Raw genomic sequence first — 110,489 nt, 5'->3', positions numbered from 1 at the left:
TATACTGTGCATTTGTAATTTTACTGCTTAAAATATAATCAATATGATTACTTAAAAGTTCATTAGCTTTTAATGTTTTGTTAAAAAACATGCAATACTCATTCAATATATTATAAAATTAACTATGTGTATTATATGTAGAAGGTTTAATCATGGTTATTATATAATTAAAAGATTTTTTCATAGAATATATTCTGTTCATATTCTTCCCTTGCACCAAACTCCTCCCAGCTACCCCCCCTACCAACATGATGTTATATACTTACGGACAATATGTTTTCTACAGCAGAATGTCACTGCATGTAACAATAACACTTCACAGTAGGTACCATGGCTAGATATTACTCAATACAAATTGAACTCAATGGCTTTTTGGAGAACATTTTTTTTTTCATTTTTTCTTTTATCACTTATTTCTATGTCTTACTGGTCCTTAGTTTGTTTGTTTGTTTTGATTTTTATTAGTGTGTGAGTGTTGTTTCATTTTTGTTCTGGTTTGTGAAATAATGTAAAAAACACATAGCATCATGTCTCCCATGAAAACACGCTACTGTACTACTGTAGAAGCTTAGAAATAAATACATGTATGCAAATTATTCAAATAGATTCATCAAATAATTGGAGAAGCAATGCCCCAGCTAGATTTCTTATGACATCATGTCCCAGGAATCAATTGAATGTATATGTAATAAATAAATATGTTTCCATGTGTGATTTGAAAAGACTTTAGTGTTTATCCTGTCTCCTATGTTTCTTCCATTATCTGACCATACATCCTCTTCCATCTTAATTCCTCCCATTGTAATTTCTTTCTCAGATGTCGATAACATTGTGTGTATTTCCCCTTTTTGGGGAGATTGTGTTCTTGCTGGCACCTTAGTGGGTATATAACTTCTGGGGTTATTCATATTGTAGAACACAAAATCAGTGAATTTGAAGGAATAAGAATTACAGTAGAACATTTTGGTATTTATCAAATAGTATAATTGGATTGATGTAGATTGACACTCAACTTCCTGACAGAACCTTCACCCTAATTTTCGATGCTGACTGTACTAGTGTGCACTCTAATCAGCACGTGCTGTTATTTTCGATACTGACTGTACTAGTGTGCACTCTAATCAGCACGTGCTGTTATTTTCGATACTGACTGTACTAGTGTGCACTCTAATCAGCACCTGCTGTTATTTTTTTTTTCATTGATCGTGATAGATGTGACTGATATGAGAAGAAACCTCAAAGTAGTGATAATTTGCATTTGTGTGATGGATAAAGTTGTTGAGCATTTCTTTCAAGTGTTACTCAACCCTTTGAATTTTATCTTTTATACTCTCTGCTGAGTTCTGCAAACCACTTTAAATTAGATTATTTTCTGATGCTCAGTGTTTTAGTTCCTTATGTACTATACCTGCTAACATTTTATCAGACATATAATTGCTTTTTTTTCTGATTTCAAAATTCAGGTCTTTTTTTAATTTTTAATATTTTTATTACATATTTTCTTCAATTACATTTCCAATGCTATCCCAAAAGTCCCCCATACCCTCCCCCCCACTTCCCTACCCACCCATTCCCATTTTTTTGGCCCTGGCGTTCCCCTGTACTGGGGCATATAAAGTTTGTGTGTCAGGGACTAGCAAACACAGGAGTGGATGCTCACAGTCAGCTATTGGATGGATCACAGGGCCTCCAATGGAGGAGCTAGAGAAAGTACCGAAGGAGCTAAAGGGATCTGCAACCCTATAGGTGGAACAACATGATGAACTAACCAGTACCCCGGAGCTCTTGACTCTAGCTGCATATGTATCAAAAGATGGCCTAGTCGGCCATCACTGGAAAGAGAGGCCCATTGGACACGCAAACTTTATATAATTGCTTTTTAATTGTTCTTTTGGCTGCTGCTTTCTTTCAGTGATGTGTTGCTTGCTTTGTCTTATTTTCAGGTTCATGAGATCCCAGTAATTAATTCTTGATCTTAGAGACTTCGCTATTGTGTCTATTCCTCACTTTTTTGATTCTGAGGATTTGTTGTTATGGGAAGGTCAGTAATCCACTTAGATTTGAGTTTTTTTTTTTCAGAGAGATAGTTATGGATCTATTTACATTATTATACTTTCAGCCATCCACTTTTACCACCAGCATTTTTGAAGATAATGTTTTCTCCTTGGATTATTTTTGGCTTATTAGAAAAAAATTTAGTTTCCATACATGTAGAATTACGTCTGGTTTCCAGGTTGATTCCATTGATCAATGTGTCTGATTTTGTGCTAATACCATGCTGTTTTTATTATGTTAGTTTCTTATAAAACTAGAATTCAGAGAGGGTGATACTTTCAGCAAATCACTCACCATTCATGAGTATTTTGTAGGTGTATGCGTGCTTGTGTGTGTGTTCATATGAAACTGAGTTTGTTTCTATTTGCAAAGAATGGTGTTAAAAATTTGATAAATTCTGTTAGACACTGGCAGAGCCTCTAATAGACAGCTGTATCGGGCTCCTGTCAGCAAGCACTTTTTGGCATCCACAATAGTGTCTGGGTTTGGTAACTGTATATGGGAGTGGATCCCCTGGTGGGACAGTCACTGGATGGCCTTTCCTTCAGTTTCTGCTTCAAAATTTGTCTCTGTATATTATCCTATGGGTATTTTTATCCCCCTTCTAAGAGGTACCGAAGTATCCACACTGTGGTCTTCTTCTTGAGCTTCATGTGGTCAGTGAATTGTATCTTGGGTATTCTGACCTCTGGGCAAATATCCACTTATTAGTGAGTGTACACCATATGTGTTCTTTTGTGTTTGGGATAACTCATTCCCGATATAGCTGTCTCCTTAGAGGCTTTGCCAGTGCCTGACAAATACTAAGTGGATACTCAAAGCTGTCCATTGGGCTGAACACAGGATCCCCAATGAAGGAGCTAGAGAAAGGACCCAAGGACCTGAAGGGGTTTGCAGTCCCATAGGAGGAACAACAATGTGGACCAACCAGTACTCCCAAAGCTCCCAGGCACTAAACCACCAACCTAAGAGTATACAAGGAGGGACTCAAAGCTCTGGATGTATATGTAGCAGAGGATGGCCTTGTGGAACATCAATGAGTGGAGAGGCCCTTGGTCTTGTAGGCTCAATGCCCTAGTGTAGGGGAATCCCAGGACAGGGAGCTGGAGGGGGTGGGTTAGTAAGCAGCAGGAGGGGGAAGGGGATAGGGGCTTTTCAGAGGGGAAAATGGGGAAAGGGGATGAAATTTGAAATGTAAATACAGAATATATATAATAATAAAAAGCTAAAAAAAGAGAAAAAAGAACTTTAATGATTTTTTTTCAAATTAGCACAGTGGAAGTGGGCAGAGGGGAACCTGATCTGGTATCAGGTGAGGATAAAGGGATGAAACTCTGAGGGCCAGCAGAAAGAATGGAAACAGATGACCTTGGGAGATAGGATGTTAGGGGGAACCCTCCAGAATGTACTAGAGACCTGGGAGGTGAGAGAGACTCAGGACTCAAAGGAAAGGACCTAATATGAAATACCAGAGAATAGGGAGAGGGAACTTATAGAGCCTACCTCCAGCAGGAAGACATGACAACAAGTGTGGGATGGGGTTGCTATCCCACAGTTACAATCCTGATCCATAATTGTTACTGTCTGAAAGAATTAAAGGGATGGAAATGGAGAGGAGCCTGAGGAAAAGAAGGTCCAGCAACAGGCTCAAAGTGGAATCCAGCTCAAAGGGAAGTCCCAAGGCCTGACACTATTACTGAGTCTATGGAGCACTAACAAAAAGGGACCTAGTATGACTGCACTCCAGAAGACCCAGGAAGTATCTGAAAGAGTCAGAGGTCGATATTTTTGATCCAGCCATTGGACAGAAGCAGCTTAATCCTGTTGTTGAATTAGGGAAGACTGAGCGAAGCTGAGGAGAGGGTGACCCTGTAGGAGGACCAGCAGTCTCAATTAATCTGGACCCCTGGGATCACCAAACAGGCAGCATGCACCAGCTGATATGAGGCCCCCAACACATACACAGTAGACAACTTCCAGGTCTGTGTTAATTCATAGATGATGCACTTAACCCTCAGGAGATTGGAGGCCCCAGGGAGTTTAGAAGTCAGGTAGGGTGGGAGGTGAGACATCCACTTGGAGACAAGGGGTGGGTAGGAGATATGGGATGTGATCAAGTATGAGGGTGGGCAGGGGGCGGGGAATAAAATTTGAGGTGTAGAAATTAATTAATTAATTAATTAATTAATTAATTAAGAATTCCATTACCACTACATTTGTACTTCTGATCCCATCTTCTGTTCTTCTTCATGTATTAAGTTTTTATTACATAGTTTTTCACTCAAGGTAGTTTTGAGGCCATTGTTAAATATGTTGTTTGATTGATTTCTTTCTTAGCTTATTTGTCTTTTGTACATGGAAAAGCTCCTGAATTTTTTTTTTTTTTGGTGATTTTCTTTCCTGCTGTTCTGCTGAAAATGTTTATTTGTTGTAGACATTTCCTCATGAAGTGTTTAGGGTCTTTTATTCATAAAACTATAACATCATGAAATAAAGATTGCTTGTTAGTCTTCCTTTTATATTTCTATCACATTGATCTCCTTCAGTTGTCTTTCTGCTCTAGATTAGAAGTCAAGTACTAAATTGAGTAAGTATGGAAAGAGCCCTTTGTTCCTGGTTCTAATTTTCATAGCAATTTCGAGTGTATTTCTATTTAGTTGATTTTTGATTGCCTGTGTTATGTTGTGAGGTTGGTTTCTTATATTTCAGGGTTATCTAGGAGATTTATCATAAAGAGATGTTGCATTTCTCAAAGTCCTCTCCTGTATCTAATATGTGACCCTGTGATTTTTGTCATTAAGTCTGTTTATGTGTTTAGCTATATTTATTGAATTAAGGATGTGGGATGATATCTGCATCTCTGAAGCTATGCCTACCTGTTCATGGCAGATGATGTTTTGGATATGCCCTTGTATTCAGTTTGCAATTATTTTATCCATTGTATTACTGAAAACCTACATTACATAAAAACCAGAACATTGACAAAGATGAATCTAGTGTGCCATCTAGCTTTTGTATACTAAAAGTGGATACAAACACAAAGAAATAAACATCAGAATTTCGGGAAAGCAAATGACAAAAGTAAGGATACTAAAAGGATTAAATCAAGACCAGCAAGACATCTTATTACACAGAGTTTCTGGACACCAAAGCTGAAGACCTTTCATTAGAAACCAGGTCCCACCTTATAGAAAGTACAAACTCCTGCAATTTGTACTCTGACCTCATCCTATATTATACACATACACATGCATGCAAAACTGAAAAAAATAAATGTTGATATGTACTCTGTAAAGAAATCAAGTTGGAATAAATGACTATTAATATCTGAATGTTTCAATGTGCAAAATATTCATTGAAATCAATTAGAATTCTAATTGACAGAAGATAATCTACTCATGTAATAACAAACATGAATGGATTCTTGGATAATATATTTGTTCACATAATTTGTCCTGTGACCTTCACTCCTATCCTAATACATGTTTAAAATGCACAGTTGCCCCTTATATTGAAGTATACTCAAATCTATTTACCTACTTTGTTAGTCAGTGCTATCTAGGTTAATAGAATTTATAGAATGAATCTCTATCTTTTTATTTCTATATCCACACTATATCTATATTATACATGTATATACACACATATATGTACATATACATTTATATCATATCTATTTAATAATATACATCATACATATCACATTATATTAGTTATTATATACACATATCTATGTATGTGTATGTTCCTGCTCATCCACCAATAGTCGTCTCTGAATGGACAATCAGTTGTTCTGTCCATGAAGCTCAATGTCTCAGAGGACCTTCAGTCCCTGTTTGGTTCTTGAAGAAGTAGGCTCTAAGCCAAGTGAAGGAATTTAGTTGGTAACAACAGGCAAAGAGATAAAGTGGCCATTGAGTAGTCTATTTATTCACTATTAGAACATAGGTTAACCTTTCAAATAGTCAGTTCCTCAAAAAATACAGGTACATGATAAATATTTGAAAAATATTCAACATCTTTTAAGATTAAGGAAATGAAAATGGAGCCTGTTTTTAAATTCCATCTCAAACTGATCAGAACAGCGATACTCAAGAGAATGAATGCTCATGAGGATGTGGAAATAAAAAAGCCTGTACTTACTGGTGATAATATAAACTTGGATCATTATTGTGGAGGTTCTGCATGAAAAATAATTCCCAAACATAAAGTTCTGGATAGATGTATTAGCAGTTAAAAATGTATACCATTCTTGCACAAGACCTGGGTTTGGGCACAAGTGCCTGTGTCTCTCTTTCACAGGCAATTCATACACACACACACACACACACACACACACACACACACAGTCTTAAAAAGAAAGTATAAATATAAGATTTTATGCTTCTATAAAAGGGAACATAGAAATGCAAACGAAAAATTTATCCTGATATGAAAATTATGTGAAGTGAAATTAAAGCATCAATAGCATAATAGATACCACAGAAGATTTAATGAGCTTGTAGCAGGCAAGTTGAAAATACATAGTTGAAAAATAATAAAAAATGAGGTGAAATAATAAGATACTTGGGAGTTAGTAAAAAGTACAAATATTGAAATTGTTAGAATTCATGTGATACATCAAAAGATTCTCCAAAAAAATAAAAATAGCTAAAATCAAAATTTTATAACTATTCAGACTCAGTAAAATCAAATATCATACAACAGGTTACATTCAACCAAGTCTGTGGAATCAGACTATAATCTAGCTCTCAGAGATAAAAGGGAAATTAAATATTCAAAATGGAATAAAAGAAAATACCAACATAAAAGAGCCCAGATTAAAGTATTAATGATCCACTTCCCAGCAGAAAACTTAATCTATATTACAATGTATTTAAATTTTGTGTATTTATGTTTTGAGATTAAACCATGTTTTCAACATTTCCCTGTTCCTTTTCTCTCTCCACACCCTTCCATATACTCCTTCTCACTCCCTTTCAAATCATGGTTGTTTTTTCTCATTACTTGATGTTACTCTAAATGCTTTTGTAGCACAGATAGAAAATAATGTAGATTACTTTAGATTGTATGGAAGAAAAGGAAGTCTACCCTAAAAGAAATTTTAACATAATTTACTAAAACTGTGATTAGTAAGCAAAAATTTAAAATGTAAAACCCATAGGTAAAGGTAATTTTATAAATCTGGAGCAATGTAATATAATATAATGTAATATAATAAAATATAATATATAATAATATAAATTTTATGCATCAGGCATTTACCTCCATAGAAGAAATACTATAATGTAAAGCAATAAATTTAATAACTATCTTAAATTTAGTCCATACACAAATATGTCAACTACAACATCAATAATAAGTTCTGCATAGCAATCTTTGATGATGTGCTGTCACTTTCTGAAAATGAAATATTAGTAAGAAAGCAAATGGTATCCTGAGAAGGTGGAGGAAGAATCTCAGAAAATGAGAGAAGAATACGCGTACCTGTGTGGTGGAAACTTGTGCCATCATAGAGGTTTTTACAAGTATTTGCTAGGGTCTTTAGAACAGAAAGATACTATAAAGAAAGGTAAACACCAACCTAAATATAAAACATCTATAATGGTGTCCTGTCTGAAAGATATGCTAAGGCAACGATGGCACAAAATTTGTCGGAATACCCAACTGATACCATCAGATTGGATGGAATCCCACTTCAAAAGAAGGAACCAATACTTAATGGCATGTGTATGACCAAGAACTTGAAACTAGATAACCCAAGGACCTAGGGTAATACTACTGTTGAACTAACCAGTACCCCCAGAGCTCCCTGGAACTAAACAACCAATCAAAGAAAATACTTGGTGGGACTCTAGCTGCCTATGTAACAGTGGGTGGCCTAGTTGGCCATCAATGGGAGGAGAGGCCCTTGGTCTTGTGAAGATTCTATGCCCTAGTATAGATGGAATGCCGGGGCCAAGAAGTAGGCGTGGGTGGGTTGGGGAGCAGGGGGAGCAGGGAAGGGATAGGGGATTTTCAGAGAGGAAACTAGGAAAGGGGATAGCATTTGAAATGTAAATGAAGAAAATATCTAATAAAAAATAAAAAAAAGAAAACACAAGCGTGTGTGCACCTGTGTACACACACACACACACACACAGAGAGAGAGAGAGGAGAAGTAACAGTAAAATGACTCCTAATGACATTCTGCTATATTCATAGATTAATGTCTTGCTCAGTCATCATAAAATAAGCTTCTCTCTGCAGTTGATGTGAGCAAATGCAGGGCTCAGAACCAGAACCAGACATTGTGCACATAGTGAAAGGTCTTGTAACAGTCAGACTCACATTGGATACAACCCTCAAATTTCTACCCATTGGGGCTCAATGAAACTCTTGGAAGAAGAAGGAAAAAGTTTAAAACAAACCAGTATTGGTGAAAATATTAATAAAACAGAAGCAGAAAATATAGACATTGTGAGAAAATGCTTCAGAGGTAAAACAGCCAAAATAACAACAAAGGGCATATGTAACTCTATAACCATTGTTTTAACATGAATTTCCAGTATCTCAATAAATCAGCAGAGATAGAAATCCATATATATATATTATTACTACCTTAAGGATAAAGATGAGGTAAATAATGCACTTGACTACATAGGAGGATTTTTGAATTGTATTAATTAAGTTGCAACTAAAAATGGCCAATTATAAGAACAAAAAAATAGGATTTAGATCATTAAAAATAATCCAAAGATACCAAATCTATGAATAATTGGAGCTCTTTAAAACTTTTCATCTATATATTAACCTCCTTATATATCTCACTAGAAGTAGTAAGGCTAGAAAGGCATCATGCCATGCATGGCTTTCCATACAATATAGTAATTCAAGCATAGATCCACAAGTTTGGGTGGCAAGGTACACAGTCCACATTGGCCTATATTTTTAAGAATAACATTTATTTGCTAAATTCTCTTATCTGATATTGGTGTTATTTTGAAGGGAGTATAATTTTACATATATTAAAATGTTTTGTTATATATTAATGTCAATATTAATAAAAATATTTAATATTATAGTTTATATGATTTAAAAAATATTTTATATATCCTGATCACAGTTTCCCCTAATTCTTCTCCTCTCAATCCTTTCCTCATCTCCTCTCTGCTTCCTCCAACCAATTTATTTCTTTCTCTTCAGGAAAGGCCAGGCCTTCTATTTATAGCAACCAACCATGCCATATCAAGGTGGTAAGACTAGGGACTTCCTAACTTATTGATGCTGGAAGAGGCAACCCAGTAGGAGGAAAGGGTCCTGAAAGTAGTTCAAAGAGTCAGAGACATCTCCCTCTCCTAGTCTTACGAGTCCCACAAAAGACCAAGCTACACAACTGTAGGATATAGTTAGAAGGCCCAAATCAATCAGTCCCATGCAGGCTACCTTGATGTTGATTCAATCCCTGTGAGCCCCAATGGACCCAGGTTTGTTGATTCTCTGAGATTTCTTTTGTTATCTTTGACTCCTTTGACTCCTGCGATCCTTCTGCCCTCCTTCCACAGGATTCTATGAGCTCTGCCTAATGTCTGGCTGTGGTTCCCTGCCTCTGTTGCAGTCAGTTACTGTGTGAAGTCACTCCAATGACAGGTTAGGAACCAATCTATGAGTATAGAGGAATATATTAGGAATCATATTCTATCCTAGGTCTTTGGGCTATCCAGCCTCTGAGTCCTGGCCCTTCAAGCAGTGTCAGGGGCAGCCTCCCTCTCATAAGGTGGGTATGTAGCTGGATGAATTATTGCTTGGCCACTCTCACATTTGCTCTTCTACTTTTAGCCCAGCTCATCTACCTCCAGACACAACTGTACCACTCCTCGGCATATACTAAGAGGATGCTCCACCATACCACAAGGACACTTCTCACCCATGTTAACTGGTGCTTTATTCATACAGATAATCATAAATGGGCTATTTGAAATACAGCCAAATTGGTTTTAAAGAAAGTAGTTGCTGAGGTTTTTATCTACACTGTTTACTTCTTTAAAATTGTCCAGAGTTAATTTGTGAACCAGAATTTATGTTCTTTTGTAGCAAAAAGCTAATTTAAGTCTTCATCCTACCACCCAACTTATACATTTTTATCATAATATTTGTTTTTCTTCAAGATAGAGAAAAGGGGGACAAAATATAGAATTAATAATGTGTTCTTAATGCAGTACTGCATATTACATGTGCACTCAAAGAGAATCTGAATATCATTATTAACATTAGTGGCATATAAATATTCAAATCATATTTACATTCAAGAATATTTTAATTATTAAAATTTAAAAATTTGAAACTAATTCTTACTGGAATCCATGCTGCACACAAAGAATCATATTTTAAAATCCTATTCCGGAGCTAGCAAATGGCTTAGTCGCTTAGAGATTTTTGTCCATAGAGAAGAAAACCTTAGCTCAATCCAACAACCCACAAGCTGGTATGAGAAAACTGACTCCTGAGAACTGCTCAGGCAAGACCTATGTCAAGACCTATACACTGTCTTCTCAATAAAACTAAGAAAAAGTGGTAATACCTAAAACAAGATTAGAAATGTTTCATGGAAATATTTTTTATTATGAAAATAAAGATCCACATAAATACTTTAATGGTATTTTTCTCTTCTGAAATTATAGCACAGCTGCATCTTATGAAATCTCCAAAATGACAGACTACAGTCCTTAGAACTCAGAACCTCACTGATTCTCCAGTCCTACAGATTTAAACCAAAAAGAGTTAGTCAATTTTCACATAAAACTAGTGTGATGGTTTGAATGTGCCTGACATAAGAAGTGGCCCAAGGAGTGCCTTGTTGAAGTATGTGTGTCACTGTGGGTTTAGGTTTTAATACCTCCCTCCTAACTGCCTGAAAGCCAATCTTCTCCTGTCTGCCTTTGGATGACTATGTACAATTCTCAGCTCCTACAATTACACATCTGGCTGGATGATACCATGCTCCTGCCTTGTCACAAATGGACTGAAGCTCTAAACCTGCAAGCCAGGCCCAATTAAATGTTGTCCTTCTTAGAGTTTCATTGGTCATGGTGTCTGGTCATAGCAATAAAATTCTAACTAAGACAATTTGTATATAAATTTTTGTGATGAATGTTCAATTTAAAGAGTGTGAATACAATCAATATTTCCTGCTTCACACTTCCTTCTGTTTGCCATGGGTATGGGCAGAGTCAGTCTTCCATGCAAGGACACATTTGTATGCAAGATTCTCAATTCTTCAGAGAAGGAAATAGCAGGGAAAACTGGCTCATGACTTCTTGCTATAGAAAATAAGTTTATCTATGTCTTGAAAATATAACAAAGGTGTGAATAATATTGAAAACATTTCTTTTTTTTTAATTTTTAACATTTTTAATACATATTTTCCTCAATTACATTTCCAATGCTATCCCAAAAGTCCCCCATACCGCCCCCCACTTCCCTACCCTCCCATTCTCAGAAAACATTTCTTTAGAGGAATTTTGTTAACTCAAGGAAAATTCCATATATCGATTGATACCTATTCTCTTTGCAAATGATTCTTCACAAGAAATATTTGTGATTAAATCTAACCTGTGATTAAATGTAAATATAAGAATAAAGAAAATGAACAATTGACTAATGTTATTTGGTATTGTTAATAAAATCCAGGTGAAAGTAAAAGGTAGAGATATGTGAGTCTCACATCTATAGTACAAAACAGCAAAACACGGGTAGTGAAAATTTTCTGGAGTAATCAATATCAAATCATCAGTGATTATACTTTTGAGTTTTCTCAAAAGCTAAAATAATGGACTTTGAAATTTTAATGCAAATTTAAGTTAAATCTAAGTTAAAATTCATGATATGTTCCATAGTGAAATACCTAATTCATAGAATTATTGAGATACAACCATCTATACTCCAAATAAAGTTACCAAAAATAGACCTTAGCTGCTAGAAAAATGGCTCAGCAGGTAAAGGCTCTAGCCATCAAGACTGATGATGTTAATTCAATTGTCTTTTCCATTCCACGCACATGCCATAGCATACACCTGTATATCTGTGTGTCCATGGACACATACATGCCATACCCATTCCAGTAAAAACTGCATGGCAGGCCCAAAAGCCTGGCCACAGTCCTGAGGCATAAACTTTCATGGAAGCTTGTCTCCTAGAAATTTTCTGGCGAACCATAAACAGATGTGCTTCAGATTTGTTCTTGCTATAGTTGGTGAATGGTTCTGTGTGCGTTCTTTCAGTATTGTTTTATTATAGGTGCCTCCAAGGAATGATTTGACAAATACCTAAATTATATTGAACTTTGCTTCCTGGCCTTCTTCAATCTCCTAGGCAGTCCTTGAGCCTACCCTGGGCTTGGAATTTACTAAGAATGTTACCTATTTAGACAAATTGCCTCCAGTATTGAAAGAGAGATAGTGAAAGAAATCAGGCATTACTATCTACTACATAGCATTAGAAATTTCAGGACAAGCTTAGCAAAACTTAAAATTCTTATTATGTTTATGTATGGCAGACTACATTACTTAATAGAAGAAAGCTCCCCACAAAATCACTTATGATAACAGCCGAGTCACTCCCATATACAGGAATTTACAATGGTTTAGGAAGAAGATTAGGGTGTGATTTAAAAAGGAACTAGAGTATTGCATTATCCATGAGAAGGTTAGCTAGAGTGAAACTCCCTAGCACATACTTTCACTAGCCCAGAGGAATAGCATAGTTAGGTATTTACTAAGAGCTGGCTGGTGGTGGGTTAAACAATAAATCAGAATTAGAACTATGGCTTGGGCATGAAAGCCCTTGCCCCAGGTCCATAAGGACCTCACACTTGTCTTTTAAGAATATAGCTCTGAACTTTGTCTCTGTAACTCCTTTCATGGGTATTTTGTTCCACCTTCTAAGAAGGGTCCAAGTAGCCACACTTTGGTCTTCCTTCTTTTCTTGGGTATTCTGAGTTTCTGGGCTAATATCCACTTGTCAGTAAGTGCATATCATGTGTGTTCTTTTGTGATTGGGTTACCTAAGTCAGGATGATATCCTCCAGATCCATCCATTTGACTAAGAATTTCATAAATTCATTGTTTATAATAGATGAGTAGTACTCCATTGTGTAAATGTACCACATTTTCTGTATCCATTCCTCTGTTGAGGGGCATCAGGGTTATTTGCAGCTTCTGGCTATTATAAATAGGGCTGCTATGAACATAGTGGAGCATGTGTCCTTATTACAAGTTGGAACATCTTCTGGGTATATGCCCAGGAAAGGTATTGCTGGATCTGCCCAGCCTGGGGATCTAGCCCATATACAACCACCAAACCCAGACACTATTGCATATGCCAGCAAGATTTTGCTGACAGGACCCTGATATAGATATTCCTTGTGAGGCTATGCCAGTGCCTGGCAAATACAGAAGTTGATTTTCACAGTCATCTATTGAATGGAACACAGGGCTCCTAATGAATGAGCTAGAGAAAGTACCCAAGCAACTAAAGGGGTCTGCAACCCTATAGGAGGATCTACAATATCAACTAACCAGTATCCCCCAGAGCTGTGTCTCTAGTTGCATATGTAGCCTAGTCAGCCATCAATGGGAGGAGAGGCCCTTGGTCTTGCGAATATCATATACCCCAATACTGGGGATTGCCAGGGCCAAGAAACAGGAGTGGGTGGGATGGGGAGCAGGGCCGGGAGAGGGTATAGAGGATTTTGGGGATAGCATTTGAAAGGTAAATGAAGAAAATATCTAATAAAAAATATAGCTTATATTGGATAGAGCTGACTTTGTCTCAGTTGTTACATTGCCTAGTTCCTGTTAGTCTTTATGAATGCATTCTTCTGTTTTATGTAGAGAGTCATTAAGCATCTGGTAATCTCAATGTACCTTGGCTGATGTGTTACCTAACTTCCTTATTTTCTTCTGTATTGTAAGTCTGATACTCACTTTGAGAAATTCCATTCTGGTCAATACTTCCCTGTGTTCTCCTCTGTTTGTCATTCACTGTAGCCCTGATTCTCCTACGGGTTGAGGAACCAACTGAGTCCAGTCCGTGGCATTTACACCACAGAGGTAAGTTAAAAATATAAAAGAAAACTAATTTTTTGGTCCTCTTTCAATTTTTATTTGTTAAAAATTGAATATCATTAAAAACTGAAACTTGCTTTAAGTTTTATGCAGCTTAATTGATTGAAATATTGTTCACATTCTACATACAAATACTAATGTAATTGTTTTATGCTTTTAATTTTTGTTTCAAATTTCTTACAATTACAAATATTACATAAAAATAATTAAACTTCACAAGTAAAACACCCTGTTAGAGTCCAAATGTTGTAGCAAATCAATACCAGTTATCTAACACAGCCATTTCAAACAACAAGAAATATTAGTAAGTCTTTTCCATTTATAGATTATGGCAACTGTTTTAAAAGATATCATCACAAAGACATAGTAACCTGTGATAGAAAAGTAATATTGCCATGAAAATTCTAAGTAGTGAATGACTATAATGTATATTTGGGATCAGAAAGTTTAAGAAAAGAATGAGAAATTATTTAAAAAAATATACCCGGTAGCTTTTCCAAGAAGAGTGTCATGGTAGTAAAAAATCTATCTGGCCACAGTGGAAAAAATCTAGACAGTACACTAAAAATTTTCCATGTTTAATAACTAAAGAAATATGGAATTAACAGCCAAAAGAAGGGAGAAGTTCATGACAATGATGTGGAGTACATTTCCCACAGCATATGGGAGCAAGAGGTAGAAAACCACACTTTCACCCAAGAAGGACCTGTGAGAGAACAGAGCATTCTGTTGTAGTCTTACAAAGACTCACCTGGAATGATTGCATAGAACAGAGTGCAAAGAAATACCAAGAGAGATGCTTAATATAGAGAGGGCAATAATCAAAAAAAAAAAAAATCAAACAGTAATGATATGCAGTGGGCAGCACTCGTTGGTTTTATTCAGAATTTTAGATTAGTAAACACTAGAAAAACTTATGGCCTGATCAAGAAAGAGCAAAATGTTTGGAAGAGTGAAACATAAGTGTAGCCCACTAAGCACTTGCTAATTAGATCAGTGTGACTCTGTAGGAGTGGACCGTTCTGGATCAGAACAATGAAGAAAGGCATACAGGACATACCAGAACTCCTTAAAGATGGCCTTGGTCCCAGAAATGGACTTCCTGCTCAGAAAACTTTCTCACTTTGCTTCCAAGTGCATACCACAACAGCCATGGCTCAGTCTTCAGGATCGGAACTCACTTGGGCAGCAGATCTTACTAAGCTTAGTTGTCTTTGGAAGCAAAAGGCAAGTGTTATGGAGGTCCTTACCGCTTCAATAAAATTCTCACAGGAAGTCCTGTAGACCAGATCGAAATGTGGTTCAAGTTTCGAGCCTATACGGAATAGGCTTCCTGCAGCTATGGGAAGTTGACTTTTGAAAGTGGACCTGCAAAGTGGACAATAGACAATGAAAGTAGTAAAGAATATTCTTCTGCATCACATAAAGTTATAGATCATGTCAAAGGCGAGCCAAAATAAAAACTCTGGGTCCTAAAGGATTATCAACATCACAGGGCAAAGGTTGCCTGAGAGGCCACCCTTCATTTCAATTTTTTCAAGATGTCAGGTATTGAGCTTTAAGACTCTATCTCCTGTGTTGGATTTCAACTTTTGTTCTAGCTTCAGTCCTCCTCTCTACTTCCTGACATCTTCCTTTGGACTACTAATGTATATCCTGTGCTTGTCACACTCTTAACTTGTAAACATGTAACTTTTTTAAATATCAGCTTTTATCTGAAAGTGCTTTCTATGCGTCCCAGTTGAACCTGTGGATTTTTAGTATTTAGTATTTAGTATTTAGTATTTACAGTGATATAGCAGAGTCCTTGGCACTATGAGGATGGGATCATTATATTTTATATTAGGAGAAGGTCATAGATCCTGGAGATCAGGGGTATATTGCTACAGATTGGATATTGATGCATTGGAAGCTCAACTGTATTGTATTCATACACTGGTGATGAGTCTTATAAGAGGTAGGGTACAGTGAGATACTCATAGAGAATACCACAGATATGGACTTTAAAAGTCATTGGCTTTGATTACTACTCATGGTAGCAATACGTCTAAGCTCCAGATTTTCTAACTTCTTTTCTTACAATGTGGTAGTTATATGACAGACAGATCCCAGACATTATGGCAAGGACTATGATCTCATGCAGCAAAAAGATCTTTTTAGAATTGTAAACCTATTTGGAATTTAACACTCCTAGTCTATGGACTATGTAAACTTTATTATAAGTTACCAAGATTTAACTATTTTTAGAGCAATTGAAAGTGTAATAACCAGTACCCCGGAGCTCTTGACTCTAGCTGCATATGTATCAGAAGATGGCCTAGTCGGCCATCACTGCAAAGAGAGGTCCATTGGACTTGAAAACTTTATATGCCCCAGTACAGGGGAACCCCAGGGCCAAAAAGGGGGAGTGGGTGGGTAGGGGATTGGGGGTGGGTGGGTATGGGGGACTTTTGGGATAGCATTGAAAATGTAAATGAGGAAAATACCTAATTAAAAAAATAAATTAAAAAAAAAGAAAGTGTAATAACAATACACATAATATCTATAAGATATATCTGTATTTTAGAAAAAGAAAATTTTCCTTCTTTTTGGATAAGAATAGTATCCATTTTGTAATATCATATGGTCATTATCCATTCATCAGTTGGTGAGATTACTGTGTATTGTTTTTGACATTTCTAGATGGTGACTAAAAACTCCTATAGCTTTTCTTCACTATCTCATATTCTCTTTGCTTTGTGTTTCCCTGACTGGTTAATATAAATAACTTGCCTTACAACTTACCAGATGTTTTCTGTGCATGTGTGGACCAGCCACTGAAATTATGTTATTACCTCAGCCCCTGTGTTGTTAGCTTCAACTTTCTAATTTGTTTTATTATTTTCTGATTTTTTAACTTTGCTAAATTTAAATTCTTTCCCATATTCCCTGTCTTTTGTTATGTTTTTTTGTTTGTTTGTTTGTTTGGTTTTTCAAGACAGGGTTTCTCTGTGTAGCCATGGCTGTCCTGGAGCTCATTCTGTAGACCAAGCTGTTCTCAAACTGAGAAATCTGCCTGCCTCTGCCTCCCAAGTGCTGGGATTAAAAGCACGCACTACCACTGCCCAGCTCATAGCCTCTTTTTTTTATTGCATCCTCTTTTTTATGTTTATAGAGTAGATATAGCCCAGTGGAGTATACTCCAAAGTCTACACAGCACTCACTAATACAAACATGCACACATACAACATTACTGTTTCAACAAGCTGATATCATTTCAGTTAAATCACATTCACTTTTCATGTCTTTTATACACAAATATTTTATCAAACTTAAGCATTCATCTTGTGTGGGGTTCATCATTCTTGAACTCTTAGATAAAATAGCTGAAGTAGCATAATTCTTTTTTTCCTTCTATCTTACCAGAGCTCTTATGTTTATTTGCATTTTCTTTAAAAGAAGCATTCAGTGATAACTCTAAATCATATCTGGGCATATTCTCTCATACTTTTGAGATGTTTTCAATAAGTTAATATGGCATAATATACATCTTATCTTACCAAAAATGAGAGAATTTTCGAGTTTAGTCTTTAGATATATAATAGTGTTTGATGATATTATTTGCAACTGACCTTAGTTTGGATTTTATTTTTCTGAAGAGACACGGTGACCATTTAAACTCCTATAAAGAAAAACATTTTATTTGGCTGTCTTATATTTTCAGGATATTAGTCCATGATTATCAAGGTGGGAAACATGGCAGCATGTAGGCAGAGATGATAATGTAGATGGAACTGAGCATTGTACCTCTTGATCCACATGCATAAAAAGGAATATCTGTGCCACACTGGACATAGCTTAAGCATAGAAGACCTTAAAGCCCACATCTACAGTGTTACCTTTCTTCCAATAAGGCCAATTTCTATGGTCAAGCATTTAAACACATGGGTCTATGGTGACCATATCACTATATTTCAATTCCTAACCTCAATATGCTTGTAGTTGGAAACTAATGCAAATATGACTAGTTCAAATTTTTGAGGTCCTATAGCCTAACACAATCTCAACACTGTTTAAAATCCAAAGTTACAAGTGTCTTCTGAGATTCACATAATCTCTTAACAGTAATCCTTTGTAACATAAAAATCAAAAGGCAGATCACATACTTCCAACATGGCAGAGGATATACATTACTGTTCTAAAAGTTAATGAACAGAACACAGTCAGGAATTACTGGACCATAGCAAGGCAAAACAAAAGCAAAGAAAATACATGCACGCACACACACACCCCACAAAATCAAAAAAGCAAACAAAACCCCAGCCTGGCAAACTCTGAACTCTGGATCTCTGTGTCTGATGTCAAAGTGATATACAAATCTCCATCTCCTCTTAGCTTTATTGATTGCAACACACATCTTTCTATGGGGCTGAATTCATTCTCCCTGTTTAACCCTCTTTGACAAGTATGTAATGAATCTGGCATCTCCAACATTTTGGAGTTCAGGGACACCTTTGACACAGTCCTTATGTTAGCAAAGTTCCTTAGTCACAGAGGAAGATTCCATAACCTCTTTCTTTTATTATTACTTCTAAAGACAGATCAACATGTCTAAATATGCCAAGTTCTGCTGTTTGCTGGAGCTGAAAAATGGCCCCGTCATTCAATTCAATTTCTACCAGTTTTATGTTTTTTTATTGGACATATTCTCTATTTACATTTCAAATGTCATCCCCTTTCCTAGTTTCCCCTCTGAAAATCACCTATCTTCTCTCCCTTCCCCCTGGCCCCCAACCCACTCACTCCTATTTCTGGTCCTGGCACCCCCTATACTGGGGCATAGAGCCTTCACAGGATCAAGAGCCTCTCCTCCCATTGGTGAATGACTAGGCCATCCTCTGCTACATATATAGCTAGAGCCACAAGTTCCACCATGTGTTTTCTTTGATTTGTGGTATAGTTCAAAGGAGCTCTGGAGGTATTGGTTAGTTCATATTGTTGTTCCTTCTATGGGGCTTCAGTCCCCTTAAGCTCCATGGGTGTTTCTCTGGCTCCAATGGATAACTGTTAGCATCCACTTCTGTATTTGCCAGGCACTGGAAGAGCCTCACAGGACATACCTATATCAGGCTCCTGTCAGCAGGCTCTTGTTAGCATATGCCTAGTGTCTGGGTTTGATGGTTGTTCATGGTATGGATCCCCAAGTGGGACAGTCTCTGGATGGTAGTTCTTTCAAACTCTGCTCCAAAATTTGTCTCTGTAACTCCTTCCATGGGTCTTTTGTTTCCCATCCGAAGAAGGAACAAAGTATCCACACTTTGGTCTTCCTTCTTCTTGAGTTTCATGTGTTTTGCAAATTGTATCTTGGGTATTCTAAGTTTCTGGGCTAATAACCACTTACCAGTGAGTGCATATCATGTGTGTTGTTTTGTGATTCTGTTACCTCACTCAGGATGATATCCTCCAGATGCATCCATTTGCCTAAGAATTCCATAAATTCATTGCTTTTACTTGCTGAGTAGTACTCCATTGTGTAAAAGTACTAAATTTTCTATATCCAAAGTACTAAATTTTCTGTATCCATTCTTCTGTTGAGGGATATCTGGGTTCATTCCAGCTTCTGGCTATTATAAATAAGGTTGCTATGAACATAGAGGAGCATGTGTCCTTATTACAAGTTGGAACATCTTCTGGGTATATGACCAGTAGATGTATTGCTGGATGTTCTGGTAGTACTATTTCTAATTTTCTGATAAACCATCAAATTGATTTCCAGAATAGATGTACAAGTTTTCACTCTCATCAGCAATGGAGGAGTGTTTCTCTTTCTCTACATCCTCGCCAGCATCTGCTGTCAACTGAATTTTTGATCTTAGCCATTCTGACTGGTCTGAGGTGGAATCTCAGGGTAGTTTTGATTTCCATTTTCCTGATTAAGGATTTTGAACATTTTTTCAGGTGCTTCTCAGTCATTTAGTATTCCTTAGTTGAGACTTCTTTGTTTAGCTCTGTACTCCATTTTTAAATAGGGTTATTTGATTTTCTGGAGTTCATCTTCTTGAGTTCTTTGTATGTATTGGATATTAGTCCCCTATCTGATTTACGACTGGTAAAGATCCTTTCCCAATCTGTTGGTGGCCTTTTTGTCGTATTAACAGTGTCTTTTGCCTTACAGAAACTTTGCAATTTTATGAGGTCCCATTTTTTGATTCTCTATCTTATAGCACAAGTCATTGCTGTTCTCTTCAGGAATTTTGCCCCTGTACACTTACCTTCGAGGCTTTTTCCCACTTTCTTCTCTATAAGTTTCAATGTCTCTGGTTTTATGTGGAGTTCCTTGATCCATTTAGACTTGACCTTAGTACAAGGAGATAAGAATGGATCAATTCTCATTCTTCTGCATGCTAACTGCCAGTTGTGCCTGCACCATTTGTTGAAAATGCTGTCTTTTTCCACAGTATGGTTTTAGCTTTTTTTGTCAAAGATCAAGTGACCATAGGTGTGTGGGTTCATTTCTGGGTCTTCAAATCTATTCCATTGGTCTATCTGTCTGTCACTGTGACACAACCATGCAGTTTTTAATCACAATTGCTCTGTAGTACAGCTTAAGGTCAGGCATGGTGATTCCACCAGAGGTTCTTTTATCATTGAGAAGGGTTTTTGCTATCCTAGGTTTTGTTGTTATTCCAGATGAATTTACAAATTGCCCTTTCTAATTCGCTGAAGAATTGAGTTGGAATTTTAATGGGAATTGCATTGAATCTGGAAATTGCTTTCGGCAAGACAGCCATTTTTACTATATTGATCCTGCCAATCCATGAGCATGGGAGATCTTTCCATCTTCTGTGATCTTCTTTGATATTTTTCTTCAGAGACTTGAAGTTCTTATCATACAGATCTTTCACTTCTTTAGTTAGAGTTACACCAAAGTATTTTATATTATTTGTGACTATTGTGAAGGGTGTGGTTTCCCTAATTGATTTCTCAGCCTGTTTGTCCTTTTTGTATAGAAATGTCACTGATTTGTTTGAGTTAATTTTATATTCAACTACTGCACTGAAGCTGTTTATCAGATATAGGAGTTCTGGTGGAATTTTTAGTGTCACATATATATACAATCATAGCCCATCAAAGGATAATAAAGGGAAAACACCAATACAAGGAAAGAAATTACGCCCTAGAAAAAGCAAGAAAGTAATCATTCAACAAACCTAAAAGAAGACAACTGCAAGAACTCCTGATATCAATGGACTCAATTCACAAATAAAGACATAGACTAACAGACTGGCTTCATAAACAGGACCCAACTTTTTGCTGCTTATAAGAAACCCATGTCAGGGAAAAAGACAGATACTACCTCAGAATAAAAGGATAGAAAACAATTTTCCAAGCAAATGGCCTGAAGAAACAAGCTAGAGTAGCCATTCTAATATCGAATAAAATTGACTTCCAACCCAACATTATCAAAAAAGACAAGAAGGGGCACTTCATACTCATCAAAGGTAAAATCTATGAAGACAAACTCTCAATTCTGAACATGTATGCTCCAAGTACAAGGGCAGCCACATTCATTAATGAAACTTTAGTAAAGCTCAAAGCACACATTGCACCTCACACAATAACAGTGGGAGACTTCAACACCCCACTCTAACTAATGGACAGATCCTGGAAACAGAAACTAAACAGAGACACATGGACACTAACAGAAGTTATGAAACAAATGGATTTAATAGATATCTCCAGAACATTTTATTCTAAAATAAAAGAATATACCTTCTTCTCAGCACCACATGGTACCTCCTCCAAATTGACCATATAATTGGTCACAAAACAGGCCTCCACAGATACAAAAATATTGAAATGATCCCATGCATCCTATCAGATCACTAAGGACTAATACTGATATTCAATAACAGCATAAATAATAGAAAGCCAACATTCATGTGGAAACTGAACAACACTCTACTCAATGATTCCTTAGTCAAGGATGAAATAAAGAAAGAAATTAAAGACTTTTTAGAGTTTAATGAAAATGAAGCCACAACATACCCAAACTTATGGGAAACAATCAAGGCAGTCATAAGAGGAAAACTCATAGCCCTTAGTGCCTTGAAAATGAAACTAGAGAGAGCACACATTAGCAGCTTGACAACACACCTAGAAGCTCTAGAACAAAAGGAAGCAAATTCACCCAAGAGGAGTAGATGGCAGGAAATAATCAAAATCAGGGATGAAATCAACCAAGTGGAAACAAAAAGAAATATTCAAAGAATCAATCAAATGAGGAGCTGGTTCTTTGAGAAAATCAACAAGATAGATAAACCCTTAGCCAGACTAACTAGAGGGCACAGGGACAGTATTCTAATTAACAAAATCAGAAAAGAAAAAGGAGACATAGCAACAGAACCTGAGGAAATACAAAACATCATCAGATATTACAACAAAATGCTGTACTCAACAAAACTGGAAAACCTGGATGAAATGGATAAATTTCTAGACAAATACCAGGTACTAAATTTAAATCAGGATCAGATTAATGACCTAAACAGTCCCATATTCCCAAAAGAAAAAGAAGCAGTCATTAATAGTCTCCCAACCAAAAAAGTCCAGGGTTTAGTGCGGAGTTCTATCAGACCTTTAAAGAAGATCTAATTCCAATTCTCAAAGTATTCCATAAAAGAGTAACAGAAAGTACTCTACCCAATTCATTCCTTTGATAGCTAAACCACACAAACACCCAACAAAGAAAGAGAACTTCAGACCAGTTTCCCTCATGAATATCAATGCAAAAATACTCAGTAAAATTCTCACTAACTGAATCTAAGAACACATCAAAACAATCATCCATCATGACCAAGTAGGCTTCATTCCAGGGATGCAGGGATGGTTTATATATGGAAATCCATCAATGTAATCCACTATATAAACAAACTCATATCAAAAACCACATGATATTCTCTTTAGATGCTGAGAAAGCATTTGACAAAATCCAACACCCATTCATGATAAAAGTCTTGGAAAGATCAGAAATTCAAGGCCCATACCTAAACATAATAAAAGCAATATACATCAAACTAGTAGCCAACATCAAACTAAATTGAGAGAAGCTGAAGCAATCCCACTAAAATCAGCGACTAGACAAGGCTCCCAACTTTCTCCCTACCTATTCAACATTGTACTTGAAGTCCTAGCCAGAACAATTAGACAACAAAAGGAGTTCAAGAGGATACTAATTGGAAAGGAAGAAATCAAAATATCACTATTTGTAGATGATATGATAGTATATATAAGTGATCCTAAAAATTCCACCAGAGAACTCATAAACCTGATAAACAGCTCAGTGAAGTAGCTGGGTGCAAAATTAACTCAAACAAATCAGTGACCTTTCTCTACACAAAGAATAAACAGCTGAAAAGAAATTATGGAAACAACACCCTTCACAATAATCACACATAATATAAAATACCTTAGGGTAAAACTTTTCATTCAAGGCCATTGCTTGATTTATTTATTTATTTATTTATTTATTTATTTATTTATTTGTTTATTTATTTATTTATTTATTTATTTTGCTTGTCGTCTTTTATTCTGACTCTTTCTTGTTCTTCTAGTTCTTCCATCAGAGTGTATAGGCTTAAATTGTCTCATGTTTTCAGATATTTACTTGCTTCCTTCCTTACTCCTTAATTATTACTATAGAATCTAAATGAATTTTATCAAATGAGATTATCCAGCTGTACAGACACCACATTAAGAAAATAGTGGTGATACTGATGATTGGTTATCAGTTCTTTGCTTACGTGTTTATTTTTTCCTGTTTCTTTTACTAATATTATTTATTTGACATTTTGTTCAACGTTATGTGATCATATACTCCTTCTCTCTCTTCTTTCCCTTCTCCCTTCTTTTCTTCTCTGTGACACAGAGAAGATGGAATCTAGGCTTGTTTCCTGATATTTATTTATTTACTTTCTTACTTATTTATTATTTAAGTGAATTTGTATTTAGCGAGATTTTCCAGTTGTAGAGACACCACACTGAATGAAGCCTGAAGATACTGATGGTTGGTTTCTGGTGATTTGTGTACAATTTTTTCCCGTTCCTTTTTCAAATAGTTTTATTAGTTGTTTGAACTTTTTGATCAACATGATTTAATCATATTCATCTCCTCTCTCCTCTTCCCTGTCTCCCGTCTTCCCTTCCTCTTCTTTCCTTCTCTGTTACACAAAGAAGATGGAATCCAGACTTGGAACTTCTGCTGCATCATTCTGTAGGGACGTTGGCTTCCTGTACTTGAAATAACGTTTTCTGCAGAGGTTAGAGTGGCAGCTCTCTTACGGACAGTGTAAGACACCTGAGACCAGGGAATACACAGGTGCCTCAAAACATACCTGCAGTGTCCACGGAGCTGCTTCAGATAAACCATGGCCCATGTCCGCAATAAAAAGGCAGATGACAAAAAGGCTACGGTGGTAGCGAAGGAAGATAAAAACAAAAATGAAACTGAGGGAGTCATAAAATTACAAACGTATCTGAAAACAATACCAATTGCCAAGAAGAAGTTTGCAAGGCTCCCAAAAAGGAAGAAGTCTCCTACAAGTGCCGAACTGTTGTTAATAGATCCAAGATACAGTGCTTCCAAGGAGGGGCCACTTGGTTTGGGCCCTATAGTTTTGCCTTTTTTACAGCGTTTCAACAACATTGATGGCTTTATGACTTTATATGTTGCAGCAGTCTTAATTCATGGTAAGTTTGGAGAAACAGGGTTGTTCGGGTAAGAAGAGTCACTGAGGTAGTCATGAGGCTGACGCACTGTGGGAAGGAGACAGTGGAAGGAGACATATTTTCCTGAACACATCAAAAACCAATTAACCCAATCCTCTGCCCTTGTCTTCAGTCTTTGGCTCCCTGCGTGGCAGGGTGCATTGCATATTGTGGATTATAGCCTCCTAACAGATGGGAAGGTGGAGTTGAATTAGCGCATATTGTTTAATGATCAACTTAAGTTCGGGTTGATTCTTTTGGAGATTAAGATAAAATTGAAAACAGTATTGCCATCACGATTTCTGCTCACAAGTTTGAAACACTCTCAGCTAACCAGGTTTCTACCTGGAGTTTGTTTTCTCATTTTTGAATTGAGGGGTGATGAGACTTCAAGTGGTTCAGATTGCTGAAAGAAACACATGACTGCTGTTATCCTCATGTTGTTTTCTCCATTCTCTTCCTTCTCCTTCTCTTCTATTATTTTAGTTATATATTTTTACGAATAATTTTTGTACTAACTTGGAAAATACATTTGCTCTCTAGCTTCCTGCAGGCTCTCACACTTAGCTATTGTCAGTGAAAGGTTGGGGCAGTAGGTATGAAATGTATACGCAGAATCTTCTGTGGTCTTCTGATTTGGGTATTGATTTTGGCAGCAGGAGCAGCACTCAGTGATTGAGGTTCTTGTTGGCAAAGTAGAGAATAGATATTCTTTTCTCTTCTTTTCTTTTTTATGTTTTTTATTAATTAGGTATTTTCTTCATTTACATTTCCAATGCTACCTCATAAGTCCCCCAAGCCCTTCCCTCCCACTACTCCCCCTCCCCCACTTCCACATCTTGGCCCTGGCGTTCCGCTGTACTGAGGCATATAAAGTTTGCAAGACCAATGGGCCTCTCTTTCCACTGATGGCCGACTAGGCCATCTTCTGCTACATATGCAGCTAGAGACAAGAGCTCCAGGGTACTGGTTAGTTCACATTGTTGTTCCACCTAAAGGGTTGCAGACCCCTTTAGCTCCTTGGGTACTTTCTCTTGCTCCTCTATTGGGAGCCCTGTGATCCATCCAATAGTGGAGGCTGACTGTGAGCCTCCACTTATGTGTTTGCTAGGCCCCGGCATAGCCTTGCAAGAGACTGCTATATCAGGGTCCTTTCAGCAATCAGCATCAATCACGAATATTTCAGCAGCACTGAGGTCCTGTGTGCGCCCTGGGGCCTTAGACCAGCGGGGATCAGTTTGTTCTCAGAGCTTTGGGAGCTTTAGGAAGAGCAGTGTGGATTCCTGCATCCCTGCAATCCAAGGAGTGTTTGAGGTCATTGGGCAACAGCAGCTATGGTGGCTTCAGCAATGACATGTGACCCTGCCACTTTGCAGGCACACCATGAGTTTGAATTTGTAACCTTTTTCTGTTTTCAGTCCAAGAAATGTAAATCTTTTTGTAGCTATTCCTTTTATCATGTTATTTTCCCCTTAATATGATTTTTTTCTTCTTTACATGATGCATGGTGATTGTACACAGATAATTCTACCATGTACTTCATGTTCCTAAAAACAATTTACATGAAATGTATACATAATTTTTTTTTTAAGATTGAAAATGTAGAGAATGGTCAAGCTTCAGGCACAGCATCCTAGTTATGGAAAAAGGCTATATTTGGAAATCAAAACTGGGTTCACATGTCCTTACAGTTTCAATTTAGTGAAAATAGGCAAACATCCATCATATTATTTATTACTTCTTTAAAGTTGGTACATGGTACATTTAAAAGAATGATAAGAGGGTTCCAATGTAGTTGATCTCTATGACTACTAATACAGGTACTTAAAATAGCTTCTTATATTGAGGTAAAATATTTCATTCAAGTTATTTTATTTAGTTTACTGGTTTTAATGTTCATAACATCATAAAATAAACTTGAATCAGTATAACGTTTTCTGTGATTGTAATAGTGATCTGTTTTGTCTATTAATATTAATCGTATTGACTTTTGTCTTTCTTTTATCTTCCTAGGTGCTTTATTTGCTGTTGCTGATATGACTTTAAACATATATCAAGTTCAATTTTCTCTGTCGAGGACGGAGTGGTATTTGATGGATTTCAGTGATTATATTGCGTCTTTCATAGTAGCAATAATTATAGCACACTTTGGAAGTAAAGGGAACAGAACAAGATGGGTTGCAGCTTCCTGCATTTTAATGGGACTTGAATCAATGTTATTTGCTTTTCCTTTCTTTACATATGAAATTATAATACCAGGAAGACAAAGCATAGGTGAGATACTGTTTTCCAATATTTTATCATGCACTAAATCAATATTTATTTAACTCATTGGTTCAAGGAATGGAGAATAGATAGTGGGGTATATCTGTGTATCCTTTCTTCTGTAAGTATTTATATAACCACACTTAGCTCTCTGTTTCATCTCTCAGACAAGATGATTCAAAGAAGTAATATTGTGGGATAATGAATAAAATTATTTCTTTCATACAATTTTATGGATGTTACAAATCTCTAGAGAAGTCTGGAAAGTCATTTTATTTTCTACCAGATACTTTAGTCATTCTGTTTGTTTTATTCATAGCACAGACCCATAAAAGTTCAAATACATGAATAAGCCTACACATAATGAAGGTGTAAATAGAAAATTAATCCTTTTAAAAAGCTGTATCCTACTCATTGACTAACATTTGAATCTACAAAGACAGTAGCGTTGTGACATTGTTCAGTGTTGATTCCACAGTTTTTCATTATTCCTACTAAATAAGATCTACTTGAAATGTCCTTAGAGTATACTTCTAACACTATTGTTCCAGAGCCTTCCTTATTGTGGACAGGCTTTGTATCCATGATAAGGTGGATTTTAACAAGACATGATAAATAAGCAAAATGTATATGTATGTAAATGAATGTTTTTGAAGTTTACAATGTATGGCATATTTGTAACATTTATACAACATAAAGTTTAAAAGTAGTTAATATGAAGCATGAACATTTTAATATTAAAATAGTTACATAGTATATAATGTGCAGAAATGTAAGAAGTTTATATTATACATGTTTTAATGTCATATTTATAGATCTGATATTTGCTTCAATGAGAAGTTGACTAGTGAAAAGAATGAAAAGCATTTCCTTACTTTGTTCTCTTAACAGTATTCTTATCAGAAATAATAGAATCATCAGGAATTTGTCTTATAAATATTAAACATTCTAGGCAGTAATTAAGAACATGTACTGCCCTTGCAGAGGAACTGACTCATTTCAAGCATGTGTAATAGGTAACCAGAAACCACACATAAGTACACCTCTAGGGGATCTAATACACTCTACAGTTCTCTAATGGCACTGGCTTTTTCACACACACACACACACACACACACACACACACACACACACACACACACACACAGAGAGAGAGAGAGAGAGAGAGAGAGAGAGAGAGAGAGAGAGAGAGAGAATTACAATTTTTAAAAAACTGAATCTTGAAAAGGCTGTCATCAGCACTGAAGAGTCATAGCAGTAAATATTTTTCTTACTGTTGAATCCTGTTCATATCATCTATGCTTTATACATTTTGTTCTAAATGGGATTATGTGTATAAATCCTTTTGACTGTACATTCATTTCAGCTTATATAAACAAAAACTCCCCCCACATCTTGTTCTCCTAAACAGTCTCATATTGGTCCCTCTTTTCCAATCCTGTGTATTTCCTCACAGTCACCCTCAAATTAATTGCTGCTTTTTATTTATAATTGTTAAATTGTAATTGGAGAAAGAAGAGTGTGTTTATATGCCATAAAAAATTAAGTGATTTTTTTTATCAGTTTGAGTGTTTTGCATGTATGTATGGATGGATAGACAGCATATACATGCTGATTTCTGCCTAGGCTAGAGAGCTTGTCAGATTCCCTTGAACTGGAGGTACTGATGGGTTTGAGCTGGCATTTATGTGCTGGAAACAGAATGCAGGTTCTCTGGAAGAACACCAAGATTTCTGAATTGCTGAGGACCCCTTCAGCTCCAAGTTGTTTTCACTCTTTTTGTCACTTGTAGAAATCTTGTTTTCCTATAAGAGTGTATGAAAGACAAATTCATGTTTTTTCATTTGATACACATTGCTGTGGCTAACTTCAACATGACTTTTACCTAAAATGTTACAATAGTTATTTCTGTCAATCCAGTAACATAGCTCATGTTATTTAATGTAATTAAACTTTACTTATTGTGAAATTAGAGCTTTAATTAATACTTCTAATATTGGACACACCCAACTTCTTGATGGTTTCACTTTTGGGGTTTATGCTGCTGATATTTTACATTATTTGTAATCTTCAATATACTCAAGGAAGAATGATTTTTTATTGTTATGGCTCAAAAGTTGTAGTCAGTGCTAATCTGAGAAGTGTGATCCTTAGGAGTAGGTAGACTAGTAAGTTAACTGACTAGAATAAGGCAGGGGTAAATGGCCTCATGGGGTGGGGAGGTGGTTACATTTTTGACTCTCATTACCTGAAGAGACCTTCTTGAGTCTATTCACCACGGAGTTAAACTGGATTTTGAATGACAGATTTCATCAGCTCTAAAAGTATAGCCAGAGATCATGGAAAAGTGATAATTTGACTAAGGTTGTAATTTTCTGAGTTTGCATGTTGCAAGAGAGAAAATTTTAAAAAGTGTCAATGGTAATTACAGAAGAAAAAAAACATATACAGGGCCACTGAGATAGTTAACAGGAACGTTCCAACAGGAGTTTTAAAGGATTATTTGGACCACATACTAAAAGACATTAGATGGAAAGATGAGAAGAATAAGAATTAAGAAAGAGTGACTGTTACAGGCACAGCCATAAATGGGTCCTACAAAGATCACAGAACATAGCAGAAGAAGAGGCAGAAGAAGGAAAGAGCTTGATGGGGCAGAGGGTGTGAGAAGTTGTGTGAAACATTGAACTTAGGCATGAAGAGACCATTATAGTCTTGAATTCATAGCAGCAGGGAGTATGTGCACATCAGTTACCCAAGATAGCATCTGTGAACAACCTATCATGGGGAGAAAATTAGCTCACTATGCATTCCTGTAGATGTGCATGTAGCTAAGTGTTTCTCTAAGAGAGAGAGTGGAGAGAGAGAGAGAGAGAGAGAGAGAGAGAGAGAGAGAGAGAGAGAGAGAGAGAGAGAGAGAGAGAGAGAGAGAGAGAGAAGAAGAAGAAGAAGGAGGAGGAGGAGGAGGAGGAGGAGGAGGAGGAGGAGGAGGAAGAGGAGGAGGGAGAGAAACAGTACTGTCCCTGGCAAGGTATGTATGGCCCACATTCTTTCAAATGAACCTTGTCCTTTTATCCAGCAAACACTTCTAATGCAGCTTATTGAGTCATTAAAAAAAATAAGACTGTGAACATAGTAAAGGGTTCCAGATGCAAATTGGAAGCCAATCAGTGGGAGTCTGAGGCAAACAGAGAGAGTAAAGATATGTAATCAATTGGAATACATTATATACATATATGAAAATGTCATAAAAACCCATTGAACACAGTATGTATTATTTAAAAAAAAACAAAAAAGGAGTAATATGTTAAGATAAATCACAATTTTAGGGCATGTTCCCATTTCCACTGAGTTATATGTTGTTCCACAGACATACAGCAAATACCATTTAGTTGGTGTTATAGGTTGTACTTTTAGTTACTGCACAACAGTACTTTTAGTTTCTGCACAACATTTTATGAGCATTTAAATTTCAACCAAGGTGGTCACAATAGTTATGGTTTAGCATGACCTGCTTAGTTCTGCCAATCTATGAGCAAGTATAAATACACAAACCCCATAACCTTGTGAGTCAGAAAATTAAGAAATAGCCTGTGATCCAAAGGATTTTAAGATCAAATGGGAGCATGACCACACAGTAACTAATCTTTATCATTTAATATCTTGTCTTTATTATCCCATGTACATTTACTTGTTGCTATGAAAAATGTAAGACACAAAAAACATAAAGTAGGGAAGATGTGGGGTTTATTTTTTGTTTGTTTTTTGTTTTTGTTTTTGTTTTTTTTGAGTCAGGGTTTCTCTGTATAGTCCTGGCTGTCCTGGAACTCACTTTGTAGACCAGGCTGGCCTCAAACTCAGAAATCCATCTGCCTCTGCCTCCCAAGTGCTAGGATTAAAGGCATGCACCACCATTACCTGGTGAAAGATTTTTTTTTAATATTAGGTATTTATTTCATTTACATTTCCAATGTTATCCCAAAAGTCCCCCACACATCTCCCCCACCCACTCCCACTTCTTGGCCCTGGCATTCCCCTGTACTGAGGCATATAAAGTTTGCATGTCCAATGGGCCTCTCTTTTCCACTGATGTCCGACTAGGCCATCTTCTGATACATATGCAGCTAGAGACATGAGCTCCGGGGGGGGTACTAGTTGGTTTATATTGTTGTTCCACCTATAGGGTTGCAGATCCCCCCAGCTCCTTGGGTACTTTCTCTTGCTCCTCCATTGGGGGCCCTGTGATCGATCCAATAGCTGACTGTGAGCATCCATTTCTGTGTTCTCTAGGCCCCGGCATAGCGTCACAAGAGACGCTATATCAGGTTCCTTTCAGCAAAATCTTGCTGGTGTATGCAATGGTGTCAGCGTTTGGAGGATGATTATGGGATGGATCTCCGGGTATGGCAGTCTCTAGTTGGTCCATCCTTTCATCTCAGCTCCATACTTTGTCTCTGCAACTCCTTCCATGGGTGTTTTGTTCCCAATTCTAAGAAGGGGCAAAGTGTCCACACTTCAGTCTTTGTTCTTCTTGAGTTTCATGTGTTTTGCAAATTGTATCTTATATCTTAGGTATTCTAAATTTCTGGGCTAATATCCACTTATCAGTGAGTACATATTGTGTGAGTTCTTTTGTGATTGGGTTACCTCACTCAGGATGATGCCCTCCAGATCCATCCATTTGCCTAGGAATTTCATAAATTCATTCTTTTTAATTGCTGAGTAGTACTCCAATGTGTAAATGTACCACATTTTCTGTATCCATTCCTCTGTTGAGGGGCATCTGGGTTCTTTCCAGCTTCTGGCTATTATAAGCAAGGCTGCTATGAACATAGTGTTTTTAAATCCCATTTTCAAAGTGGTACTTCCATGGTTGCTAGTTTGCATTGACTCTGAGTCCATGGCCAGGGGTAAAACTGGGAGTGTGCAAAAAGTCTGTTTACCTCCTGGTGGAAACAAAGCAAAATGAAGACAAGATGGAGCTGGGATAAGATATAACTTTCAGAAACCTGGAGCTAGCTCTCTCTCTCTCTCTCTCTCTCTCTCTCTCTCTCTCTCTCTCTCTCTCTCTCTCTCTCTCATACACACACACACTTCTAGGAATTTTCCAAATAATATCAACAGGGAATTAAGTACTGAACACATGAGACTTTAGAGAGGCATTTTATATACAAACCGCAATAGTATATTATAGAAACCCAAAGGTCAATTGTTTTGTCAAAGTAGTAGTGTACATGTAATTTAAAGATTGCTAAAGAAAGTACCAGGATATAAGACTCTGGAGACAAATGTCAGAACAACAGGATACAAAGTATTGGAAAATGGGTGGAATATGTATTATGTATGTGTAAATGTGCATGTATATAAGAATATCTGTGTACATGTAATCCTGTGAAACTAAATAACCACACCATTTCATAATATGTGCATTTCTTTTTGTATGTCTGACCATTTTCTTTTACTGTGCTATTTCTCTTTAGAGCAATATGAGGAATTGATTGTATGACTATACTCAATCTCACAATGAGAAAAACATGTGCTAGTAGCAATAGAAAATTAATTGTACATTTAATTTTGAACTCAATTCAGTAAAATATATTTTTATCTTTCAAAAGAGTTGTGCATAGAAGAAAATGAAAAGAGAAATATAATTTGTGGCAACTCAGTTCCGAACAGATCAAAATGTATCTATTTCCACATCGCCGGGCAGTGTATCCATGGCATAGCAGGGATACCAATTTATATCCTTGGCATGACCTTCATTTTTGACCACATTCCCACAAGTTCATGCGGCTTCTATTTAGGCAAGTTATTTGTTTTAAATTATGTAAGGCCCATTTTTAATAATTATCAGATTTCTGTGTGTTTTAACTGATAAATAAGTACTGTTGGCCCTGTGATAACACTGTGGAATAAGTAGTGTGGACTCATTTGCATAACTTCAAAATCACATTGATATTTCTAATTATGAAATTTGAAACAGTAAAGCATTTAAATGTCACTGAAAAGTTTTACAGGAATAGAAAGTATATGTATGTTTTAAGTTTCAAAATTTTCTGTCTGTCTCCGTTTCTCTTTCCCCAAGAGAGTGTGGAGTTTTATGGAGAATCAAGGAAAGAGTAGAGAGTGTGGTAAAGTGGGGGGAGAAGGAGATAGCTGCACATGGTATCATCTCTTCCATTTACAATGTCTTATGTAAACTGTGTCATACATTAAATAAGCATTTATTCACTCACAAATAATCTATCTGGTAACCAGTCATAAATTATAGTCCTGGTGGGTCAGAATTAAGAAGTATTTTCACAGAGATATCAGATCTCATTTTAAAAAATATAGACTTATTTTATACTTACTCTGAAAATGTCTATAATGACATACTAAAGTAATATAGTTTATTCATGCTCATTTTGAATAAATATATTTATGATACATTAAATTAATAAATTAAATTATATATAATTATGTTCATAATTTTAATTAAATTATATGAGTATCCAATACTTCATTAGACAAGAAGATATGCCACCCAGTTGTTAGACAGCAGTCTAGATGGATCTCTGACGTCTTAGGTATGATTAACATTCACAATCATTAGACACTGAGTAAAGCTGTTAACTTTTGAGATAAAACAGGCCTCAGCTCAAGCAATGTAGAGTCCTAGCAGGGCAGACTGACTGTTCCCCACCCAGCAGCAATTGTGGCTCAGGACTAGCTTCAACACTAAGACTATCATTAACTCCTGTATGAACTCCCCACCAGCTTCCTGTCTTCTGTATTTGAAATTTGTTAGACTAAATTCCGGAAGTATTTACAATTACCTCTCTTCTACTCTTTTACACTGACTCTTGTTCCTCTCTTTTCCTATCCATCTTTCCTCTGTCAAGTACTAGAGAACAGCATGAAAAACTTTCAGATATCACTTGCATTTTATATTATCAAATCTGATTTTGAATTTAATTGGTGCTCTGTTCATTTTCAAGCTATTGGACATTCTGCATATCTGATGGGATACCTTCTGGGTATCGTAGGAGGACTGCAGAATTTTCAGCCTCCACCCAAAGAAAAAATAATCGAAATGTAAGTCATACTATTTGCTTTTGTATTTAATTCACATTGTTTAAAATACTTGTTAAATAGTTACAGTGGTGCATAAATAATACACAGAAAATATGGAAAATGTAGCTGATATATACATATATGAAAACATAGGTACATTTATACTGTGCATTTGAATTTTTACTGTTTGAAGTACAATAAATATTATTAATTAAAAGTGTTAACTTTATATTTTGTTAAAAATACAAAATGCTCATTCAAAACACTACAATAACAGTAATTATGTGTATGATATATAGAAGATTTTATCTTGGTTATTATTTAATTAAATTTTTTCTCATGCAATATATTCTGTTCATATTCTTCCCTTGTACCAAACTCCTTCTAACTACCTTCCTACCCACATGATGTTATATACCTAGGGACAATATGTTTTCTACAGCAGAATGTCACTGCATGTAACAACAACACTCTACAGTAGGTCCCATGGCCAGTTGCTACCCAAAGCAAAATAAACTCAATTTATATTTTTCTTATAAGAACAACATTTTATTGGGACTGGTTGGCTTACAGTTTCAGAGATTCAGTCCATCAGCATCAAGGTGGGAGCAGGGCAGCTTTTAGGCAGGCATGGTGCAGGAGGATCTGGGAGTTCTACATCTTCATCTGAAGGCTGCTAGCAGAATAATCCATATTTTTAAATAGATATTGTTTCATTTTATGTTTTATAATTTATTTCTTTGTATCATTGATCTTCTGCTTGTTTTTGTTTTTATTTTTATTTTTAAGTGGTTGTTGTTTCATTTTTGTTTTGTTTTATGAATGAATGAGAAAGAAAAGACATAATATCATGTCCTATATGGAAACACACTACAGTAGAAGCTTTGTAAAATAAGCACATAAATAAAATGAATTCAAATGAAGTCATCAAATATTTTGGGAGACAATAAACCAACTAGATATCAGTGCTAAACCTGCAAAGAGACAGATATGGATCCATTTGCATTCCTGTGCATGTAGCTATCCAGTTTTACCACCACCATTTTCAAAAAGATACTATCTTTTCTCCAGCGCATGGTTTTGGCTTCATAGCAGCAAATCGGATGTCCATACTTGTGGAAATAAGTCTGGGACTTCAATTTGATTCCATTGATCAATATGTCTGTTTTTAAGCCAATAACATGATGTTTTCATTATGATAGATTCTGGTAAAATTAGAAATCAAAAATAGTGATATCTTAAGCACTTTTTTCTCTTTTTAGGGCCGTTTTACTGCTTTATTTATGTGTGTGTGTGTGTGTGTGTGTGTGTACATGCATGTGTGCACTTGCGTGTGTGTGTGTGTGTTTGTGTGCGCGCGCTTGCATGTGTCTTCATATGAAAATGAATTTTTACTTGCAAAGAATGGTGTTGCAATTTTGATGTTTTTTGTTGTTGTTGAATCAGATGTTTGCTTTTGTTAGAATGGGAATTTTCACTCTATTAATCTTTGTTATCCATAAGGGAGTGGAATCTCATCTTCTGTTCTTCTTAATGTACTAAGTTTTTATTACACAAGATTCTCACTCAAGAGATTTTTTGAGGCTATTGTGAAATGTCTTGATTCACGGATTTCTCTCTTAGCCAGTTTGTTATTTGTATATTGGAAGGCTGCTGAATTTTTGATGATGATTTTGGCTTCTGCTAGTCTGCTAAAAGTGTTTATTAGCAGAAGTTTCTTCATGGTGTCTTTAGGCTCTTTTATTCATAAAGCATATAATCTGCAAATAAAGACAGTTTGAAGTCTTCCTTTTGTATTTCTATCACCTTGATCTCCTTCAGTTGTCTTCCTGCTCTAGGTTAGGTTTCAAGTACTAAAATGTGTAAGTAAGGAAAGAGCCCTTTGTTCCTCATTCTAATTTTAGTAGAAATGCTTTGACTTTCTTTCTATTTAGGTTGATGTTAGATGTGAGCTTGATGTAAATCACCTGTGTTGTGTTGAGATGGGTCACTTATATCATTAGAATCTCCAGGGCTTTTATCATAAAGTGATGTTGCATTTGTCAACGTCTGCTTTTGTATCTAATATAATGGTCATGTCTTTTTGTCATTCATATTGTTATAATTGAATTAAATATATAGAATGATATCTGCACCACTGGGGTTAAGCCTACTTTATCATGGAGGATGACCTTTTGGGTATGCTCTTGTACTCAGGTTGCAAGCAGTTTTTTGAGGATGTTTGCATCTGTATTTCTATTGTATTGCTGAAAAACCTACATTACATTAAAAGTAGAATCTTGGCAAAGCTGAATCTAGGATACTGTCTAGCTTTTAAATAGTAAAAGTGGCTAAAACTCAGAGAAATAAACATCTTGACTAGAATTTCTGAAAAGAAAATGACAAATACAATAATGTTAAAAGGAATAGAACAGGGCCAGCAAGATGTTTTATTGTATAGAGGTACTAGACACCAACACTGAAGGCATTTCTTTTTTTTTTTAATTTGGTTGTGTGTTTTATTTCATTATTGTTTTAACTTATTATATGTGCAAAATGTTTTATTTTTATTAGATATTTATTTCATTTACATTTCAAATGCTATCCAGAAAGTCACCTATACCTTCCCCACACCTTGCTCCCCAACCCACCCACTCCTGGTTCCTGGCTCGGGCATTCCCTTGTACTGGGGCATATAATCTTTGCAAGACCAAGGGCCTCCCCTCCCCTTGATGTCAGACTAGGCCATCCTCTGCTACATATGCAACTAGAAACACATTTCTGGGGGATACTGGTTAGTTCATATTGTTGATCCTCCTATAGATTTGCAGACCCCTTTAGCTCCTTGGGTACTTTCTCTAGCTCCTTCATTAGGGGCCCTGTGTTCCATGCAATAGATGACTGTGAGCATCCACTTCTGTATTTTCCAGGCACTGACATAGCCTCACAAGAGATAGCTATATCAGGGTTCTGTCAGCAAAATGTTGCTGGCATATTCAATAGTGTCTGGATCTGGTGGTGGTATATGGGATGAATTCTCCTGTAGGGCATTCTCTGGCTGGTCCTTTCTTCCTTCTCAACTCTGAACTTTGTCTCAGTAACTCCTTCCATGGGTCTTATGTTCCCCATTCTAAGAAGGAACAAAGTATCCACACTTTGGTCTTTCTTGTTTTGAGTTTCATGTGTTTTGTAAATTGTATCTTGGGTATTCTAAGTTTCTGGGTTAATATCTGCTTATCAGTGAGTGCATATCATGTGTGTTCTTTTGTGAATTGGTTACCTCACTCAGGATGATAGCCTCCAGATCCACCCATTTGTCTAAGAATTTCACAAATTCATTGTTTTTGATAGCTGCATAGTACTCTGTTGTTTAAATGTACCACATTTTCTGTATCCATTCTTCTGTTGAGGGACCTCTGGGTACTTTCCAGCCTCTGTCTATTAAAAATAAGGCTGCTATGAAAATATTGGAACATGTGTTCTTATTACAGGTTGGAACATCTTCTGGGTATATGGTACTGGATCTTCTGGTAGTACTATATCCAATTTTCTGAGGAGCCACCAGACTGATTTCCAGAAAGTTGTATCAGCTTGCAATCCAACCACCAACAGAGGAGTGTTGCTCTTTCTCTACTTCCTTGCCAGCATCTTTTGTCATCTGAATTTTAGACCTTAGCAATTCTGATTGGTATGAAGTGGAATCTCAGGGTTGTTTTGATTTGCATTTCCCTGATGATTAAGGATGTTGAACATTTTTTCAGGTGCTTCTCAGTCACTTTATATCCCTCAGTTGAGAATTCTTTGTTTAGCTCTATACCCCATTTTTAATAGGGTTATTTGATATTCTGGAGTTCATCTTCTTGAGTTTTTTATATATTTTGGGTATTAGTCCCCTATCTGATTTAGGATTGGTAAAGATCCTTTCCCAATCTGTTGGTGGTCTTTTTGTCTTATTGACAGTGTCTTTTGCCTTACCAAAGCTTTGCAATTTTATGAGGTCCCATTTGTCAATTATCAATCTTATAGCACAAGCCATTGTTTTTCTGTTCAGGAATTTTTCCCCTTGGCCCACATCTTCAAGGCTCATCCCAACTTTTTCCTCTATAAGTTTCAGTGTCTCTGGTTTTATGTGAAGTTCCTTGATCCACTTAGACTTGAGTTTTTACACAGAGAAGAATGGATCAGTTAGCATTCTTCTACACAGTAACTGCCAGCTGTACCAGCATCATCTGTTGAAAATGCTGTCTCTTTTCCACTGGATGGTTTTAGCTCCCTTGTCAAAGATACAGTGACCATAGTTGTGTGGGCTCAATTCTGGGTCTTCAGTTCTATTCCGTTGATCTACCTGTCTGTCATTGTACCAGTACCATGCAGTTTTTATCACAATTGTTCTGTAGTACAGCTTGAGATCAGGCATAGCGATTCCACCAGAGGTTCTTTTATTATTGAAAAGAGTTTTTGCTATCCTAGGTTTTTTGTTATTCCAGATGAATTTGCAAACTGCCCTTTCTAATTCGCTGAAGAATTGAGTTGGAATTATGATGGAATAATTATTGCATTGAATCTGTAGATTGCTTTTGGCAAGATAGCCATTTTTACTATATTTATCCTGCCAATCAATGAGCATGGGAGATCTTTCCATCTTCTGAGATCTTCTTTGATTTCTTTCTTCAGAGACTTGAAGTTCTTTTCATATAGATCTTTTACTTCATTAGTTACAGTCACACCAAGGTATTTTATATTATTTGAGACTATTGTGAATGGTATTGTTTCCCTAGTTTCTTTCTCAACCTGTTTATCCTTTGTGTAGAGAAAGGTCACTGATTTTTTTGAGTTAATTTTATATCCAGCTACTTCATTGAAGCTGGTTATCAGGTTTAGAAGTTTTCTGTGGAATTTTTAGGGTCTCTTATATATATACTATCATATCATCTGCAAATAGTGATATTTTGACTTCTTCCTTTCCAAATTTTATTCCCTTGATCTCCTTTTGCTGTCTAATTGCTCTGGCTAGGACTTTGAGTACTATATTGAATAGGTAGAAAAAAAGGGAGGAGCTTTTTATAGTCCCTGATTTTAGTGGGATTGTTTCAAGTTTCTCTCCATTATTTTGATGTTGGCTACTGGTTTGCTTTCATTATGTTTAGGTATGGGCCTTGAATTTCTGATCTTTCCAAGACTTTATCATGAATGGGTGTTGGATTTTGTCAAATGCTTTCTCAGCATCTAATGAGATGATCATGTGTTTTTTGTCTTTGAGTTTGTTTATAAAGTGGAGTACATTGATGGATTTCCATATGTAAACCATCCCTGCATCCCAGGAAAAAAGCCTACTTGATCATGATGGATGACCATTTTGATGTCTTCTTGGATTCAGTTAGTGAGAAATTTTATGAATGTTTTTGAATATTCATAAGTGAAATTGGTCTGAAGTGCTCTTTCTTTGTTGGGTCTATATGTGGTTTAGTTATCAGAGTAATTGGGGCTTCATAAAATTAATTGGGGAGAGTACATTCTGTTTCTATTTTGTGGAATACTTTGAGGAGAATTGGAATTAGGTCTTCTTCAAAGGTGTGAAAGAACTCTGTACTAAACTTGTCTGGTCCTGAACTTTTTTTTTTTTTTTGGTTGGGAGACTATTAGTGACTACTTCTATTTCTTTAGGGGCGTATGGGACTGTTTTGATCATTAATCTGATCTTGATTTAATTTTGGTACCTGGTATCTGTCAATAAATTTGTCCATTTAATCCACGTTTTCCAGATTTGTTGAGTTATAGCCATTTGTAGTAGGATCTGGTGATGCTTTGGATTTCCTCAGGTTCTGTTGTTATATCTCCCCTTTCAAATCTCATTTTGTAAATTAGGATACTGTTCCTGTGCCCTCTAGTTGGTCTGGCTATGGGTTTATCTATCTTGTTGATTTCCTTAAAGAACCAGCTTCTGGTTTGGTTGATTCTTTGAATAGTTCTTTCTGTTTCCACTTCCTTGATTTCATCTTGAGTTTGTTTATTTACTTCAGTCTTCTCCTCTTGGGTGTATTTGCTTCCTTTAGTTCTAGAGCTTCTAGGTGTGCTGTCAGGCTGCTAATATGCTCTCTCGCTCTAGTTTCTTTTTGGATGCACTGAGAACTATGAGTTTTTCTCTTAGAACTGTTTTCATTGTGTCCCATAAGTTTGAGTATGTTGTGGCTTCATTTTAATTAAACTCTAAAAAGTCTTTAATTTCTTTCTTTCTTTCTTCCTTGACCAAGGTATCATTGAGTAGATTGTTGTTCAACTTCCACGTGAATGTTGGCTTTCTATTATTTATTTTGATATTGAAGATCAGCCTTAGTCCGTGGTGATCTGTTAGGATGCATGGAATAATTTCAATATTTTTGTATCTGTTGAGGCCTGTTTTGTGACCAATTATATGGTCAGTTTTGGAGAAGGTACCATGAGGTGCTGAGAAGAAGGTATATCCTTTTGTTTTAGTATAAAATGTTCTATAGATATCTGTTAAACCCATTTGTTTCATAACATCTGTTAGGTTAAATGTGTCTCTGTTTAGTGTCTATTTCCAGAACCTGTCCATTAATGAGACTGGGGTGTTGAAGTCTCCCACTATTATTGTGTGAGTTGCAATATGTGCTTTGAGCTTTACTAAAGTTTCTTTAATGAACGTGGCTGTGCTTGTGTTTAGAGCATAGATATTAAGAAAATGTGGTACATTTACACAATGGAGTACTAATCAGCTATTAAAAAGAATGAATTTATGAAATTCCTAGCCAAATGGATGGACCTGGAGGGCATCATCCTGAGTGAGGTAACACAATCACAAAGGAACTCACAAAATATGTACTCACTGATAAGTGGTTATTAGCCCAAAACTTAGGATACCCAAGATATAAGATACAGTTTGCTAAACACATGAAACTCAAGAAGAATGAAGACTGAAGTGTGGACACTATGGCCTTCTTAGAATTGGGAACAGAACACCAATGGAAGGAGTTACAGAGACAAAGTTTGGAGCTGTGATGAAAGGATGGACCATCTAGAGACTGCCGTATCCAGGGATCCACCACATAATCAGCTTCTGAACGCTGACACCATTGCATACACTAACAAGATTTTGCTGAAAGAACCCAGATATAGCTGTCTCTTGTGAGACTAGTCCTGGGCCTGGCAAACACAGAAGTGGATGCTCACAGTCAGCTAGTAAATGGATCACAGGGCCCCCAATGGAGGAGCTAGAGAAAGTACCCAAGGAGCTGAAGGGATCCGCAACCCTATGAACCCAACAACATTATGAACTAACCAGTACCCCGGAGCTCTTGTCTCTAGCTGCATATGTATCAAAAGATGGCCTAGTCGGCCATCACTGGAAAGAGAGGCCCATTGGACAGGCAAACTTTATATGCCCCAGAACAGGGGAATGCCAGGGCCAAAAAAATGGGAATCAGTGGGTAGGGGATTGGGGGGGAGGGTATGGGGGACTTTTGGTATAGCATTGGAAATGTAATTGAGGAAATGATGTAATAAAAATATATTAAAAAAAAGAATTAAGAGTTAATTTTGGCAGATTTTAACTTTGATGAGGATGAAGTGCCCCTCCTTGTCTTTTTTGATAACTTTGGGTTGGAAGTCGATTTTATTTGATATTAGAATGGCTGTTCCAGCTTGGATCTTTGGATCATTTTGCTTGGAAATAGTTTTCCAGCCTGTCATTCTGAGGTAGTATGTCTTTTTCCCTGAGGTCGCCTTCCTGTAAGCAGCAAAATGTTGGTTCCTGTTTGTGTAGCGAGTCTGTTAGTCTATGTCTTTTTTGTTGGGGAATTGAGTCCATTAATATTAAGAGATATCAAGCAAAAGTAATTGTTACTTCCCGTTATTTTTGTTGTTAGAGTTGGGAATCTGTTCTTGTTGCTCTCTTTTTTTAGGTTTGTTGGAGGGTTACTTTCTTGCTTTTTCTAGGGCATAATTTTTGTCCTTGTGTTTGTGTTTTTCCTTTATTATCCTTTCAAGGGCTGGATTCGTGGAAAGATATTGTGTGAATTTGGTTTTTTCAGAGAATACTTTGGTTTCTCCCTCTATGGTAATTAAGAGTTTTGCTGGGTATAGTAGCCTTGGCTAGCATTTGTGTTCTCTTAGGGTCTGTATAACATCTGTCCTGGATCTTCTGACTTTCATAGTCTCTGGTGAGAAATCTGATGTAATTTTAATAGGTCTGCCCATATATGTTACTTGACCTTTTCCCCTTACTGCTTTTAATATTCTATCTTTGTTTACTGCATTTTTTGTTCTGATTACTATGTGTGGGGAGGAATTTCTTTTCTGGTCTCTATTTGGAGTTCTGTAGGCTTCTTCTATGTTCATTGGCCTCTCTCTCTTTAGGTTAGGAAAGTTTTCTTCTATAATTTTGTTGAGGATATTTACTAGCACTTTAAGTTGAAAGTCTTCATTTTCCTCTAATCCTGTTATCTATAGGTTTGGTATTCTCATTGTGTCCTGGATTTCCTGGATATTTTCAGTTTGTATCTTTTTACATTTTGCATTTTCTTTGATTGTTGTGTCCATGTTCACTATGGAATCTTCTGCACCTGTGATTCTCTCTTCCAACTCTTGTATTCTGTTGCTGATGCTCACATCTAGGTTCCTGATTTCTTTTCTAGGGTTGCTATCTCCAGAGTTGTCACCCTTTGTGTTTTCTTTTTGGTTTCCACTTCCATTTTTAGATCTTGGATGGTTTTGTTCAATTCTATCACCTGTTTGTTTGTGTTTTCCTGTAATTCTCTAAGGGATTTTTTGTTTCATTTTAAAGGCCTTCTACCTGTTTAGCAGTGTCCTCCTGTATTTCTTTGAGTTATTAATGCCTTTCTTAAAATCCTCTACCAGCATCATGAGATATGATTTTAAATCCAAATCTCATGGATTGGCAGGATCAACATTGTAAAAATGGCTATCTTGCCCAAAGCAATCTACAGATTCAATGCAATCCCCATCAAAATTCCAACTCAATTCTTCAACGAATTAGAAAGAGCAATCTGCAAATTCATCTGGAATAACAAAAAACCTAGGATAGCAAAAACTCTTCTCAAGGATAAAAGAACCTCTGGTAGAATCACCATGCCTGACCTAAAGCTGTACTACAGAGCAATTGTGATAAAAAACTGCATGGTACTGGTATAGTGACAGACAAGTAGACCAATGGAATAGTATTGAAGACCCAGAAATGAACCCACACACCTATGGTCACTTGATCTTCAACAAGGGAGCTAAAACCATCCTGTGGAAGAATGACAGCATTTTCAACAAATGGTGCTGGCACAACTAGTTGTTATCATGTAGAAGAATGCGAATCGATCCATTCCTATCTCCTTGTACTAAGGTCAAATCTAAGTGGATTAAGGAACTCCACATAAAACCAGAGACACTGAAACTTATAGAGGAGAAAGTGGGGGAAAGCCTCGAAGATATGGGCACAAGGGAAAAATTCCTGAATAGAACAGCAATGGCTTGGACTGTAAGATACAGAATTGACAAATGGGACCTCATGAAACTGCAAATCTTCTGCAAGGCAAAAGAAACAGTCATAAAGGCAAAAAGACCACCAACCTATTGGGAAAGGATCTTTACCTATCCTAAATTAGATAGGGGACTAATATCCAATATATATAAAGAACTCAAGAAGGTGAACTCCAGAAAATCAAATAACCCCATTAAAAAATTGGGCTCAGAGCTAAACAAAGAATTCTCACCTGAGGAATACCGAATAGCTGAGAAGCACGTGAAAAAATGTTCAACATCCTTAATCATTGGGGAAATGCAAATCAAAACAACCCTGAAATTCCATCTTACACCAGTCAGAATGGCCAAGATGAAAAATTCAGGTGACAGCCGATGCTGTCAAGGATGTGGAGAAAGAGGAACACTCCTCCATTGTTGGTGGGATTGCAAGCTTGTACAACCACTCTGGAAATCAGTCTGGCGGTTCCTCAGAAAATTGGACATAGTACTACCGGAGGATCCATCAATACCTCTCCTAGGCATATATCCAGAAGATGTCCCAACCGGTAAGAAGGACACATGCTCCACAATGTTCATAGCAACTTTATTTATAATAGCTAGAAGCTGGAAAGAACCTAGATGCCCCTCAACAGAGGAATGAATACAAAAATTATGGTACATTTACACAATGGAGTACTACTCAGCTATTAAAAAGAATGAATTTATGAAATTCCTAGGCAAATGGTTGGACCTGGAGGGCATCATCCTGAGTGAGGTAACACAATCACAAAAGAACTCAAATTATATGTACTCACTGATAAGTGGATATTAGCCCAGAAACTTAGTATACTGAGATATAAGATACAATTTGCAAAACAAATGAAACTGAAGAAGAATGAAGACCAAAGTGTGGACACTTTACCCCTTCTTAGAAATGGAAACAATCACCCATGGAAGGAGTTACAGAGAAAAAGTTTGGAGCTGAGACCAAAGGACACCATTGCATACACTAGCAAGCATTTGCTGAAAGGACCCTGATATAGCTGTCTCTTGTGAGACTAGTCCTGGGCCTAGCAAACACAGAAGTGGATGCTCACAGTTAGCTATTGGATGGATCACAGGGCCCCCAATGTAGGAGCTAGAGAAAGTATCCAAGGAGCTAAAGAGATCTGCAACCCTGTAGGTGTAACAACATTATGAACTAACCAGTACCCCGGAGCTCTGACTCTAGCTGCATATGTATCAAAAGATGGCCTAGTCGGCCATCACTGGAAAGAGAGGCCCATTGGACAGGCAAACTTTATATGCCCCAGAACAGGGGAACACCAGGGCCAAGAAAAAAAATGGGAATGTGTGGGTAGGGAAGTGGGGTGGAAGGTTATGGGGGACTTTGGAAGGGTATGAGGGACTTTTGGGATAGCATTGGAAATGTAATTGAGGAAAATACGTAATTACAAAAATATTTTTAAAAAATCTGAATCTTGCTGTTTGGGTGTGTTGGATTATCCAGGACTGGCTGTTGTGGTAGTGCAGGGTTCTGATGATGCTGATTGTTCTTGGTTTCTGTTAGTAAGATTTTTATATTTGCCTTTCGTCATCTGGTAATCTCTGGCATTCGTTGTTATAGCTGTCTTTGGCTGGAGCTTGTTCCTCCTGTGATTCTGTTAGCCTCTGTCAGCACTCCTTGGAGTTCAACTCTCTCCAGAGTCTCAGTGGTCAGAGTACTCTCTGCAGGCAAGCTCTCCTCTTTCAGGGAAGATGCACAGAGGTCTGGAGCTCAGCTCTGCCTCCTGGCTGAAGATGAAGGCCTGAAAGGGACCATGTCCAAGAAGCTATGTTGCTTCTGCAGCCCGCGCTCTCTGCTGTGTAGACTGGTCTCTGAGGGACCCAGTATACAAGATGGAGTTCTCACCTAGTCCAATGATCAGAGCCCTCCCTGCAGGCTGACTCTCCTCTGGTAGGGAAAATGCGCAGAGGTCTGGGTCTCAGGTCTGCCTCATGGCTGAAGATGAAGGCCCAAAAGTGATCCTGTCCAAGAAGCTCTGTTGCTTCTGCAGCCCACGTGCTCTCCTGTGCAGCCTGATCTCTGAGGGACCCAGGATACAAGGTCAAGACATTTCTTTAGAATGAGGTCTCACCTGATAGAAAGTACAAACACATGCAATTTATTAACTAAGTAAATTATATTAATTAATCATTTAAATTAATTAACTACTATTATTTATTAATAATATATCAATAATTAAATTATTTATGCTATATTATGTACTATGTAATATATTTTATATTATGTATTATATATCAATTATATGTTATAATATAACATATGGTTATATTATATTATATATATTTTATATTACATTTTATTTATTACATTTATATATAGGAACATATATAATATATATTTTATATATGGTACAGGCATTATATTCACATATACATACTCATGAATTCTAGCTCATCCAATGATGATTGCCTATAAGTGGAAGATTAGTAGTTATTCAGTCCATGAGTCTGGATGTCTTAGATGGTCTTCACTATATGTTGAGTCTTGAAGAAGTAGTCTCTAAGTCCAGTGAAATGATGGATTTGTTAGTGAGGGCAGAAACAAGCAGGCAAAGAGCAAATGTGGCCAAAGAGAAGTCTATGTTTTCACTATTAGAACACATGTTAAAAGTTTAAATATGTTCCTTTAAAGTACAAATGACGAAGTGAATTTGAAAAATGTTTGACATCCTCTCCCATTAAGAAAATGTAAACTGAACCTGCCTTTAAATACCCTTTAATCTTAATTAAAATAGCTATAATCATGGGTATAAATGCTCAGGAGGATGTGGAGAAAGCAAAACATTTATCCACTACTGGTGGCAATATATACTTGTACCATTATTGTGGAAGTTCCTCAGGAGAAAAAAATTGAAAATAAGGTGCTAAAGATATGTATGAGCAGTTAAAGATGCATACCACTCTTGGAAAAGACATGACTTTGCTCACAGATGCATGTACCTCTAGTTTCCATAGGCAATGGTTTATGCACACACACACACACACACATACACACACACAGAGTCAAATGGTTTTTAAAAAATAGTATGGACATATGATTTCATGTTTCCAGAGAAGATTTAACATAGATATGCAAACCAAAAATTCATCTTGATATGCAAACTACACAAGGTAAAATTAAAGCATTAGTAGCATAATAGATACAACAGAAGGAAGAGTTACTAAGCTTGTAGTAGGCAATTGGAAAATACACAGGTGAAGAAGAATAAAAATACTGAGGTGGAATATGAAGGTATTTGAGAATGAGTGGAAAAATCAGATAATGTGATTGTTGGAATTCAAGAGAGACTTTAATATGTCAAAGATATGAAAAGACTTTCCAAAGGAAAAAAATCACTAAAATGAAAAGGATATACATATTCAGGAACAGGGCAGTCAAATGTCATCTAACAGATTACATTCTGCCAAGTCTATGGAAATCATACTATAATCTAGCTCTCAGAGATAAAAGGTAACAAAACTATTCTCAAGGGAATGGAAGAAAATAACATGTAAGAGTCGAGATTTACCTCCTAACACACTTCTTGGCAGAAAACACGTACATATGGCAACATTTATTTTCTTTTATATTTTAAGATTAGAATAAAATTTCATTGTTTCAAAGTCTTCTCCTTCTCGCTCTTTTTCAAATTCTTGGTGTTACATATCTATATATACATGTAAATTTCCAAATAATTTTATAGAGTGGATCGAAAAATAACTATACTTAATTGTTTTAAAGATAAGCAAATCTATCCCACAAGAAATAATAAAGTAGGCTACTCAAACTGAAGTTACTAAGAAAAAATAAAAATGCAAAACTCATAGCTAAAATAATTTAAAAATCTGGAGCACCAATGTGGAATTTAATAATATAAGCCATATACACCAGGTGTAACCTCCTTAGAAGAAACGCTATAATGGAAAACAATAAAATTAACAACTTTCTTAAATTTAGTCAATACACAGATATGTTAATTAAATATAAATTACAAATGCTGCATAGCAAGCTTCGATGATGCACTATCACTTTTTGAAAATGAAAAATTGGTAAGAAAGACAAATGATTTCCTGAGAAGGTGGAGAAAGAGTTTTGGGAAATGAGTGAAGAACCCACATACCCAATGCAATGGAAGTCCCTGCTTGTGCCTCTGCCCTTGGAGTCTCTTTGTTCAGTTTTTCTCTGCTAGATTCAAATTTGCAGGTTCATTTTAATTGATTTTAGGGTGAGAGAGAAAGCTCTGCTTTCATCTTCTGCATATGGACATCTACTTTCCCCAGAACCAGTCTTTAAAGAAGCTGTCTATATTCCAGTCTATGATTTTTCTCCCTTAGTTCACAATTAGACATCTGCAGTGCGGCCTTCGTTTGTTTCCATCTCTATCCTGTGGTTCATGTGTTTATTTCTGCACAAATACCATGCAATATTAGACACTATGAGAATGTAGTGCAATTTAAGATCTAGTATCAAGATTTCCCCAGCATTGTGTTTCCTCAGATTCTTTGGCTGTTTAGGGTCTTTGTGTCTCCATCTTAATTTTAGCTTATTTCTTCTCATTCTATGAAGAATCACATATGCATTGATAAATATTGCATTGTGTCTTTAGAAAAGTTTCACTAATATGACAGTTTCACAATATTAATTCTGTTAACTCATGAACATGGAGGACATTCCATCTTTTATTGTTTTCCTTTATTTTTTCTCTAGTTCTTAACAGTTTTCCTGGTGTTGTGTGTACGTGACCAAGTATGGTTGGTGGTAAAAGTACACTTTTACCTTCAAAACTTTTCCCCTAGGTTCTTTTTTCTTTAATAATGTTTTCGTTCACCTGTTAATGTGAGGGTTTTCCTGATGTTTTTCTTAATATGTTTATTATTGGTTCTAGGAAAGCCATTAATTTTTATATGCTAATTATCTATTTTACTGCCATGCCAAAGGAATTTACAATAATAATCTCTCAAGAGATCTCAGCATATGTTAAGTATAGAATCTTATCCTTTTAAGTAGTTTTCCTCCTTCTATGTAGGATTTTTTTTCTATTTCTTTTCCTCATTCAGCTACTTGGGTTAAGACAGTAGAGCTCTCTTGAGTAAGTGTGCAGAGAGTTGACACTCACTTTCCATTCTTAACTGCAGAGGAAAGGTTTTCAGATTGCCCTTGTTTAGATCAGTCCTTCCTGCAGCCATGGCTTATGACCTCTATTATAATTTCTTTGGCTCTTCTCATACTTTCTTTGATGTTTTATTATGAAGAGGGGTTGAGTTTTTGACATAACAATTTATAAATATTGAGATGTATGTTAATTTGGTGTTTGATTATATTTTATGTGCTTTAAAGCAATTATTAACTATAAGGAATAATTAAATATCCCCATAGTTACACCTTTTTTTCTTTTATACCCTATTCTACCCCATGACATATTTTTATTTCAGTATTAAAAACTCATTTTTAGTATTTGAAACTTTATTGTATATTTCACTACTTGTGTACAAACACTCCCCCCACCACATACACACACAGACACACTTTGAAGCTGAAGACTTGGGTTAGCAATAGTGAGCACTTGTTGGGTTGGGTTCCCAGCACTCACATGGGGGCTCACATCAATCTGTAAACACAAGTCCAGGGTGTGTGACAGCCTCTTCTGATCTCTGAATATGGTGCACTACATGCATGCAGGCAAAGCACTCATATACATCAAATAAGCAAATGTAACAAAAGACTTAAAGAAAACAATAATTATTTAAAATAAACATCTATTCTTCTTGCTAAATCAACATCCTGATAATGACCAAAGCACTTAGATTTCAACTAAACTTATGTGTTAAATTCGTAAGCATTATTACCTTCCCATAAAAGAAAAGAGCATGCTGTGATGTTTTCTCTAGTCTTTTTAATGTTGTTCAAAGAAGGTTTATTATTTGACATTGAATATGTGTCAGAAAAGTAATTAATGGGCCTTTCAGTTTGCTGATTGTCCTATAAAAGAATCATAACAATTTTTAGTTTCAAAATAACTTACTTTTGAGCATGAGGAAAATATTTTGATTTCCAAATGTATCTGGTAAATATGATCAACATTTTTGCTTATATTTAATAGCTTTTTTAAAGATATGCTTTCATCAGAGGCCTCAGTTCTTCTAGGTGTACAGTTACACATAGCATGTGCCACATGTGATGTGTTATTAAAAACATTCCAATTATGAAGAAACACAAAACTTGGAGATATTGCAAACAACAGGGAGTTAGGGCAGTGGTGATTCATGTACTCTCAAATGTTTGGAGGATTCGTGTGAGGCTTTTCAGCTTAAGAGTGAAATTGAAGTCTTTTTAAAAGGAAATGGAAGGTATCCTTTAATTATAGAGCTCCTGTTTAGCATGAGGGAAGCCCTCATTCAATCCTCAGTACCACAATGAATAAACATCAGTGAAGGTATAGTAACAAGAAAGCAAGGTGTAGAGATTATGGATGCTATATAGTAATACATATAACAAGTAGATTGGGGAAATGAAGATTGGGCCCTTATATGATTGTGGATGGATACATATGTTCCTGAGTAACATGTTCAAAATATGAGGATTTGCTTTTTTTTCTTTAAAAGAATAAATGTTTATTTCAAGTATGAAAAGTAATCTTCCAAAAACTCCACGCAGTTTAACAAAAGTATAAAACAAGACTTCTGAAAAAAACTTTTACAATGAGGCACAAATTAGGGATAGACATTGTCATTCAGAGTGGGCACTTTCTGAAAAAATAATTTTTGCTAATGTGCTTAGAAACGAGAATATGTTTCCAGCCCCAAGATTTAGACTCCAGAGAACCAAATAACCCTATTTTTAAAAAATGGGGAACAAAGCTAAAGAGAGAATTCTCAACTGAGGAAACTTGAAGGGCAGAGAAGCACTTAAAGAAATGTTTTTTATCTTTCTCTATTCAAGTGAACCTGCGAAGGTGTACCAACTGTTGCAGAGCGGGTGGTGGAAAACTTTTTTGATTATTGCTGCAATCTCATTTTGTGTATCTTTCATGATGGCATGTTTTCCAACTAGTTTACCTGGTGAGTATAAAAAGAATATAATTAGTTACAGAATTTTTACCCTCAGCTCCCATTCTCAAAGCACAGATAAACTACATCTCCTTATGAATATGCTTTCCTACTGGTTTTGCTCTGTAACAAAGTAATATGATCATAGTGTGGTTGTTGTCTTTACCAAGTCAAGCAATATCATATCCACATATTATATTTATGAACTATAATTTTATTTATATATTTTTGTTACTCATTATTTCTTTTTAATAATCCCTTTTTCTTTAAAGTGCATAGGTGTTTTTGAATATGAAGGTATACGTAAATCTATTTACCATTGATTGTTAGTCATATTGTCTACAGTTAACAGGATGTATAGAATGATTCCCTTTTATCTATCTATCTATCTATCTATCTATCTATCTATCTATCTATCTATCATCTATCTATCTATCATCTATCTATCTATGGATATATATTGAGAGATATAGATATAATTTGTATTCCATGTATAGATTTTTATTTCATATTTATTTGTATTTCATACATAAACATGGTATTCATTAGAATGACTTACACCTTCTGCTATAGCTAATACAACAATGTCTGTCTGTGAAAGGATGGTCAGTTGTTGCTCAGTCCATGAGTTTAAATGCCTCAGTTACCTTTCAGAAATTACAAAGACATAGGCTCTAATGCCAGTGAAGGAATGGACTTGCAATCAATGCAAAAGCAAGCACAAAAAGAGTAGAAGGGGTCAGGGACAAGTCTGAATGTTCAGGTTCAGTTCTTAATGAAATACAAATGTAAATGAAAGGCAAAAGTACAATATACACAAACATTTGCCATACCACTGAAACAGTTCTGTAAAGGAAATCTCATCACTAACAGAACCTATGTGAAAAAAAATCTTATTTTTTTTAAGACAGAGTTACTCTCAGTAGCCACAGCTGTGTTACACCTCACTCTATAGACCATGCTGTCTATAAACTCAAAGATCATCTGTGTCTGCCTCCCAAGTACTTGATTTAAACTTTGTGCCACCACCATATGGCTACATAACTAGTTTTTAAAGAAATACAAATGGGCAATAAATATTTGTAGAATGTTTGGCATCATTTTCCACTAAGCAAATGAAAATTAAATCTGCACTGAAACTCCATCTCCTTGTGAGAATAAATGCTCAAAAGAATGTGGGCAAAATAAAACCTTTACTCAATGCTGGTGGCAGCATAAACTTCTTTAGTTACTCTGGAGGTTCTTCCAAAAAATTCCAGAAATTAAGGGGCTGGAGAGATGTTTTAATAGTTGAGAGTGCATGCCCCTCTTGCATATGACCTGAGTCAACTATCTGTACCTGTACATCACACAGGCAATTGCTTGTGTGCCCATACTTTCTCACACACGAATTTATACATAATTAAAAATCTTTCTTAAAAAACTGAAAATAAAACTGCCATATGATCTGTCTTAGTCAAGGTTTCTATTCCTGCACAAATATCATGACCAAGAAGCAAGTTGGGGAGGAAGGGGTTTATTCGGCTTACACTTCCATACTGCTGTTCATCACCAAAGGAAGTCAGGACTGGAACTCAAGCAGGTCAGAAAGCAGGAACTGATGCAGAAGCCATGGAGGAATGTTCTTTACTTGCTTGCTTCCCCTGGCTTGTTCAGCCTGCTTTCTTATATAGAACCAAGACTACCAGCCCAGAGATGGCACCACCCACAAAGGGACCTCCTCCCTTGATCACTAATTGAGAAAATGCCTTACAGCTGGATTCCATGGAGGCATTTCGACAACTGAAGCTCCTTTCTCTGTGATAACTCCAGCCTGTGTCAAGTTGACACAAAACTAGCCAGTACAATTGATCCCTTGTCAACTTGACACACAAACACATAGTTTCTTATTCATCCCCAAGATCTAAACACCTTTAAAAGTCCCACAGTCTTTACATATTAAAAGTTCAATTCCTTTAAAAGATTCAATATCTTTTAAAATTCAAAGTCTCTTAAATGTGAGCTCCACTAAAATTCTTTCTTCCTTCAAGAGGGAAAAACATCAGGGCACAGTCACAATCAAAAGCAAAAATCAATCTCCAACTATCTAATGTCTGGGATCCAACTCACGATCTTCTGGGCTCCTCCAAGGGCTTGGGTCACTTCTCCAGCCCTGTCCTTTGTAGCATACACGTTGTCTTCTAGACTCCAGCTGCCTGTACTCCACTGCTGCTGCTGTTCTTGGTGGTCATCTCATGGTACTAGCATCTCCAAAATGCTGCTGTCTTCCATTGTAACTAGGCTTCACCAATAGTCTCGCATAGGCTCCCTTCCTGATGCCAAGCCTCAACTCCTTTGCATGACCCCTTCAGTCCTAGGCCATCAATTGCAACTGAGGCTGCTCCTTCTCTAATGGCCTTCCATGGCCTCTCACAGTGTCGATCCTCAGCTGCTCTTTGTGACCCCTTCATTCCTTCAAAAACAGTACCACCTGGGTGACTCTTACACATTACCAAGTCCTGCTGCAGCATGAGGTACAAACTTAGCTATCTCTGGAACACAGCTTCTTTGTGCTTTCAGAAAACACTTCTCAGAAGATGTCACCTCAGTGATGCTGGTCTCTTCTTAATCACTGCTAATTTCTTAGCTCCAGTTAACCAGCATCAATGGTCCCAGTAATGCAAAGTTTTCACTTTAATAGTTTTGGTACCTTGTTAATCACAGCTGATTCTTCAGCCACAGCTAACCAGAACCACAGAATCTTCACAATCAAAAATAGCAATGGCCCTGAAAAGAGTCTTTAATCTTTCCTCTGGAATTTCACAAGCCAGGCCTCCATCTTCTGCACTGTTCTCAACATTATCTTCCAAGTTCCTACACAACATCCCACAGAGCTCTTAACACCAAATGGATTGTCTAGCCCAAAGTTCCAAAGTCTTTCCACAGTTCTCCCCAAAACATGGTCAGGTTGTCACAGGAATACCCCACTTCTGGTACCAATTTGTCTTAGTCAGGGTTTCTATTCCTGCACAAACATCATGACCAAGAAGCAAGTTGGGGAGAAAAGGGTTTATTCGGCTTACACTTCCATACTGCTGTTCATCACCAAGGAAGTCAGGACTGGAACTCAAGCAGGTCAAGAAGCAGGAGCTGATGCAGAAGCCATGGAGGGATGCTCTTTACTTGCTTGCTTCCCCTGGCTTGTTCAGCCTGCTCTCTTATAGACCTCAAGACTACCAACCCAGAGATGCTTCCACCCAGAAGAGGACCTCCTCCCTTGATCACTAGTTGAGAAAATGCCTTACAGCTGGATTCCATGGAGGCATTTCCACAACTGAAGTTCCTTTCTCTGTGATAACTCCAGCCTGGGTCAAGTTGACACAAAACTAGCCAGTACATGACCTAATCATATGATTCTTGCATATGTATGCCTAAATAGCTGTGTATCTTTGCTTATTGCCTCACTATAGAAAATAGTTAGAAGATGGAACTTATAGAGATTTCTATAAACAATGTAATGGGATAAAGAAAACATAGTACCTATGGAGAGTGGAATTTTATTCAGCCATAAAGAAAAAATGAAACTGTGAGAGTGGAAGGAATTCTAATGTTAATTCAAACCAGTGAAACTCAGAAAGTCAAACAACAAATGTTTTCCTTAATAAGTGTAACAAAAATTTAAAAGTATGTATGTATATGCACACATACATGTATGTAGTACGTGTGTATCTGGGTGTGTATGTGTGCAGGAGCATTGTCAGAATGACAACTAGAAAAGTGATGGAGTGAGGGTCTGAAGAGAGCATAAGGGAAGTTGGATAGACAGCAGTGAAATTCAGATAATACATGAGCAGAATGTGAGACTTACAAGGAGAGGAACCAATTGTGGTGGGTGGTCATGACATGTGGAAGAGCAATAGGGAAAGGAACAAATAAGAACAGAGTATGATTACTTGTACACATGAAAAAAACAGGAAGTCACCTACTTTATATGCTAACCTAAAATGTTTAAAGTAAGAGTTTAACAACTGGGACCTCTCACCATCCATAGTAGCTGTCATAGGGATGCAGGGATGGTTCAATATACGGAAATCCATCAACGTAATCCAGTATATAAACAAACTCAAAGACAAAAACCACATGGTCATCTCGTTAGATGCGGAAAAAGCATTTGACAAGATCCAACACCCATTCATGATAAAAGTCTTGGAAAGATCAGGAATTCAAGGCCCATACCTAAACATGATAAAAGCAATCTACAGCAAACCAGTAGCCAACATCAAAGTAAATGGTGAGAAGCTTAAAGCAATCCCTCTAAAATCAGGGACTAGACAAGGCTGTCCACTTTCTCCATACCTATTCAACATTGTACTTGAAGTCCTAGCCAGAGCAATTCGACAACAAAAGGAGATCAAAGGGATACAAATTGGAAAAGATGAAGTCAAAATATCACTTTTTGCAGATGATATGATAGTATATATAAGTGACCCTAAAAATTCCACCAGAGAACTCCTAAGTCTGATAAACAGCTTCGGTGAAGTAGCTGGATATAAAATTAACTCAAACAAATCAATGGCCTTTCTCTACACAAAGGATAAACAGGCTGAGAAAGAAATTAGGGAAACAACACCCTTCTCAATAGTCACAAATAATATAAAATATCTTGGCGTGACTCTAACTAAGGAAGTGAAAGATCTGTATGATAAAAACTTCAAGTCTCTGAAGAAAGAAATTATAGAAGATCTCAGAAGATGGAAAGATCTCCCATGCTCATGGATTGGCAGGATCAACATTGTAAAAATGGCTATCTTGCCAAAAGCAATCTACAGATTCAATGCAATCCCCATCAAAATTCCAAATCAATTCTTCAACGAATTAGAAAGTGCAATCTGCAAATTCATCTGGAATAACAAAAAACCTAGGATAGCAAAAACTCTTCTCAAGGATAAAAGAACCTCTGGTGGAATCACCATGCCGGACCTAAAGCTTTACTACAGAGCAATTGTGATAAAAACTGCATGGTACTGGTATAGTGACAGACAAATAGACCAATGGAATAGAATTGAAGACCCAGAAATGAACCCACACACCTACGGTCACTTGATCTTCGACAAGGGAGCTAAAAACATCCAGTGGAAGAAAGACAGCATTTTCAACAAATGGTGCTGGCACAACTGGTTGTTAACATGTAGAAGAATGCGAATCGATCCATTCCTATCTCCTTGTACTAAGGTCAAGTCTAAGTGGATCAAGGAACTTCACATAAAACCAGAGACACTGAAACTTATAGAAGAGAAAGTGGGGAAAAGCCTTGAAGATATGGGCACAGGGGAAAAATTCCTGAATAGAACAGTAATGGCTTGTGCTGTAAGATCGAGAATTGACAAGTGGGACCTCATGAAACTACAAAGCTTCTGCAAGGCTAAAGACACCATCAATAAGACAAAAACACCACCAACAGATTGGGAAAGGATCTTCACCTATCCTAAATCAGATAAGGTTCTAATATCCAATATATATAAAGAACTCAAGAAGGTGGACTCCAGAAAGTCAAATAACCCCATTAAAAAATGGGGCTCAGAACTGAACAAAGAATTCTCACCTGAGGAATACCGAATGGCAGAGAAACACCTGAAAAAATGTTCAACATCCTTAATCATCAGGGAAATGCAACTCAAAACAACCCTGAGATTCCACCTCACACCAGTCAGAATGGCTAAGATCAAAAATTCAGGTGACAGCAGATGCTGGCGAGGATGTGGAGAAAGAGGAACACTCCTCCATGGTTGGTGGGATTGCAAGCTTGTACAACCACTCTGGAAATCAGTCTGGTGGTTCCTCAGAAAATTGGACATAGTACTACCGGAGGATCCAGCAATACCTCTCCTGGGCATATATCCAGAAGATGTCCCAACCGGTAAAAAGGACACATGCTCCACTATGTTCATAGCAGCCCTATTTATAATAGCCAGAAGCTGGAAAGAACCCATATGTCCCTCAACAGAGGAATGGATACAGAAATTATGGTACATTTACACAATGGAGTACTACTCAGCTATTAAAAAGAATGAATTTATGAAATTCCTAGCCAAATGGTTGGACCTGGAGGGCATCATCTTGAGTGAAGTAACACAATCACAAAAGAACTCACACAATATGTATTCATTGATAAGTGGATATTAGCCCAAAACTTAGGATACCCAAGATATAAGATACAATTTGCTAAACGCATGAAACTCAAGAAGAATGAAGACCAAAGTGTGGACACTGTGCACCTTCTTAGAATTGGGAACAAAACACCCAGGGAAGGAGTTACAGAGACAAAGTTCGTAGCTGTGATGAAAGGATGGACCATTTAGAGACTGCCGTATCCAGGGATCCATCCCATAATCAGCTTCTAAACGCTGACACCATTGCATACACTAGCAAGATTTTGCTGAAAGGACCTAAATATAGCTGTCTCTTGTGAGACGATGCCGGGGCCTAGCAAACACAGGAGTGAATGTTCACAGTCAGCTATTGGATGTATCACAGGGCTCCCAATGGAGAAGCTAGAGAAAGTACCCAAGGAGCTAAAGGGATCTGCAACCCTATTGTTGGAACAACATGATGTACTAACCAGAACCCCGGAGCTCTTGTCTCTAGCTGCATATGTATGGAAAGATGGCCTAGTCGGCCATCAATGGAAAGAGAGGCCCATTGGACTTGCAAACTTTATATGCCCCAATATAGGGGAATGCCAGGGCCAAAAGAATGGGAATGGGTGGGTAGGGAAGTGGGGGGCGCTATGGGGGACTTTTGGGATAGCATTGGAAATGTAATTGAGGAAAATATGTAATAAAAATATTAAAAATCAAAAAAAAAGGAAATGCCAATGAGACATCATCCATTGAAAGTGAAACCTTCATTACTCTTACTGCACTGTTCACCCAACCATGGTTTAAAGCCTACCTAGTAATACAACAACAAATTATTGGATAAGGAAATGTACTCCCCAGGGCACTTGACTCAGATGTAAAGAACAGCCATAACACTTGTAGCAAACAGGTTGTGATGACAGGGACATGTAGGAAATGAATGGAGAAAAGGGGCTGCATGAGAAGAAAACATAATGGGGGTAGGAGAGAGCAGTGAGTAAGATCACGTCAAGTGAGAAAGTATAATTACCTTTATTAGTATTATTTCTGTTGTGTTATTACTATGTATCCTTGCACAAACTTCTAACTTGGTAGTGACACTTATTACTACAAACTATTTTCTGATACATAAATGACGTTTCAATGGGGAGAGGAGCTTGAGCTGTGTCATCATATGTTATTAATTGAATATGGCTATCAAATTCTACATTAAATTAAGAATTAATTCAGCCATAGTTCCATACTTTCAACAGTTAAGAGATAGGCATTGTGATCAACTGCAGAATTATAGCAAGTCAAATATGAGAAGTATTCATTATCAAATAATTACATTTTTATTAGGTATTTTCTTCATTTATATTTCAAATGCTATCCCAAAAGTACCCCATACCCTCTCCTACCCACCCACTCCCACTTCTTGGCACTGGTGTTCCCCTGTACTGTGGCATATAAAGTTTGCAAGACCAAGGGGCCTCTCTTCCCAATGATGGCCAACTAGGCCATCTTCTGATAAATATGAGCTCTGGGGATACTGGTTAGTTCATATTGTTGTTCCACCTATAGGGCTGCAGACTGCAGACTCCTTTAGCTCCTTGGATACTTTCTCTAGCTCCTCCAGTGGGGGCCCTGTGTTCCATCCAATAGACGACTGTGAGCATCCACTTCTGTGTTTACCAGGAACTGGCATAGCCTCACAACAGACAGCTATATCAGGGTCCTTTCAGCAAAATCTTGCTGGTGTATGCAATGGTGTCTGCGTTTGGAGGCTGATTATGGGATGGATCCCCGTATGCAGCAGTCTCTAGATGGTTCGTCCATTCATCTCAGCTCCAAACTTTGTCTCTGTAACTCCTTCCTTGGGTGTTTTGTTCCCAATTCTAAGAAGAGGCAAAGTGACCACACTTTGGTCTTCATTCTAAAAGAGCAGAACCTTTAATCCCAGCACTCAGGAGCCATAGGCAGGCGAATTTCTGAGTTGGAGGCCAGCCTGGTCTACAAAGTGAATTCCAGAACAGTCAGGGCTATACAGAGAAACCCTGTCTCGAAAAGAATTACAGTTTACAAAGCACAACTGTTGTTGAAGAATTTGCATCCTAAAACATACATTGTTTTTAGTGTTTTTAACATAACTCACTTTAAATTCCATGACAAAATGAGAATATTATAATGTGTACAAATGAATGATGTATATATTCGTATTGACTTGGAGATAAAAAAAAATATTATCTTCCTTGCAACCTATAGGTGCACATAAGTTAAGACTTGCGAAAAGAAAGGAACCTCCCACCATTGACAGGAGACTTAAAGATATGAAAATTCAACCTCATTTGAAGGGTTTTCTTCATAATATTTGGGTAAAGTAAAATATTTTTGTTAACAAGTCAGTTTAACTGACCTGTGTAAACTATACAGTTAAGAGTTAAGAATGGGACAAACTGTTTAATTTAAATTTGTGTGAAAGGTTTGGATTCTCTTAGAGAAATTATTAAATTATTCCTCATAATGGAAAGAAATAACCCCTTCTTTAACAATGCTAAAGACCCATCTAGAGCTAGAGACTAATAAGACACAAGTATAATTTTGATTTGTTTTTCATTGATTTGATACAATTTTGTTTTTATTGTCTCTAAAGAAATAAATATGACATAAAACAAAATTACATGAACTGGAAGAACTCTGTGTCAACACATAGACACTCCCCAACACAGAAATAAAATCATGATATTTAAAACGAAATCCTTTGTTTCTGTGTATGATAAGCAAGTCTATCATAGAAGTAACAGACATAGGAATGCATAGGGAGCCCCTTCCAATGCTCTAGTCCGATTCTGAATATTATTTATCCTACTTATAACATTCTTTCAGGCATATAGATTACTTGGTTGTAGTTTTCACACACACACACAATTTCATTCATTCTTAAGTGTATTTTACACTGTGAATAACACTTCCAAGAGTCTTGAAAATAACATCAATTGAATTTTCCTAACTCACTTTAGAATTCTATATCCTCCGAATTTTTAGTTATTTTTCTCTTTCTTAGAGATATTCTTTCATTGTTCATTTTTCTGCCTAAACCATCCCATTCCTTTTTAGAAAATAGTTTATTTTGCAATTAAAATATAGTACGGGTCTTCTCTCTTTCCCTTCTTTTCCCCCTTTTTATTTCCATGCATACCAAACCCCTTTCTCTTAACTATAGAGAAAGAACTACAGGCAAATAGGAACACTGAGAGAAAGATAAATAACCTTCACTAGGAAAGAGGAAAGTATTAATTCAATAACTCTGTTACCCCTAGTCCCTTCTTCAATACATAACATCTCAGAATATAAGAACTGTATTTGGTTTATCATTTACTTAAGAGTGAATTTCTGCATATAAGTAAATATATACCATATTTATCTATCTGGGTCTTGGTTATCTAACTCAGAATGATGGCTAACTAGTTCCATCCATTTGTTTGCAAATTCTATGTTGTTAATTTTAACACCTGAGGTACACTCCATTGTGTAAATGTATCACATATCTCTTATCCATTCTTCTGTTGAAGGATATGGTATCTAGGAATTGGAAAAAACAGTGAAGAAAAGTCATCTCCTTTTGCAATAGTGCTTGAGATGAGGATGGCTAATTAGATCTGTTTTTATTTTAGGGGATTCTCAGTATATATTCCTAGATCATTTGTTAATTGGGTTAGTTGCCCTCTTTAGGCTTATTTTCTTCTTTGTATATTATCACCATCTGTCACATATATATTTGGGGAGATTTTTTCCCATTTAGTATGATATTAGTTCATTCTATGAAGGGTTTCCTTTGCAGAAAAGAAGTATTTTGATCTCATGAGATTCAGCATCCCCATTATTTACATAATCTCTTAAGTCACTGAAATCATATTTAGAAGTCCCTTTTCTTATCTTTAATTGAACTCCTTATTTTATCCTCTAGTAGTTTTAGAGATTCTGGTATGATACTGGGGTGGGTCATTGATTCATTCATAACTGATTATTTTGTACAGGGTGAGAGACAAGGATCACACTTGATTCTTACACCTACAGATGTCCAGTTTTTCCAGCAACATTTGCTGAAGACACTACCTTCTCCAATCTATATTTTGGAGATCAGTTGTCAAAACCACAGTGGCTCTAGTTGCACGGAGTTATATCTGTTCTTCTACTACATTGATTACCAGATCTGTTTTTGTGCCAATACCATGCTCTTTTATACTATGGTTCTATAGAATAACTTGAAATCACATACAGTGAGACCTCAACCAGAGTTCTTATTATCCATTTTAGTTTTGACTCTCCTTGGTCTTTCATACTTCCATGCTAATTTTGAGATTTTCTTGTTTGTTACTGTGAAGAACTTAGCTAGCATTTCTTGTGTAGATTGAACTGACTTTATCGGGGTTGATGTGAACAGAAGCTAGGGCCAGAGCATTGACTGCCCTCATGATACAGTTTTTGCTCATAGTTGAATCCTTTTGCAGCTAAGTGGATATACTATATAAGATTTATTTTCATCTCTTCCTATTTTCTAAATGCTTATCTTTATGAAATCCTGAATCCACTGTAATAATTGATTACATTTACTCAAAATCTAATTCCATTTTTAAAAGTTGCATTCTAAAGCTCAGGCTATACTTGAACATTAACCCTTTCTCGGCCACTGGAGTTCTAGAATTTCAGGTATACAGCTCCACAATTTAATACTATTTAATACTAATTCTATACAAATATTACATGCAACTATTATTTAACAATGCAGTAACCAAATAACTATAAATGCTTTATATTGTTAAATATTAAGCTGAAATGTTTAACAATATTTTGTAAAGTCTACAAATGGTTGTTAAGGTTTATATTATTTAAAATTCTTTGGATAAAGTGAATTAACTGTGTATATTAGTAGGGTTTATTGTGATATCTCACTGAAGATAGCAGACACTGACTGAATCATGACACTATTAATAATCAGTGTTCTATATGCACATAAACTATTTTCTTAGCCCCCTAGATACTGCAGAGAGCACTTTGAATTTGTCTCTCTCTTTAACTTACAATAATTAATGCATTTTGCTTCACTTATGTATGACATTTACAAATGATGAGATTTCATTTGTCTTTATAGCAAATAATACTCAATACCACACACACATATATATAATATATATACATGACACATATACGGATGCATATATACATATACATGAACATGCCTATAAGCGTACATATATGCATGTATGTTCACATATACATATATGCCACATTCATTTTATCAGGTTATTGATTAATAGTTACCTAGGTTAATGTGAATCATGGCATTTGTTGTTATGCTGATCACTATTTTTTGATAATACTCTAATTTAAATAGTCTTCAGTATGCTCTAAAGTCAGTATCATGATAAGGGCTTATTTTCTAGAAAAATATTAGGATATTTTGCAAATTCTAAGACTTGGAGCCTAAGCAAAAGTCCTTAGGTCATTAAACATGGAATATGGAAGCCTGATCCATTATTTTCTTACTTTTTCTGTCTTGGTCATGGCGTGAAAGATTGTATGAGCATGTGCTGCCTGAGTTAAAGTAACTAAGACCATCAACCATTGTCTGAATCCTTAACAGGTATTAATATAAATGTTTGTATTATTATGTATTAAGTAGCTGGATCATATGGTAGGTCTCCTCTTGATTTTTGAGTAACATCATTCTTTTTTCATAGTAGCCAAACCACACCCCAACCAATAAGTTATAACTGTTTTTGATATTCATCCTTGACAAGAATCTTGGTTTTTGAAGTTTAGGCTCTTTGATAATAGCTATTTGTTATCATTGTGGCAGAATGAGTGCCTAAAACAAATTAAGGATAGAAGAGTTTGCAAGTCCAATGGGCCTCTCTTTCCATTGATGACCGACTAGGCCATCTTTTGATACATATGCAGCTAGAGTCAAGAGCTCAAGGGTACTGGTTAGTTCATAATGTTGTTCCACCTATAGGGTTGCAGATCCCTTTAGCTCCTTGGGTACTTTCTCTATCTCCTCAATTGGGGGCCCTGTGATCCATCCAATAGCTGACTGTGAGCATCCACTTCTGTGTTTGCTAGGCCCAGGCATAGTCTCACAAGAGACAGCTATATCAGGGTCCTTTCAGCAAAATCTTGCTAGTGTATGCAATGGTGTCAGCGTTTGGAGGCTGATTATGGGATGGATCCCTGGATATGGCAGTCTCCATATAGTGGTCCATTCTTTTGTCTCAGCTCCAAACTTTGTCTCTGTAACTCCTTCCATGGGAGTTTTGTTCCCAATTCTAAGAAGGGGCAAAGTGTCCACACTTTGGTCTTCGTTCTTCTTGAGTTTCATGTGTTTTGCAAATTGTAACTTATATCTTGGGTATTCTAAGTTTCTGGGCTAATATCCAGTTATCAGTGAGTACATATTTGGCCAGTGAATTCTGTAGCTGAACTTCCATCTGCTTTCTGGGTTCTTTTTTTTTCTTTCACTCTTTTCTGTCCTTCTTCTTTCACCCTTTCAACCCTGTAGCAAATAGATAGGAGAGGATAGAGTGGAAAGGGGTGTTCACATTATTTTTATACTACCACATACTGATTTGGGGGACCTAGTACTCTATGGCAAGTTTAATCTCCAGTATCAGGATATCTAATACTTTCTTCTTGTTGTTTAATCTTTGAACATGACTATTTTCAAACAGCAACCAACCAAATACCAACAGTTCCTCAATACTTGTGGTATATAAATGGTATTTATATACCATTTTAAGAGACCTCGGAATTTCAAATGTCACATAATTACAGAAACTATCTACAGCTGGCAATATAATAGTCCTGCTAGATCACAAGACAAATTATGGTCAGCTGCTGTGTACAATCTGAAGCAGTCCTATATCCTATACCTGGGATTAAAACAGAAACATATTCTTATATTACTGTGTTTTTAAAAGAAACCAAAAACTCTCACTACATTGCCTCCTTTCTGTTTTAAGCCATTAAGTGTGCTGTGTGGTTTTGGGAAATTAGAAACAGGGCTACTTTCAATGAATAAGTGATTTTGGAGTCAGTGTCCAAGGTTTTATTTTTATCACTTTTGATGGTATTGACAGGTTTTTTTTTGTTTGTTTGTTTAAAAACTTACTTGTCCCCAATGCAAAGCTGTTAAAGGCTCCCTTTTTGATTTTAACACCTCCTTAGAGTATACTGGCTGATTTAATCCCACAGTTTTTTTCTTTATAACCTGATGAATTTTGGCTACTCTTGTTTGAAATGGTTCATAATTTTTTGCTATGTGGGTCTTGAGCCAGGCTCCCAAATCCAATTCCAGACAGTAAAAAATTGTCTTGGATGTTTCTCTTCAATTTACACTCATTGGTCCAATGACAATCCTGTCACATGACCTGAACAACCCTAGAAGCATGGGCCTTCCTTCTTGTTTAACTTTAGAAAAACAAAAACAAAAACAAACAAACAAACAAAAAAAACATTGCTGGTAGAAATAGCTTGTTCACCTTTCCAGTGGAATGTGCCATATTTATCATAATTAATTCACGGTGCATCTTGAGATCTGAGACCTTATATGGCTTGGCTACAGTCTCTTTGCAAATAGTCATATTTCCTGCAACTGAAGCACCAGGAATGTGATATCAGAGACATCTTTCTTTAGTTTGACCTATGATATTAGCATGGTACATGTGAAAACGAGATCAGTTATAGCCTTTATGCACTTGTCCTTAGGTGCTGTCTGCTTATATAATGGTCTATTAACTTTCTACACTTAGTACTTGCATTTTCATATGCCAAAATTCTTATCAATACCTGTCTTTCATCAGGATCAGATATGGCTTTATTCACAGCTGAGACTAATCTCTGTGAAAAAAAAGTCAGTGGAGTCTTCCCCAGAGTCTTGTACAATGTTTGCAAATGAAATGAATCCTTTCCTTGGCTCCTGAACTGTGTCCAAAGCTCTTAAAACCACTAAGTGGCATTGTTCTACATCAGCATCCACAAACTGAAATTTATTCTTCTGTATCAGAGTACTGCCCTTCACCCAGCCACTGATCTTTGACTATCTTCATTCCCCTTGTGTTTTACTGTTAAGTATTTCAATTGCAGTCTTTGATTTAGTAGAGCCATCCAACCCCTTTCAGTTTGCACAATAATTCTCTATTGAGTAGCCAAGTTATTTAAAATTTGAGTAACAAAATAAGGCAAGTGAATCTCATGTGAAATCCTGGTGTCTTTACTATAGCTTAGGTCTATCATTTCTATAAGATACCATCCTATCTCCTGATAACCTTGTTCTACCACATTAGCAGGCATATATGTAGGGAAAGCTGTTGATGGCAATCTCCTTTTGGTGTGTGTATATTTTTCGGTTGTTTGCTTGTTTGTTTGTTTTTAATCTCTATTATATTTGCATGTTGATATTTCTTATTTTTATTAGATATTTTCTTTATTTACATTTCAAATGTTATCCCCCTTCCTGATTTCCCCTCTGAAAACCGCCTATTCCCTGCCTCCCTCCCCCTGCTCACAAACCCACCCACTCCCCTTTCCTGGATCTGGCATTCCTCAACACTGGGGCATAGAGCATTTATAGGACCAAGAACCTCTCCTCCCATTGATGACCAACTAGGCCATCCTCTCCTACATATGCAGTTGGAACCATGAGTCCCACCATGTGTACTCTTTGGTTGGTAGTTTAGTCCTTGGGAGCTCTGAGAGTACTAGTTAGTTTTCTCCTAAGCAGCTGCAAACCCCTTCAGCTCCTTGGGTACTTTCTCAAACTCCTTCATTGAGGACCCTGTGCTAAGTCCAATGGCTGGCTGTGTGCATCCACTTCTGTATTTGTCAGGCACTGGCAGAGCCTCTCAGGAGACAGCTATATCAGACTCCTGTCAGCAAGCACTTGTTGGCATCCACAATAGTGTCTGGGTTTGGTGACTGTATATGGGATGGATCCTCAGGTGAGACAGTTTGTGGATGGTCATTCCTTCAGTCTCTGTTCCACACTTTGTCTCTGTAACTCCTTCCATGGGTGTTTTGTACCCCCTTCTTTTTTTTAATTTTTAATATTTTTTATTACATATTTTCCTCAATTACATTTCCAATGCTATCCCAAAAGTCCCCCATACCCCCCCCCACTTCCCTACCCACCCATTCCCATTCTTTTGGCCCTGGCATTCCCCTGTATTGGGGCATATAAAGTTTGCAAGTCCAATGGGCCTCTCTTTCCAGTGATGGCCGACTAGGCCATCTTTCGATACATATGCAGCTAGAGACAAGAGCTCCGGGGTTCTGGTTAGTTCATCATGTTGTTCCAACTATAGGGTTGCAGATCCCTTTAACTCCTTGGGTACTTTCTCTAGCTTCTCCATTGGGAGCCCTGTGATCCATCCAATAGCTGACTGTGAGCATCCACTTCTGTGTTTGCTAGGCCCCATCATAGTCTCACAAGAGACAGCTATATCAGGGTCCTTTCAGAAAAATCTTGCTAGTGTATGCAATGGTGTCAGCGTTCAGAAGCTGATTATGGGATGGATCCCTGGATATGGCAGTCTCTAGATGGTCCATCCTTTCATCACAGCTCCAAACTTTGTCTCTGTAACTCCTTCCATGGGTGTTTTGTTCCCAATTCTAAGAAGGGGCATAGTGTCCACACTTTGGTCTTCATTCTTCTTGAGTTTCATGCGTTTAGCAAATTGTATCTTATATCTTGGGTATCCTAAGTTTTGGGCTAATATCCACTTATCAGTGAATACATATTGTGTGAGTTCCTTTGTGATTGTGTTACCTCACTCAAGATGATGCCCTCCAGGTCCATCCATTTGGCTAGGAATTTCATAAATTCATTCTTTTTAATAGCTGAGTAGTACTCCATTGTGTAAATGTACCATAATTTCTGTATCCATTCCTCTGTTGAGGGGCATCTGGGTTCTTTTCAGCTTCTGGCTATTAAAACTAAGGCTGCTATGAACATAGTGGAGCATGTTTCCTTCTTACCAGTTGGGACATCTTCTGGATATATGCCCAGGAGAGGTATTGCTGGATCCTCCGGTAGTACTATGTCCAATTTTCTGAGGAACCGCCAGACTGATTTCCAGAGTGGTTGTACAAGCTTGCAATCCCACCAACAATGGAGGAGTGTTCCTCTTTCTCCACATCCTCACCAGCATCTGCTGTCACCTGAATTTTTGATCTTAGCCATTCTGACTGGTGTGAGGTGGAAGAATTGAAGTATCCATACTTTGGTCGTCCTCCTTCTTGAGTTTCATTCGTTTGTGAATTGTATCTTGGGTATTCCAAAGAACACACATGATGTGCACTCACTGATAAGTGGTTGGCGATCTCCTAACCCAGGACCAGTTGATTTTTAAATCTCAAAACTGGCTGTTTAATCAAATTATCCTCCCTCCTATTCATTTCTTCTTGGACATGACTATCCTATAGAGCAGCTTCTTTCTTTCTTTCACTCTGTGAGAAATTCCTGTTGTCCTGCTCAGTCCTCCCTCTACTGGCACTCCTCCCCTTGCCAGCATTTCCACCTCCACCTTCATTCTCCCCCTGGCCCCCTGTTGCACAGTCAACTCCTCAACACTTTCAGAAAATGGAGAGCAGAATGAACCCTTGTGTAATTTCATTTCATCCAATGCTTTGTTTCTCAGGTCCCTCAGTTTCCACACACAATTTTTACAGTGGCTCAGCCATTCTCTCAACCATTTTGTGAAACAAAATTTAGGAAGAATAAAAACAAATAAACAAACAAACACTCAGGATATCCTCTTTGGAGCAAAGCTGGCATGTTGAAAGAAGATATCCATCGATTTACCCCCTGCCTGGCATTTCCTCCAGAGCATCTGAAATCAAATTTCTAATTCTGCTTAGTCCCACATTGGGTGTCACTTGCAGCCAGAATTCCTCTGGCTACTTTGTACTTTTACGTGTCATTTCTCAACTATTTATATTCTTTTAGTACATATACAGATCATATGTCAACTCTTAACTTGGATTGCCTTTTTCATTTTAATTTTCTTTAGAACCTGTCCTGTTTGTCTTTTTATTCTTGCAACAAAGAATATGTGGCAAGCATTTTCTCCCATCCAGAGTTTGTCTCTTCATTCCAGTGGTTGTTTCTTTTCCTAAACAAAAGCCTCTTGGGTTTTTAAATGACCTCATTTATCCACATGGCTTCTGTTTTCTGTATTTTTGGAGTCAGGTAAAAATATTATCATTGTTCAAACTGATAAAGTGTAGCCTTTATGTTCCAACTTAGTAGATAGAATTTATGGTCTTATGTTTACATTTTAATCACTTTTCATTTGACCTTTCCTACATATGAATTACAGGATCAATTTACAGTTTTATACAAGTGGACTTTTATTCATTAAAGAACCTGTCTTTTCTTCAATGTATATTTTGTGTACATTTATCAAAATGATGCTGCGTATAGATGACTGAACCAGAAGAGTTTGATCTTTGGCTCAGTGGACTGAGTTTTGTCTGGGTCACGCTCCTTTGTCTACTGTGGCTCTGTAAAAGTCTAAATCTCAGGTGTTCTGACCCTTCTCACTCTGTTGTGTTACAGTTTAATTCAACTTATTGGCATCTTTTTCTCTGCTTTGGGAACTTCAATATTGTTTTTAAAAGTTCTAATATAATATTAGTTAAGGTTGCATTGAATATACAGATTAGCTTTTTGTTTTTCATTGTTAATTCTATCATTATCATATGTGATATTTGTGTGTGTGTGTGTGTGTGTGTGTGTCTACTTCAATTTCTTTCCACAGTGTTTTACAATTTTCACTATAGAGGTGCTTCATTTCTAAATTTATTTCAGGCATTTTATAGATAGCTATTTTTTGTGAGTGCATTCATAATTTCTTGCTCAGCAAGTTCATTCGGCTATGTAAATATTACTATATTTCATACTTTGATTTTATACACTTCAAATTTTCTAAATTAAGGAATCATTTCTAATTGTTTAAGTATTGATTTTAGGTTTCTCTTCCCATTAAACAGTGACAATGTGCCTTCCTATTTTATACTTTAATCTAAACCTAACCTTGAATTGTAGACTAAAACATAGTCACAAAATTGTAAGTACTGCAGAAGCTCATTGAGTAGTGATACCTTAAAATTTGATGAAGGAATTTGAATGCAAACTATTGTCCCAATAAACATTTGGGTAAGTTGACAGACATATAATGATCATTCTTGAAATAACGATGTCCATGTAGGAGATATCTAAACCAATAGTCTTTCAATTCAATGCAATGATAATATGGCATGCATTTTATATTTTAAGGAATAACAATTTTCTTATTTGAATATAAATAAACAATACTTATGGAGTAGACAACTTATAGTTGGTTATCTGTGTGTGTGTGTGTTAAAAAAATTAATTGCTACATAAAATAAGCAATGGAAAGATATTGTTTTTGGTATGCAATAACAAATATCAGAATTCCTATATCATTTTAAGTACACAGATTGTTTTCAGGCTTACAATATTATTTACAAAAAATAAAGTAGTTAAAGCTGACCTTGAATATATATATATATATATATATATATATATATATATATATATATATATCTTAAATAAGATTTAAGCAATGTAAAACACAATATAAATTTTATAAGTTAGATAACATAAAGGCAAAATGATTCTCCTGTTAATGAATCTGTATGCACTACAGTAGATTAGTAATGTTTACCTAAATATATGAAAGAAGTTAATATAATAAATAGTGAATTCTTATCAAATCAATAAAAACCATAAGGAAGTGTAATTGAATAGCACAAACAAACATACACAGTGAACACCTAAATTATATAGAGAAATACACAGGTTTGTGTTTATTGGCATGTAGATATTCATGTATGTTCAGGTTCACCTGGAAATATGTACGCCTACATGTGCTATCCAGGTGACTTCAGGTGTGCTTCCTCGGGAGCTATCCACCTTTAATTTCTTTTTTGAAACACGCCAGCCTGGAACTTGATGTGTAGGCTAATTAGCTTGCTAATAGGCTTCAGGACCATCCCCTATCCCCATCTCTCAGCACTGACATTCTGAGTGTGTAACTCCCTGTCTAGAATCTTATAAACATGAGTTATAGGGGAAGAGTTCAGATCCTTGAGAAAAGCAAGCATTTTACCAACTGAGGCATATCTCCATCCCCAAACTGCACATTTCCATTTGAAACCATAGAAATACAGAGCAAATGTTATCTTGTGTATGTCTGTATGAACAAATGTAGAAGCTGACAAAGGTCATCAAATATTTCCAATTATGTCATCTATGACAGTCAATGCTACTGCTGCATGACAAAACATAGTGGCATAACACAAAACTGTTTTAATTATCAGTGTAAAATTTAAATGAGGTTTAACCTTTAGTGGGATGACTAAAGCGCTCACAGTCTGAAGGACAAAATTATTTAGAGGCTTCATTGTTCTCATATTAGCTGTATTAATGGTTAGGTTTCAGAATACTCAGTTGTAGCCTGATGACAGTTGTAAGGTCGTCCCATTCTCAGTGACTTCTACAAGAGCCTACCAAACATTTGAGTATTTTTCTGATGAATCTTAGAGTATGAGAATTTTTCATTGTGAAACTGCATTCTCTCATATTGAGGTGCTATTATATAAATATACAACCTGAAGAAAATTTTGGACCAAAATTTGAAATAAATTACCCATAAACCTCTTAGCCCAAAAGCTCTTCTAAGAATACATAATTCTAAGCTACTCAGCCATAGGCATTGAAGAGGACTTCTTGCATGCAGGTTTTTAATGTAACCATGTTTGTGACACTGGTTAGTTAAACATTACATAAATATTTAACCTTATGTGAACCAATAAATACAGTGAGATCACATGGTGAAAAATTAGATAGTACTTACTGAGACAGAGAAATACAAAATATGAAGATATCTAATAAGGGACTGAGAAATACTTTCAATGAGCTACCAGATACATAGTTAAAAGGTATATTGTTGTAGAGATTAACCAAACTACAAGTTTCTTACTGAATATATCTATTGGGGACTTAGTTTGATTTTCAAATATGAAACATTAGGTTTATACTATAGAAAGACAGTTCTGCATGTGATGAGATAAAATTATTGTAATATGATCTGTTCTGTGTTTCAGCATATTTTGAAGAACCCACTGATGCTGACCCAGGCAATCTGCAAAGTCTCAGAGTATTTGACTTTTAATGCATCTCTATACTTTTTGCCCCACCATTTACAAACTCAGTTTTTAATAACACCTGGAATTGCCTCTCTGCTCACAGGTAGATATTTCCTCTTCCAGTGCTGTTTTAAAATTTTTCACAATGTGAATATTTAAGTGATATATATCATATATATATATATATGTGTGTGTGTGTGTGTGTTTGTGTGTGTGTTATATACATAATCAATGTGTATATATGTATATATGTGTGTGTATCTATATATTCATATTTAAGAAACATCATGTAAGCAGAAGATAGATAATGCAGTGTACTTGAGTGTCATTTGCTGAAACGATAAAAACAGGAACACTTCCAATGCTACATCAATATTTTTAATACATAAAATTTCACAATGCTATTCCTATAGTTCCCTACCATCCTGTCATCACAACTGTGTACCTGCCCATGTCCTTTCTTTCCTCCTTTAGGAAATAACTCAAGCCACAACATATTATTCTTTTTAAGTGCTTCTATACATTTCTGCTTATGTGTCTATCCTCAATGTTTTACTAAAACTTTTATATTTCCTAATGATTTATCTATTTCTTTCACCAGGAACTCTAGTTCTCAGATTCACATTAATTTGAACTTAATGAACTATAGTTATTCTTTTTTTTTCTTTACTGCAAGAGAGATCCCACTCTTTATCCATTATAGTGCTAAGAGATATAGAATTAGGTTTTATCTTAATTCTTCTAAACAATGTCATAACGGCTAAGTCCACTGATACTTTTTCATGCATATTTGTAAAAGTTGTTCTATGTTTTGACAGTAAACAGCAGTTGTTATTGTATACATTATCAATCTTAAAAATATATTGGGAATGTAGCTCTAAAAGACATTGTAAATGGAAATATTAAAAGGTTCTGGAAATAGAAATGTAACTAACCTAATAGTTCTTTTAGGCTATAAATGTCAAGCAGGCATGTTACAACATTTAGTATAACAAGTGAAACAATAAAAGAATGTTTACTTTAAACTTAAATAAACACAAAGACAGTAAAAAAAAGTGAATATAAACTATGTGCAGAAAACAAAGCAGTACAAAACAAAACAAAAAACAAATATTAACTAGTGCAGAAGCCCTTATCATTAGCGGATTATAAAGTTGTCCTTTGTATTTTTCCTCTTTTGGTTTTTTTCAGCTCATATTCTTCATGTGGTTTCTGTTTCCTATGCTTAAATAGAAAAACCATGAAGTATTGTGGGTATTCTAGAGTCTTGCATTGTTGTTAAAAATGTTCATGTTGACAATCTATGTAATATCTGAGTGATTGGTTCTCCCAATTCTAGTTCACAGGATGTTTTGAGAAAACATGCTATTTCAGCTAAGTCTCTGGAAATAGGATATATATTCAAACTGATCAGTATTAATATCTCTCACTAAGACCACTTCTAATTTCTATGTGTCCTGGACTATGTTCCTGGATTATATTGAGTACCCAGTGCATACAAGTAAAACACCATTACTGCCAGAATCCAGTAGACTAATCATGCACAGGGTTATAAATATTATAAAGTAAACATTTATTCAAGTACCACATTTTTAATTAATTGTTTTATTTATTTATACTCCAGATGTTGAGCCCCCATTCCACAGTTATTAATCACATTCCTCCTCCCCTTTGCCTCTGAGAGAGTGCTTGTCCCTAACTCCCGGGTATCTCCCTTTCCTGGGGCCTCAAATCTCTATAGGATTAGACTCATCCTCTGCTACATATGTGCTAGGGATTCTCAGACCAGCCCAGTATGCTCTTTGGTTGGTGGCTTAGTCTCTGGAAGTTCCCAGGGTCCAAGTTAGTTTAGAGTGTTGGTCTTCCTATGGAGATGCCATCCCCTTTAGCTCCTTCAATCCTTCTTCTAACTCTACCATAGAGGTCCCCAACCTCAGTCCAGTATCTGCATATGTCTCAGCAGCTGTTGGTACAGCCTCTCAGAGGACAACTGTGCTAGGCATCTTTGGACAAGCACAACATAGCTCAGGAATAGTGTCAGGGTTTGGTGCACACCCATGGGATGGACCCCAAGTTAGACCAGTCACTAGATGGCCTTTGCTTCAGTATCTGCTCCATTATTGTCCCTGCATTCATTTTAGACAACAATTCTGGATGAGAAAATTTGACTGTGTGTTGGTGACTCCATCCCTCCACTGGGGCCCTGTCTATCTACCAGAGGTAGACTCTTCCAGTTCCCTCTCCACACTGTTGTGCAACTTGGCTAAGGTCACACACATCGAGTCCTTGGAACCCCCAAATGCTGGATATCTTCATGCATTCTGCTAACCCTCTGGGCTTCTCTCCTATTTCTCTTCTTACCTGATTCTACCCTCAACCTTCTCCTCCCCTTTCTCCCACCGAGATACCTCCCTCCATCTGTCTCCTGTGATTATTTTGTTTCCCCTTCTAAGTGGGATTGATGCATCTTCACTTGGCCTACATTCTTATTAAACTTCTTATTATCTGTGGGATGTGTCATGAGAATTCTGGACTTTTTGGTTAATATTCACTTATCAGTGGGTACATACATGTCCTTTTGAGTCTGGGTTGCCTCACTCAGGATGATATTTTCTAGTTCCATCTATTTTCCTTCAAAATTCATGATATCCTTGTTTTCATGTTTGTTTTGTTGCTATTTGGAGGTTTTTTTTTGCATTTTATTAGATACTTTCTTTATTTCTATTTCAAATGTTATCCTCTTTCCTAGTTTCCTCTTCAAAAATCCCCTATCTCCTCCCCACTCACTCTGCTCACCAACCCAGTCACTTCTGCTTCCTGCCATTCTCCTATACTGGGGCATAGAATTTTTGTAAGACCGAGGGCCACTCCTCCCATTGATGGCCAACTAAGCCACCCTCTGCTACATATGCAGTTAGAGACATGAGTCCCACCATGTATTTCCTTTGATTGGTGGTTTAGTCCCAGGGAGCTCTGGTGGTACTGATTAGTTCTAGTTCATATTGTTGTTCCTCCTATAGAGTTGCAGACCCCTTCAGTTCCTTGGGTACTTTCTCTAGTTCCTTAATTGGGAAACCTGTGCTCTGTCCAATGGATGACTGTAAGCATGCACTTCTATATTTGTCAGACACTGGCAGAACCTCATAGGTGACAGCTATATCAGGCTTCAGTCAGCAATATCTTGTTGGCATCTGCAATAGTGTCTGGGTTTGGTGGTTGTTTATGGAATGGATCCCCAGGTAGGGCAGTCTCTGGATGGTCATTCCTTCAGTTTCTGCTCCAAACTTTATCTCTGTAACTCCTTCCATGGATATTTTGTTTCCCCTTCTGAGAAGGATCAAAGTAGCCACACTTTGGTTTTCTTTCTTTTTGAGTTTCATGTGTTTGGCACATTGTATCTTGGGTATTCTGAGTTTCTGAGCTAATATCCACTTATAAGTGAGTCCATACCATGTATGTTCTTTTGTGATTGGGTTACCTCACTCAGGATGATAGCCTCCAGATCCATTCATTTGCCTAATAATTTCATAAATTCATTGATTATAATAAATGAGTAGTACTCCATTGTGTAAATGTACCATATTTTTTGTATCCATTTCTCTGTTGAGGTGCATCTGTGTTTTCCAGCTTCTGACTCTTATAAATAAGACTGCTATGAACATAGTAGAGCATGTGATCTTATTACAAGTTGGAGAATCTTCTGGGTATATGCCCAGAAATGGTATTGCTGGATCTCCCAGTAGTTCTATGTCCAATTTTCTGAGGACCCACCAAACTGGTTTCCAGAGTGGTAGTATGAGCTTGCAATCCCACCAGCAATGGAGGAGTGTTCCTCTTTCTCCACATCGTTGCCAGCATCTGCTGTCTTCTGATTTTAGCCATTCTTACTGGTGTGCGGTGAAATCTCAAGATTGTTTTGATTTGCATTTCCCTGATGTTGAACATTTTTTCAGGTGCTTTTCAGACATTCAGTATTCCTTTGTTGAGAATTCTTTTTTTGGGGCTCTGTACCCCATTTTCAAATAGGGTTATTTGGTTCTCTGGAGTCTAACTTCTTGAGTTCTTTATATATATTGGATATTATCCCCCTATCAGATTTAAGATTGGTAAAGCTCTTTTCCCAATTTGTTGGTTGCCTTTTTGTTTTATTGACAGTGTCCTTTGCCTTACAGAAGCTTTTCAATTTTATGAGGTCCCATTGTTGATTCTTGATCTTAAATCACAAGCAATTGGTGTTCTGTTGGAATTTTTTCCTGGTGCCCATATCTTCAAGTCTCTTCCCCACTTTCTTCTCTATAAGTTTCAGTGTCTCTGGTTTAATGTGGAGTTCCTTGATCCACTTAGACTTGAGCTTTGTACAGGGAGATAAGAATGGATCAATTCCCATTCTTCAACATGCTAATCACCAGTTGACACAGCACCATTTGTTAAAATGTTGAGTTTTTTTTCCCACTGGATGGTTTTAGCTCCTTTGTCAAAGATGAAGTGACCATAAATATGTGGATACTTTTCTGGGCTTTCAGTTGTATTCCATCGATCTATTTCTCTGTTGTTGTACCAGTACCATGCATTTTTTTTATCATAATTACTCTATAGTACATCTTGAGGTCAGGGATGGTGATTCCATAAGAGGTTCTTTTGAATTTGAGAATAGTTTTCGATAGCCTAAGTTTTTTGTTATTCCAGATGAATTTGCAAATTGCCCTTTCTAACTCAGTGAAAAATTGAGTTGGAATTTTGATGGGGATTGCATTGAATCTGTAGATTGCTTTTGGCAAGATAGTTATTTTGACTATATTATCCTGCCAATCCATGAGCATGGGAGAGCTTTCCATATTCTGAGACCTTTGATTTCTTTCTTCAGAGACTTGAAGTTCTTATCATACAGATCTTTCACTTCCTTAGTTAGAGCCACACCAAGGTATATTATTTGTAACTATTGTGAAGGGTGTTCTTTCCCTAATTTCTTTCTCAGCCTGTTTATCCTTTGTATAGAGAAAGGCCACTGATTTGTTTGAGTTAATTTTATATCCAGCTACTTCACTGAAGTTGTTTATCAGGTTTAGGAGTTCTCTGTGGATTTTTGGGTCACTTATGTATACTATCATATCATCTGCAAATAGTGATATTTTAACTTCTTCCTTTCCAATTTGTATCCCTTTTATCTCCTTTTGTTGTCTATGTGCTCTGGCTAGGCCTTCATGTACTATATTGAATAGGTAGGGACAAAGTGGGCAGCCTTGTCTAGTCCCTGATTTTAGTGGGATTGCTTTAAGTTTCTCCCTATTTAGTTTTCTGTTGGCTACTGGTTTGCTGTATATTGCTTTTATTATGTTTAGATATGGAAGTTATACTCTTGATCTTTCCAAGACCTTTATCATGAAGGGGTGTTGGATTTTGTCAAATGCTTTCTCAGCATCTAATGAGAATGATCATGTGGTTTTTGTCTTTGAGTTTGTTTATGCAGTGGATTACATTGATGGATTTCTGTATATTGAACCATCCCTGCATCCCTGGTATGAAGCCTACTTGATTGTGATGGATGATCATTTTGATGTGTTCTTGGATTCGGTTTGTCCTTATTTTTAATAGCTGCATAATATTCCATTCTAAATGAACCATATTTTCTGTATTCATTTTTCAGTTGAGGGGCATCTGGGTCGTTTCCAGTTTCTGGCTATTATGAACAAGGCTGCCATGAACATAGTGGAGCATGTGTCCTTGTGGAAATACTGTTTTCTAGATATTTTTGTTGGTTTGTTTAGAAATCTGTACTAATTTTTCAATGCTTTCAACAGATTATGTTTAACAGTATTTTATTTTCCATTCTCAGGAGCATTTGTACTTCCTGGAGCCATAATTGGCCATTTTCTTGGCGGTTTAATTGTTGACAGATTGGAAATGACTAATAAGAACAAGTTGAAATTTACCTTAGTGACAACTGTTGTATCAGTTGGGCTTTTCCTGTTAATCTTTTTCGTAGAGTGTCAAACAACAACATTTGCTGGAATCAATGAAGATTATGATGGGTAAGTATAAATTTGTGTACTATATTTTAATCATATCTGAAAGGATATTATGTAACTTTTGGAATTATTAATCTTGCAAATGAAGTATAAAACATGGACCATGGCTTTACTTTTCATATTAAGTATTCATATCTCATAGAGTTATGTTTATTTGTTATGCATTCACGAGTCATTTGTGATCAAAACTTTGTTTTAAGGTATGTAGGAAGTACAAAATGTTACTAGAACATGTATAATGTGATTTAACTTTGTGTTCTTGAACCGATCTCTCTAAATCTACTCTTTGATATCTACAAGGTAGAGAGATCAGGTCAGATTCTTTAACAAGACATAATACTAATAATTTAGGAAGAGGCTTGTAAATGGAACTTAATAATAATTAAAATCTGCCTTTTCAAAAACTTGTTCTTCTGTTTTCTAGGGGGGCATGGTTCAGACAGGGACTCCCTAAGCATACCTGGCTGTCCTTGAATTCACTATAACAGCCTGGTTGCAAACTTAAGGAAATCCACCTGCTTTTGCCTGAGATCCTGAGATTTAAGTTGTGTACCACTATGTCTGGATTTCGTGGACTCTTTTAAAAATTAAGCCACAGATTGTAAACAGAATTTCAGCAAATAATGATGATACACACATGTAAAAATGCACATAGAAATTAATTCACTCCCGTTAGTTAGAAAAAGGTGTCCCATATCAGGATGCCTAGATGAGTAAAATCATACTGTTACAAGAATTGTGGATAACGTTGAATCTCCTACACACTGCTCGCAGAAATTCAAACAGGAACTGAAGGCATCCCTGCAGGTTTCATGGAATCAGAGAAATGACCTACAAAGAGGTTACAGTAAAATCTCAGTTCATTTTGATCTTATCATCTTGGATCAAACTCAGGAGTCTGATGCCATTTTGTCTGTTTTTAATTTTTTATCCAAACTACTCATCTGCCATCCTTTCCAACTTCTGCTTACTGAATTTCAACCTTGAGTACAGGAAGACAAATGTTACCATTCACTATACCCTTTCTATACTCACAACCCTTCTTCAATATTCTCTTTCTCTCAAGGTAGGTCAGGTTCTGTTCTCAGTGTATCTCTGTTCTTCATTTGTTAATTTATAGATGAGGTCAGTTAATGAAGAGCCTCATTCTTGCTGCTGTGTTTTAGGGGTTGCATTTCTTTCAAAATTCAACTGTCTCCAGAAAGCAACTTAGAGAACAGATTCAAATCAATAGTAGCTATAAGCAGAGAAAGATCACATCTAATTGATTTAACCCCAAATTTTTAAATTTTATTCTATTATTCATCTACAACAAAAGCGAAGTCCTCATTTAAGCATTGATTTGATGGGCAGGAAAGGAGACTATCCTCCACACATTGAATGAATGCCCACTCTATCAGGAAGTTTAATCAGCATAAGCTAAAGTACTTTATGTCCTAGCTGCAATTGTTCTGTACTATATCTTGGGCTCTTTCTGATATTATTCATTATGAAGAAACTGATACTGAGTTATTCCTGATATGAGGGGGAAATTCTCATGAAGGGACCTTTGATACTGAATTACCACTGCTTTGAGGAAAAAAATAACAAATAAAGAAAACAAAAACAAAAACAGAATCTAAGCTCTTGTTGAAGGTCCTGGAGCTCTACCTGCCATTGCTTGTAACTCAGGTGTTGCTGCTCTGCACTACTGGGCTCTTGACAGGAAGGTCTGACAAGAGGCAGGGAGAAGGAGAGCTCTGAGTTCTGGTCAGATCATGAAGAGGGTAAGTCCTGAACCTGTGTAGCTAGCCTGGAGCCTTAGGAGGTGTGGAGTCCATTCTGCCTGCCTTGTGTAGATGTGACTGGCAGAAAATTCTATCTATCTATCTATCTATCTATCTATCTATCTATCTATCTATCTATCTATCTATCTATCCATCTATCTATCATCTATCTATCACAATGGAGTACTACTCAGCTATTAAAAAGAATGAATTTATGAAATTCCTAGGCAAATGGATGGACCTGGAGGGTATCATCCCGAGTGAGGTAACCCAATCACAAAAGAACTTACATGATATGTACTCACTGATAAATGGATATTAGCCCAGAAACTTAGAATACTCAAGATACAAGATACAATTTGCAAAACACATGAAACTCAAGAACGAAGACCAAAGTGTGGATAGTTTGCCCCTTCTTAGAATTGGAAACAAAACACCCATGGAAGGAGTTACAGAGACAAAGTTTGGAGCTGAGACAAAAGGATGGACCATTTAGAGACTGCCATACCCAGGGATCTATCCTATAATAAGCCTCCAAACGCTGACACCATTGCACACTCCAGCAAGATTTTGCTGAAAGGACCCTGATATAGCTGTCTCTTGTGGGGCTATGCTGGTGCCTGGCAAACACAGAAGTAGATGCTCACAGTCAGCTATTGGAGGAGTACCCAAGGAGCTAAAGGGGTCTGCAACGCTATAGGTGGAATAACAATATGAACTAACCAGTATCCCCGGAGCTTGTGTCTCTAGCTGCATAGGTAGCAGAAGATAGCCTTGTCGGCCATCATTGGGAAGAGAGGCTCCTTGATCTTCCAATCTTTATATGCCTCTATCTATCTATCTATCTATCTATCTATCTATCTATCTATCTATCTATCATCTATCTAGCTATCTGTGTTTTTCAAGAACAATTGACAGGAATTCTTATCTCTCTTCTCATAGGCTATCTTCATATTCGCTATAGCTATGAAGATTTTATTTTTTTTTTATGTTAACATACATCTTATTTATTGTACAAAATGATTTGTCACAAAGACTGAGAAGTTAGTACTACTCTTCTAAGAGTCGAGAAACCTTTTCTGTAAGAGGCTTAAGTATCCTGAAACTCTAATATCCATTTAAAGAAAAAAAAATCTTATATTCTCATAGGGCACCGTGCTCTATGTTTTGGATAAATGGAGGGGAACTCCTGTAGGTACCTCAACAGGGATAAAAATAAACTGATGAGACATGAGAATAAATACTTGGTTCTGATTGACTTTGTCATTTGGATCAAATTTCACAGAATCTGATGCTGGGCAGTTTTATTCAAACACAGATTTATTTAGGGAAATGTTTATTGGTATAATAAAATCCCCAAATAAAATGCACAAAGAAGCATAATTATACTGAAACTCAACTGAAGGTCCCTGTCATTTCTTCCAAGAAAATTGATTATAGAGATAGGCTTCAGTACTAGTTTAATGACATAAGGAAGGATCTAGTGTGGTCACAACCATACCTATAGTGTAGAGATTGTATAGGCAATTAGTCACCTCTAGTTCTGGTTGTGGGAGCTCTGGCAAGCTGATAGATGTACAGATAATGTAAGGACCATTTAGGTTCCCTTCAGTCCTGGCTGAGAGAGCTTAATATGGTCTGCCTCAACAGATAATACAGATCACCATGCTAGTAATACATCCAATTTGCAGATTTCTGGATGGAAGGGCCTGTATATACATATAGTCCTTTGAGAGAAAACTCTGTGTGTTTAACATTTCTGGTTTCTCTGGTGATCTATGATCACAAGAGTTTTGTGTGCTTAATAATAAACCATGTTGAAAAACTGACAGTTATTTGAAAAGAATTTTTTAAAGGTGGCTAGAGATGTGGTTCAGTGTTTAAGAGCACTTGTTCTCCCTCCAGAGGCCCAGGTCTGGTGCCTAGTACCCACATGAAGGAACATAACTGTATAATCTCTAGTCCAAATAGATCCAATGACTTTCTTTTGCTTCCATAGGTACTGCACTCACACAGTACACATACATACATTTGAGTAAAGTACACACACACACACTAATTCTAAAGTAGTTACATTAAAACCTTTTATACAGTTTAAGTATTCTACTTATACAAAAACCATGAAAACAAATTTTACATAAGAGCAAACAAAGATCATTAGTTCAAAAGAAACAAGGAAAATTTAAGTGTCATGTGATTACTTTTTATAAAATCCCAACACGTGAACAGGAAGAGAGTACTAATAAGTAATAATATGTAGGAAATAAGTAATAAATAAGTCAGTAAGTACTAAGGTGGTAAAGTTAATCTTTGAATTTTAAGTGGTTAAGATTTTATTTGTAAAAAAGTCTCTGGAGAACATTTTATTACATCATCAAAATATTTTTTGTGGTACTTTTAATATATATATATTAATGTATATAATAAAACATATATTTTATGTTTGAGTGTCCACTTTCATGTACTATATGCATGGCTGCTGCCTAAAGAGAACATAAGAGGGCACCAGACTCCCTGGAACTGGAGCTACAGATGGCTGTGAACTGCCATATGGATGTTTGCCATGGAATTTTGCTCCTCTGAAAGAGCAAGAAGTGATCTTAAGAGCTAAACCATGTCTCCAGGACTATAGAGTGGAACAGCCTTAAATGTGCATTTTATTATGTTTTTATACCTGAGTAAACTTGTGAAAAACATTTCCATAAGTATATTGATGGAACTTGTGGATATCTAATGTACATATTAACAATTTAAATGATGGTATTATAATTGTTCCTGATCTCAACTTCACAGCTATGGTCAACTTGGAAACCTCACAGCTGACTGCAATGAGTACTGTGATTGCACGACTTCCCTCTATAGTTCCATTTGTGGAAGAGATGAAAAAGAATATTTTTCTCCCTGCTTTGCAGGCTGCAGAGCTACTAAAGTATCCCAGACTGAAAAGGTAAGTTTTCTTTTGCTTCTTCATCTCTGGGAAGGTGCTTAATGCGTAGGTAGTGATTAGAATTTACTTTAATGTTAACAACATGGAAATAAAACCTAGTTTTTGTTTACTGAATTCCTTTCAGCAACACCCACTGTACTTTGAACAAAAACCTTTACATGCAAAAATGTCACTCAGTGCTATCCTGTGAGTCAGCTTTCCTTCAAATGTATCTTGTGCTGAGATTCAAAATGCCTACTCTGTATTTTCCTGATACTTTTCTATTTCTGCTACACAGCAATTCAGATGTGGATGTGATTTTCTTTTTTAGTTGAGGCATAGAAACCAGTGCTCCACCACTGAGCTACATCTCCAGTTCTCAGTTTTTTTGGTTATGCACCAGTTTTCACCCTATATGTATGTGTAGAGAATATATATATACATATATATATATATATATTCTTATATAAAACTAAGAGCTATAGAGAACTCATATGGATGGGGAAAATATGGCTTAAGTGAATTTAATATGCACAAACGTCATTACATATCTCATGGCAGTGACTTGAACCTTCCTACTTCCAGGACTGCTGCCATCACTCACAACTGATCTCTCTCTCTCTCTCTCCCTCCCTCCCTCCCTCCCTCCCTCCCTCCCTCCCTCCCTCCCTCCCTCCTTCCCTCCCTCTCTCTCTCTCTCTCTCTCTCTCTCTCTCTCTCTCTCTCTTTCTTTCTTTCTTTCTTTCTTTCTTTCTTTCTTTCTTTCTTTCTTTCTTTCTTTCTTTCTTGTTTTTATAGTCCCGTTTCTGTTGTACAGAGCAATTGCCTATTCTATCACTTGTCTAAATTTGTAGGTTTCTCCTTTTTTAAAATTTGTGTGTGCATGTTTTGATGTGTGTATGTGTGAAGCACAGTGTGCATGCGTATTAGTATTTGATTCTTCAAAATGGAAAATGTATTTATTTAGAAATTAAGTAAGTGGAGTACCAGTCAGAGGACAATGTCTAATGTCATTCATCAGGATCAGTCCATGTTGAGTTTTGAAACAGTCTTTCACAGGCTTCAAGCTCTCCCAAGTAGGCTAGAGTACCTGGCCTCAAAAGTCCCAAGGAGCCTCATATTTCTGCTTTTGCAGCAGTGGGCTTACAAGCACACCACCATGCCAGGCTTTTAATGTGAGTGTCTGTGATCAAAACCAGGCTCCCATTCTCTCACTGACTGAATTATCTCCTCAGCCCCTAGGTGCATGTTTCATGTCTGCGAATTATGTTTTCTTTAGCTTTTACTTTTTAATTAGAACAAAATTATGGACATAGGTACTAAAAAACCTTTATTTTATTTTATTTTATTGGTTGGGAAACTTAATGACTGCGACATTTCACTAGGTATTTTATGGTTTATAAGTTCATATGTGTGTGTGTGTGTGTGTGTGTGTGTTTCTGCCTCCCTGGTGCTGAGATTACAATTATTGTTCTGTGTGCTCTTAAAAAATTAGATCTCTAAAACAATCTTTCTACTTTGCTTAGTAAAAATCAACTCTGTTCATGATTGTACACAAAACAAAGTATTAATATAACCTTTCATAGTCTTGTTATTGTCCATATTTGAAATTTCAGATAAAAATCCATTAATAAAATGAATAATTGTATACTTTTTAATTGCCTTCAATTAACACTGATGTACAAGAAATATAAAACTAACTTGCATTTACTATTCCTAAAACTTGTAGAACTCTTCCTTGTTTATAATTATATACCCACAAACAACTAAATAAACAGCAATTCACCAACAGATAAAATACCTCAGATTTTCCAAATAATTTTGCATTTATAAATAACGTATGGCAGGCAGGTTTAGTATGAGAATATTTATTAAAAGTAGGCATTTTAAGCTGTGTGTGATGGCATACGCCTTAGTTCCACTACTCTGGAATCAGAGGCAGACAGACATATGAGAGTTCAAGTTTACATAGTGAAGCCTTCTTTTTTTAATTTTTATTTTATTTTTTATATTTTTATTATTTTCTTTATTTACATTTCAAATGGTATCCCTTTTCCTAGTTTCCCCTCCAAAAAATCCCCCATACCTCCCCGCTCCTCCCCCTGCTCCCCAACCCACCCACTCCTATTCCTGGCCATGGCATTCCCCTATACTGGGGCATAGGACCTTCACAGAACCTAGGGCCTAGTGAAGCCTTCTTAAAGAAATGCTGAAACAACAGCAGCAGCAGCAGCAGCAGCAGCAGCAGCAACAACAACAACAACAACAACAACAAATGGGATTTCTCCATGAAGAGCACACCAATTGCTTATCGAATATCAAATATTTCAGATGCAAACTATACATACAAGTAATATTATACAGACTGAAGAAGCTGCATTTGCATGTGTGTGTGTATGTGTGTCTGTGTGTCTGTGTGTGTGTGAGAGAGAGAGAGAGAGAAACAATACAAAAAAGATTTAAAAAGGAACAGTGCAACATATTTGAAATAGGGACACATAGAAGGCTTTGAGAAGAAGAAAGGCAGGGGAAAATGACATGAGTACATATCACTAAATAAAATATTATAACAGCAAAAGCAAACCAAATGCTGGAAAATCTCTGTTGGATACTAATTTAGTTTTTATTCATACCATAATAAGGCTATTATCTCCTGGTTCTTTCTGAAATACTGTTTTGTTTCAATGTTAATAGACATACTACAATTGTTCTTGCATTAAAGAAGGATTGGCAACTTCAGATGATGAAGGTCAATTTATTGATGCTATTGCTGGAACATGTGATACCAACTGTCTTAAGTTACCTTTATTTTTTGCCTTTTACTTTTCTGCTACTGTTTTTTCTAATATGTGCAGTATACCTGTCATCTCAATTATCCTCCAGTAAGTATTTAATTTTCATAATTATTAAATACTTAATATGTGAGAATGATACATTTAGAAATAGTTCAGGTTTTTACAGCAAATAATTTCCTGAGATTTATAGTAGAAATATAAAGAGAAAATATTTAATTGTTGAAATGTATGTATAAGTATAATTTTTCCTTTTACTTTTTTTGTATAACATGTATAGATGCTACAGTTAGTCTCACTTTAATTTTAAAATGTACAGAGTTTTGGAATTACATGTATTTCTATTCATATAGCAAATGTAGGTATCTACACACGATTAAGGAACAGAAATTTGAAAGAAACCCTAGATTATATTTACCTTGTAGAATATATACGATGAATACACAAACAAGAAATTTTTAAATTTTATCATCTATGAGAGTGTAAATTTGACTTACTAGTATAGGTATTTAACTCTAATTATACATAAACAGCTGGGCCATAAGAAAGCATGCCATCCACAATGAAACAGAGTGACTTTTAAAGACTGAAGTTATCATTCTGAAAGGACCCAACATCTGTCATCCATGTGCTCATCCAGAATATGCTAAGGCAACCTCAACTCATTTTTTTTTAACTCCAGAAACATTTTAAAAGGGCATTATTCTAAACTTATATCAAGTAGTGAACAACTATGTCTGGGGCCTAACTATCCCATGAAGGCTGACCATTAAGAGAAAAACAATAGCTTACTTCTGACATGTTTTCAATTGTTGAGTAAATGTAGAGACAGAAACTGTGGAATATCCTAGCAAATATATAGCTCTGATGGAAATAAAGGAGATGAAGTAAGAAGGAACTAGAGGGGAGGGAAAACAGGGGAGGATTTGGTCATAACACACAATATGCATAATGAATATCTCTAGAAAAGGTGAGGAAAATGATGATGTATATATGTATTTTGTTTGCTTCTTTTTTTGTTTTATGTTTTGTTTTGTTTTGTTTTGTTTTGTTTTGTTTTTTACTTTTGGTAGTGGAAGCCCATGTATTTTGTTTTGTTTTGATAGGGTCTTCCTGTATAACTCAAGATGACCTCAAACATGTTTCCCTTCTGTCTCAGCTTCTCTATGGTTTGGGTTGCAATCAGACACACAACTTGGTAGGATAGTTTGAAAATAATGTGAAATTAAAGTGGAAAGTGGAGAAAACAGAAAATGAGGGCAATAGAGTGAAATTTAGAGACAGTTTCATAGAGCATGTTTGAAAAGTATTTGTCTATGTTAAAAAGGTGAGAGTTATAACTTGGATGTAATATGGAGACATCTAGGATCATATTTTTGTTTGGGTAACTAGTAAAATAATTCTACTAAATTGAATATAACATTCAAGGAGGATAAATGAGAAAAACATACTTGAGTTGATGAAATGCCTCAGTGAATGACACTTGCTACTAAGTCTGTGGACCTAACATAAATTCCGTAGTACTCACATGGAAACAATACATCTGGAAAAGGTTTCCTTTGCCCTCTGCAGCATTCAGACTGCTCTCTCTCTCTCTCTTTCTCTCCTCTTTTATCTCTCTCTTCTCTCTCTCTTCTCTCTCTCTCTCTCTCTGTCTGTCTCTCTCACACACATACACATTCTCTCTCCCTCTTTTTCTCATTCACAGACACATATGAATAAAATATTAGTAAAAATATGACTTCACTAAAATTGATGTGAAATATCCAAGAAAATGTACTTAGCAGAGAGAGGGAGTGGGGAGAAGGAAAGAAAGGTAGGGGAGAGAGGAAGGGGAAGATGGGGAGAGAGAATTGGTTATATTCCTGAAATGTGACTTTGAGTCTTCTCATCTTTTTTTTGAGTTGTACATCATATTTTATTTCTTTTTTTAATTGGATATTTTGTTTATATACATTTCAAATTTTATCCCCCTGTTTGATCTCCCCTCCAGAACCACCCCTAGCCCCTCCCTTCCCCTGATTCTATGAAGGTGCTCCCCCACCTACCTACTCCAACCTCCCCACCCTGGCATTCTCCTACACTGGAGAATTTAGCTTTCCCAAGAACAAGGGCCTCTCTCTCATTGATGCCAGATAAGGACATCCTCTGCTACATATGCAGCTGGAGCCATGGGTCCATGTGTACTATTTGGTTGGTGGTTTAGTCCCTGGAAGCTCTGTGGGGTCTGATTGGTTGATATTGTTGTTCTTTCTATAAGGTTGCATACAAGGTCAGCTCCTGAAGTCCTTTCTCTAACTCCTCCAATGGGGACCCAATGATTGGCTGGGAGCATCTGCCTCTGTATTTGTCAGGCTCTGGCAGAGCTTCTCAGGAGACAACTATATCAGGCTCCTCCTGTCAGCAAGCACTTCTTGACACCTGCAATAGTGTCTAGGTTTGGTATCTGTATATGGGATGGATTCCCAAATAGGGCAGTCTCTGGATGGCCTTTCCTTCAGTCTTTGCTCTACACTTTGTCTCTGTATTTCCTCATGTGAGTATTTTGTTCCCCTTCTTTTTTTTAATATTTTTTATTACATATTTTCCTCAATTACATTTCTAATGCTATCCCAAAAGTCCCCCATACCCTCTCCCCCACTTTCCTACCCACCCATTACCATTTTTTTGGCCCTGGCGTTCCCCTGTGCTGGGGCATATAAAGTTTGCATGTCCAATGGGCCTCTCTTTCCAGTGATGGCCGAATAGGCCATCTTTTGATACATATGCAGCTAGAGTCAAGAGCTCCGGGGTACTAGTTAGTTCATAATGTTGTTCCAACTATAGGGTTGCAGATCCCTTTAGCTCCTTGGGTACTTTCTCTAGCTCCTCCATTGGGAGCCCTGTGATCCATCCACTAGCTGACTGTGAGCATCCACTTCTGTGTTTGCTAGGCCCCGTCATAGTCTCACAAGAGACAGCTATATCTGGGTCCTTTCAGCAAAATCTTGCTAGTGTATGTAATGGTATCAGCGTTTGGAAGCTGATTATGGGGTGGATCTCTGGATATGGCAGTCTCTAGATGGTCCATCCTTTCGTCACAGATCCAAACTTTGTCTCTGTAACTACTTCCATGGGTGTTTTGTTCCCAATTCTAAGGAGGGGCATAGTGTCCACACTTCAGTCTTCATTCTTCTTGAGTTTCATGTGTTTAGCAAATTGTATATTATATCTTGGGTATCCTAAGTTTTGGGCTAATATCCACTTATCAGTGAGTACATATTGTGTGGGTTCCTTTGTGATTGTGTTACCTCACTCAGGATGATGCCCTCCAGATCCATCCATTTGCCTAGGAATTTCATAAATTCATTCTTTTTAATAGCTGAGTAGTACTCTATTGTGTAAATGTACCATAATTTCTGTATCCATTCCTCTGTTGAGGGGCATCTGGGTTCTTTCCAGCTTCTGGCTATTATAACTAAGGCTGCTATGAACATAGTGGAGAATGTGTCCTACTTACCGGTTGGGACATCTTCTGGATATATGCCCAGGAGAGGTATTGCTGGATCCTCTGGTAGTACTATGTCCAATTTTCTAAGGAACCGCCAGACTGATTTCCAGAGTGGTTGTACAAGCTTGCAATCCCACCAACAATGGAGGAGTGTTCCTCTTTCTCCACATCCTTGCCTGCATCTGCTGTCACCTGAATTTTTGATCTTAGCCATTCTGACTGGTGTGAGGTGGAATCTCAGGGTTGTTTTGAGTTGCATTTCCCTGATGATTAAGGATGTTGAACATTTTTTCAGGTGCTTCTCAGCCATTCGGTATTCCTCAGGTGAGAATTCTTTGTTCAGTTCTGAGCCCCATTTTTAATGGGGTTATTTGATTTTCTGGAGTCCACCTTCTTGAGTTCTTTATATATATTGGATATTAGTCCCCTATCTGATTTAGGATAGGTAAAGATCCTTTCCCAATCTGTTGGTGGTCTTTTTGTCTCATTGGCGGTGTCTTTTGCCTTGCAGAAGCTTTGCAGTTTCATGAGGTCCCACTCATTTTTATTGGTTACTAAAATGAATAAAACATAACATGTCTCCATACACATACATTTTTGTAACTTTTGAGATAAAAAGACCAGACAAATTTGAAATTGTGTCTGTAAAAATTGCACCTATGCTGGAATTTCACCTATTATGTTCACAAGGACATTTATAAGGAACAAGAAGCAAATGTGGCATGGCTGCTAATCTCAACACTGAGTAATTAAGCTGGAACTTCAGGAGTTTGAAGTCAGTCTGTGTTATTCAGTGATTCTTTGTTCAAAAGAAAACAAGAAGTAATGTGAAGAATGCCTCAGAATTTACTGATGTCATGAATTTTCTGCACATAATTCTACTCAGAATATGAGGACCCTATATGGATATAAATGTTGTGAGATCAGCACTGAATATAAGTAGATAAGGCCAAGTTGGTCTGGAATTGATGCTGTAGAAGACAAGAAAATGCCCAGGATGTTCCTGATAGAACAAATTTCAGAATGTTATAGAAAATAATGTTCAGTAAATGAACATATTGTCTTTGGAAGCATGACATTCCATGAAATCTCAGAACCCTGTGGATGGCGGTGGAAGTTCATTTATAGGAGGAAAGCTTCAGAGGATGGTTTATCATCACACGCAGTAACTAACTGTGGTTCTTCAAGCCAATAGAAAAGAGAATCTTTTGGTTTTGAAGCTTGAAAGGTACTCAAAGGACTTATCAAATGATTTAGACACAAATTTTATATCTAAAACAAAAGTAAGTTGCAGGTAGAAGGTTTAAAAACAAAAGGGAATGTGTTACATAGTACAGAGATCTCAATAAACATATTAATGATGTATCTTCAGGTCCTAGGAAAACAACAGTAAACAAAACAAATAGAAAAAATGGAAGCTGCACCTGTAGTGTTGTTTGGAGAGTACTTGCATTTAAAAGATCTATTGTTTAAAAAAAATACAGACATCTTTCTTTTTATTATTCAACACTTTTAATTATAAATGAATATAATAAATATTAGTTTATTTTTTAAAATACCATTTATTCTCTTTCTGGTGAACTTTTATTCTTCCCAACAAACCTCTTCTAGCTTTAAGAATATCTTCCTGTGTGACTTGCTCAATTAGAGTTGTTTGCATCATGTGGTTGAGTGTCTTCGTGATGTAAAGTTATTTTTAGTCATTTTAATTTGAAGTTGTAAATATAATAAGGGTACCAAATGAAAGAGGGGAAACTCAGAAATTAGGATAAATTGAGTAAAGTTGAATGAAGTTGCAACCAAATGTAGGCTGGATATAAGGAACACCATTGCATTGTGTAGTACATAGCCCCCATGCTCTACAGGGAATGAGAGTGAGAGAGGAGCCCTTGTAAGGAAGATAACCTTCTATGGAAGTCAGTCACTCCAAGTAACCATGGAGAGCAGTAAAGAGCGGACTTAAGCTCTCCCCTGCATTCAAAGTGCTATTTAGGTAGCACCCAATCAAAAGCCAGAATGTGAAGTGTAGACTTACCGATATAATTCATGGAGTGCAAAATCTACCAAAAACAGCAAACTGGAAAAATGCAGAGTGGGATTAACAATGCTGAAATGGACTCCAGGCAATACCAAACCTGGCAGAAGGAGGAAAGTAAATGAGAGAGGTAGAAAGAGCTGAGTTGTTTTAGGAAAAGGTGGCTTAGGCAGATTTAATTCATAATGATCTTTCTCTTGGAAAAAAATTAAGGTAAGTTCTTTCTGTGTGGCTTTCTCAATTAGATGTATTTGGATCAGTGTGGGTGAATGTCTCCTTATTTAAATGAGGTAAAATTATTTGGCTTTTTATGTGTCAGGTTAAATAAGGGGGAAATGGATAGATATACACCATGTTCATAAGCCAAATGGAGCTTTTGTCAACCAGCTAAATATTTGTGTATAAATTAAGTATAATATATACATTTAAAAACATGAACCTAGAATGTGTCACTCATAGGTAATATCATTGCTACTTGATTTCAGAAGTGTACCTGCCAACTTCACTTCACTTAGCCTGGGTTTGACCTACGCCATTGTGAAATTTGTTGGTATGTGATTTCAGCTACATTCAATATACCAAATTGTTCGTTTCTAATATGTAAATTGCATCTTTATTTACATGTAAAAGTAAATAATAATTTAAAATGATACCAAAGTGACTATGAGATTGCTCTGAAATAATTAGGACCTACTTAAATACAGAGAGAAATTATGTAAAATAAAAGCCATCCAGTTCAACAAAATATGGATCTGTCATATTGTGTTATCTGGAGCCTTACATTTGCAGCTGAAGTATCCTCATCATCACAACAAGTTGGACTGATAGACTCTAGAAAACATCGATATGTTCAAATTAATTCCATACGTCTTGTCAGCAGGGAGATTTCAGGTTTGTTTTCTCCTGATCTGTAACCAGAGTGTGTGGTATTTTCAGTAATAGGGTCTTATCATCTAGCTGTAGTGATACCATGATTAATGGCATCAGACTGTGTTGATTCGGATGCTTCTAGAGATTCCCTGACTAACAAACAACACAAAATCTGTGTTAGACACTAAGATTTTCATTTAATTATTTTTTAACTAATGCAGGGTACTTCTGTTAAAACTCTGAAATTATTCTTACAACATGACCCTGTTGTACCATTCCTGGGAATATAACCAAAGGAATTGCTATCTTATTACATAGATACTAGCACATTTGTGCTAGGAATGAAGGCAACTTAGATGGTCATCAGCTAATGAATGGATCATAATAATGCATACATATACATAATGAAACACTACTTATCAGTAAAGAAAATATGGCATTGAAATATTTGCAGGCAAGTGGATATAACCAAAAGAAATTACATTGAGTGAGGTCACTCTTTTCCAATGATATAGTTCTAAATGGTCCTTTTCATATGTGGATCCTAGCTTCTGATCATTTGTAGGTTTAATCCAAAGTACACATTGAAACTAGAAATGTCCCATTGCTTGATAGGGTGCATTTGGGGAGGAGGGATGGCATAATATAGATGAGATAAAAGTAGAGACGGAGAATGTAGGGAACAAAAGCGTTTGGGCAAGGAGTGAATAATTGAGCAGCAAAAGAAAGGCCATGGGAAGCCTTAGAGAGAATGAAGTCTTCGTGGAGAAGTTACATGGGCAACAAAGATCTTGCAGTGTGAGTAAAAGTATAGAAAAGGGAATGATAAAACTCATGTGATATGAAACCACAGAGGGAAATACTGGATGCTGTGGTTTTAAGAGGATGGGGATGAGATGAATAAGAGGAGCAATAATGGAAAGGTAAATCAAAATTTAGAATAAGAGATGATCTATAAAGCCTCACTAGCTTTTAAGCTAATTAAATTAAAAGATATGGGTAGAAATCTGTTTAAATTTAATTGATAGCAGTATATCAAACTAAAAGTTTTGTGTGTGTGTGTGTGTGTGTGTGTGTGTGTGTGTGTGTGTGTATGCTGGTGCACATGCTTGTGTATTTGTATACAGGTTAGTAACACATACAGATTCACACACCCACTAGAGAACCATGGAATATATTCCCTCAGGATAAGAGAAGGATTCTATAGAAACATAGACAAGAGAATGCAATCACATAATAGTATGAAGTCATTTTCTGTCACTAAACTTTTCCTAGTTATATCCTTAAAGATAGTGGGAGTCACATACTCATGTAGTTTAGTTACTTTGTTTGAAATATTTCTAAATATTATGACAAAATTCCAAAACTACTTTAGGATATCTAGTGAAAAAAGCACCATGGACAGAATTCTAAAATCATTACAAACCACTAATATTGGTATACATTTAAGGATCAGAATAGTCAGTGCCAGTGGTATTGAGCAAAGTGATAATAATATAAAATACCTTGGTGTGACTCTAACTAAGGAAGTGAAAGATCTGTATGATAATAACTTCAAGTTTCTGAAGAAAGAAATCAAAGAAGATTTCAGAAGATGAAAAGATCTCCCATGCTCATGGATTGGCAGGATCAATATAGTAAAAATAGCTATCTTGCCAAAAGCAATCTACAGATTCAATGCAATCCCCATCAAAATTCCAACTCAATTCTTCAACAAATTGGAAAGGGCAATTTGCAAATCCATCTAGAATAACAAAAAAATTAGGATAGCAAAAACTCTTCTCAATGATAAAAGAATCTCTGGTGGAATCACCATGCCTGACCTCAAGCTGTAATACAGAGCAATTTTGATAAAAAAAAAAAAAATGCATGGTACTGGTATAGGGACAGACAGGTAGACCAAAGGAATAGAATTGAAGACCCAGAAATGAACCCACACCCCTATGATCACTTGATCTTTGACAAGGGAGCTAAAACCATCCAGTGGAAAAATGACAGCATTTTCAACAAATGGTGCTGGCACAACTGGATGCTGTCATGTAGAAGAATGTGAATTGATCCACTCTTATCTCCTTGTACTAAGGTCAAGTCTAAGTGGATCAAGGAACTCCACAATAAATCAGAGACACTGAAACTTATAGAGGAGAAAGTGGGGAAAAGCCTCGAAGATATGGGCAAAGGGGAAAAACTCCTGAATAGAACAGCAATGGCTTGTGCTGTAAGATCGAGAATTGACAAATGGGACCTCATAAAATTGCAAAGCTTCTGTAAGGCAAAAGTCACTGTCAATAGACCAAAAGGCCACCATCAGACAGAGCAAAGTGATAAAAGTCTATTATAGATTTTAAATAGTGTGTTTAGAGGATCGTGTGTGTGTGTGTGTGTGTGTGTGTGTGTGTGTGTGTGTGAGTGAGTGTATTGAGAAGAAATTACTCTTTTTTTCATGACGAACTTAATAATCATTGGCTCTTTTACAGCATGTGTCCCTGCACCACTCTTGTTTCGAATGTCGTCAGCTATAGCTTGTATATACTGGGACATTAATAGATGTGGAGGGAAAGAACGTTGTTGGATCTATGATAAGAAAATATTGGTCTACGAATTTATGGGAATATGTAAGTGATATGAATCATCAATTTAAGTAAATAGGGTTTTTTTTTAATTTTCAATTGTTTGTACCAAGGTAATAATTAACTATTAATAAGTATTTTGATAATTAAAGATGCATATAATTGTGTAGGAAGTATTTTATACACATGAACTACATAATTTATGTAAATATTTTCATTATTATGTTAAATGTATGCCAATGTTTTATGTTATGCTTTAAGAAAGAGTAACTGGTATAATTTTAGTTTGCTAACTCATTTACATGTATACAATCAAATTAAGTTTTTCCTTATGAGTTTTTGTTTAGGTTTTCAGTATTAAATATTAGATAAATTTGAATAAAACCTTGATAGTTGTGCAGTGGTTTGAATACGTATCACCCCCTAGATTCATGTGTTTGACTGCTTGGCTCATAAGGAGTGACACTATTATGATGTGTGGAATCTCAAATGGCTGAAAAGCACTTAAAGAAATGATCAACATCCTTATTCATCAAGGAAGTACAAATCAAAATGACCCTGAGCTTCTACCTTACACCAATGAGAATAGCTAAGATCACAAACTCAAGCAACAACACATTCTGGAAAGAATGTGAAGAAAAAGGAACACTGCTCTATTGCTGATGGGATTGCAAACTGGTACAGCCACTTTGGGAAACCAATCTGCCACTTCCTCAGAAAACTGGATGTAGTTTCACCTGGAGACCCATATATAACAATCTTGTGTGGTTACCCAACTATACTCTACCATATCACAAGAACACATGCTCCAATATATTCATAGCAGCCAGTGTTAGTTTGTAATAGCTGGAAGCTGGAAACAACTCATATAATCTCTTAACCAAAGAATGGGTACAGAAAATGTGGCTAATTTACACTATGAAATACTACTTAGCTATTAAAAGCAAGGACATCATGAATTTTGTAGGTAAATGGATGGAACTAGAACATTTCATTCTGAGGAAGGTAACCAGACCCAAAATGACATACATGGTATGTACTCACTGATAAGTGGATATTAGCCAAAAAGTTCAGAATACCCATGACACAACTCACAGAGCATATGAAACTTAACAAAAAGGAAAGCCCAAGTGCAGATACTTCAATACTACTTAGAAGGGAGGACAAAATAATTGTGGGAGATAGAGGGAGGGAGAAAACTTGGTGGGAGGGGAAGGGGAAAAGGAGGTGCAGGATCAGGTATGGTGAGAGACAGGAGGGATACCCAGAGGGTCAAGAGAATGAATTGAAATGTACAGCAGTGCGACATGGGGGCACAGGGGAACCTCTAGAAAGTTCCAGATACCAAGGAGGTGAGAGGCTCCCAGGACCCAGTGGGGTTGACCTTAATCATAATGCCCAACAGGGGAAAGATGGAACAGGGAGGGACCATCTCCAGTAGATAGACATGGTCCCCATTTGAGAAATGGGGCCATCCACCCATCTTCAAAATTCTTGAGCCAGAATTGTTACTATCTAAAGAAAATGCAAGTACAAAAATGGAGCAGAGACTGAAAGAAAGGCCATCTAGTGACTGGCTCCAATTGGGATCCATCCCATGGGCAGATCCCAACACTATTACTGATTCCATGTTGTGCTTGCAGACAGGTGCCTAGCATGGCTGTCCTTTGAGGTACTCTACCAGCAGCTGACTGAGACAGATGCAGATACTTAGAGTCAACCATAGGATTGAGGTTGACGAGCACTGTGGAAGAGTTTTGGGAAGGACTGAAGGAGCTGAAGGGGATTGCAATGCCATAGGAAGAAAAATGATATCAACTAACCCGGACCCCTCAGAGCTCCCAGAGGCTAATCTGCAAACCCAAGAGCATATATGGTCTGGTCCATGGCCCTAGTTACATATGTAGCAGGGGATTGCCTTGTGTGGACTCAGTGGGAAAGGATACATGTAATCTTATAGAAACTTGAGAAGGGGCATGATAGTGGAGTGAGGTGGGAGTGGGTGGGGGGAGAGGGAGGCACCCTCTCATAAACAAAGGGGAGGGTATAGGGGGTGAAGAACTCATGGAGGGTGGCCCATGAAGGGGGAAAATATTTGGAATGTAAATATATAAAATATAAAAAAAAACTAGCTAGGAAAAAGCATATACAGAATGTTCTAATGAATTGATTGCTAAAATACAGAAATATTTCATGCTGTATTTACAGAAACACATGTAAAAGGAGTAATCATCTACTCATCAATCATTTGTGATATTAGTTTGTATTGTATGTATGTACTGCTACATAGAATGCAATGATATTTCCAATGATTAAAAAATCAAAACCAACCAACCAACCAACCAAACAAACAAACAAACAAAAAACAGCAAGTGCTGCCCACTGCCTATCATTACTCTTTGGTTGTTTGAATATTGCCCTCTCAATATTAAGCACAACTCTTGGTATTTCTTTGGATTTTGTTCTGTGCAATCATTCCAGTTCAGTCATTGTAAGATTACAACAGAATGCTCCATTTTCTCACAGGTCCTTCTAGGGTAAAAGTGTGGTTTTCCACCTCTTGCTCCCATCTGCTGTGGAAAATGTACTCCATGACACGGTCATGAAGTTTTCCCTTCCTTTCAGTGTTAATTCCTTATTTCTTTAGTTATTAAACATGGAAAAATATAGTGCATTGTCTGGATGTTTTCCACTGTGGTCAGACATTTTTTTTTACTAGCACGCCACTGTTTTTGGAAGTAGCTACCTGGTTTATTTTTCATAATTTCTCATTCTTCTCTCAAACTTTGTGCCTTCAAATGTTTATTACAGTCATTCACTACTTATAATTTTCATGGTAATATTACTTGTCTATCACAGGTAATTATGTCTTTGAGATTATATTTCTTAGGACAGATGACATAGTCCATAAATGAAAAAGAATTAATTATAGTTTCTTAACTTTTTTGAAGTGACTTATTAACATTTGATAAATGGAATTGATTTGCTACAACATTTTGATTATTAAAGGGTGTTTCATTTGTGGAGTTTAATTATTTTATGTAATACTTGTAATCTTTTTTAAAATTAAGACATAAAGAAAATTATAAAACAGTTATAATTTTATGTGTAGTAAAAGTGATCAATATTTCAAACAATTACACTACATAAACATTTAAGCAAGTTTCAGTTCCTATTGATAGTTAAAGTTTGAAAATATTTATTTATGTACTTGCAATTTAGCATAGTTCATGGATTTATTAGACATTATATCTGTGAACTACATGATAAATATGAAAAAGTGTGTAAGCATGTTAAAATATATAGTTTGACATAAGAGTTTAATATTAATTTTATTTTGTAAATGATGAATTAATTAACACCTTCTGAAGTAAACTATATCTTTTCTAGGTAAATCCCATTTTTCATTTAAAAATTTTGTTAAATACGGTATAATTACACTTCAACTATTATTTTGTTTTAATTTCAGGGATGAGTTCCCAATTAATCATAGTCTTGTTGGACATTTATGCAATTCAGATACATGATGTTGTGGTACATGGAGAAATCACTGAGAGCAAAACCACTGTAAAAGATGTAAAAGCACAAAAAGAAAGAAAGGCTTAATTTCTAAATGATTTCTTCATTGGGTAAGAATTGTATACTTTCACTTTGTCAATGGAATATCATATTCATATTTTAAGCAATAATATTGAATAGTTAAATTTAAAAATATGCCTCATATTCTCCCACAATTTTTATTATGAGCATAACAATATAATCTATGTTAAGATTAATGAAGATATTATGATGTATACTTTTGTGAATTATTAAATAACTAGTGTAGATAATTTTCCCTTGGAAATAGATTTTTTTCTCATGGAATATATACTGATTAGTTTCCATTCTCTCCTCTCTTCTTAGTTTTTCCTACACCCCCTCACCTCCAAATGTCTCTCATTAGAAGAGACTTCTAGCACATAACAAGCAAACATATCAAAGTAAAATACAAAAAGATATAATAAAACCCTGAGGATGCCCTTGTTGGATATCAGTGGGAGGCCTGAGAGGATTCGATGCCCCCAATGTAGGGGAATGCGAGGACTGGAAGGCAGGAGTGGGTGGATGGGTGGGGAGCACCCTCATAGAGGCAGGGGGAGTCGGGCAGGATAAGGGGTTTTCATAGGGGAGAACTGGAGAAAGGGTAACATTTGAAATGTAAATAAAATATCCAATTAAAGGGGAAAAAAGAGACAAAAAGCCCTTCAAATTTCATGAAGTAAAAAAGTATTAAAAAAGTATTTATTTTAATTAAAAAAGTATTTATTTATATATTTTATGTGTATGAGTACTTTGTCTTCATGTACATCTGCACATCACAGGAAAGCATCAAACAGTTTTAAATTGCAGTGGGTGATGGGAATTGAATTCAGAATTTTCAGAGTGTTCTAAACCACATCTCTCCAGCACCCATGATGTGATTTCTTTTTCCATTTAATTTTTAAAAATTTATTATTACTTTTTTAACTACTGACTTCTTATTTTTGTATTAGATATTTTCTTTATTTATGTTTCAAATGCTATCCCCTTTCCTAGTTTCCCTTCAAAATCCCCTATCCCCTCCCACTGCCCCTGATCACCAACCCACCCATTCCTGCTTCCTGGCAATGGCATTCCCCTACCCTGGGGCATAGAGCCTTCACAGGACCAAGGCCCTCTCCTCCCATTGATGACTAACTAGGACATCCTCTGCTACATATGCATCTAGAGCCATGAGTCCAACCATGTGTTTTCTCTGATTGGTGATTTAGTCCCAGGGAGCTCTGGGGGTTAGGGTTAGTTCATATTGTGGTTCTACCTATGGGACAGCAAACCTCTTCAGCTACCTGGGTACTTTCTCAAACTCCTTCATTGGGGACCCTGTGCTCTGTTCAATGGATAGCTGTGAGCATCCACTTCTTTTTTTGTCAGGCACTGGCAGAGCATCTCAAGAGACAGCTATGATCAGGCTTCTGTCAGCAAGCTCTTGTTGGCATCCACAATAGTGTCTGGGTTTTGTGGTTGTTTATGGGATGGATCCCCAAGTGGGACAGTCTCTAGATGGTCATTCCTTCAGTTTCTGTTCTGAACTTTGTCTCTGTAACTCCTTTCATGGCTATTTGGTCCTCCTTTCTAAGAAGGTTGAAAGTATCCACACTTTGGTCTTCCTTCTTCTTGAGTTTCGTGTGTTTTGAGAATAGTATCTTGGGTATTCTGAGCTTCTGGGCTAATATCCATTTATCAGTGAATGCATATCCTGTGTGTTCTTTTGTTATTCGGTTACCTAACTCAGGATGATAGCCTCCAGATCCATCCATCCATTTGTCTAAGAATTTCATGAATTCATTGTTTTCAATACCTGCCTAGTACTCCATTGTGGGCACAGGGGGAAAATTCGTGAATGGCTTGTGCTGTAAGATCAAGAATTAACAAATGGGACCTCATAAAATTGCAAAGCTTCTATGAAGTAAAGTACACTGTCAATAAGACAAAAAGGCAACCAACAGATTGGGAAAATGGCTTTACCAATCCTAAATCTGATAGAGGGCTGATATCCAATATATACAGAGAACTCAAGAAGGTAGACTCCAGAAAACCAAATAACCCTATTTAAAAAATGGGGTGCAGAGACAAACAAAGAATTCTCAGCTGAGGAATACCAAATGGCTGTGAAGCACCTAAAAAAAAAAAAAAATTCAACATCCTTAGTCTTCAGGGAAATGCAAATTAAAACAACTCTGAGATTCTACCTCACACAAGTCAGAATGACTAAGATCAAAATCTCAGGTGACAGCAGATGCTGGCGACGATGTGGAGAAAGAGGAACACTCCTCCATTGTTGGTGGGATTGCAAGCTTGTACAACCACTCTGGAAATCAGTTTGGTGGTTCCTCAAAAAATTGGACATAGTACTACTGGAGGATCCCGCAATACCTCTCCTGGGAATATGCCCAAAGATGATCCAACATGTAATAATGACACATGCTCCACTATGTTCATAGCAGCCTTATTTATAATAGCCAGAAGCTGGAAAGAACCCAGATGTCCCTCAACAGAGAAATGGATACAGAAATTGTGGTACATTTTTATTATTTTTAATTTTTCACATTCCAGTCTCTGCTCCCCTCCCAATCTTCCTTCCCACAGTTCCTCATCCTATTCCTTCTCCACACTGTCTCCAAGATTTTTTTTAACAGTTGGATCATACATTGTGTAAAGTTAACAGATTTTCTTTATCAATTTGTACTTACTAATTTTGTGTGTCAACTTGACACAGGCTGGAGTTATCACAAAGAAAGGAGCTTCAGTTGGGGAAATGCCTCCATGATATTCAGCTGTAAGGCATTTTCTCAATTAGTGATCAAAGGGTAAAGGCCCCTTGTGGGTGGTGTCATCTCTGAGCTGGTAGTCTTGGAGAGAGCAGGCTGAGCAAGCCAGGGGAAGCAAGCCAGTAAAGAACATCCCTCCTTGACCTCTGCATCAGCTTCTGCTTCCTGACCTGTTTGAGTTCCAGTCCTGACTTCCTTTGGTGATGAACACCAATGTGGAAGAGTAAGCTAAATAAAACCTTTTCTCCCCAACTTGCTTCTTGGGCATGATGTTTATGCAGGAATAGAAACCCTGACTAAGACACCATTCTTCAGTTGAGAAGTATATAGGTTCTCTCCAGTTTCTGGCTATTATAAATAATGTTGTAATAAATGTGGCTGAGTAACTGTCCATGTGGTAGGATGACACCTCTTCTTGATCTATGCTATGCTATAGCTGAATCTTGAGGTATATTGATTTCCAACTTTCAAAGAAACAACCATTTTGTTTTTCATAATGGCTGTAGAGGTTTGTACTCCTGCCCTCAATGGAGGAGTGTTTCCCTTATTCCACATCATTGCCAGCATGATCTGTCACTTTTGTTATTGTATTGTCATATTCTTATAGTTTTACAATGGAATATCAAAGTCATTTTGATTAGCATTTCTTTAAGGCCAAAGATGGTGAATATTTCTTTAAGTGTTTCCTAGCCATTTGACTTTCCTCTATAGAGAGTTCTCAGTTTATATCTGTACTCCATAAGTTCATTTGGTTTTTTGATAGTTTCTAGAATTATTTATACATTTTGAATATTATTCCTCTATAGGATGTGAAGTTGGTAAAAATCTTTTCCCATTCTCTAGGCTGTCAATTATCCAACTGATGGTTTCCTTTGCTTTTTATAAAATTTCAGTTTCATGAGATCCTATTCATTAATGGTTGATCTTAGCACCCAGGTTATCTGTGTTCTGTTCGGGAAGTCTTCACTTGGGCCAGTAAGTTCAAGGCTATTCCTGACTTCCCTCCCTCAATTATCAGGTGCAGTATATATGGTTTTATGTTTTAACTTAAACATCTTTCATCCATCTTGGAATTGAGTTGTGTACATAGTGACTAATATGAATCAATTTGCATATCTTCTATATGCAGACATCCAGCTTGAGCAACACTAATTGTTAAAGATGCTCTCTTCTTTTTAATGTGTGTTTCTTGCTTCTTTATCAAAAAGCAGGTTCTATAAAAGTGTGAATTTATGTCTGTGTCTTCAGTTTTATTCCATTGAGCAGCTTTTCTGCTTTTATGCCAATGTCATTTGGTTTTAATTCCTAAGGATCTATAGTAAAAGTTGAAATTGTGATGCTTAATATGTTTAATTCCTTTTAATTCTTAGAGTTGTGTGTGTTACAGATAGATAGGGAATGAGGAAGAGAGGGGGAGGTGGAGAAAATTTCTTTGTGAATCTTAGAATTGTCATTCAAAATTTGTGTTAGAATGTTTTGCATATTTCAGTGAATCTGTATTTTGCTTTTAGTAGGATAGGTATTTTTACTTTCTGAATCCTACTTATCCATGAGCATGGGAGATCTTTTAATTTCCTGATATCTTCTTCCAATTTATGTCTTCAAAGATTTTAGGTTTTTATCAAGCACGTCTTTTGTTTGTTTGATTAAAGTTACTCCCAGGATACTTTATATTATTTAAGGCTATTATGAAAGGAATTGTTTCTCAGTTTCATTCTAAGTTAGTTTGTCATTTGAATATAGGAGGGTTACTGAGTTAATTTAGTATCTATCTACTTTGCTCAAAGTGTTTATAAGGTGGTGTTTACAGTTGAATTTTAAGGGTTGCTTATGTATCATCTGCAAACAATGATTCTGTGATTTTTTTATCTCTGTACTTTCATGGTGTAGTTAGCCTACTTAGGTTGGACTTTTCCTACCAGCACTGTCTATTGTGCTGGATTTGGAGACAGCTCTTTAAATTTGGTGTTACCATGCAATATCTTATTTCCTCTATTGTGATTGAAAATTTTGATGTGTATAGTAGTATCAGCTCACATCCATGGTCTTTTATAGTTTTGCAGTAATTGGTCCAAGCCCTTTTAACTTTTAGTGTTTCCATTCTGAATTAAGGTGTAATTCTAATAGGTCTGTTTTTATATGTTACTTGGTCCTTCCCATCCAGCTATTAGTATTCTTTGTTGTTCTGTATGATGAGTACCAGGTAGACTTCCATTTTTTCCCTACCCATCTGCCCCACTTTTTTTTTTTTTAAATCGTGTTCCAAACAGAATTTTCTTTCTAGTTCTGTCTATTTGGAGTCTGTTTGCATCTAGTACACTTATAAGAACCTTCTTCCTTAGATTAAGTAAACTTACTTCTAAGATATTGTTGCAAATGTTTTCTGGGCCGTAGGCTGTATTTGTTCTTCCCCTCCTCTATTCCTGTTCTTGGGTTTCATCTTTTGTACCATCCTAGATTTTTTGGATGCTTTGTGCCAAGAGTTGTTTTATATTCATCATTTTCTTTGGCTATTATATCAATTTCTTTTATTAGATCACCAACACCAGAAACATTCTTTTCTATCTCTTTTAATATGTTGGCAAAGGTTGCCTCTGTAATTTCTTTTTGAAGTGCTTAAGTTTTCATTTCTATAATACCCACAGTTTGTGTTTTTCTTTTATTGATTCTATTTCCAGTTCCTGTTCTTGAACAGGTTTATGCAATTCTTTCTATTGTTTACATTTTCCTGGATTTCTCTAAAGGACTTATTCACTTCCTGTTTATGGATCTCTGTAATATTCATCGGGTTGTTTTAAGGTCATTTCTTGTGCTTCAGGTATGTTGGGGTATTTGTGATAGGATAGATGGCCTCCAGTGAAAACGTATTACTTTGGCTATTATTGTTTATGTTCTCATGCTGGTATATAGACATTATGAATTGGGATGAATATATGCCTAGTTGCTGAGTCTTAGTTTTGTTTTCACTGATTGGGGTTTTGTTCTTTGGTTTCTTTTTCTGCTTTGGAGTCTCAGAGCATGTATTATCTGTGTGTTACCTGGTAGGAAATTATCTTTGAACCGGATAGTTATAGCTATTGAAGGTTCCAGAGAAAATAGGTTTCTGCATGTTTTGAGAGGTGGCACTTAACAATGGGGATAGACTAGGTGTCTCACAGGATTCACATGGGAGGAAAAAGTATAGAGTGTTTAACCAGGTGTTTATTTTGTCTCTGTCAAATGGGAGAATGCAGTGAAGAGAGGTAACCACAGAGCTTCTGAGGATGAGAGAGGAGGGTGAGCTCAAAGAGGACAGACTTACAGATTGCCTCTCTGATTTCTTGGCAGGAGTGGTCTGTGGGTCAGGAGGGAGAGCCAGCTGGATTTGGGGACTAGAATACTCAAGAAGAGAGGACAAAGGATTTGTGGAATCCAAAGGTGATTTGTGCAGAGTGGGAAGGAATGCTGCCACAGGTGTTCAGTTGCAGAGATGATGACAAGACAGGGGGATTAGATTTAAAGTATAGGAGGGAGTGATGAAGGTCTTTATTTTGTTTACTGTTTCTGTGACCTGAAAAACTGGTCAGTTTACAGGGAATGCATCGTAGGGTTAGACAATGGAATACTGAGGTGAGTTGGGGGAAGAAAGGTTGGAAGAGAGAACCTTGGTGACCTGTTGGGGATGAGCCGAAAGGAACCAGAAGCTGAAGCAGGTTTTCTGATAAAGAGATGAGGATGACTAGGGAATCAGGTCTGGAGGAGTACAAGGAGACTTATAAATGATCCACATTTACCTACTTGTTGCCCTGGCAAGAGCAGTCCTTGGAATAGTAGGGAATACATGCTTCTGTCTGGAACTGGGACAAAGCACTTTATGGGGGAGGGAAGTTAGAATGGAAATATGTCTGGGATATACAGGGAAGGCTCCCACAGCTATTCTGCTACAGAACAGGGGGGGAGAGGGGATTGGATCTGGGGGTACAGAGGGAGAAGGGAAGATCTGCAGATGGCCAAGCTCATTTTCTCAGGAGTGACATTTGGGTAGGCAAAGGAGTTGGGAACTAGGATAAAGCAATGAGAACAGGTTGGGGGTGGGGTTACAAGAAGATCTGTGGAATCCACAGGACATAGCCCCAAGGGGTCAGAAAGAGTTAAAATGTTTTCTGCTGCTAAGCTCAGATGAGATTGGAAAATTGGATCTTGGGGAACAGAGAAAACACAGATAATCTTAGTAGAAAGATATTTGAAACTAGAATTTGAGATGAAAATGTGAAATTTGATGATTTGAAATAGATTACACACATATAAAATAAAATATTATCATATTCATTCATCTTCTTCAACTCCTTTCATGTCTTCTCAACATATACCATTCTAAACTTTTCATGCAGTGTATGTGTATATGTTTCTGTGTCTTTGTGTGTCTCTGTATGTGTTTATGTATGTGTTTCTGTGTTTGTGTGTATGTCTGTGTGTGCACATGTATGTGTATGTAGATATATATTGAAACATTTGCAGTTAGTGATACCTATGTATGCTTGGGTATTGGACCATACTCTTCTTGAGCATGGGACTCAATCAATTTTTAAAATATAAAATTTCTTTTATATATTTTATTTACTTCTGTGTGCATGTGTGCATGGACACATAAAATTCCAGGTGTGTGCTATGGCATGTGTGGGGAATGGAAAAGACTATTGAAAGGTCATCAGTCCTGATGGATAGAGCCTTTACCTGATGAGCCAGCTTTCTAGCACCTATGGTCTACTTTTGGTAACTTTATTTGGAGTATAGATAATTGGTTCTTAATAATCCTATAAATTAGATATTTCACTATAGAACATATCATGAAGTTTAACTTAAATTTGCATAAAAAATTTCAAGTCACATTATTTTAGCTTTTTAGAGTCAAAAGTATATTCACTGATGATTTGACATTGATTACTCCAGAAAATTTTCACTACCCGTTTTTTGCTGTTTTGTACTATAGAAGATATGAGATTCACATATCTCTCTCTACCTTTTACTATCACCTGGATTTTATTAACAATACCCAATAACATTAGTCAATTGTTCATTTTCCTTATATTCTTATATTTACATTTAATCACAGGTTATATTTAATCATAAGTATTTCTTGTGAAGAAACATTTGCAACACGAGAATAGGTTTTGATCATTGTACGGAATTTCCATTGAGTTAAAAAAAATTCCTCTAAAGAAATTTTAATTTCTCATATATTATTCACAGTTTTGTTATATTTTCAAGTCATAGAAAAACTTATTTTCTATAGCAAAATGCATAAGCCAGTTTTCCCTGCTGTTTCCTTCTCTGGGAGAACTGACACTCTTCCATGAAAGTGTGTCCTTGCATGGAAGGGTAGCTCCATTAATACCTATGGCACACAGAAGGAAGTGTAAGGTATGAAATATCCATTGTACTCAGATTCTTTAAATTGAACATGCAGTATGAAAAATCCATAAGCTAGTTTTATGTGAAATGTACTGACTCTTTTTGGTTTAAATCTGTAGGACTGGAGAATCTGTGAAGTTCTGAGTTCTAAGGACATCAGTCTATTTTTTTTTTTTTTTTTGGAGATTTCATAAGATGCAGCTATGCTACAATTTCAGAAGAGAAAAAGAATATTAAAGCATCTATGTGCAATCTTTATTTTCATAATTAAAATACTCATATGAAACACTTCTATTCATGTTTTATGGATTAGCACTTTCTTAGTTTTATTGAGTGGACAGTGTGTGTTCTTGGCATATGTCATACCTGAGCAGTTCTCAGGAGTCAGGTTTCTCATACCAGCTTGTGGGATGTTAGCATAGATTTCAGGTTTTGATCTCTATGGGCAAGTATTCTAACCCATTAAGCAATTTTCTAACTCTAGTATAAGATTTTAAAATATTCTTCTATGTGTGTAATGTAGATTCCTGTGGGAATTAGTTTCAAAATTTTAAATTATAACTATTAAACTATTTTTTAACCTAAATATAATTTGAGTATTTATATATAGTGTACTGGCTAGTTTTGTGTCAACTTGACACAGCTGGAGTTATCACAAAGAAAGGAGCTTCAGTTGAGGAAATGCCTCCATGAGATCCAACTGTAAGGCATTCTCTCAATTAGTGATCAAGGGGGAAAGGCCCCATGTGGGTGGGACCATTTCTGGGCTGGTAGTCTTGGGTTCTATAAGAGAGCAGACTGAGCAAGCCAGGGGAAGCAAGCCAGTAAAGAACATCCCTCCATGGCCTCTGCATCAGCTCCTGCTTCCTGACCTGTTTGAGTTCCAGTCCTGACTTCCTTTGGTGATGAACAGCAATGTGGAAGAGTAAGCTGAATAAACCCTTTCCTCCCCAAGTGCTTCTTGGTCATGATGTTTATGCAGGAATAGAAACCCTGACTAAGACATATAACTAAATAATGTTAAAATAATATTCAGGTTATCTTCGAGTGTACATGTAATATGTACTACTGCATTAAGAGCACATTAAATCTACATTGCTCCCTTTTTTCTATCTTGAAGAAAAACAAATATTTTGATAACATGTATAAGTTGAGTGGTAGGGTGAAGACTTAAATTAGCTTTTTGCTACGGCAGAACATAAGTTCTGGTTCACAAATTAACTCAGGAAAATCCTAAAGAAATAAACAGTGTAGATAAACATCAGCAACTACTTTCCTTAAAACCAATTTGCCTGTCTTTCAAATAGCCTATTTATGGCTATCTGTAATGAATAAAGCACCAGTTAACATGGGAAAGACTTGTCCTTGTGGTATGGTGGAGCATCCTTTGGATATATGCCCAGGAATGGTACAGTTGTGTCTTGAGGTAGATAAACTAGGCTAAAAATAAAAGAGCAAATGTGAGAGTGGCCAACCAATGAGTCATCCAGCTACATACCCACCTTATGAGAGGGAGGCTACCCCTGACACTGCCTAGATGCCAAGAGACCTAGGATAGAAAATGATTCCTGATATATTCCTGTATACTCATAGATTGGTACGTAGGTCAAGAGTTAATCAGAGAAGCTTCACCCAGTAACTGATAGAACCACAGGGGACATTCAGGGGACCACAGGCAAACATTTGGCAGAGCTTATGGAATCCTTCAAAGAATGGAAAGAAGGATTGTAGGAGTCAGAGGAGTCAAGGACACCATAAGAAAACTTAGAGATGCAACAAACCTGGGTCCATTGGAACTCACAGAGACTTAAGAAGTGTACATGGGACTGACCTAGGCCCTCTGTATATATTTTACAGTTGTGTGGCTTGATCTTCTTGTGGGAGTCCTAACAGTTAGACCAGGGAATGCCTCTGATTTTTTTGGGCTGCTTTTGGAACTGTTTCCTCCTACTGGACTGCCTCTTCCACCCTCAATAAGAGGTACCTAGTAACACTGAAACCTGATATCCATATCCATGGGAGGCCTGCCCTTTCCTGAAGAGCATGGAAGAATTTGGAAGTGGGTAAGAAGAGAGGAGATGTGGGAAAGGACTAAGAGAAGAAAGAGGATGTGAAACTGTGTTCAGGATATAAAAAAAAAAACAAAAACAAGATAAATATGTAATATTTTATATTTTAATATTAAATATTTATATTAATTTTATTTAATAATAGTATTTAGTATGAAATAAAGTATTATATATTATATATATAATTATATATATATATAATTTCAGTTAAAAGTAACACCAAAAACCTATCTTAATATTAGATAATATAGTTTAAAACACCAATGATATTCTTTTAAAAATATGCCAATGTAGACTTTTAATTTTATTTTTTTAGACATTTTCTTTGTTTCAAATGTTATCCCCTTTTCTAGTTTCCCCTCTGAAAAATCCCTATCTCCTCCCCTCTCTCCTGCTCAACAACCAACACACTCCTGCTTCCTGGCAATGGCATTCCTCTATACTGGGCATAGAACATTCACAGGACCAAGGGCCTCTCCTCCCATTGATGACCGACTAGGCCATCCTCTGCTACATATGCATCAAGAGCCATGAGTCCAACCATGTATTTTCTCTGGTTGGTGAGTTAGTCACAGGGAGCTCTGGGGGTACTGGTTAGTTCATATTGTGGTTCTACCTATGGGGCTGCAAACTCTTCAGCTCCTTGGGTACTTTCTCAAACTCCTTCATTGGGGACCCTGTGCTCTGTTCAATGAATAGCTGTGAACATCCACTTCTGTATTTGTCAGGCACTGGCAGAGCCTTTCAGGAGACAGCTATCTCATGCGCCTGTCAGCAAGCTCTTGTTGGCATCCACAATAGTGTCTGGGATTGGTGGTTGTATATGGGATGGATCCCCAGGTGGGACAGTCTCTGGATGGTCATTCCTTTAGTCTCTGCCCCTGAACTTTGTCTCTGTAAATCCTTCCATGGGTATTTTGTCCCCCACCCCCACCCCAAGAATGAATGAAGTATCCACACTTTGGTCTTCCTTCTTCTTGAGTTTCATGTGTTTTGAGAATAGTATCTAGGGTATTCTGAACTTCTGGGCTAATATCCACTTATAAGTGTGTGCATATCATTTGTGTTCTTTTGTGATTGGGTTACCTCACTCAGGATGGTTTCCTCCGATAAATCCATTAGTCTAAAAGTTTCATAAATTTATTGTTTTTAATAGCTGCATAGTACTCCATTGTGTCAATGTACCACATTTTCTGTATCCATTCTTCTGTTGAGGGACATCTGGATTCTTTCCTGCTTCTGGCTATTATAATTAAGGCTGCTATGAACATAGTGGAGCATGTGCCCTTATTACCAGTTGGAACATCTTCTGGGTATATGCCCAGGAGTGATATTGCTGGACCCTCCAGTAATACTAAGTCCAATTTTCTAAGGAACCACCAAAGTGATTTCCAGAGTGGTTGTACCAGCTTGCAATCCCACCAGCAAAGGAGTATTCCTCTTTCTCCACATCCTCACTAGCATCTTCTGTCTTTTTTTTTTTTCTTTTTTGGTGCTTCTGGTCCATGGTGTATTCCTCAGTTGAGAATTCTTTGTTTAGCTCACTACCCCATTTTTAAATGGGTTATTTGGTTTTCTGGAGTCTAACTTCTTGAGTTCTTTGTATATATTGGATATCAGCAATCTATTGGATTTAGAATGAGTAAAACCCTTTTCCCAATTTGTTGGTTGCCTTTTTGTCTTATTGACAGTGTCCTTTGCCTTACAGAAGCTTTGAAATTTTATGAGGTCCCACTTGTCAATTCTTGATCTTATAGCACAAGCCAATGGTTCAGGAATTTTTCTCCTGTGCCCATCTGTACAAGGATCTTCCCCCACTTTCTCCTCTTTAAGTTTCAGTGTCTCTGGTTTTATGTAGAGGTCCTTGATCTACTTAGACTTCAGCTTTGTACAAGGAAATAAGAATGGATCAATTCACATTATTCTACATGCTAAACACCAGTTTAGCCAACACCATTTGTTGAAAAATGCTCTGGGCTGGAGAGAAAGCTCAGCAGTTAAGAACACTGATTGCTTTCCCTGAGGCCCTGAGTTCAAATCCCAGCAACTACTTGGTAGATCAAAACCATCTATAATGGGATCTGATGCTGGTGTGTCTGAAGACAGCTACAGTGTGCTCATATAAATAAAAATATATATAATCTTTTTTAAAAAGAAATAGAAAAAAAAGAAAAATGCTATCTTTTTTCACTGGATGGTTTTAGCTCCTTTGTCAAAGATCAAGTGACCATAGGTGTGTGGGTTCATTTGTAGGTCTTCTGTTCTATTCCATTGATCTACCTGTCTGTCATTGTACCAGTACCATGCAGTTTTTATCACAATTGCTCTGTAGTACAGCTTGAGGTCACACATGGTGCTTCCACCAGAGGTTCTTGTATTGCTGAGAATAGTTTTTGTTATTAAAGATGACTTTGCAAATTGCCCTTTCTGACTCTGTGAAGTGTTGAGTTGGAATTTTGATGGGGATTGCTTTAAATCTGTAAATTGCTTTTGGCAAGATAACCATTTTTACTTTATTAATCCTGGCAATCCATGGGCATGGGAGATCTTTCTATCTTCTGATATCTTCTTTGATTTCTTTCTTCAGGAACATGATGTTCTTATCATACAGATCTTTCACTTCCTTAGTTAGAGTCACACCAAGGTATTTCATATTATTTGTGAAGGGTGTTGTTTCCTGAATTTCTTTCTCAGCCTGTTTATCTTTTGTGTAGAGAAAGGCCACTAATTTGAGTTAATTTATATCCAGTTACTTCACTGATGTTATCAGGTTTACGAGTTCTCTGGTGGAATTTTTGAGGTCACTAGCATTGCATCTGCAAATTGTGATCTTTTGACTTCTTCCTTTCCAAATTGTATCCCCTTGATCTCATATATATATATATATGTATATATATTATACACACACACACATATATATTTGCTCTGGCTGGTACTTCAAGTACTATATTGAGTAGGTAGGGAGAAAGTGGGCAGCCTTGTCTATTCCCTGATTGCTTTGAGTTTCTCTCCATTTAGTTTGATGTTGGCTACTGGTTTGTTGTAGATTGCTTTTATTATGTTTAGGTATGGGCCTTGAATTTCTGATCTTTCCAAGAGTTTT

At 36.6% G+C, this 110,489-nt stretch overlaps 1 protein-coding gene across 1 annotated transcript; it reads left to right on the top strand.

Moving 5' to 3' along the window:
* Window positions 1-24,447: 24,447 nt before the first annotated feature.
* On the top strand, window positions 24,448-105,570 carry LOC110294998 (solute carrier organic anion transporter family member 6C1). Its single transcript, XM_021163439.2, has 14 exons — window positions 24,448-24,884; window positions 26,916-27,176; window positions 32,783-32,971; window positions 34,148-34,244; window positions 50,674-50,792; window positions 59,141-59,250; window positions 71,063-71,207; window positions 76,938-77,133; window positions 81,690-81,843; window positions 84,517-84,704; window positions 90,625-90,689; window positions 93,487-93,624; window positions 97,049-97,208; window positions 105,437-105,570. Exons 1-13 carry the CDS (start codon window positions 24,563-24,565, stop codon window positions 97,183-97,185), a joined length of 2,121 nt encoding a protein of 706 aa, XP_021019098.1. The 5' UTR covers window positions 24,448-24,562; the 3' UTR covers window positions 97,186-97,208; window positions 105,437-105,570.
* Window positions 105,571-110,489: the final 4,919 nt, after the last annotated feature.

The sequence above is a fragment of the Mus caroli genome, unplaced genomic scaffold (genome assembly GCF_978045245.1).
Source record: "Mus caroli unplaced genomic scaffold, Mus_caroli_1 scaffold_1, whole genome shotgun sequence".
Lineage (NCBI taxonomy): Eukaryota > Metazoa > Chordata > Mammalia > Rodentia > Muridae > Mus > Mus caroli.
This window is presented reverse-complemented; position numbering and strand designations above follow the sequence as displayed.

Coding starts and splice junctions, on each gene's coding strand:
- LOC110294998 (XM_021163439.2), top strand. CDS start 24,563: ATGGCCCATGTCCGCAATAAAAAGGCAGATGACAAAAAGGCTACGGTG. Junction 77,134..81,689: donor ATCAATGAAGATTATGATGG/GTAAGTATAAAT, acceptor TCAACTTCACAG/CTATGGTCAACTTGGAAACC. Junction 93,625..97,048: donor CTACGAATTTATGGGAATAT/GTAAGTGATATG, acceptor TTTTAATTTCAG/GGATGAGTTCCCAATTAATC.